The sequence below is a fragment of the Sprattus sprattus genome (genome assembly GCF_963457725.1).
Source record: "Sprattus sprattus genome assembly, chromosome: 6".
In the NCBI taxonomy this organism is placed as follows: domain Eukaryota; kingdom Metazoa; phylum Chordata; class Actinopteri; order Clupeiformes; family Clupeidae; genus Sprattus; species Sprattus sprattus.
Window position 1 is genome coordinate 27723636 of NC_137925.1, and position 137500 is coordinate 27861135.

Below are 137500 nucleotides of genomic sequence, written 5' to 3' on the forward strand. Positions count from 1 at the left end.
ACACACACACACATACACACACACAGAGACGCACGCACGTGTAACTCAGTGTCCAGAAATTGGTGACGCTGAAGAGGCTACCACGCGTCCTCAACAAAGGCGGCTTTATGCCTGTGTTAGTCTACGTGTGTGTGCCAGTGTGTGAGTCAGTGAGTGAGTGTGTGTGTGGGCTTGTGTGTGTGTTTGGCATGTGTGTGTGTGTGTTCTTGTAAAGTGGTCATCTACACAGTTTGTCTGTCTGTCTCCCCCTCTCTGAATGTCTTTTCCATATGGCTGGGTTAAGTGTGTGTGTGTGTGTGTGGCTGGGCAGAGGTTCTCTCTCTGTTGTCCATCACTAATTTGTCCATCATTTCACATCATCTCCTATGGGCATTTACCCTTCTTTTTCTCTTTCTGTCTCACTCTCTCTTTCTCTCTTACCCACTCTTTCTACATCATTCTGTTCCTCACTCTCTGTCCTCTTGAATGTTTTATTCCAGTTGCTCATTTTAATTTCACTTTCTCACTCTTTCTTAACCTTTCTCTCTCTCTCTCCCCCTCACTTACCTTAAGTCTCTCTCTCTCTCCCCCTCACTTACCTTAAGTCTCTCTCTCTCTCCCCCTCACTTACTTTCAGTCTCTCTCTCTCTACCGCTCTCTCTCTCCCCTCTCACTTACTTTCAGTCTCTCTCTCTGTCTCTCTCCCCTCTCACTTACATTCAGTCTCTCTCCCTCTTTCTCTCTCCCCTCTCACTTACTTTCGGTCTGTCTCTCTTCCACTCTCTCCCCCTCTCTCTCTCACTTACTCTCTCTCTCACTTACTCTCTCTCTCCCTCTCTCTCTATGTGTGTGCGTGTCTCTCTCTCTCTCTATGTGTGTGTGTGTGTGTCTCCCTCTCTCTCTCTCTCTCTCTCAGTTTGGCTCACCTGCAGCACATAAAAATTCCTCTTTTCTTTCTCCAGGGGATTGCAGCATTGCCTTGGGATTTACTGCATTCCTTCTCTCCTCTTTTCTTCCTCCCCCCTTCACAGTCAGATTGCATTAATGTGGTCCACTTTCTCTCTCTTTCTTTCTTTCTCTTCTCATTTGCCATCCCTCCATCCTGATATGCGTGTGCTCATGTTTGGCTGAATATCTCCCCCCCTCACGCTGTTGCCATGGTATTTGGCTGTCTGTCATACCTGACCCCGCCCTTCCTGCAATCGCACTACACATACCTGCTGCACCCACCGCCCACCGCAGCCACCCCCGCTCTTACGCATCAGATGGAATATTCCGTCTACATGGTGCCTGCAGGGCAGGGCGGACACTCCCAACCACTTAAAAGGGGGTGACCTACAGATGTACTCAGCAGACTGATTTACGAGCCAATCAATAACTCTGGCCTCGCAGGTAATCCTTAGATGTGAGCATGCGTGTGTGTGTGTTGATTTAGAGCCATAAGAAAACATGTACGTGTCATGTGGTGTGTTACATGCTGTTGAAAGCAATTCAATTAGGTTGTTTTGGATTCAGTTCAGGCGTGTGTGTGTGCGTGTGTGTGTGTATGTGTGTGAATCTAAGAAAGAATTTTGTGTTCATTTGGGGTTATAAATTGTCTGGTGCAAGTACTTCCACTTGCTAATGCATACTGAACCTTGTTATGTGTGTGTGTGTGTGTGTGTGTGTGTGTGTGTGTGTGTGTGTGTGTGTGTGTGTGTGTGTGTGTGTGTGTGTGTGTGTGTGTGTGTGTGTGTGTGTGTGTGTGTGTGTGTGTGTGTATGCTAACGCATACTGAACCTGGTTATGGACCAAGTATTGGACGACTTCAAAGGCAAAGTCTGTCAACCAATTCTAGTTTCTGTAACATAGTTTGTGATTACAGTGGTCCAACTGGTGAGCCATAGATGGACACACACACACTCACACAAGCTCAGACAAAAGAGAAGAGGGAAATGTGTGTGTGTGAAACATAAATAAAAAGCTTTTAAGCTCTCTGACAGAAAGACAGGGATCATGGTCACAAAACCTCCCACTCAGTCCACTTTTCTTTGCCTCACTTTCCCTGTCCTTCTATACACACACACACACACACACACACACACACACACACTTTTACATACTCACACATACACACACTCTTCCACGCTCTAACGTTATCAGCACTCATCTCCCCCCTCTCAAACACACTCACTCTTAGACACATACACATGCACACGTGTTCACACAAACACACAGCCCGGCGAATTTTAAGAGCCTTTAAAAAGGTCCCAGGAATTCCGAACATAAACTAGCGAACGGGCAGATCCCCTTTTCCCTTCAAATGTGTGATGTTTCCCCTTCATTCCGTTCCGCTTCCTGTCTCTCTCTCTTTCATTTCGGGCCTTTGTCTCTCGGCGACCCAAACACAAGCTGACAGATATGAAGAATCACCTTCTGTCTGAACGCACAGGCACAGGTGACTGCCTCTCCTGCCCTTGGGACAAAGAGAGAGAGGGGGGGGGGACAAAGAGAGAGAGGGGGGGGGGGGGACAAAGAGAGAGAGGGGGGGGGGGGGGCAAAGAGAGAGAGAATGAACAGAGGCAAAGATTATGTCTGAGGGATTCTGTTTTGAGGAGTCTGACACCTGTTTTCTGTGTCGCAGACACACACACACACACACACACATACACTCACACACACACACACACACACACACAGACACACACACACACACACACACACACACACACACACACACAGACACACACACACACACAACCACACACACACTGCTATGATTGAGGGAATTACTCACATGTGTTGACTCATGTTGGCTGGGGGTCAGTGATGCCAGTGAAGTCAGCCGTTCCCCCCGTGCAGGGACCTCTGTCAGGGGTGCACGACCTTTGACCTCCCTGGGTGGCTCAGCAGAGGTCAGAACGTCCTCACATGCTTCACCGTTTCAGCGTTTCCATTCGTGAGGTTTGCAGGAAATACGACAAATCAGAGTGGAATGGCACGCTGTGGCACTGCTGCCTGAGTAAGAGGAGAGACCCCCCCCCTCCCCCGGAGGTCAAAACAACGTAGATGGTTGGAGGTCCTTCTGCACCACATGACTGACTGTGAGGGGCTCGGTCGGTTGTGACAGTTGAAGAAGGCGAATAAAGAGAGATAGATAGAGAGATAGATAGTGAAGGAGAGAAGGTGAATAAAGAGAGATGGATAGTGAAGGAGAGAAGGTGAATAAAGAGAGATAGATAGAGAGACGATGAAGGAGAGAAGGTTAATAAAGAGAGATGAATAGTGAAGGAGAGAAGGTGAATAAGGAGAGATGAATAAAACACTTAAGAGAGGGGACACCTCAGTCTCAGCTGTCTTTTGTTCAGCCCTTCTCTCCCTCCTTCTGTTTCTCACCCACTTCAACCGTTTCATTCTCCTCTCTTCTCAATTTTTCCCCCTCGCTCATCCATCATTCCTGTCGCTAGCGGCCACAGATCATTTGATATCCTGTCTTACAGTCAGCCAAAAGCTCCTGTAAAATAGTAATCTCATAGAAACATTTCACTTTTCCCTCAAAACAAACAAACAAACAAAGGGTAGTATGCCAACTCCAAGATTGTACCATTTTGAGAGTGGCAGCATTTGACACGCATGGCTATGGCGCCCCCCTGTGGTCACTGGTGAAACATGAAACAACAGAAAGATCGTTTCCGACAGAAGAACGTCAGGCAACATTTTGTATCCTGTGTTTGAATGCGCCTTGCTGTTCTCCCTGATTAGAGACAGAAGAAGGCCTTTTGTCTGTTGTTGTCCAGCACAACCTGCTAATTAAGAACAAATGAGAAACATATTTAGAGTGATGTTTTGCGTGTATGCTTAGTGCTGTCTGGACCTTATTACAGTCAGTCGACTAGAGCCAGATTGAGGAATGATAATTGGCTGTAATGGGACCCATGAAGTATATTCCCTCTGTAGTTTCTGCTTCAGTATATATTTTGTGTCAATCAAATAAACCTTTTGATCTAACAACCTTGCATAAAACTCTGTTTTGCCTAAAGTATAATTTCACTCCAGTTAGTAAATAACGAATGTTACTCCTATAGCTCAACTGGTAGTGGAAAGACATGGGTTTGATTCGTAGGAATGTATGTCTTTCCTATCCTACAAATACAGTAAATCTTCTCAATACAAATAAGGCTCCTCTCACTGTGAATGACACATGATCTCAAAAGGATAGAGAAACATGGATGTGAATCAAGTTGACATCATGTTTAAAAAGGAATAAGCCTTCAAAAGAAATTAATTATAATCTCAGTTATGTTATTTTACAAGGTACAAAGTTTAAAAGGAGTACAATTAATAATCACTTACACACTTGGCATACATATTACCACTTCTGTAGAATGAGGGACCATCCCTCTCTACTGGTAATTACTGTTTACTGTGTACAGGGACAACACCAACAGGGTTGAAAACATACAGTGTCAGGGTGTGTGTGTGTGTGTGTGCGTGTGTGTGTGTGTGTGTGTGTGTGCGTGTGTGTGTGTGTGTAATACATGTTGTTTTTTTATTCGTTTTTGCTGACACTGCGAAGTTTCCAACAGTTCATTGTATAACAGTCAGTCCATGGGATTGAGTAAAGTATAGAGAGACATAAAATGATCACACTTCACCTCACATCTTCTCAGCTTCTGATTGGACACATCTCCTCAGCTTCTGATTGGACACATCTCCTCAGCTTCTGATTGGACACCTCTCCTCAGCTTCTGATTGGACACATCTCCTCGGAGTGAAAGATCTCCTCTGGTATGTTCAATCTTGGTCAGATGACCCAGAGCAGCACACACCTTAAAGAAACCTCACACAACACTGTACAGAGTATCAGAGAACAACAACACAATATACTGTACAGAATATCAGAGTACAACAACACCTCAAAGAAACCTTACACAATACTGGACAGAATATCAGAGTACAACAACACACATATGATATCTTCATTTTTTTCTTTTCTTTGGAGAACACTAGCAGAATAGGGCCTGAGGTAAAGGTGTAATCCTAATGTGAAACCTGTGCCACCATGCCCGTGCCACTGTGGGTTCAAATGTTAATCTACAGGTACATTTCCTCTCTCTGAAATAGAAACTCACACAATAGTTTAAGCAACTTTTAGTGGCATAAAATGCAATCAATTGGCTTGATGGTGATTATAAACTCACCTCCCCTAAATTTAAGCTGTTCTGAGTTTGAGTCTCTTTTTACACTGAGTGCAGTGGTGAATATTAAAGTGAAGCCATTCATTCATTCACCCTTCCATGCATCCATGTATGCATCCACTACTGATTCATTCATTCATTTACAGTAAAATAAAACCATGATAATAGAGGAGATCAGTTGTATTGAGGAGACCAGAATTGTCGAGGTTGCAGCAGAACAAACCACCTGTTACACTGTTACCCCATTAGATATATCGTGTGTGCGTGTGTGTGTGTATCGTGTGTCTGTGTGTGTGTGTGTGTAACCCCATTAGATATCTCAACTTAGGCATGTGGAGGTCTGGGTCTCCGCAGTCCATGAGCAGAACATAGAGGATGTGTTTAGCTCCTCTTGGGATCATCTGCGCCATATGGCTAAGGAAGCTCAGCCGGCACATACACACACACACACACACACACACACACACACACACACACACACACAAACACACACACACACACACACACACACACACACACACACACACACACACACACACACAGACACACAGACACACACACAGACACACGCACACACACACACACGCTGCTGCAGAGGGGCTTCATTTGGTCGCTAACAGACAACAGATGTCACATTCTTGACGCTTCTAGACTTCTTTCAGCCTATATTTTACACTACAACATGTGTCACCCTAAAACCCCCTACCCAAACCAGTAAAAGTGAACGGGGTGAAGGCCTACAGTTGAGCGGTATCTGACATGCAGCTAATAGACAGTGTTTTCAAACTGTGCTTCTTCCAATCTTGTGCAAAACTTACATCCTTGCCTCGGAAGTCAGAAATCCACCACGTGGTTATCTCTGCTGAACGTTTAACTTATTTCTATTAAACCTTGTGCAATGTGTTTATCTTTGCCTTCACTTTCAGCCTTGTCCTGGGAGGGAGCCAGATTGCAATTGTTGTTGTTTTTTGTCTAATAAATATATGCAGCTCCGGAGTCCTGAGGTAACTTTAGGGTGAATTTTCACCTATCAGTTTCCGTCAGCCAGAGGTGAGTCTTAGGTGAAAATTCACCCTAGTTACCTCAGGACTCCAGAGCTGCCCATAAGTATATTTATTAGACAAACAATAATTGAAATCGGGCTCACTCCCAGCACAAGGCTGAAAGTGAAGCCCTTTCACTCGCAAATTACAAGGTTTATATACTTAGATTTATCTAATGCTGACGTCGTAAGTGTTTTTAACATCATAGTCAAAACAAGGTTCTCGACCGAACTTATTTTCTAAGGGTCGAGAAAACAATAGATAGATAGATGGATACTTTATTAATCCTGAGGGAAATGAAGGTCATGCAGTAGCTTATACACTTGACTCACAAACATACATACATAAATCACAGTAAAACAATAAACATAGGGAGAACATTGGGAGTGGGGTGTTTACAGATACAGGATAGATCTGGCCCTATATTACAGTGTGCATTGATTGTGACAGTGTTGATGTCCACAAGGAAAGTAGTGCAAATAGTGCAGAGAGATAGTGTTAATATGCTTGTGTGGATAGTGCAAAGATAGAGTACTTGTGCTTGTGTATGTGAGGATAGTGCAAAGGGATATAAATAGTAAAGTCTTTGCAAGGAGATAGTCAGTAAAAGATGGACAGTGGGATGGAATATAATGAGATGAGAAGAGGATGGCAGACTCGTGGCGCCAGTAAATCAAAGTTACACATATACACAGGAACACAGAAAAGCCATGTTCCTGCTTACACAAGTACATGGTTCATATGAGGTAATCAAAAATACTAGGCACTTGGCTATTATATTCTTAATTCATGATCAGTGTTTGGAAATTATCTCCATCAGTGAGGTATCCACACACATGTCATGTGTCTATCTCAGTGTCTGAGTGCCATCATCTCAGAAACTACCAAAAATAAACGGGCACTTGCCGTGTCTTATGCTCGGCTGTTTTTTTTGTTTACTTTACAAATGATCCGTAGTAAAATGGTGTCAATTGACACACTTTTATCAGTTCCTTCAGCTCGGGCCTTTTCCGTCCAGTGAAAGGAAGCTGTGATTAACCTGTTAAACTGGGAACAGCTTCACTAGACCAGTGCATGATGACGACTCTCGTTGTGTCTTGTGTCTTGTGTCTTCAAGGATGGACTAGATGTGAAGCACACAATAGAAAATGGTTGTCCTGAAGGTGCCGTAGGCTCCATATGTTAATGACCTGGTGATACTCTCTTCTCTAAACTGCCATTTCTGAGTCTATGAGCAAAGGTGCTAAATGCAGTAGTCAGTTACACATTATGACTCTGCAAGTGTGATGGCCCATTTGATGGTTCCACTTGATTGCCATGGAAACCTGTATGTTTTCAGTCCCCTGGTCTGGGCTGAAGCCACCACAGAGTCCGACTACCCTGGATGGGCCTCATCAGAATCAGAATCAGATTTTATTGGCCAAGTAAGTTTGCATAAACAAGGAATTTTGATAAACTGGCTCTCAATGTGCTTACACAAAATAAACATTACAACACAATACAAGATGCAGACGCACATTTACATTAAATAATTTAACAAGCGCTTCCATCCAAAGCGACGTACAAAAGGAGAGCACAATCAAGCTACGAGGTGTAGAGACCTATACCGTGCTTAGACAATGGCCACATAGTCTGGACAGCTCACATGCTTCCCTTACTTTTCCACGCAGAGGACGCTAGAGACACTATTTGTTCCAAGAGGGTACTATCTGTCAGATAATGGCCATTACGTACCTAGGGTATCCTGTTATCTGATATTATCTAATATTATATTTTTTTATATTATCCTGTTATCTGTTCGATTTCAGTGATTCAGTGTACACTGAGTGTAACAGAGGCAGTCTACTGTTTTACACTGAAGGATAGTGTAAGGCCAGGCAAGCCTAGTTTATTTACAACACATTTGATTCACAGAGGCCAAAGCCAATCAAAGATTCAAAAAATATAATTCAAAGAAAGTGCAAAGTATATAAAATTAGAATGTAAAAATGTGATTTAAAAAAAGGAATTGAATTAAAATGAATCATAGGCACATGAAAAATTAAATGTTTTAAACCTGGGCTTAAAAATGGCTACTTTTTGGGAACATCTAAGATGGCAGTTTGTTTCGGTTACATTCAGCCTAACAGCTACATGTTGCTTCACCATGTTAAGTTTGGACTCTGGGTTCTTCTATTTCTATCCATGACCTAAGTGCATGGATTAAAGAGCCCTTCTCGTTTATATTCTTTAAACATATCAGAGATGTATTCGGGACCAAAACCATTCAGTGATTAATAGACTAATAGCAGGACTTTAAAATATTTTCTGTTACTAGCTGGAAGCCATGTAAAAAGTAAATAATTGGAGTAAAGTGCTTTGTTCACATGGGCCTCGTTTCCCGATAACGACGTCTTAACGGCCTACGTGGATTTTGGCGACATAGTAGACTAATAATTAGGAGATGATAATTAGGAGGTCGCCTGTTCATCGATGTCAGACGAGTCGATTTTCTCATGAATGAAGTTCCAATATAACAAGTGTCGACATAAGAACAATAGGCCTACCTCAATAAATATATATAGGCTAGCGGGTGCCATCCTCTTGATTGATTTCCAGCCCGGCTCAATGACATGTCAATTTCCTAATATTGCAGCCTAACTACACAGTCAGAAAAGCCATCTCCTTAGTTCAATAACATATTATTTTGTATAATCTTTATTTTCATACACTCAATATTCTTTATTTCTATTTTGATGGGAATAGGCAGGTGAAACAATGACATTGTCATGATGTGCTATACACAGAAACATCCTTTGGATTTCTTCTATAATAGGCCGAACGACGCCCCTGGTGGATTGCATCGCAAGTGTGAAGTTACTACTGGATTGCATCGCTAAGTGTGAAGTTACTACTGGTCCTGACCACACTTAAGGCCGAATTATGCTCTGTTTTAGACGTAACGCGTAAGCACGTAAGATACATAACCCCCCCTTGCGGGGTAAAATATCCCCCCTTACGTGCTTAAGTGCGTCGCCCAAAATTCCTGACTATGCGACTAAAACACTACGGCCCTACACAGCTCGCAAAGGCTGTGATTGGCCGGCTACCACAACCTTTCACAGAGTCTCACGTTTCCGGGTTAATAGCATACTACAGCCTTTTTTAGACCCAGACATTTTTTAAAATCATGAATACCCTGCAGACCGTCTCACAAGCCTTTTCTTATGGATTAGGAACAAACATAACAGAAGAGGTCCAAAGACATGAACTCCTTTACAAATCCTCTTTAAACACTTATAGAATGCTTAAATTACCGCGAATTTATGGAGAGAATATCCCATTCTCACCCGCGATTGTTTGGAGAGAATGTGGTCATTCACGAACAAATAGGTACTTTCATATTCATTTTCCGCCACTGTGAGTCATGGTGATATCTTTCATTGAGTTCATATTGACGTGAATAATGAATTGCACCAGCGAGATTGATAGAATGAGCCCGGTCTGCTCATATACAAAAGTTAACAGTAACCTGCCGTTACCTTAGAGAATATCCCATTCTCACCCGCGATTGTTAGGAGAAAATGTGCTAATTCACGAACAAATACTTTCATATTCATTTTCCACCACTTGTGAGTCATGGTATCATTCATTGAGTTCCTATTGACGTGAATCAATCAATTGCACCCGCGATTTTGATAGAATGAGCCCGGTCTGCTCATATACAAAAGTTAACATTAACGTGGGCTTAACTGATGGCCAGCACCATTGTAGTTACAAGCATTGACAACATGATGAGATTCTCTCACCGTTTACCACCTCATCTTAAATAATGTAACTCATAAACACATCGTTTTAAAGCCTGTCGCAGTCATTAAAAGATGTCAATAAACGAACTTTTGCGTCATGTCTTTTTCGCCACTGGTAGCCTACTGAATTGCCAACATTTGTATTTTGTGTAACACATGTATTCATAACATCAAGCCTTTCGCCCACTACACTTTCATGCTCCGGTAAGTTTTTTTCCTTTGTCCTGCTGCAATAAATAGGCTTACTTAACTCAAAATAAATCTACAGTTCTGGCGTCAATTTGCTTTGCAACACGCAACACAAGCCTTGCAACACGCTCTGCGTCTAAAACGAACCTTAAATCAAAACTTGTCTAAAACAAGTTCCTTGTGTAAATTACGTGCTTAGGCGTTACGTCTAAAACAGAGCATAATTCGGCCTTTAGAATTCTTCTCAACGAAAGATAAACTTGAGCTAAGTGCCGCGTCTGGAAACCGCTCTGCAACGTAGGATCCCTCTTATGACCGATTTCAAGTCCTTTTTAGGCTAAGTGCGCGTTCGGGAAACGAGGCCATGGTCCTGGATACAACTATAGCAGCAGCATTGTGAATAAGCTGCTGTTTTAAAGTCTTTTGGGGAAGTAGCTTAACTATTAGGCCCTACATTTGCATGGGGCAATGGGAACCCAATCATAGTTGTGACCAAAAATAGTGAATACATTCTGGAAGAAGTTTAGGGCAAAATGTCACCAGTTACACCCCCACCCCAATGGAGGTAGCCTAAAGATGGTGTCGGTTTAATGGACATTTTAACTCTACTAGTTAATCCTGTATACAAAACTGTACACACAATTATTTAGGCAAAAAAAGTCATGAGCCACCTAATCTGGTTTGTAGTTTAGCCGGTTTAAGGATGGATTAACTTTCCTTGCTGATCTTTGGATTCCTTAAAGAAAGGGAAAAAACAGCAACTCCACAACAACCACTTTGTGTCATATCTAGCTGCCGTTAAGACAATGTGTGTGTGTGTGTGTGTGTGTGTGTGTGTGTGTGTGTGTGTGTGTGTACTGTGTGTGAAAGAGAGAGAGAGGGAAACAGAGAGAGAGACGGGAGTCGTTAAGTGATAAGCCTATTGGGGAGGGCCATAGACCAGAGTTGTAACTGAACTACAAAAAGTCAACACAAGCTCACTACCCGTGCCTATTCACGTCAAAGCCCGATCGAAAGCAGTGACGTGCTCTTCTCACCTACCGTGAAAGGAGTATTTCTTTCGTTAAATAATTTAAAGCAGAGAAAATGAATAATGAATAGTTGAATTTAAGTGGTCAAGAAGCGTACTCACTTGTGAGATTCATCAGAAATTTTAGCGCATTTTAGGGTGGATCTCAGGAAGTAATCGGAACACGTGGGGATACCGTCTAACAAAAAGTCACAAATGAAGTAAGTATTAATATGATCTCCAAATATTAACTTTAGTGCTGAGTCTGATTTTGTACATTGTCTTGGTGAAAATGTACACAATGATTTGCTCGTAACAGTAGCACGAAACGTGGCACGAGATTTCGTCATTAAAGTTAACGTTCATTCATTTCATATCTGAAAGATCATGTCGGCGTGTGTGCTTGTCAAAATACCTTATTGCGCGATGCAAATTTTTCGGCTCCAAACTGAATTATGGTATGGTTTGCCCTAATACATTGTTGGTAACATGATTATAATTGTGTTAACAAATGGTTCCAAATTTCTGCGATGGTTTTGCTAGCGTACTTTGTTAGGGTGGGGGTTGGATGAGTAGCCTATGCTACTGAAACCCTAAACCATTAGAAATGACGTGGGGATGCTACTTGAGCTCCCCGTGCCATGTAGGAAATCCGTACGTGTGAAACAAAATACACATGCGCCTTTCCACTAGGTTGGTAAATAAAGTAAAATGAAAACCTTTGGTTAGCACACGAGTTTGCCACTCGAGGAGTCCCATGTAGGTGGTTGCCTATTTAAGGTCACTTGAGTTTCGAAAAGCCTGCGGACAGCCGATTGAAAGCCATCAAGGGATTTTTAAATACACTTGTTTTGTGCAGGTAACAACTTCACTAGGTCGACACTAGAATATGCAGGGGGTAGTATGTATGGTTAGTATTTGGGTTTAATAAAATAGTTAATGTGTCAACCTAACTAAGTAGGTGATAAATGATTGGAATACTGCCATGACTTGCCGTAGCGTGATTTAGACCGGTAAAACTTACCTGTAACATAATAGATAACCGAACGTTACCATGTTACCTTGGTAACCATGCCACAGTCACCCTCTCCACAACCCTGGAATTTAAACTTCTCAGCACTAGGTGCTAAGAGTGTCAGTTACTTAAAAATCCCCTTGTAATCTGCCCTATTGAACATGAAGGGAGCCCCTGACCCATGTCTAAGCACATTACACACACACACACACATACACACAGATATTCTGGCATGCACATACAAAGTCTGTCAGAGAAGATAAAGAAAATCTCAGGATAAGCATATTCACAAGAATCTGAACACAACCTCCAAAGAAGAAAGGCTATTTTGTGGACTTCCTTTATGTGCGACCTCCCCCCACAAACACAAACACAGACACACACACAAACACAGACACACACACACACAGCCACTGTCCCTACTAACAGCAGTCAAGTGACCACAGGAGCACGTCCTCTCTCTTCAATGTCCCCTGTTAGCTAATTGAGTCTTCCTGTTTCTGGGTGTTTTGCTTGTAACTCAATGTTCCTAGTGAATTACAAGTGCCTGGGCCGCCATTATGCTACGTGTGTCTATATTTGTTTGCATGAGGGTGTGTGTTCACGTGTTTCGCCCGACCCTGATCACTACGTCAACAGCGGGTCACCTCAGTCTTTGAAGACTATAGTGACCTACCATCTGTCTTTCCCGGGCACGCAATCACATGCAAACATGCCCACACACACAACACAGACACAACACACACACACACACACAACCAAACACAGACACAGACACAACACACACACACACTAACACACACTCACACACACAACACACACACTCACACACAACACACACACACACACACACACACACACACACACAACCAAACATGCCTACACACACACACACACACACACACACACAACCAAACATACCCACACACACACACACACACATACCCACACACACACACACACACTCACACAAACACACACACGCACACGCACACACACTCACATAAACACAGACACACAAACACACACACACACAGACACACACACACAAACACAGACCCACACAATGTTCCCCTGACACTTGGCTGGCCACAGCAGCAGACACAGCTGCCATTGAGCCCCAGAAGCTTGTGTGATATTCGTTAGTCAGCAGCAGCTCACAGGACACACACACACACACACACACACACACACACACACACACACACACACACACACAGTTGTGTAGCTCACAGGGCTCGATTGTAGTTTGGCCAGTGAAGCATGTCATTCCTTTTATGGGTCATTTGGAATCAACAAAGATGTGCTTTTCTCCTTGGTATTGTATTCACATAGTGCATCTGTGTTTCGTGTGATTATGCTGATATTCTTTGCTCTAATTTTCACTGCTCTAGAAGAAGTCAATACTCCAAACCTGTGCAGATGTTTGACCACTGTAGCCTACCTCATAAAAATAGAACAAAGTCACACAGCCAGGGAAGTGATCCCTAGACGTCCTGTCGCTTGGTGGCCTAGCACTCACTATGGACTTTTAAGGGAATAAAAATATTGAGGTCCCCTCTCTCTCTTTCTCTCTCTCCCTCTGCCCTCTCAATTCAATTCAAATGGCTTTATTGGCATGAATGTACGATACACTGTTGCCAAAGCACTAATAATAATAACAATGTAATAATAACAATAGTAAAAATAAGAATCTCTCTCTCTTCTCTCTCTTCCTCTCCCTCTCCCTCTCCTCTCCTCTCTCTCTCCCTCTCTCTCTCTCTCTCTCTCTCTCTCTCTCTCCCCAGGGCGATGGCTCCGTCTCTGGCGCAGGCGTATGGGCGGCGCTGGTGGATGGCGGTCACGGCAGTCCTGGAGAACCTGCTGTGTTCCGCCCCGTGCTGCTGGGCTGGGGCTCGCTGCTCATCATGCTCAAGCACGAGGGCTTCTACTCACACCTCTGCACAGGTAGGTCACCTGTGACATCACATCAGACCGCCCGGCCCTTGCCCTCAGTGCCCCCTCCCTCACCCTCAACGCCCGTCCCTTGCCCTCAACGCCCGTGTCTTGCCCTCAGCATGTTGTCCAGGCCACTTTCTGACATGGTCAGATGCACTCAAATGGCCAAATCATACACAGGAAAGATGAATAATTCTGGTTTGGCATGGAAACCACCCACCTTCTCTCCTGCCTAAACTCCCCCCCCCCCCCCCCCCCCACCCCTCTCAAGGTAATAAATCAGTAGTGATGCTAAGTAGCACCTCTCCTCTCTCTCCTCACCTCTCTCTCCTCTCTCTCTCTCTCCCCTCTCTCTCTCCTCACCTCTCTCTCTCCCCTCTCTCTCTCCTCACCTCTCTCTCCTTTCTCTCTCCTCACCTCTCTCTCCTCTCTCTCTCCTCTCCTCTCTCTCCCCTCTCTCTCTCCTCTCCTCTCTCTCCTTTTCTCTCTCCTCACCTCTCTCTCCTCTCTCTCTCCTCTCCTCTCTCTCCCCTCTCTCTCTCCTCACCTCTCTCTCCTCTCTCTCTCCTCACCTCTCTCTCCTCTCTCTCTCTCCCCTCTCTCTCCTCACCTCTCTCTCCTCTCTCTCTACTCTCTCTCTCCTCTCTCCTTCCTCTCTCTCCCCTCTCTCTCTCCTCACCTCTCTCTCTTCCCTCTCTCCTCTCTCTCTCTCTCCTCTCCCTCCTCCCCTCTCTCCTCTCCTCTCTCTCCTCTCTCCCCTCTCTCTCCTCTTATCTCTCTCCTTTCCTCTCTCTCCCCTCTCCTCTCTCTTATCTCTCTCCTCACCTCTCTCTCTCCTCTCTCTCTCCTCTCTCTCTCTCTCTCTCTCTCTCTCTCTCTCTCTCTCTCTCTCTCTCTCTCTCTCTCTCCAGGTAATGAATCAGTAGTGATGCTCAGCAGCACCTCTGGGAACTGGTCGAGTTGCGTGTCCCAGGAGGAGATGCTGAACCTGGGCTTCACCATCGGCTCCTTCCTCCTCAGCGCGACCACCCTGCCTCTCGGCATCCTCATGGACAGATTCGGCCCTCGACCTCTACGACTCATGGGCAGGTGAGAGCAACACCTGGAGCTGTGTCACTTGGACACGCCTCTTTCACTAGGACACGCCCTTTTCACTAGGACACGCCCTTTAGAGTTCTTCTATGAACTTTCAAGGCAGCAGGTCGAGTTTCATTCCAGGATTATGAGGTTGAATGGGCGGGGGTATTAGTTCAGAGCTTTCTTGTTTGGTGAGAAATATGATGAATCAGCAAGTGAGACCTTTAGATTTGTTGTCAATCCAACTCATCCTTCTCTTCTTCTCTTTCAGTGCTTGCTTCGCTCTTTCCTGCGCAATGATGTCTTTGTCTTCAACGGACCCCCGCAGGTAGAAAGCAAAATGTGTTCAGATACACATATCATTACATATGTACATATTTCTCAAAAACATGTCTTACCATATGAACTATATATTGTATCGTGATAACATTATACATATATATGTCATCAAATCCTTACACACTGTTCTACACGAGCCTGAGTCCAAAACGTGTTTGAGTTGCTCACGCTGTGTAAATTATGTAACAGTACAAGAGCCCGTGATTTGCATACAAGTCTTCTTGGCTCTCAGGTGTAGCATTCATGACTTGTCTAATAGCTTTGTAAGTTTCGCATGAAAGTGTCAGTGTGATCTAGGGCATTATAAACCATTTTAAACCCTTTTAAACCATTTTAAACTATTTTAAACCCTATACACTTCTGTCCACCATTCTTACTTTTCCTTTTTCCCCGTTCCCCCCCTTGTTTTGTAAGCCCGAGATAGCGTGCTTTTTGGGCCAGTAAGGTCCACACAATTAGCCTGCTTCCCGCTGTTAGCTGGCTAGCTGCTTCCTGCTGTTAGCTGGCTAGCTGCTTCCCCCTGTTAGCTGGCTAATGGCCTTCATTGCTGTTAGCTGGCTAGCTGCTTCCTGCTGTTAGCTGGCTAATGGCCTTCATTGCACTCATTCCTTAAGTCACAAAACATCACAGAGCATCTCGTCAGTTACATAACTCCACTTCAGGTGCCTTTCCAACAAAAAATACATCAATCCAAAGCTACAGTGTGTAAAGAGTTGCAATGAAAAGGCAGAACTGCCTTGCCCTGAAGTAACCCCATGCCCCCCCCCTCTCTCCTCTCTTCTTCCAGTCCTCTCTGCCCTCATCTTCCTGGCTCTGTCCCTCAATGGCTTTGGAGGAATATGCCTGACATTCACCTCACTGACGGTAAGCATGTGTGTGTGTGTGTGTGTGCCTGACATTCACCTCACTGACGGGAAGCATGTGTGTGTGTGTGTGTGTGTGTGTGTGTGTGTGTGCCTGACATTCACCTCACTGACGGTAAGCAGCAGAAAGGCCAGGAGTGTGACACTAGGTCTGAGGGGGGGGGTTGTCCGTGCCGGGCCGCCATTCTATTTTTCCTTAACAGGTGTGTGGGGGGTTGCACGCACCCAGAGAGAGAGAGAGTGTGTGTGTGTGTGTGTGTGTGTGTGTGTGTTTTTTGTGCGTGAGAACAGATCTCCACATGACTTCTGTTGGGAATTCGGCCCCCTTCTGTGACAGCCAATCAGAAACACAGGATGCCCACACGCCTTCCCTAATCCACACCCACCCTCCTTGATGCCAGGAGGGGATGACTTCAACACACACATATACACACAAACACAAACACACACACACACACACATAAACACACACACCCACACACACACATATACACACAAACACACACACACACCATATTCCAATCTCCTGGTCTCACTGTGAGGGGAAAACATTGATAAGCAAGCAGAGATCGGGTGAGCATGTACAGTACATGTGTGACACAAGTGTTTATGTGCGCACGTTTGTGAGGGTGTGCGCAGGAAAGATCCGGAAAGACCCAGGTGAGGCAGATCAGTCTGTACTGCTCTTTCTCTCCGAGTCTTTAGAAGAGAATACCAGGCTATATTTACCAACCCAATCACACACACACATTGCATTATCAGAATCACATGCTCGCACCCTGTCACACACTGTTACTCCCTCGTCACATTGCCCACTGAGACACACACGCACATAAACACAAGCCTCACACACACACATACTTGTCTCTGGCTCGGTCCATTTCTCTCCCACTCTCTGAGCCTCTGCCAAAATGGCCCCCCATCCTTGACACTTCCCTGTGTGTGTGTGTGTGTGTGTGTGTGTGTGTGTGTGTGTGTGTGTGTGTGTGTGTGTGTGTGTGTGTGTATATGTGTGTGTTGAAGTCATCGCCTCCTGACATCAAGGAGGGTGGGTGTGGATTAGGGAAGGCGTGTGGGTGTCCTGTGTTTCTGATTGGTGTGTGACAACTGGTATGTGATCAGTGAGAGCAGCAGTTCACAATGTTGTTGTTGTGAGCTTTGAGGTCATCATGTATTACCAAAGCAGAGACATGCATTCACCCACACAGACAGATACACTCTCCCTTAAACACACACTCACCGTCATATGTGTTGTATATAACAACACAAAAGCGCACCCTCCCCCCATAACACTGCTAGATACACACATCTGTGTACGACCATTACACACACACACACACACATATAGACGGGCCTAAAATGAAAGACTCACTTGGGCTACCGGCCCCAAATGAGTCCAGTCTAAGATTTAGAGTTCAGGGAACCAGGCAACAGAACCTGCTGGGCACATGGAATATGTGTGGTACCGACGCTCAGAAGAACCCGCTGGACTTGAATATGTGTGGTACCTGCTCTCAGAAGAACCTGCTGGACACATGGAATATGTGTGGTACTGACTCTCAGAAGAACCTGCTAGACACATGGAATATGTGTGGTACTGACTCTCAGAAGAACCTGCTGGACACATGGAATATGTGTGGTACTGACTCTCAGAAGAACCTGCTAGACACATGGAATATGTGTGGTACTGACTCTCAGAGCCATCTTCTCACACAAACCTACTACAGTGGCGCCTCATTTCAAATATTTCAGTTCTGAAACTTCTTTAACAAGAGTGGACCACTATTGACATGCTGAGGCCCAGAGGGAGCTGAGAGGCAGACGGTGTGTGTGTTATATGCAGTGCCTGTGTGTTTGCAGACGGTGTGTGTTATATGCAGTGCCTGTGTGTTTGCAGACGGTGTGTGTGTTGTATGCAGTGCCTGTGTGTTTGCAGACGGTGTGTGTTATATGCAGTGCCTGTGTGTTTGCAGACGGTGTGTGTGTTGTATGCAGTGCCTGTGTGTTTGCAGACGGTGTGTGTTATATGCAGTGCCTGTGTGTTTGCAGACGGTGTGTGTGTTATATGCAGTGCCTGTGTGTTTGCACACGGTGTGTGTTATAGGCAGTGCCTGTGTGTTTGCAGACGGTGTGTGTGTTGTATGCAGTGCCTGTGTGTTTGCAGACGGTGTGTGTTGTGTGCAGTGCCTGTGTGTTTGCAGACGGTTTGAGTTATATTCAGTGCCTGTGTGTTTGCTTGAGCGTTTGGCCCTGGGGATTCTCCTTGAGGGGCGTTGAGTTGAGAACCTCTTGCCCCTTTTGGGTCTCTTTGAGCCATATTTCCCTCTCGTACTGTAAACGTGCGGAAGGTCCATATCTGTGTGCACATGGGCATTCTTGGACTTGCCTGGAGCCAGTGCTGCGATTCACTGTGTGTGTGTGTGTGTGTGTGTGTGTGTGTGTGTGTGTGTGTGTGTGTGTGTGTGTGTGTGTGTGTGTGTGTGTGTGTGTGTGTGTGTGTGTGTGTGTGTGTGTGTGTGTGTGTGTGTGTTTGTCCAGAGAGAGAGAAACAGGAAGATGTGAAAAGCTTCCTGTTCTCAGAAACACTGAATGTGTCTCCTTTGTTTTTGTAACCCTGCTGTCAAAGCAGGAGATCTCTCCCCCTCACACACACACACACTCACACACACACACACACACACACACACACACACACACACACACACACACACACACAGACACACACACTGGAAGGGGGAAAGTCTTTAGCGTTCACGTGCGCACATCGGGGAATCGGTTCCAAGAAGGATCCCGCACGGAGATGCTAGTTTGACCCGACATGTTCCTGTCTTGTTGTTGTGGCTGTGAGTGCTAGGACACGACCCTGTGTGACCTTAGCAAGCTGTCGCTACTTCTGAGGAAAAGATCAATCTCTCCCCACACAGAACAGACTTGATCAAACCCCCCCCACAGTACAGACTGGTGTGGCGGTGCAGAGCTTTGCACTCCGACTGATTCCCATCAAGATCAGAGTCAGTTGAATCAGAGTCAGTTGAATCAGAGTCAGTTGAATCCTGTCCGTGTCCTCTCCGTGTCTTACACCTGCAGAGGCAGCAGTAGCCTGGGGCATGATGTGTTAATCCAGATCAATGTAATTACATTTGAAGGCACGTCATCATTACTCAATGCCAGCTTTTGTGTTGTTGTTGTTGTTGTTTTCTCCTCCTAGTTGCCCAACATGTTTGGCAGTCTGAGCTCCACCATCATGTCCCTGATGATCGGCTCGTACGCCTCCTCCGCCGTCACCTTCCCAGGAGTTATGGTACGTGGACACACGCACGCATACACACACACACACACACTGAAATATGCCCAGAGACACACACACACACACATTTATATATATATATACGTATACACACACACACACACAGCGACACACACACACACACACACACACACTGAAATATGCCCAGAAACACACACACACACACACAAACACATATATATACACTTAAACACACACACACACACAAACACACATTCAGCCATCAAGTCCAAGAGGAAGTTCAGTGGTGAAAAGGATGACTGGAGTATTTCTCTCTCTCTCTCTCTATTTCCCCCTCTCCCCCCCCCCCCCCCCCCTCCCTCTTACAGCTGATTTATAAGGCAGGTGTATCGTTCCGTGTGATCATGTGGGTCTGGTCCGGCATCGCTGGCTTGGCCTTCCTGAACTGTGTGCTGAACTGGCCCACAGAGGGTTTCCCCACGCCAGAGGAGATTGAGTACAAGTGAGTAGCCCCTCCCTGCCCTCCGTACCCTCCGTACCCTCCGTACCCTCCGTACCCTCCGTACCCTCCGTACCCTCCGTACCCTTCACCCTAACCCTAACCCGACGACAGAGGAGATTGAGTACAAGTTAGTAGTCCCTAGATGCCCTAGAGCAAGGATGGGCAACTGGCGGCCCGGGTGCCGCATGCGGCACGCCTCTTCATTTATTGCGGCCCGCCGATACATTTAAAAAAAAAAAAAAAAAAAAAAAATGCTTCCTTCTGTTGACGGACTTTTACTTTGACATCATTCAAAATGCACGTCTTAGTAATCTAGCAATATGCTAACATAGCTCCTAAATTTCCTAAAGGCACAGAGCTATGCAAGCACAACATAAATACTTTGAATCGTCAGTCAGAGAAACAGACTCAGCTTTTTCTGAAATTACTCTGAAAGTACTCTGAAACGGTAACGTTGGCATCGTATCAGTTGGCAGGGAACATAGTCATATAGTGAGTGATATTAAAGTCATATAGTGAGGGAGAGTTTGTGAAGTCTTGTGTACGTGATGTCGTTGCTATCCTCAACCCTGAAAATGACGGATCATAGCGGTCTGTGTCAGACCTGCAGCTGTCAGGCACGGAAATTGAACAGAGCATATCTTTAACAACTTAATCGAGACACAGTTATGTACAGATCTTGAGAAGTGCCCTCTCAAAAGTTTCCTTGGCCCCACCAATAAAACAATTAAAAAACGTTTTATTTTGAGATCGTCAAATTCACACTTAACTGCAAATCGAGTAGCACAGGAATCCAGCCTGTTTGAGACTGCAATGGGAAGCACACGCCTCTGTTTGGTCGTGATTGAGTGAGTGAACAGACGGTGATATCGTTTAGTAAACAGACTTGGACCAACAGTCCGACCCAAGCTGGTGTAAGCTGCCATAATCAGCTGCTGGATATAAAGGTGATGAACATGAAGTTTAAAATAGTAAAAGAAACTAAATGATTAAATCATCTCGAGTTAATTCTAGATGTCATGGCTCTCTTGTATCATGCCGTTCATTGATCCTGTGGTTATGCTACCTTTCTCAGTTGAACTCTAGCCTACAACGTTAACCTACTCACTTGAGCTGCAAATCCCTACCATACTACAGTATAATTATCACCCATCTCAGCAGATGTCTTCAATATGTTTATTGTTGTGTCATATTTTAAATCTACATTTGTTAATTTCTCTTCCTAAAACTCACTAGAAGACACTATTTAAAAGGTTATTTTCAAACAAAAATCTTACGGGGGAGCATGCCCCCAGACCCCCCTAGATTTGCTTGGTCACAGGAAAAATAATAGGTGTTTTCTAGGGGAAAGCCTGCCCTAAAGTGGGAATTGGCCCTCTGGTAGCGATAAAGAAAAGTTGTGGCCCTCTCCAGCATTAAAGTTGCCCATCCCTGCCCTAGAGGCTCTGACACGAGGACACACTCCTTTGGACTGAATGTGTGTGAGAAGTTCCTCCCTGCCTTCGAGGCTCTCACACACGGACACACTCCCTTGGGCTGAATGGGGAGAAGGCAGTTGGTGACGGTTGAAGGCAGTTGGTGACGGTTGATCTTGTGTGTCCCAGGAAAGCGCTGAAGCAGGATGAGCTCTCACTGGACCAGAAGGCGAGCGGAGACCAGAAGTCAGGAGATCCCACCCACGCCACAGAGAAACCCTCCACCATCACCTTACCAAGTGAGTGTTGGAACCAGATCCAGAGAGAAAAGAAAAGTCACACAAAAACATGAGTGCAGCATCTTAGCACCTGGTCACTAAGGCACGATGCACACTGCCTGCGTTTCGTTTGCAATACTGCCGCGACTTGCTGCCAGCATGTCTGTAGTTGTCTATTCTACACTCTGTCTCTGCTAAGAACTGCTTACCTCACGCGTGAGAAATAGTCATACATGCTCTTACCTGTTAACATGGACGCTGAAATGAAAATCAACAGGATACACAGCTGCTATACACACACATCACAGAGAGTGTGCAAGAGGCGTGAGGAGAATAGTACTTATGTTCTGAGTTATGTTTTGAAAACCAAAAGAATGCTATGAGTCAAGCGTAAGAGACCTGGGGTTGAATCAGATGTGTGTGTGTTATATTAGACACCTGGTGTTGAATCAGATGTGTGTGTGTGTGTGTGTGTGTGTGTGTGTTATATACGCCCCCTGCTCCCCCAGTAAAGCTTCTGTTTCCTTCAGACTCCGTGCCATTCCGTCGCTCCGTCATGACCCCCATCTTCGCCTGGAGTCTGATCACCATGGCAATGTCTCAGCTGCGCATCATCTTCTTCATGGGCGCCATGAACAAGATGCTGGAGTGGCTGGTAGCCCACGGAGAACCCAACCGTGAGACACACACACACTCATACATACACACACACACACTCACACACACACACACACTCATACACACACACTCATACACTCATACACACACACACACACACACACACACACACACACACACTGGATGGTGGCCCACGGAGAACCCAACCGTGAGAACACACCCTCAACACAATCACCACGGCAACCCTCTCACCTGTTAAGTCTGTTTAACATCGTCTATCTTTTTCTTTCCTCTAGCTTCTCACGAATTGCTGGAAAACATTGATAACAACGGTAAGAGATTGTGTGTGTACTAGTGTGTATTGCCTGTGTATTAACCTTACCCCTCACCCTATGTATTTCCAGTGTACAGTGAGCTTTTAGTGTGTTGTGTGTACTAGTGTGTATTTACTGAATATTTAATGTAGTGTGTTGTGTGTACTAGTGTGTATTTGCTGTATATTTAATGCATGTTCTCTCCACAGTGAGCTTATAGTGTGTGTTTCCTGTTTAATAACCCTACCCCTAACCCTGTGTATTTAATCCACAGTGAGCTTAACGTGTGTTGTGTGTAGTAGTGTGTATAAAATGTATATTTCATTCATGTTCCATCCACAGTGAGCTTATAGTGTGTATTTACTGTATATTAACACAACATAGTGTATATGTAATGCCCTACCCCTAACCCTGTATATGTAATCCACAGTGAGCTACTACGCCTCCATCTTTGGCACTCTTCAGCTGCTGTGTCTGCTCACCTGCCCTCTGATTGGATACATCATGGACTGGAAAATGAAGGAGTGTGAGGATGAGAAGAGCAGCGGTGGCAGCGGAGATCAATGGTGAGAGGGACAACACACACACACAAACACACACACACACACACACACACACACACACAGGGCTGAGAAGAGCAGTGGAGTTGACTGGTGAGAGGGAAAGGGCTGAGATGGCAGTGGAGTCGTCTGGTGAGAGGGACAACACACACACACACACACACACACACACACACAAACACAGGGCTGAGAAGAGCAGTGAAGTTGGCTGGTGAGAGGGACAACACACACACACACACACACACACACACAGGGCTGAGAGGGCAGTGGAGTTGACTGGTAGGTGTGAAGAAGAAGACACAGAGTGGGTGACAAGCGAGTAACTTGCTCTGTGTCGTTTTTTCTTGACTGCTAACAGCGTGCCGTCGGGCTCCAGGCGAGACAGAAAGATCCAGAAAGTGACCAACGCCATGAGAGCTTTCACCCTCACCAACCTCCTGCTGGTGCTGTTCGGAATTCTGTCCCTCATCGACAACCTTCCTCTTCAGGTGAAATATGTGTTTGTGTGTGTGTATGTGTGTGTGTGTGTGTGTGTGTGTGTGTGTGTGTGTGTGTGTGTGTGTGTTCCTCTTCAGGTGATATGTGTGTGTGTGTGGGTTGGTTTGTGTGTGTGTGTGTGTGTGTGTGTTTGTTCCTCTTCAGGTCATATATGTGTGTGTGTGTGTGTGTGTGTGTGTGTGTGTTTGTGTGTTCCCCTCCAGATGATATATGTGTTTGTGTGTGTGTCTGAGATTCCAGTGCAGACGGACATGTCTGTATTTGCCCTCTGACCCCGTCTCTCCTGCTCCGTGTAGATCTTGACATTCATTCTTCACACGATGGTGAGGGGATTCATCCACTCCTGCTGTGGGGGCCTGTATGCGGCCGTGTAAGTGCACCACAATAACACACACTCATGACCTTCAGGATAACACAGTCATGATCTTCACTATAACACAGCCATGACCTTCAGAATAACACACAGTCATGATGTTAGAGGGAAATTCACCCTAGTAACCTCAGGACTCCGGAGCTGCATAAAAGTTTACTTATTAGACAAACACCAACAACAGTTGCAATCGGGCTCACTCCCAGCACAAGGCTGAAAGTGAAGCAATATTAAACACATCGCACAAGGTTTCTACAGACAGAAGTTTAGCGTTCAGCAGGGGAAACCACGTGGTGGATTTCTGACATCGGAGACAAGGAAAGAAGTTTTGCACAAGGTCAGAAGAAGCACAGTTGGACCCTTCTTATCACCTCTGGTCTAAACATGCTCTTGTACATATGCAGACTAAGTGGCACCTAATATTCTAAGTTAAACACACAAAGAAACACAGAAAAGCCATGTTCCTGCTAACATAAGTACATGATTCATAAAAGGTACTGTAATTCATAATACAAGGCACTCGATTCATATATTCTTAAGTCATTAACAGTGCTTGGAAATTATCTCCATCACATGACCTTCACAACAACACACTCATGACCTCTCCCCTGAGCCTAGGACAATGCCACTCAAGGTCGAGGAGCATTCAGGAAGTGGCCTTTTAGTCTTCCGTGAGTGTTTGTTTACGTGTGATGGGAAACAGTCCAAACACATGTGTCAAAAAGATATACCTACATTCTACAGTGCGTCTCAAGTTAATACACACCATGCAGACACATGTACACACACTCTAGCTCTGCGTTTCTGAAAGAGTTATCTCATCCAATCACTGTGCTCTTCTGCAGATATCCATCCAATCACTGTGCTCTTCTGCAGATATCCATCCAATCACTGTGCTCTTCTGCAGATATCCATCCAATCACTGTGCTCTTCTGCAGATATCCATCCAATCACTGTGCTCTTCTGCAGATATCCATCCAATCACTTTGGCACTCTGACGGGCTTCCAGTCCATGATCAGCGCGCTGTTCGCCCTCCTGCAGCAGCCCCTGTTCATCGCTATGGTGGGACCCCTGGGGGGAGACGCCTACTGGGTAAGCACCTACACACACACGCACACCCACGCACGCATGCATGTCTATTACCTCTGGGGGGAGACGCCTATTGGGTAAACACACACACACACACGCATGCACGCACGCACGCACGCACGCACGCATGTCTATTACCCCTGGGGGGGAGATGCCTACTGGGTTAGCACGCACGCACGCACGCACGCACGCACGCACGCATGTCTATTACCCCTGGGGGGAGACGCCTACTGGGTTAGCGCACGCACGCACGCTTGCCTATTACCTCTGGGGGGGGGGGATGCCTATTGGGTAAGCACACACACGTCTGTTACCATCTCCAGCTCAACACAACACACAGGACTCCGCCAAGCTTGACACTTGGCACTTGACATGAGGCAGGGGCATATAATCCAAAGCAGTCCCATCTCTATTTATGGGATTGACACTGTGACTGCAGAGATAGTGTTTGCTGTGAGCAGTTCTGATAGGTGAGAATTCACCCTAGTTACCTCAGGACTCCGGAGATGCATAAGTATATTTATTAGACAAACAACAATTGCAATCGGGCTCACTCCCAGCACGAGGCTGAAAGAGAAGCAACCACGTGGTGGATTTCTGACGTCCAAGACAAGGATGAAAGTTTTGCACATGGTCGGAAGAAGCACAGTTCGACCCTTTTCATCACCTCTGGTCTAAACATGATCTTGTATATATGCAGACTAAGTGGCACCTAATATTCAAAGTTACACACACACACAGAAAAGCCACGTTCCTGCTAACATAAGTACACGATTCATATAAGGTAATTAATAATACAAGGCACTTGATTATTACATTCTTAAGTCATGAAGAGTGTTTGGAAATGATCTCCATCAAGTTATTTTTTGTCAGATTTAATCAGAACCAGAATCCATCCATCCATCCATTTTCTTGCACAGGAAGAGTAATTAGCATGTGAATCTCTTTAGCATGCTAATCTCTTTAGACATTTCCTTGTTCGTTGACACATTGATACTAAAATGAACTTCTTAACTGCTTATTACAAATCACAGAAGATTCTAGATGTCTTAAGATTTGTCTGTTAGAACATACAGTACATAAGTGATTCTATAGATTGTAAAGACAGCAGTTAAAGTGTCACTTGAAGTGAAACTCAGAAGAATCTACATGTCTTAAGATTTGTTTGTTAGAACATAAAGTATATAAGTGATTCAATAAAATGTAAAGACAGCGGTTAAAGTGTCTCTTGAAGTGTTACTCAGAAGAATCTAGATGTCTTAAGATTTGTCTGTTAGAACATAAAGTACATAAGTGATCCAATATCATGTAAAGTCAGCAGTTAAAGTAACACTATGCAACAATTTGAGATATGGATTTATAGGCAACTAGTTTTGGTACCATCCTCAAATTAATGTTGATAGCATATGGTCATGTGAAGGACAGATAAAGACATGTGTCTTCCCCACTAGCCATCCAGGATATGCCCTATGTAGTTCTGTGTACCGGCTGGAATACCCTGCAAACATGGAAGAAAAGCTTTCTCACACATGACACTGCCAGCTAAACTGGCAAAAGACACCAGTTAGTATATTGGCCAGCTTCTATCAGTGTCAGCTGGGCTGTTGGTGTTGTTTGCAGGTTTTTTGCATGCCTTTTAGGTAGTTAGCTTACTAGTTTTGGATCAGAACTCTGTAGTAATGCTTTAAAGTGTCCTTTGAAGTGTAACTTGAGCAGCTCTCACCACAGGAGTTGAAGGAACACAGTGGTTAACCTCACGCTTGTCTTCACTAATCAGATCAATGTGGCAATGCTGATCTTCTCATTGGTTAACCTCACGCTTGTCTTCACCAATCAGATCAATGTGGCAATGCTGATCTTCTCATTGGCTGGATTCCTGCTGCCCGCCTACCTGTTCCACCACCGCAGACACCTCATCCAGGAGAAGGAGGAGAGAGACAGGCTATCTGCTGGCGAGCAGCAGCCCCTCACCCACGCAGAGACGAACGGCCACAAACCCCACACCAACGGACACCCGCTGGAGGCTTAGCTTTCTACACGCAACGAACGACTGGACGAAGAAACTGTTTTAACTACGCACACGTACATATACACTCAAACCCACAAACACGTAGACTATGCATACAAATGTAAAAGTTCTCCTTCGCAGTAGTTTTGGTTCTTCTGATCAGGTCCAGGTGTCGGGAGGTTAATTGTTCAGACTGGGGAGGGGTGTAATAGTAAGGCAGGGGTCATGTTTTAGAGTTACTCACATGCTAAGACAAATCAGCCGTCCAGCACAGCTTGAAGAAGACTGTAGGGAATAGGACCACGGCCACGCTACACGCACACCCACCCTGTCACTGAAACACAGTATCTACCTCTTTCTTTCCCGCTGGCCAGCTCACTCAGAGATCTGCATGAGGATCCTTTAAATGTGTTTTAATGTATATGCCTGAGTGTGTGTTCATGTCTGTTCGTCCGTCTCAGACGATGAGAGTGGATCTAAGTGTAAGTGTCCAGTTGATTTCAGAGTGCCATATTATAAAAGGTAAACTGGTCAGCCATTAATTTGATCTATATCAGCTTTAACCAAAGTTTTGTTTTGTATTATGAATGTAATTTTTTTTTAAATAACCAAAAGTCCAGAAAAAGTCCATCTGTGAAGCATCTGCTCAAACAGGTCTCCAAGACTTCAAAGCCTTGCAATGCATTAATGTTACATACATGGAACACTATTTTATATATTCTGCTGCATTTTTGTGTAAGGGAATTAACTTGTTTATATTTTAATTGTTAGTGTATACATAAATATTAAGGTACTAAGTTTGCTGAGGTTTTGAAGTGTGTATTTTTTTGAACTTGTCTGGAATTGTAGGAGAAAAAAAAATACTGAAAATGGAGTGGGCAGTCCGAAGAGCTTTGATTGTCATGGAAACAAAAGGATGGTTTTTGATTGCCATGGAAACAAATGGATGGTTTTCTAGCACTTTGCTTGTAAGAATTATTCCTGCCCTGTGTGAAACGAATGCCTTATATAATAGTATGCAATTCTATAAGGGCGAGATTTACTTAAGGCTAAAGTATGTTGTAAATGTTTATGCTCGCTTTCTCATTGGTGACAGTAGCTCACCATGTGACATTAGGTCGTTATTTTACTCAAGTGCCACAACATGTTTGCCTTTTGTAAATTGAGCCATGAATGTAATGAAGTACAGCTCCCTGTTCTAACCAGGAGAAACCAAAGTCCACTGAGCAGCTCTGTTCAGGCATCCTTCTCAGGGCTGAGTACTATGCAATGCAGTCATGTGTCCATGCAAGGTCTCATGTCTATCAATAAAAAAGCAGGAAATCAATCGAACTTGAGTGTCCCTGTGTCTGAACTGCCTGTTCAAAGTATTTACAGTAAATGTTCAAAGTAAAACATTTGAATAGATATCAATTAATTATGCTAAACATAAAAGAAAAAATCTCAATTAGATGATCCACACAACAAAGTTTTATCAAAAGTTTATTAAATTGAGTTGACTGTAAATACAGTGATCTGTACAATGATCTATACGGATTCTCTTCATCCGTGTCCCAAAGCAGTCTCATACAACACACACACACATCCTCACAAACACATACACACTGGTCTCCGTCTGGCTGGCTCCGCCTATCTCAGACTGTTGCTGCCAGGCTGGGAGTTAGTCAGGCCTGGGTGATCAGGACTGTGGCGATTCTGAGATGGATTAAGAGCGAGAGATTAATCTTGACGCCAATCAACCAGGATGTAAGGAAGAATATTTAAGATCGGGGATTATCTCACCTTCTTCTTCTTCTTGTCCTTCTTTTTCTTCTTGCGGTCAGGATCATCATCCCTCTTCTTCTTCTTCTTCTTGGGATCAGAATCTGACGGTGTCTCTGTGAACGAGACCATACAGAATGTTTAGGCTTCTCCTAATTCAATTCACATACATTTGAAGCTACTGATCTCTAGTGGTTGCCTTGCAGAACTGCAACTGGTGACACAAAACATCCACAATACAATAGCTCTATTGAAAATGAAAGCACAACAATTAGGCAAAACCCATCTAATTTGTTACCTTGAATTAAAAAAATATCTAGGGCATGAAAATGTTGACAACCCCTTTGAAGACCATATAACTTCTTATCTTCAGTTAATTAATTAACTTAAAAGGACCAATCACAAGTTGAGAGAAGAATGTCTCACGGTGGTGTCAATACGTTTTCTGCTTTTGTTTAGACTTTGTCTTAAACAATTAAATAAAATTATACATTTCAGCTTAATGGCCTCAAGGAATGACCACCTCCAAACCTACACTGTCAGCTTAATATGAAACATCAGTCATCAGTCCCTACTGCAGAATGCCAATCCAATTTCCAATTTGTTTATTTGATCAAGAGGGACAGTGTACATTCAGATTCAAATGTAAATGCACCCACTTATAGCCAAAACGCCAGTTTCCATTGGCAGTCCTCCTGCCAGGGTGGCTAAGAATGATCTCTGTGGTAAATGTGAAAGAAGAACAATCACCTGGTGGAATAGGGTCCTGTGGTCGATGGTGTCTGTGTTTGTGCTTGCTCTTCTTCTTTGGCGGTTGAATATGCATCAGCCTGTACTGCTCAGGAAGCTAGACAGGTACACACACGCACAAACAGAACATGAAAGAGTGACAGGTGGAATATAAACAGCAAACGGAAAAAAAGGGTTGTGTCATGAAGTAACATCTTCCAACTGTGTTAGGGTATACACATGTGAAAGAATGTGGTCAGCATGTGTGTGTAGTCCATGTTCTTTACCGGTCCAGTGTGAAGTCTGAAGCCAGTTAGAAGGTTTCCAGTCAGCGGGCTAAAGGAGTTGCCACACACTGGTGGCTTCTCTATGAGGGACCTGAGGGAGCTTCCATCCTGCACACCGGGGACATCAATCATACCTGAAAAACATCACATTACCTTACGACCTGACATGCGTGAACTGTGTTCTGCACTCTTTGACAGACGTGTTTTTTAACACAAAACACATAGAAAAAAGGAAAGAAAAACCCGTCCATTATGTACGTGACACAGACATTTCCGAAAACACTTCCAAGTAATTTGCCACACACGCTATAGACCCAGACAGTTGAGGTTAAATACATTTCACACGGTTGTTATTCTTTCAAGGATGACACGTACCTGGAAGCTCCGGCAGAAAGTTGCTGAGTTTCTCTTTGACTTTCTTTCCGCAGAATTTGTTGTATGCATGTTCCAGGTTATAATGTGTGATAAGATTTGTGTTTCCGGTTAGATCGTTGCCAACTGAGGATAAAAAGAAAGCCGATGGCAGGAATGGTATGTTTTGATTACAAGGTAACCGTCTGAGCTGGATGACTCCCACTGTTAGCATTTCGCATAATATTAGCTGCTAATAGCATCAGTATATTCCCACAATAGCTCACAATCTCTACTGACTTCTCGATCATGTTCAAGTTTACTGACGGCTACATACTATTATTTGTAAAAAATACTGACGGATTAAGAAATATGATTATTTCTGATTGAAGACAAAATACCTGGCAGTTCCCGAAGCAAATAAAAGGGTTCATTCATGACACCAGGTTTCCGCAGAGCAGGCCCTTCATCCCCGTGCTGTGGTGGTATCTGAGCCGGCATTGACACTTGGTTTTGCTGAAGGGGTGGCGGTGGTTTCCCTGGACCAAAACCTATTGCCGATGAGCCCGGAGGTGCTTGAGTTTCACTTTGGCCAAACAATGTCGAAAATATTTCGGTCATAGCTGAAATAGCAATATCATTTAAAGTAACATAACGTGCAATTATATCCAAGACTTCCAGACGATTTCCCAAACACTGTGTTCTCGTATGCTAACTTAGCGATCTAACACAGAAGCCTAGCGAGAAAGCTCCTGGACGAGTCCTACTTTACCGTAATACAACGAATATAAACCATAATAGCGTTATGCTTTGGTGGTCAAATGTTTTGTTTTGCCCCCTCAGGCGTTTTATTTTAACTATCTTCTTATATTATGTCTCGCACCCAGACAAATGTTTTGTCGAGTAGAATACAAGAGTGCAATTAAAAGTTAAAAGCAAAAAAATACCAGTTATAATCTTACTGCATGACCAAAACATAACCAAATCATAGGTGTATCAAAGAGACTGCAACATTTCTGTGTATTCTATGACTTTTAGACATTTTTATTGCATATTTCTGGCCTGACAAAGCAACCACATTTCTTAAAGCCTGAAGAAAAGACAACACATTCAGGTGTCAGGTATGTTCAATGTCCAATACAATACAAGGACACAGTCTTGATCAGTTCAAAACATTGTGTTATTATGATCAATGAATTTAAAATATGTGTGCTGTAGAATAGATAACATAGAGATATGAAAAAAATTGTGACACAAACAAGCAAAACAAACCTTTAACATCTGATTTTAATAGTACATTTAGTAAACATAAATACAAAGAACACACAACAAACAAAAGAGTTCCCGTTCTTCTAAGACATTAGAGTTCTTCAAAGCTCTCATCTGGGCAGAGTGAGGAGATGCAGGCTCCCAGATCTTCCACAGACGCCTGCAAAGAGATGTGAACGAGAAGTGAAATCAGAGAGGGAAAAAAATCAGTGGGAATCAACTGAACTGAAAAGTGACAGACTAAACTGAACTGTACTCATGGCACTAACCGTGGTGACCCGGCCAGAAGTGCCAATCAACTACGTCTTCAAACTCAAAATTCAACTCTAGTCCAAACCCAAGGATCAAAGTAAATCCACTTCAGATGTGATTACATGTATTGCTCTGACACTAACCCGGCACAATGTCAAGCTTGTTGGTGTTAAACCCCACCATGTTTGGGATATTTACAGAGAATTTTATTTGACCTTTCATGTTTCATGGTAGTGGTGTGATCCAATTATTAATTTGCTGTTATGTCACAAACAAGACTGTACCACTTCCATTGGAGTACCTATCCAAGACATGTTATCTTTGGCATCGTTTAGTAATCTCAACAGACAAAATCACCATTTCAAATTTCTGCAGAATAACCTCACTTTACTATTCACATTATTTACAGTTTTCCAGAAAACATTATTACCCATTGAAATAAACCAATGTATCACTGAAATTAAATACTGAGGGTATTCAAAAACTTTGTCAAAAGTACATCCAGTGTCAGTTTGGCAATAATGTCAATACTGTCGTCCCTCTGGTATGAATCAATCCAGGGAGAGTGAGATGTTGTGCTCCTATACTTTATAAACTCCCCATTATGCTTATTTGGACAATAAACAATCATACATATCAAAAAATTCAGTTCAATTCATTGCTATTCCATATTTTTACACACTATGAAGAAAGATCTCCTCTCTATTGCTGAATGTCTACATCACTCTAGCCATCATTACAACAAAATGTAATAAAATGGTATGTGATAATAATATATGTATTGTGGTTATAATAAAATGTAATATAATGCAACGTGATGATAATATAATGTAATGTGATAATAATATAATGTAATGTGATAATAATAAAATGTTATATAAATGTTATGCGATAATAATATAATGTGATATAATGCAATGTGATAGTAATATACTGTAGTTATTTTTGCCACTCAGTTTGAGGTTGCCAGTGTTGTCTCCGGCCCTCACCTTCCACCCGTCCACAGCAGCTGTGATGCGCTGCTCAGTGTTAGCGATGGCACTCCGTCCTTCCCGCACCTTCTCAGCCAGTGCTGCGTTCTCTCTTCGCATTTTCTCCAGTTCCCTCCTCATGTAGAGGTCCTGTTTCTTATAATAAGGAGTCAGGAAACTACCCACGTCCTGTTCTGGGTGACCACTTGGACGCCTGAAACACAGAAACAAGTACGCCAGATAGAGTCAGACAAATTGAGTCTGCCAAATGGAGTCAGACAACTGGGAACAACAATAATGACTCAAACAGATACTCAGAAAAAATAGATAAAAAACAGCTCATATGGCGATTACTGCACATACAATAATGTGAATGTGATTGTAAACACAAAATTAACAGCATAATAAACATGGCTAAAATAAAATATAAACCAATCAATCTTAAACCCTCAGTTACTCCATTTAGGAGTCCTAGACCAAATAGCGCCGAAGAGAGAGACACAAAACGGCAGTAATAGCCTCTCACTTGTCAGCCATATTTTTTGTGACAATTCTGCCCCCCTTCATTTTCATCATCTAAATGTTCACATTTTAAGGTGTCTTGTAATAACCCTTGTAATTGTGTTCATAGTCTTATTACATAACACAAACATTACTGAATGACCGCTTTATTATGTTATGAACACTCAATGCATGCATTGTTTTTATGAGTTGAGCTCTTAATAGCAGCAAGGCTCACCAGGCAGCTTGAGTCTTATCTTTTGCCAGGACACACAGTCTGTCCAATTCATCCAATTTACACTGCAGCTCGCCTTCCTCCACCACCCTGTTGATGTCATCCTAGACACACACACACACACACACACACACACACACACACACACACACACACACACACACACACACACACACACACACACACACACACACACACACACACACACACACACACACACACACACACACACATACACTACTAAACCTCACACACTGGACCAGGACACTGGCTAAGTGTATTGGAAATATGTAACCTTGGCATAAAGGTTGGGCAGGGGGATCACTGAAAAGGCAAGGCCTCTTTCCTAGCATTGTTGTGTACACTGGCGTGTTAGTATGAGGTCAGTTGTGTTTATCTGAGGCTAAGTAATAATAATAATAATAATAATAATAAAGCTTCATTTTTATATAGCACCTTTCATGCAAAATAATGAATGAAGGGAATTATTAACCTAAAGTTGCACTTAACCGTTGCTGTTGCACACAATGAACAGATTTATTAACAGCTGTGAGTAACATGGCAGAGTAACAGTCAGTGGCAGTCACACGAACACAAACCTGAATATTCTTCTGGAGACTAGCGACAAACTCTTGATGAATGGCTTTAGTCATATGTGGGTTCTGCTTGTAGAAGGGGTGGAATGAGTGCGCAAACCTGTGGAAACTTCAAGGCACAAAACAAATCAAAGATGCCCAGCCAGAATAAAAAAAATCGTTTCGTTAGAAGGGGTACATAAATTCGCATTTGTTACAATTTTATCAGGCGCTTCCGTTAAATTGAACAACCTTACAGTGTGACCCAACAGCCCCTCCCCTTGATTAGGAAAGAGTGCATGTATCACAACAACACAACTGGTTTGCTAGTTAGATGGAAACTTTAGCCAGCCTAACATAGCTATGTTCAATGTGTATCTGGCCACAATAATGCATACGCTCCTATTTACAGGCTATCAATATGTAACATTGATTAAATACTAAAACAAAACGTACCTGGCGTCCGCTACAAGTCGTTGCAAGCTTTTTTCCATGACTTTGTTGAAAAGCTTCAGTCTCTTCGCCTGCGGGGCCGAACTGGTGCATTTATCTGTGGTGTTCGCCGAAACATCGTCGTTGACACTGCCCTGATTCACAGAGTTATCTGTGGATTGTCTGTGTTCTACTACATCCTCATCCATATTTACACTGTTGTCCCCGATCTTGCTGGAAATATTTTCCGAAGACGAGCTTGAGCTCCGTAATTCCGCGCCAAAACAAAAACAACACCCACCTACGGAACGTCTCGAGGTTCAGCCCGCTCAGGAAAACAGTCGAACAGGAGTTTGACAGATGGACAGCAACAGCTCTAAGGAGTTGCCCAACCTGCTGTGGCCCAACCTCGGCCCCAAATAACCACTCCACATTTGTGACACTCATTCAAACTGGGCCACGCAACAGCTGTGTCATGGTACTATATGAGCCATTGAGTCGAGTTTATTTCAGCTACCTCTCCTCGTTCCCTTTCCTGCTCCACATTTCTCGATGGGTTTATTAACTGGAGCATTTGCTTTCTTTGTTGAATTACCGCGGATTTACAAATGGCTTCTAAAGCCATATTATATAACCTCATTTTTAATATCAGTTGCTTTTCTTGTGACTCGCAAATGTCCGGGCCTTTGCGAAAACCTGCCGTCACAACGAGAAGATGGCAACGCATGCGATTTTGACTGGGTCAGTAGCAGACTACTTAATTTCACCGAGCCTTTAAGCGTTTTCCCAAATAAAAGTTGTGTGTCAGGCCTGCACTAACTAACTGTATTCTGTCAGAGAGAGGTGGAGATTTTGATGTTTCTCAGTGCTATCGTCATGATGAAGAATCGCAGAGCATGTGAGTGCCAACCAAATGCATAATTACTCGACCTGCGGGCTCTAGGCAGCACGGACACATTAAAAGACCTGTTATTTTGTTGTAAGTGTTTGAAGTTACAGCCAGTTACAGTAACTGTGGAGCCTCATAAGTATTTTTTTTGTTGCAGTTACCGTGGAACATCATATTGGTAATGTCCTACTCTTCAGTAAAGTGGCCAACGTCATCCTATTCTTCAGGGTGGACCTGCGATTGGGCCTGCTCTATCTCGCTATCTGTGCTGGTAAAAGACCCCTTGATTCATTAAATGATATCTTCTAACATTTGCACCATGTTTGTTTCTCAAATTATATTTATGTGTGTATCATTCTTCATTTATTTGAACGGTGAGACACATAAACGTCTTTCCTGATATACATTTCTTTACCATGAACTAACTACACGCATTTCATGGTGAGATAGCATGCAACTGAGATCATATTTAAATATTTTCTTAATACCTTTAGATAATCTTCTGTTTGAAATAGTGATATGCCCACTCAAAGCACAATTTCCTCCCTATTCATCTTGCTTGACATTACAGATGGCCTGATAATCTTTTCAAAAAGTCACAGTTGCAAATATGGAATTGCATTTTAATACTTGAATATTTTAACATTTAACATTCAAGTCATTGTCAGTCATTAAGTACTTTGAGCTGCATTGTTTTGCATGAAAGGTGCTATATACAGTAAATGAAGTTGTATTATTATTTATTCAGGATGAGCTCCATCAAAGCATTAATAATGGCCCCTCTCTCCCAACAGTTTTTGTGATGACCTGCACCCCTCCAGTGTACATGGGGCCAGAGTATATCACATACTTCAATGACAAGACCCTTGATGTAAGTGCATCACAAAATGTTCTTGCTATCTGTGCTGGTAAAAGACCCTTTTATTCATTAAATTATATCTTCAAATATGGAATTGCATTTAAATATTTAGTGCATCACAACATGTCCTGCTTGGTGTATTCAAATGATTCACCGTCGGGTGTAATGTAATCTCAAAAATCTATCACTCTTTAGGATGAGCTACAGCAAGACGGTCGCATTACTTGGATTGTTGAGTTCTACGCCAACTGGTCCCCGGAGTGTCAGGCTTTTGCCCCTGTTTTTGCAGAGCTGTCACTCAAGTAAGACACACACACACACACAACAAAGAGCATTATGACTAGATAAGACTTTTAGATTTTGAGAAGAAGTTAAGAAACTTCCAGAGAATTCTGACTCAGCCTATTTCACAACATAAAGGCATAAATACAAGTTCTTTCATCTTATTTCACAGATATCACGCTACATTTCTGCGATTCGGAAAGGTAGACATTGGTCGTTTTGGAGAAGTGGCTGAGAAGTAAGTTTCAGCTCTGTGACTTCTCTCACTTGAGACATGATGTGCTAGTTTGCTGACACTGGCCTTTTGTCTTTCCTCATGTTCACAGATATCATGTGCAGCCCAGCCCACTTACCAAAAAGCTGCCCTCCCTGATCGCCTTCCAAGGTGGCAGTGAGCTCATGCGGCGCCCCCATGTGGACAGGAAAGGAAGAGCCGTGTCCTGGACTTTCACTGAGGTACTGTTTCCATGAGCCACGAGTTAGTACGATGCAGTTTTTAACATAACAATGAGCACATATTTGTAATGAAGATAAAGTTTCAGTTACAACTGTTACACAAATTAAGTTAAATATCTTATGTACCTTGTATGTTTCAATATATTTTTTTAACACTGAAATGAGCATATGAGCCTATTCAATTAGTTTGTTCTTCATTATTATAAATATATTAACTGGGTCACCTTTAACCACTAACGAGTAGACTGTTAACATTCCGATTTATGTCCATCAGGAGTAGGATGAGAGCAGGGGCTAAGTGATCTTGAAATATATTCTTGAAAAGCATGGCCTAGACTTGCGAGCGTGTCAGTTATAATCCTCTAAATGTGTTTTAATGTCACAGCCTGTTAGACATGTTCTGTTCTGTTGTTCACATGTGATGTGCAGGAGAACATCATCCAGGAGTTCAATCTGAATGAACTTTACCAGAAATCAAAGAAGCTCGACAAGGGGCGAGGTGAGAGCGATCAAGAGCCGGAGCAACCCTCGAAGGCAGGAGAGGACCCTGTCGAGCCAGAGCCAATCAGCGAACAGTTAGAGAACTCAGAATCTAAGAAGGACCAGTAGGGGAACGAACACAACAAAGATCTCAAGAAATTCAAGCTCTGCTGAATGATACTTAACGAAGACTAGTAAAGCCACTGTAAATGCATTATTGTCATGTAATAGATGGACCCTGGATGATGAAACTGCTATCTGCCTTTTATATCTCATCAGTATCAGTCAATGAATGTCGACACTCGTAAGGACCATGTTCTTGTCTCCCTCTTGGGTATTATTCCACAGGTCTGGTTCGCTTGCATTCAATAGTTGGGTCCAGATGGCTTGTGATGTGACGATTGCAGCGCTAGAGGGCTTATAATAATTCATACTTCAAAGACAATGTATATGGTTTTACCATATACACCGCGTTCCACATTATTATGCAAATTGGATTTAAGGGTCATAAACATTTCTTTTTTTGTTTTTCAATTAAAGTCATGGGTGGTATTGTGTCTCAGGGCTTATTGAATGATTGAAATCAATCTCAGACACCTGAGATAATTAGTTTGCCAGGTGAGCCCAATCAAAGGAAAACTACTTAAGAAGGATGTTCCACATTAGTACGCAAGCTACATGTTTCAGGCAAAATGGGGAAGAAAAGGGATCTCTCTGCTGCTGAAAAGCGGCAAATAGTGCAATACCTTGGTCAAGGTATCACAACATTTGATATTTCGAAAAGAATTGCGCATGATCATCGGACGGGGAAGAAATTTGTCACTGATTCACAGCACAAGTGGGTTCGTTAAGACAAAGGCAAGATAAGGAAGATTTCTGCCAAACAAATGCGTAGGGTTAAGAGAGCAGCCACTAAATTGCTATTGAAGAGCAGCAAACAGGTGTTTAAAGCCGCTGGTGCCTCTGGAGTTTCGCGAACTTCAGGATGTAGGATGCTCAAGAGGTTTGCAAGTGTCCTTAAACCTTATTCGGCCACCGCTAAACCCAGCTCACAAGCAAAAATGGTTGCAGTGGGCTCAGGACTACATAAAGACTAACTTTCAAACTGTTTTGTTTACGGATGAGTGCCGTGCAACCCTTGATGGTCCTGATGGATGGAGTAGTGGATGGTTGGTGAATGGCCACCATGTCCCAACAAGGCTAAGATGTCAACAAGGAGGTGGTGGAGTCATGTTTTGGGCGGGAATCATGGGGAGAGAGCTGGTAGGCCCCTTTAGGGTCCCCGACGGTGTGAAAATGACCTCGGCAAAGTATGTAGAGTTTCTGACTGACCACTTTCTTCCGTGGTACAAAAAGAAGAGCCGCACCTTCCATAGCAAAGTCATATTTATGCATGACAATGCACCATATCATACTGCAAAGAATACCTCTGGGGCATTGGCTATAGCAGCCAATGCCCCAGAGGTATTCTTTGCATAAAAGAAGAGAAACTCATGGTGTGGCCCCCATCTTACCCTGACCTTAACCCCATTGAGAACCTTTGGAGCATCATCAAGCAAAAGATCTATGTGGGTGGAAGGCAGTACACATCCAATCAGGTGCTCTGGGAGTCTATTATTGCATCCTGATAAGACATTAAAGCAGAAACAATCAAAGAACTCATGAGTTCAATGGATGCCAGAATTGTGAAGTTGATCAAAGAAGGGGTCCTATGTTAACATGTAACTTCACCTGTTAAGATGTTTTTGATTAAAACTTTTTTTGATTTCAGTAAATATGGCCTCCTAATGCTGCAAATTCAACAAATGACAATTTTTAGTTCTTTACAACCTATAAAATATCTTGAAACTCTGAGACTTCGAAACTCTGCATAATAATTTGGAACACTGCATTTTGAGTTTTTTAATTTAGGAAAAAATACTGTTATCATTGGGAGGTTTGTTCAATAAAATTTGAATTATACTCTTACAGTTGATGACTTGAAAATTATACTGACTGAATGTGCATTACTATTTAGGAAAATCTGAGCAAAGTGTAATTTGCATAATAATGTGGAACGCGGTGTAGTTACGATAAATATTTGACATATCTATTTTTGTCTCAAAAAAAGTCTAGACACATTTTAATATTATCTGATGACTTAAGCTCTTTTACATTTTAAAACCCAAACTGCTCACTGGTACACATATCATGTCTGAGGAGAGTGTGACCCTTGAGTCACCCCTGATGTTCTGATTCGTCTCTGAGCTCTCATGTTCAAATCTGCTGCTTGTAAAAACAGCTTAAGTCTTAATACAGCAACCAAAAACATCTTCTATTTACATGTTCTACAACTACAAAGCCAGAGACAGTTTATCCCGAAGATGTTCAATAAATAAATTAAAAAAGGGTTCCAATAAAGAGACAATATTTCATTTATTTTGTTGTCTTTATTTCTCTGTTGTCTCATGAAAAAAAAACCTTCAGCTTCAGTAAAGGGATGAAAAAGGGTGAAACACAACCTCTTTCCTTTCGAAATGCCTTCAGCCCACACTGTCTCCCCCCCCATACGCGTTGAGTCTCAACCAGGCCAGTAATCACTAATGCATACAAAGCTTCACGTTTGCCAACCTCAAGAAGTGTGCATCTAACATAAAAACATTTTAAACACAAAACATTTCAGTGGTCACAGCGGTCTTGATCATTAAATGGAATGCTTTTTTCATTCCTTTGTTCTCAACTTTAAAAAGGAATTGCATCGTGTCCGTATCCACCGTTTGCCAATTAAAATGCAACCTTTAATCTTAGTTCATAGCCCTAAGAACACTTATAAGGCGTTATAAGGCCAGGGTGGAGAGGTTATTAAGCTAGCGTGGTAAAAACAGTGGTACTATGTCTAAACAACAATCGTATGCTTGGCTAGGACTTCTTTGAGGACCTGAACCACATCATTCTTCTATCTGCCCGAGACCAAGTGCACTGATTTAACTCTCTTAGAAACACCAATTACTCCGAATAACACTTCAAAAGCTGAGAGTTAAGGGTGAGGTGTCTTAAAAGCTAATGTTTAGTCAGGGGGTTCCATTCGTGATTGCTGCAGAATATGTCTTCTTAGAAATGACAGTCTGTCAACATTCACCACCCACCCACACAGCGTTGAACATTCCACAGGCAGGTATCCACCCAGACACAGCGAACAGTCTGATGGCATCGACACAAAGCCACAAAAACACACACACACACACACACACACACACTGCAACAACACACACCTTTTACGCCAGTGGTTCCACACAAGGTGAGCATTACTCCCACAATGTGTACTATGTGTGGACATCATCCACTGTAACAGGGCACCTCAGGGAAAGCAAACCCAGATGTACACTCATGCGTCTCTCCACCCTGTCTTTCCTTTGCTCAAACACACAGACATGCACAGTCTCAGATCATCAGATCCTCTACAGTAAAAGATGACATCTTATGTCAGCCCACAACATTTCAACACCAACCCAAGCACTAGCCCTGCAATGATACAGCAATAAAAAAAATACATCTAAAAAGTGCACAGAAACGTTTGACTCTACCGCCACCTTCAAGTCACTACTTATTTGATTCACTCACCATTCGGCAAAGTTCACGCGCCTTATTCTGACTGGGTTTTCGTTTAAAGCAAGAGGGAACGATGGACACCAAAATGACAACGAGTTGATAAGAAAGAACGTTTTGGAGGCTGGCAGAGTCGAAGAGGGTAAATGTCTGTTAAAAGTCATTGGATATCTTTAAGTTCCGAAACCTTAAATCAGACTAAATTCATGATGAACTGTACCAGAAGCTCCAGAAACTCTGATGGGAGTAGTGTGGCATTGAAGTGCTAACGGCCCATTCACACGGTTCATTCTTTGTACTGCCCTGATAACATTACTATTCTAACGGTGTTAACATGCTTGTACTGTTGTGTATCCGACGATTCATAAATCTTTCCAGGAATCACTGGCTGGCTCATTCTCATTCATTTCATAGAATCCCAGAAATGATTGGACCTTAATAAGAGCGTGCTAGCCATGTGTTGTAGTGTTACAACACCTGAGTGGCGTCACGGCCCATTCACACGGTTCCGTCAGAATGCGTAGATCCGTTAGGGGCGACGGATCCCCATTCACTTTGAAAGGGGTGACGTCATCCTTTTCCGAACTGAATTGTGGCTCCGTTCAGTTCGGCAAAGGATGACGTCACCCTATTCAAAGTGAAAAGGGATTCGTCGCCCTGAACGGATCAACGCATTCCGATGGAACTGTGTGAATGGGCCGTGACGCCACTCAGGTGTTGAACACTCCAACACATGGCTAGCACGCTCTAATTAAGGTCCATTCATTTCTGGGATTCCCTGAAATGCATGAGAATGAGCCAGTGATTCCCTGGAAAGATTTATGAATCGTCGGATACACAACAGTAGGTACCAGCATGTTTACACCGTTAGAATAGTAATGTTAGCAGGACAGTACTAAGAGTGTTCACCTCTACGCGTGTCACTGGGGATAATACACAGGCTCAAACTGGGACATGGTGAACATGCACCTTACACTGCACTTTCTCTTCTTTAAAAATACTAAATAGTTATTACTAAATAGTTTCAGACTTCAAATGGATTCCCTTTTCCATTCTGACATCAATTAGACCAAAGGAGATAGGCTCCATGTTGGTTCTGATCCGTTAGAAGACACACAGGGGGTAAAATAGACACCAGCCATGCACATATAAATCCTGGAGTTTTGAATAATTCTGATGCTGTTTAGATTGAAATAATTTGCCAATATACAAAACAAAAGCCCTCCCCAAAAGTCTAGTGTTATTTACAAGCGTTATGAATATGGATAAGACATGTTAAAACGTTAGCTTCAGGGCCAACTTAACTGAACAGTGTACGGATTTCCCTCACCCATACTTCTTTGAGAACAACACAATTATTTTCTTAATCTTGAAATAAGACAAAGGCGCAAATGTTTTTTCCACATTTTTCCGGACAGACATTTTGCATAAAATCTCCATGTCAAACATTCAGTTACATTCCATTAAATCCTTTTTTTGTGCTGTTGAGCCATGGATAGTATCAGCCCTATTGGCTGCATGTGCTGTCCGTCAAAATAAAGATCCCTGATCAAACCTATCTCTTTGGCTGAGATCTCAAACAGGGTATATGATTGGCTGATACAGCCATCAATCAAAATATGAAAAGAGGATTTACCCCACAACAATTGCACTCTTTAAACCGTTTCCCATCTTTGCTGATTCAATTGCCACACACAGTAACTCTTTAGATAGATATCTGTATAAAATAACATTTGAATACAGAACACATAAACAAAACGTAATAAAAATCTAAGAAAAGAAAAGAAAAAAATTATTGAAATGAGTCCCGAGACCAGACGAGCATCTATAGTCATTCAGTGCTCAGTACCTGTGAAACTGATTGGTCAAGGTTTATGGGAAAAGTGAACCTCCACCAATCACAGATACTATGAGCCTGGTCTTCAGCCAATGACTGGCCATAAGTCCAAATGTCCATCCTCCCAGCGTTCAGCTCCACATTATCCCTCTCATCCCATAAATGGACCCAAAGATCTTAACACAGATATAGATTTCACCTCATATATACTTATATGCCCCACTCAAATGAGTCATTCACTGGCTGTTTGACAGTCCTTTTTCTTTTCGGATGACTGTGACAAGAGTTCACCTCCAACAGCAGTAGGACAGGAGTCTTTGATCAACCACGCCAATGCGAGTTCACCAGCCTTCGTCTCTGATAGTCTTCCTCAGCAGAAGGACTTCAGAAGCAGGATCGGAGGTCAGTGGGGTGGGGGATGGCATGGCGGTTGGCACTACACTGGTATCTCATGGGTTGTGCCCCCAATGCCAGTCACTCTCTCCACTTCCTCCCCTGTTTGAGGGGAGGGGTTAAACGATGAGAGAATGATGTGATTGGCCAGGCTGGTTGGAGTCGTGGAGCTGGTTTGGTGGGTGAGAGAGGGTGAGGGTTACCACAAACATAACACTGCACCTCCTGTCGTCATAGCGACACACTGCACCTCCTGTCGTCATAGCCACACACTGCACCTCCTGCCGTCATAGCGACGGAGATGCCCCTATTTCTACACACCTCTATGCACATTAATTTCCGCCCTGAGGGGGACAGTCATTCAAACGACGACAAACATACAGTCACAGACATACAAGAACACACACACACACACACAGCCAATGCATGCTGTGGAAACAGAGTAAAAATAGAGGCGAAAGGACGATAACAATAGCCCTTCAAAAGTGTGGATTACAAAACTGAAAAGCGCTAGTGGCTGTTTTGCCGACCACTGGTGAACCTGACCTGACTGGAGATGAAGGAAGGATGGTCTGGCTCAAACTGCCAGTCACAGCCAGATGAAGAAATACAAAATAAAATAAAAACATGGCTGCATATCTGTGTTTTATGGTCATGTTCCAAATGAATTTATGATTATTATGCTAGTGATGCAGTTATTAAAAAAGAGTTATAGAAGAAGGCAGAAACCATGAATGAAAGAGTCAGAAGGAAGGAAGGAAGGAAGGAGAGAGAGCAAAGTTCACAGGTCAGAGTTCAGAGTGGAAAGAAAGGCTCAGCTGATTGGCCGTTACTCACTTGGCCACCTGGGTCCCTCCCCCTGCCGTGGGGCGGTGGTGCTTGGACGCGGCTCCGCCCGAGTAGGACACTGATTGGCCTAGCACAGACTGGAGGGCGGAGCCTGGCGGAGGAGAGCCCAGGGAGCGAGCACGAGGAGAGGGAGGCGGGGCTTGGGCCGGGGGCGGGCTGGTGGCACTGTACAACACACGCTGGGAGGAGGAGCTTAGGCGGGCGGGGCGGGCCTGAAGAGAGCCTTCCCGCTGCTGAGCGGACAGGAAGGGGGAGGAGTATCCCAATATGGGTGGGGGCTCCTTGCTAAGAGGGGCGGGGCTGAGCGGGCCAGGCGGGGGGTGTGGCCTGGGAGGGGAGAGCTCGGGCGCGGCCGACTCGAACTCAGGGCTCTCGGACGGCGTGAGCAGGCTGTCGTATGACAGGCTGCCGTTGCGCGTCTGATTGGCCAGGCTCTTGTAGCTGGTGGAGGTGGTGGTGCCCTCCGACAGCAGCGGCCCCAGGGGGTTGTGGGTAGTGTAGGCGGAGCGCAGGCTCGAGGAGCGGGAGGCGCCCGCCGAGTGGAGCAGGGTGTCGGTGAACGAGGGATAGGAGCGCCCACCCAGAGTAGAAGCCCCCCCCAACCCCCCCGGGCCCGCCACGCCCCCCTCGACCCCCCCCAACCCTGCCCCCGCCCGGCCAGAGAGACTGGGGTCAGAGACACAGCTGTCTCCACGGGTCATCTATGAGAGACAGATATAGAGAGACAGAGATACAGAGGCAGGCTGAGTAGACAGACTAGGCAGGCAGGTGGAGCCCCCTAGTGGAAGGGGGTGAAAACAGAGGAAGATCAAGGGGACACATCATCCAGGAGCAAACCACAGTTAAGGACAGAACAGCAAGGGGAAACTAGATCAGAGTGCCCAAAACACTCACACAGATACACACCGACTGACTCACTGGAGACATCCACGCACACAGATACACACTGACTAGCTCACTGGAGACATCCGCGCACACAGATACACACTGACTCTCATACAGATACTCACTGACTCTCCCACAGATACTCACTGACTCTCCCACAGATACTCACTGACTCTCACACAGATACACACTGACTGACTCACGACTTGAGACATCCACGCACAAACACACGGGAACAAACACCGATCACAATTACACGGGACACCAGACACAGACATTACTCAAGTCTAGAACTTACTGATTGATAGACTGGCAGTAAATAAACAAGAAACAAGAAGAAAATGAAAGAATTAAATGATGGGTCTACTGAACAACGCAGAAGTGTGTATAAGTGGGCCTGCCATACAAATAAAAAGGACCTCTGCATATCAACACGTCTGTGTGTGTGTGTGTGTGTGTGTGTGTGTTCGTCTGTTTACCTTGTACGAGTGCGCGATGGCAGTGTGGTTCCTTGCTGGGCTGCTCCTAGCTAGCCGGTACTTGTTCAAAGAGGGGGTGGGTGGAGCTTCATGAAGCAAGCTGCTCTCTGATAGGATGAGGGGGACAGGTTTCAGCAGTGACAGCGTAGCATAGAACCAGTGTGTGTGACTGTGCATGTGAATATGCTTGACCTACCCTCTGTGTGTGTGTGTGTGTGTGTGTGAGTGTGCATGTGAGTAAGCTTGACCTACCCTCTGTCAGTGTGTGTGTGTGTGTGTGAGAGAGTGTGCATGCGATGCTTGACTTACCCTCTGTGAGTGTGTGGGACAGCCCAGAGTAGTATCAGTGTGTGTGAGTGTGCATGTGAGTAAGCTTGACCTACCCTCTGTGAGTGTGTGTGAGTGTGTGTGTGTGTGTGTGTGTGTGAGAGAGTGTGCATGAGAGTAAGCTTGACCTACCCTCTGTGAGTGTGTGTGAGTGTGAGTGTGAGTGTGTGTGTGTGAGTGTGTGTGTGTGTGAGAGTGTGAGTGTGCATGTGAATATGCGTGACCTACCCTGTGTGTGTGTGTAGGAGTGTGTGTGTGTGTGCGATGCTTGACCTACCCTCTGTGAGTGTGTGTGACAGCCCAGGGTAGCGCAGGTCAGGGGGTGGGGGGGGTGGAGGCTCTGCATCAGTAGACTGACTCTCCATCAGTTCCAGACTGCTTTTAGACTGAGCAGCGGACACACACACACACACACACACACACACACACACAGATCATACACACACACACACACACACAGACACACAGACACAGATCAAAGAGGGCGCGCAACAACCACAGAAACACATTACATGGAATTGCAGTACTTCGACACAAGGCATGTTCACTACTTAGACACAAGGCATGTTCAGTACTTAGACACAAGGCATGTTCAGTATTTAGACACAAGGCATGTTCAGTACTTAGACACAAGGCATGCTCCTGTGCTCGTCCAAGGCACAGGGCAATCACATACAGTACCTGCTCAATGCCATTGTCATGCCCTTTATCCGTCTCATCTTGAGGTGTTGGCCGCAAAAATGGTGGTTGGATTTGGATAGAAAGAGACTTCTGTAAGCGACCCAGATACCTAAACACACACACACACACACACACACACACACACACACACAAACGCGCACACGCACAAACACAGATAGACATGATACAGTACCTTGCATAAGTGAAGCGGCCGTGTTTCAGGTCCGTTAGTGGTTATTGACGTTTTGCACTAAAAGCTTTTATTCTGACACTCGTGGGACTGTGGGCATGTCACGTGAGAAATGTATGAATGGATATAGGCACCTGAGCACCGGGGAGGTAGTATGGAGTATGTAGAGAGGGTGAGAGAAGGAGATCACATTTTTAATCTAGGAACGAGAATTCAAACCTAAAAGCAGCGGACCCTGGATTTGTTTATTGCGCGTCACTGAAATTCAAACTCCTCTGCTTAGCCTCTCTGGTGGTAGAGTTGCCTAGTTTACCCCCTTGGATGTTTTACCCTTTTATTGCTTTTATAAATCAGTCATGGTCAATATAAGTTGGCTTTTTGGACAAAACAAATCACAAAATAGTTCTCTTTAATGTCAAATTCTACACAGTTATGTAAATTAAATAAAAATATGTAATGAAAATAAGTGAAGCATAAGTGTTCACCCCCTTTATATAGACTGACCTAATTCAACAGAGGTCCAGCCAATTGGTGCTAAAAGTCTCACAATTAGTGAAATGGGGATCAGTGTGCAGTGAATGTGTCTCAAGTGATTGTAGTATAACGACACCTGTGTCTGGAAGGTCCATTCACTGGTCAGTATTCAGTAATCAGTATTCCTGGCTATTGTTAAACCATTAAGACCCAAGATCACCCTAAGAAACTCAGAGAAAAGGTTATTGTAAAGTATAGGTCAGGGGAAGGATACAAAAATATGTCCAAGGCACTTAACATCCCCTGAAATTCTGTTCAATCCATCATCAAGAAATGGAAGGAATATGGCACATGTGTAAATCTGCCTAGATCAGGCCGTCCTTACAAACTGAGTGACCATGCAAGAAGGAGACTACTAAGAGAGGTCACCAAGACACCTATGACTACTCTGAAGAAGTTTCAAGCTTCAGTAGCTGGTATGGGAGAGACTCTGCATACCACCACTGTTGCCTTGGTTCTTCACCAATCAAAGCTTCATGGAAGAGAGCCACTGTTGAAAAAATGCTCCACTTTGGTCTCATCAAACCACAGAACCTTCTTCCACTTGACCATGGAGACTCCCACATGCCTTTTAGCGAACTGTAGTCGATCCTTTTTTTCAACAGTGGGTCTCTTCCTTAAAGCTTTGATTGGTGAAGAACCCAGGCAACAGATGTTGTATGCAGAGTTTCTTCAATCTCAACTGCTGAAGCTTGAAACTCCTTCAGAGTAGTCATAGGTCTATTGGTGGCCTCTCTTACTAGTCTCCTTCTTGCACGGTCACTCAGTTTGTGAGGACGGCCTGATCTAGGCAGATTTACACATGTGCCACAATCAATAGCCTTTTCTCTGAGTTGCTTAGAGTGATCTTGGGTCTTAATGGTTTAACAATAGCCAGGAATACTGATTACTGAATACTGACCAGTGAATGGACCTTCCAGACACAGGTGTCGTTATACATACTGTTGAATTAGGTCAGTCTATATAAAGGGGGTGATAAAGGGGGTGAATACTTATGCAATCTCTTATTTTCATTATATATTTTCATTTAATTTACATTACTGTGTAGAAATCTGTTTTCACTTTGACATTAAATAGGGCTTTTTTTGTGATTTTTTTTGTCCAAAAAGCCAACTTATATTGACCATGACTGATTTATAAAAGCAATAAGAGGGTAAAACATCCAAGGGGGTGAATACTTATGCAAGGCACTGTACATTAGAAAGTTGCCTTAATAATTAAATGATAAACTCAAAGGACAAAAATAAAAAAAATACCAAATATATTACATAGTGTGACTTCTGACAAACAAGGACAACCAATATGTGAACATACCTTCAACGTATGTATAAATAAATGGAGCAACTGTCTTAAGAAAGTCTAACAAGACAGATACAATCAGGCAAGTAAAGAATTTAACAAGACTGATGCAATCAGGCAAGTAAAGTATCTAACAAGAATGGTGACACTTTGTATTAGCCGTGTTCCAGAATGTGTATCAGCAGTGTTCCAGAATGTGCGTGTAAAGTTGGTCAGTGGAGCGGCAGGAAGTGTGAAGCGCTAATGAACCTGGGAGTTTGGGAGCTGCACAGCACGTGGGACACATTCCTGGAACAGCCTCTGGTGAAGGGGTTCACGCCGCCCTTAAACTTCCCCGTCACCTGCAGAGATGCACAGAGAGAACTTACATTGACAAGAGTTTAGAATTTACATTATGCAGTGTCACTGGTACGACAAGCTGTAATTTTTCCTGTCGATTTCACCCCCACTTGGTCCTGCAGAGCTATAGACATGATGATCATCTGATGTGCTTAAGTGCTACCTCCTCATCTCTCTCATCTGATGTTTATAAATGCTACCTCCTCATCTCTCTCTCTCTCTCACCTGATCATCTGATGTTTATAAGTGCTACCTCCTCATCTCTCTCTCTCTCTCTCTCTCACCTGATCATCTGATGTTTATAAGTGCTACCTCCTCATCTCTCTCTCTCTCTCACCTGATCATCTGATGTTTATAAGTGCTACCTCCTCATCTCTCTCTCTCTCTCACCTGATCATCTGATGTTTATAAGTGCTACCTCCTCATCTCTCTCTCACCTGATCATCTGATGTTTATAAATGCTACCTCCTCATCTCTCTCTCACCTGATCATCTGATGTTTATAAGTGCTACCTCCTCATCTCTCTCTCTCTCTCACCTGATCACCTGATGCTTTTAAGTGCTACCACCTCATCTCCCTCTTCTGATCATCTGATGTTTATAAGTGCTACCACCCCCCCCCCGCTCTCTCTCACCTGCTCATTGGTGGTTCGCCCCCGCACCACCAGCACCATGTGGAATCCAGTCAGCCCAGCCACTGGCACCAGGAAGAGGCCAGCCACACACATGACCGCTATACTGGGACGAACCGTTAGGGAACCATACACACATGACCGCTATACTGGGCCCAACCGTTAGGGAACCGTTTGAAATACACACACAACCAATATACAAACATGACACACCCCTTTGGTAAACTCTAGAAACCCAAGGGGGGTAGGGTTTGGTTTTAGAAGGAAAGGAAGCTAACACACAAACTAAACATTCTGTACACACACACGAGTTCAGAGGCATGACCTGACTGTTGCAGGGTTCTAACAGACGACACGCTGCCCGTCCAATGGGAGAAGGATACGTGACGACGGACTGGGGCGTGTACAGCTGGTGTTTGTGGTGCAGGATGAACAACAGGCCGAAGCCAAACACGCCCATGATGTGGACCGTGAGTGACAGCAGGAACAGGAAGAAGTGGCGATAGTTCCGCCTCCCGATGCAGTTGTTCACCCAGGGGCAGTGATGGTCAAAATCCTACACACACACACACACACACACTGTTAATGTGTTACGACTGCTTTGTGTGTGTGTGTGTGTGTGTGTGTGTGTGTGAGAGAGAGTGTGAGCATGTGTGTGAGTGTGAGTGTGTGAGAGTGTGTGTGTGTGTGTGTGAGAGAGAGAGTGTGAGCATGTGTGTGTGTGTGTGTGTGTGAGAGAGAGTGTGAGCATGTGTGTGAGTGTGTGTGTGTGTGTGTGTTCAAACCTCGACGCAGTTGTCGCAGACGGAGCAGTGTGAGCAGCGGGGGGGGCGGTAGAACCGGCAGGTGGAGCACCACTTCATGCGCACCTGGATGCCGCGCACGTCCACCGTCTTGTACAGCGGCGCCCGGAAGTCATCCTCTTTGTCCTCATCCTCCTCCGCTACGCACACACACACACACACACACAGGGAGACACACACACAGGGAGACACACACACAAGCACACACACACACACACACACAAACACACACAGGGAGACATTACATTCCAGCAGGACTAACCAGCTCAGCCTGCAGGAAGAAATACAAACGATCTTCTTTTTTCCCATCACGACAAGCACACACATGCCAAACAAAAACAAGCACACAGTCACACACTCATATGAAACATACAATGATGCTTGCTGTACCTCTGGGGAAGATGCCGGGGTCCATGAATGTGGCCATGCAGAAGTTGGACAAGGTGAAGAGGAAGACTAGTGCGTTGTAGAGCGGGACAATGGAGGAGTACACCCCAGACAACCAGGGACACCTTGAGAGAAAGACAACAGGAGAGAGAGAGTGAAAGTGTGTGTGTGTGTTTGTGTGTGTGTGTGTGTGTGTATGTGTGAGAGAGTGATCAACAACAGGAGAGAGAGAGTGAAGGTGTGTGTGTGAGAGAGAGAGTGATCAACAACAGGAGAGAGAGAGAGTGACTATGAGTGGGATTGCGCCAGAGTTTAATTCTGGGGATGTGATGGTGTGTGTTTATTGTGTCCTGTGGCTGATAAACTCACGTGAAACACAGGAAGAGGGTTGTTGAGCCCACTAAGAATGCCGTCGCCGCGGTTACGGGGACGTAGCGACTCGGGCGGAATGGGCTGGACGGGGAGGAGGGGGCCCCTAAAGCCCCGCCCATGCTCAGACCAGCGGGCATGGAGAGAGAAGAAGAGGTAGAGCCAGAGAGGGACAGAAAGAAAAGAGAGAGAAAGGGGTAGGATATGGATGTGTGACTGAGAAGATCAAAAAGACAAGGAACTATGCCCTTGTGGTTTGAGGGTGGAGAGTGTTGCCATAGTGAAGATCAAGAGGACAGAGGACAGAGGAAGGGTGAAGGAGACACAAGAAGAAGGACAACAAAGACAGGAGGATTAAGTGTTTAGGGGAAAACAAGGGGGAAGTCTTCTGTGTTGTGTATGCCCAGGAGAGGAAGATCTGTGTTGTGTATGCCCAGAAGAGGAAGATCTGTGTTGTGTATGCCCAGAAGAGGAAGATCTGTGTTGTGTATGCCCAGAAGAGGAAGGTTGTGGCACTATCAGAGCAGCTCAGGATGTGTGCGTCTCCAACTTAGCAGGATAGAAACTATGTGAGAATACTATTAGATATACAAAACTATGCTCTAATGATGTGGCAATAAAAAAATAGCTGCCACTTGCATTCAAATAGATTCAGCATGGCTTCATTGATACTTAGTTTGGTGTAAGCACAAAAAATAAACATTCGTCTCTCAACTAATATTGACCAAAGAGCAAAAAGTGAGTGTTGCTGTTAGTCAATGCTTGAATAGATGTGGTGTGTACATGTATATATGTCTTTGTATAAATCAACAAAACATTGGTCAGGCAAAACGACCAAAAAATATATCTTAAAAAAAGAAAATGTACTATAAAAACAATAAAATGAAAACAAAAATTTAAAAGACAGGAACAGTTATTCAGCGTCCTTGCTCCAATGCAGCGGCAGCATCATTAAGGAGACTGTAGTGCGATGCTCGTCATGCCAGCCTTGAACAGCCTCTTCCTCTTCAGAGCTCCGTGCCGTGTGTGTGCCCTCGTCTGTGTGGGTCTTCCTCGCCCCCCCTGCCAGTCTCCACACGCATCGCCAACCCAAGGGCTCGCTCCCGGGGCAAGAACCATTTTAAATCTGCATTGTGTCCCATTGGGGCCTTTCTTCTCCAGCTGGTCCACTAACAGGTCAACGGCCGCTGGGAAACATTGAGGTGATCGGAGGAGGTGTTTGCACCTCTTTGCATTGGTCCTGTAACACAGAGCACATGAGAGGACATCAATGCCAACCTGTGTACGAGGGAAAGTGCATCCACATGGTGATCCTTCAGATATCTCTTGTCTTGTGGTTGTATGCAAGACAGCATCCAGTGCCATGTGGGTTAGAGCAAGGTATGTAGGTGAGAGCAAGGTATGTAGCTCCTAAAAATGTACACACAGGTTTTCCTGGTCTCAATGACATTTTGTAGTATAATGGGCATATTTTACATTACGTTATCAAATAACATACAACTTGTGAAGTTGTTCAATTGCTGATTAAATGTAGTCAAGCGCTCTCTCCTAGTGCTGACAGGACGTAACATTTAAACGGTGACTCTTGCCACAGCATACACAAAAAACAGTCAGGCATGCAAATCTGGGTTTAGTGCGTGTTACGAGTCTGTGTTGTAACCTGTCCACACGCTGATGTGCGTCCCTCTACGACTGTGACTCACAGGAAAAGGGTGTGACTGTGCTTCTGAACATCAACCACTTACTCACACAAGCCATGCTATCACTATCAGTCTCTCGATCACATTAATTCTTCAGGCAACCTCGGGCAGGGGCAGCACTGCACTCGCTGAGAGTAACTCTTGTGGTTGTATATTCAATACATCAACATCACACATAACCTACATTCACTTGTTCTCTCCTGTGATCCGTGGATTCGAACACCTAGTTTGTGTAACGAAAACGGAACTACTCCTAGTGCAAACATGTCGCCACTGGAGATTAACCCAGTACCCAGTGGTGGGAGTCGGTCATTGCCAACACTAATCATTCAGATGAACCAAATCCTGTTCTCAATGGACGCTAATCCTGACGTGCCTCTTGCAGGTGCTCATCTGAATGACACGGGGGCCAAGGGCAAACCCACCTTTTACATTCCTTTTCTATTCTCATTAAATCATACTATGAAACATGACAATTCTTCGTATTGCATAGACAGTACTCAGTGTATTATATCTTTATAAAGAGGAAGCGGATCGGCGGGTATAAGGTTAAGATGTGCGGTAGAGGGAGCACATCTATCTATCCTAGCTCGTTTGCTAACGTCAAATTCAGCAGTAACTTCGCTAACATTAGCAAGCATTACCACATCGCTAGCAGCCAGATAAACTTCACCGGATCTTCTCTCAAAACGCCCAACAGCCCATGTCGTCGTGTAGTTCCAAAACCATTGCGTAATGTCTTCAACTAATTTTGTTAAATAGTTTACCAGTATGACATGAAGTATCATTAACAGCAACGCTAGTGCTAAAACAACCCTGCTAATCAACCTTACATTAGCTTCCATTACTGGGGTTTGGATGTTACCCATCCTTGCTTGGTGCCTTGTGTCTACATTATCCTAGCCAACAGAGACGTTAGTGGTTTAACACTGACCACAATAAAGTAATAACGTTAACTCAACAAAAAACAATATGTTATAAGGGCAACATGTCAGCGGGTTAAGTACGTTATATATTCCAAAACACGGGGCAATGAAACAACAGTAACATTAATAAGAAACATTACCTGACACGCAACGCAGGTGTATGCGAAACAGCCCGTGTTGTGCTGCTTGTCTTCTGCAGTTCCGCTAAAGTTAGCTTGCTAACAGCTAGGTATGCTACCTAACTAGTTGCCCCCAAGACGACAATCCCGAGTGTAGCTTTCCTGTTTATAGTTTGCCAAGAGCTCCCGATGACAACAATTCAAGTCCAATGCAGCATTTGATGAATGGAGCGTAGTGGGTTACATCCTGAATGAAACCGGTTTAGCAGAGAAACAACTGAAACTAGAATACGTATTCTGTTTACGAGTGAGTGTCCCCACAAACTCATCAACTGACGAAAGCAGGACAGCACACCACAGTTCTCAAGTTCAGCGTTACTTCACTGATTAGCATCACGGGCGACACGGGGAGTCACTTCTTCAGATGAGGAAATTAATCTCACTCTGTCTTCTAACGAAGTGCCCCTAACTGGACTTTCCCGGACAATGCGGGGCACTTTCAATCGCAAAATAATCACCATACAACAGGATAATCTACCCCTTCCGGTAGTAATTTAGGAAATTGTTCCTAAATTTTGAAGTTGCGTTGCGTAGACCCAGCTCTGTGTATGGGAGCTATGCCCTCATGCGGTAGTGAAAGGGAATGTATCCATCAGATATTATATTCCAACTTCTAAACGAACATCATTCATATCTGGATACATACACACTTGATTTCTTTTGAAAAGAAATACACAGACAAAGAATTAAAATATTTTAATAAAACCAAATATTTGTAAAGAATGGTGAATGCTGTAGTAGCACGACAACCTGCAATATTTGCAACATGGAATATCAAACAAAAGTTAAGGATTGCTTGACTTGAGATATGAACATAAAGTGGTTAAGTCCCAATGTGGGTGTAAATCTTTTCCACCTGGTGCCCAGTGGGTACCCCCTTATTCTGCTTAGTTTCTACTTAAGGTCAATGAAGCGAATGTCCATGATCAGCAGCGTGTGCCTCGGCAGGGGTCTGGGTGCGGGTGAAAGGACCGTCATCACTTGAGCCTGTGTGTCTACTGCAGTCACCACAATAAAGCCACAAACGGGGTTCTCCAGCACCCCTCGGCCCCTCGCTGAGCTCCCATCGCCCGTGTCGTCCTCCGCACAGCTCACACTCAGCACATGGTGCGTCAGGTCTCGGCCTGGACTCACGGGGACCAGCTTGAGCTGTGTGTCGTCCTGTGACATCCCCAACGGCAGGCATGAGTCCGGGATGGAGGGCGCGCCGATCTTGTAGATGCGCACGTCTGCGAAGCGCACGTCGAACGCGTGCGGGTAGAACGACGTGCCACGGAAGCCGTAGAAATACTCGCGGATCTTCTCGTCGCGCGACTCCCGCCGGCAGTCCTTGGAGCGCTCCACGACGCCCCCCGACTTGGGTAACAGCACCACGCGCACAAAGTGGGGCAAGTCACGCTTCAGTTCGTTGTACAGCCGCTCCTGGTCCAGAACCAGGACCACATCGACCTGGAAGGCCGAGGCACAATGCACCAGTGCCTGGTAGCCAGAGCCCTTGACCCAGCCACAGGTGTTGATGATGCAGCCACCCACACTAGCCTTCCGGTTGACCTCACAGCGCTGGGAGAACACCTCAGCCAGGGTGGACGTCAGCTGCCGGGAAACCAGGGGATTTATTATTATTATTAATAATAATAATAATAATAATAATAACAACATTTTATTTTTAACGCACTCTTTATTCAGAAGAATGTCAGAGTGCCAATATTAGAAATCATAACAACCATCATTCAACATGACTGAGAAAGCAGGATAATTCTGTTTCGAAAAACCATACCATAATGCATTTATTTTTTCGAGAAGTGAAAATCTCATCACAAAACTGTACCCAACAGATGGCCAGCGAAAGACACAAAATAATAAACTATTGTTACTACCACTTCTACATTCTATATTTGACCCAGCATCACTATCAAACTCGAGTACCACCCATTTCAATCACCCTAGTAGAAAAACAACCGGGATGTGACTAAGACACTTGCCTTCAGAATATTAAGGACGGTATTAAATGGTTAAATGACAGTTCAAGGCACTCAAATTCCTCTGCAACAAAGCATATGCAAAATGTCTCACATTTAGGTTTTTTGTTCAATTGAATATGGCCCCCACCTTATTATAGAGTTTGATGTTGGTTCCCGGGGTGGTGGACCCAAAGTGGTAGACCAGCGGAGCCTGGACGGAGAAGCCTTCCTCCACATCAGCTGGACGCTCAATGCACAGAGCTGACATCGTGCCTGGCACTGACACCTTTCAACAACACAAGGAATTTATTTAATTCATTACATTTTATTAATTACTCTTGTGTTGAATTCATTGTCTGTTAGACAGCCTTGTATACTTTGCCCACCGGTAAGAATACGTTTACTGTAGATATTTTTGTGAAGGGTTGACTAGGGTTTTGTCATCCTGTAATCCCTCTCCAATTAGGAATATGTCAAAGCGCTCCTGTGAAATCTTAAAGTTCTAAAGACTTTACATAGTAACACAGAAACAATAGTACTATCCATAGTAACACAGTAACAATAGTACTCTCCATAGTAACACAGTAACAATAGTACTCTCCATAGTAACACAGTAACAATAGTACTCTCCCTAGTAACACAGTAACAATAGTACTCTCCATAATAACAATAGTACAGTCGTGGCCAAAAGTTGAGAATGACACAAATATGCCTTTTCACAAAGTTTGCTGCTTCAGTGTCTTAAGATATTTTTGTCAGCTGTAACTATGGACGACTGAAGTATAATTACAAACATTTAATAAGTGTCACTGGCTTTTATAAGGAATTACATGAAGTTAATGCAAAAAGTTTGCTGAAGCAGCAAACTTTGAGAAAATGTAAATTTGTGTCATTCTCAAAACTTTTGGACACGACTGTACTCTCCAAAGTAACGATGTGGTACAGTAACAATAGTGCTCTCCATAGTAACACAGTAACAATAGTACTCTCCATAGTAACAATAGTACTCTCCAAAGTAACACATTAACAATAGTACTCTCCATAGTAACACAGTCACAATAGTTCTCTCCATATAAACACAGTAACAATAGAACTCTCCATAGTAACACAGTAACAATAGTACTCTCTATAGTACCACAGTAACAATAATACTCACACCACTCTGGCCAACATCCAGTTCTACTAAGGTTGGTCGTCTGCCAAGCCTCACAGCATAGTTCAGAAGCAGACGACACACTGTTGATTTCCCCACGTCTGTAGGACCGACCACCATAACCTAGAAGATTACATGAACAAAAGTGAGAGAAATGTACATTTGACCAATGTGTTTGGTAATGGTGAGAGGAACTGGGATTGCGTTCATATTATTGGTCAATTTCCCCCCCCCCCCATCTTTTTTAAAGAGCTATGTAGTAATGCAGTTATGAAGCATATAACAGAATAGACATAACAGACTTTTAGACATCGAATTTCATCAAACAGTACAAACAAACGTGATAGAACAGACATCACTCTGAGCTGAGTGTCATTGACTGGTGTGTGACTAGAAAAATCTAGTATAGCGTAAAGTAGACGTACGCAGCTTTACAAAGACATTTCATTGCCAGCGCAAAAGAACTATGACCAATGGAAATCTGATGTATTTATAACCAGACACCATTGCAAAAGGATGAAGGACTGGATGTAAAATGAAATGGGTGGTGGTAATACAATCAGCTTACATATGGTGCCTAACAATAAAGAAAAGGAAAATGTCAGTTCAGGTAATCAACTTGTGTCAATGCATGTTTCGGCAGGACTCGGGGCTCACCCGTGGGCCTCTCTCGTTATCCCGCTCCGCCTGCTGCCTCATCTGTTCCAGTGCAGCATGGGTGTTCAGATACAGGAGCATCGGGGTGTCTCTGGAAATATAAGCAACCTGGAGGCAACAGGAAGCAATAATGAAAGAGAGGCACTTCTCAGGGACAAACAAACAACTTACTCATCTAAGTCATTCATATCTGGATACATACACATTTCATTTATTTTGAAAATAAATACCCACACACAAAGATCTAAAAGATTTTAATAAAACCAAATATTTGTAAAGAATGGTGAATGCTGAACATTATGGAATGGAGTAGCACGACAACCTGCAATATTTGCAACATGGAATATTTAACACAAGTTAAGGATTGCTTGACTTAAGATATGAACATAAAGTGGTAAAGTCACAATGTGGGTGTAAATCTCTCCCACCTGGTGCACAGTGGGTACCGCTCTTCTGTTTTGTTTCTACTTAAGTAACTTGGTCACAGTACATTCACATCATACCTCTGTCTTCCCAGAGAGGGATACGCTGCAGCCTTGCCAGGTGAAGACAGCGATTTTCGAACCTGGACCAAACGAGTATTTCTTGTTCCTGTTGAGTTCAGAGCCAAATATTTCGGCTAACCCAGAGAGGAGTTCTAGCTGTACTCGTTCCCCCGCCTCCACCTCGAACCGAAGTTCCGTCTCTTTCTCGAGGTCAAAGCGGGTTCCCGTGGTCGCGGCTCCGGCACTAGCGGCTCCTGCAGCCTCCTCTGCCGATTTCTCAGGACCTTCGGTGGTCATGGCTGTAGATGGAGAGCAGTGGAGCTGGTTACGGCTGTTTCAATTCAATTAAGGGTAAAACTTCATTCTCAATTCAATTAACGGTAAAACTTCATTATCAATACAATAAAGAAAAAAAAACATCATATAAACGCAATGCCGGTTCATTTATCTATAACCAAACAATACTTTAATCTCACATAAAGAGTTCCATGCTGCCATCGAAACGGTATTGTTCTAGCTGTAGTGACTAGCTAATATTAGCTTCATTAACACAAACGACTAAGGCTTAATTATTTCGAATCAATCTCTTGACTTAAATTAAAGGTACTTTAACAACGGATGTAACAGTTTAGAGCATATATGTATGGTACAAATTCATTTTTGGTGGACACTTACTTGAATTATTTCACAGCTAACAAACGGAAAACCCATCTGCCACCAACACAGAAAGTTTTTCCGTCCATTCTTGATGACGTCACTCTGATGCAGGAAACCACACATCTCTCTACAAACCCCTTTTGAACAAAATAATGCTTTGATGAACTGGGAAAGATCAAAACAAAACCTACCTTATACTTCTTTCTCAGAAGACTGGAATCTTAATAATATTCTTTATTGAATACATCAAAACTGTTATATAAGTGAAAGTAAAAAAACAAAAGGCACTTAAGCTTATAGTATACAGAATATCTTCACGCATAATCATCCTATCCCTTTTATTGTTTCTCATATGAATTCTCACTCTCAATACGATACAAATATCTTCATCTTATAGTTATTTTGTACTATCTATTTGCAAAGTCAAAAACAAAAATTGGTTTGAATAGTTTTTTTTAATGGAAATTCAACCGATTTTGAAAATATCTTTGCATTAGTGCTCAGGCAAGGTAATAATAATAATAATGCATTTTATTTGTATAGCACACTTTCACATACAAAGATGTCTCAAGGTGCTTAAAGGTCCATGGGCGGACGGATATGCAAAAGTTCAGTTTTGGACAGATATTGTTGAATTATAACCATCCTCTGCTGTGAGTCTGTGCACTAGTTAAACAGTATAAAGAAAAGTAATGTACAAGGTTACATCTAGAAAGAAATTCTATCTAGATCCTATCTATACATAATTTTGGTTAATCACCTTTACAAATAATAACAGACGCACTTACGTATCATACATCCTGGCAATTTATTTGGTTGAAAGTATGTTCTATCTGTACATATGTGAAGACCACAGTGAGATCATGTCATTTTATAGGCTTTGGTCAGAGCTTACGAGACACCTATTTTCTCCAATAGATCAAGATTTCCAGATAACTCTGAAAAAGGTGAAGGTGATATTTTAGATTCATGAGCAGTTGTTTGAGCCATCCCCAATGTGCATGTTTTGTGAAGAATTAGATTTAACATTTATACAGCACAAAAAACATCCCCAACTCATTTCAGCAGGCAAACATCTGAATGAGGCAACACTGTGCCGACATATTTTCACCAAGGTCCTCACACCAGTGTTTTTGACTTTGCACATGTAGCTTGAAAGAACACTGGGAATACAACTCCTTTAGAGCAGATGAGATGTTTTATTTAATATTTTGAGATAGGTATATGCAAATGTTGTACAAATGCTCATTTTGAGGCCACACAGAGTGAACAAGCAATAGTCCAGCGGCCAAGTTCACTTTCTGTCCACCTTGGCATACATTACACAGAACAGCTTAAAGATGAAAGGGCCTCAACATAAAAAAAAATCAGATAAAGTGAACCATTTTTGACATTCAAACATTCAGTGACATAATGAAAAAATCAGATAAAGTGAACCATTTTTGACATTCAAACATTCAGTGGTATAATGAGAATTACAAACCTGCTACTAAAGCTTAAGAACTCAATGAGGAGTGTTCAGTGATAACTAACCCACCCATTATCGAGTAGAACAGTCCACTTTCATCTCTTTCAGAACCAACCCACTCATTATCGAGGAGAACAGTCCACTTTCATCTCTTTCAGAACAACATTAGGCTGAGATCAGCAGCACAGGAGCTGATCAGATTGACAACCCAATGTTAATACTCATAGGTTCCACACACTGCAGCAGGATCATCAGGGGAGAGACTGGAGAGTTCAAAGGTCATCCTTTTGGTCAGTCCCCATCATTATGCATGCAGACGCCCAGAATCCACGACTACTGGCTGCAGAGGAAAGAAGTGATGAGACATGTTGACCCGTTTATAGAAACACTGAATGGACACATGGACACATGGACACATGGACACATGGACACATACACTGACACACACACACACGGGTTCCCACTCGAAGTCAAATATAAAATTCCATGATTTTCCATGACTTTCCAGACCCAAAAAACAGAATTTCCATGACCACTTCCGTAAAAAGAAATGTTAAAAAGTGTAAAAACTGAAGATTATATTCACCCCTAGAGCTGTTCTTTGTCTATACGAAGCTTTACACAACCAGATATGTAAAACTTAACTTTAAATGTCATAAACAACCACCCTTCTTGGCTGAAATTTGAGATTTGCCAAACAAAACCAATGCCAATATTTGTGACTGACACCACCAACGTCACCACTGAAGCACTGTCGAAGCGTTCATGAACACACCAGACCGTATAGCTGGCTAAACACCAGACCGTATAGCTGGCTAAAAAAGACAACAGTCCATGATTGGTGGTTTGCTAACATCAACTTTTAAATTGATGTTCATCAGACCACTAACATTACTGTGCATATTCCGTCAGATTTGCAAAGTGTATGAAACAAAGTTGTACACAAAACTAAAAAGTAAAGCACCAAAATGCACACGAGTTTTGCTTCTACACAACTGTTAAGAAAATTCCATGATATTCCAGGACTGTGCATGCAAAATGGTAAAATTCCATGACTTTCCAGGTCTGGAAAAACTTTTATGAAATTCCATGATATTCCAGAAATTCCATGACCCGCGGGAACCCTGACACACACACACACACACACACACACACACGTTGACCTGTTTATAGAAACACTGAATGGACAGTCAAACAGGCCAAAGCCGTAGACAGACTTTCTTTAAAAATAAGCTTTCCTTTCCCCAAGCTCCCCTTTAAAAGCTTAACAGATCAGTAAGACAAGCCCAGACAAACCTCATTGGTGTCTATTCACTGTCCAGTGCCTTGTTCAAGGCGGACAGAACTACAGCAGGGTCAGGGAACTTCCGTTTACGAGGAGGACCCAACTTAATGCCAGTCCAAAGACAGGTTTCTGAGAAGAAAGAGTGTGTTTGCAAACTTCAGAGATACACAGTGATGTATTTGTGTACAGCACTTTAATGAAACATTAAAATACTGAATCACTGATGAGCTGCACATTTATTTACATTGGACTCATTTTCAGTCTTCCAAATAACCCTTACCCTTGCCAGCGTCCATCAGGGTGACCTCAAAACTTTTGCCACGAGGTTTCTGGGGGTTCAATTCCACGCACAGATCTGGGTGCGCGGCCTGGATTGCAGACTTGACCGCGTCAGCATTCCGGCCATACACTCGTCAGCTTTTACTAGAAGAGAACAGACTCCATCTCACCCAATATTCTGTCATACACTCGTCAGACTTTACTAAAAGAGAACAGTCTCCATCTCACCCCATATTCTGTGCAACACACGTCATTAAAAACTAAAACTATACTGTTCCATGGACATTATAGGTGGAACAGATGTATGAGCCACGTACAGAATCCAGGCTGGGAAAAAGCAATTAAGCAAATGCTGACAATACTTAAACAGACTTGGTGGTCTTCTGGATGTCAAGCTTACCAGTGTTCAATGACAACTTTCTGGCCCTCGTCTTTCAGCTCCACTGCAGGTTTTTCTTTTTTGTTGTCCAAAGGGGCGGAGTCTTCGTTTAAATCACTAGCTGCCTTACGCTTGGAACCTCGACCTGAACATCAACATAAACCGATTTAACCACATACCCTGTGTGAATGAACACTCCCTGATAACAAAAACCCAGTAGACCACTGTTGGTCCACTGGCTTTCAAAAACAAAACAAAAATAGTAATTTATACTTCACTATACTAATTTCCACCAACCATTAACATTGTATAGATGTAACCAGTTCTTTAACTGACCGAGTCATTTTTCATCTCGAGGGCATTCTAGTACCTAGCAGGATGGGGTTTGACCTCGTGTCTCCTAATTTTATCGGGGCGATTTTCAGGGAAACCATATAGTTTAGATTTAAACCAAATTCGTTTATGAAGACATTCACTGTCATGCTTCCACCAGCAAGGTGGTAGGTAGGAAACATTACGTAGCAAACTTATAACGGTGTCTTAGGGTGCAGAAAATACAATTCAGAATTCAAATGTGCAAGGAACTGAAGGGAAGTTACCTGATTTAGTTCGAGTCGCCATTGGGGTTCTTTTCCTAAGCTCAAGATGGTGTAACGCGCAGTCGACAAAAAAAGCGCTTCGCTAGATACTACTGCAGATACCGACAACTTGTTGATGTTGCCAAGGTGGGATGCTGTTAATGGGGGTTTTCGCGCTTACCATACCGGTATATTTAACACAGGGATGTCTATGGCTTCCTTTGATAACTTGCATAATTCTACATCGAAGACAAACGCCCTCTATCAACCCGGAGTGTAATTGTTTTCCAGCAAACCACCTCGGTCTGACTTATAAAATCAAGGTTTCCACATTAATTTGAAAGATCCAAGATAATTGTGTTGTTTTTAGTTCACCTCTAGTCTTTTTAAGAAGGTGCGATTTTAGATTCGTCAACAGCTGTTTGAGCGCAAAACCATGTCTAATTGATGTCTCATGAATCAGTTAAGCTGTTGCTTGCAAGCAGCATAAAAGCCAACCTAATTCAAGTATTGTTGGACTGATGAAAATGTAGCCTGAAAAAAACACTGGGAATAAAACTCCTTTTAGAGCAGATAAGATGTTTAATTCAGTATTCTGACACAGGTTTATGCAACTTTTGTACATCCTCATTTTAAGGGTCAGAGTGTGAACAGGCAATAGACCAGTGGTCAAGTTCACTTCCTGTCCACCTTTGGTATATATATTACACAGAACAGCCTTAAGATGACAGGGCCTGAACATTGAAAAAATGAAGATGAATTGAAGATTTTATTTATCAAAGATAAAACACTTTCAGTGACGTGTTTGATAGGAAGAAATCAGCAGTATGAGAATTATGAAGTTCACTTTTTGTCCACCTTTGGTTTATGCTACACAGAACAGCATACAGATGAAAGGGCCTCTACATCAAAAAATGTCAGATCAAGTGAACATTTTAGACATTCAAACATTGAGTGACACGTTAGATAGAAGGACATCTGTATAATGAGAATTACAAACCTGCTGCTAAGGCTTAAGAAGAGTCCACTTTCATCTCTTTCAGAACCGACATTAGTTTGAGATCAGCAGCACAGGAGCGGATCAGATTGACAACCCAATATTAATACTCATAGGTTCCACACACTGCAGCAGGATCATCAGGGGAGAGACTGGAGAGTTCAAAGGTCATCCTTTTGGTCAGTCCCCATCATTACGCATGCAGGCGCCCAGAATCCATGACTACTGGCTGCAGAGGAAAGAAATGATTTGACAAGTTGACCTGTTTATAGGAACACTGAATAGACAGTCTCACACACACACACACACACACACACACACACACACACACACACACACACACACACACACACTTATAGAAACACTGAATGGACAGTCAAACAGGCCAAAGCAGTAGTCAGACTTTCTATTTCAAACTGGTTCTTGTTGTTGTTTATTATGCACATGGTACAAGGCAAACTGCACACCAGTTTCTATTTTTGAGACTACATCATCTAAAAATGCTCTTCAGGCCTTAACCAAGAGTTCCCAATACCATCTTCATATCATCAAATGTGTCATCAGACACTTCAGCAAAGCAGTTACGTTTACCCAAACTGGATAACGTTCCTATAACCGGAAAGACTTAAGTCTTGCTACAGACCACAGAAAAAAATTACGTGCTGTTGAAAATGAGCTCCCTTTTAAAAGCTTAACAGATAAGTAAGACAAGCCCAGACAAACCTCATTGGTGTCTATTCACTGTCCAGTGCCTTGTTCAGGGCGGACACAACTACAGCAGGGTCAGGGAACTTGAGTCTAGCAGGAGGGCCCAACTTAATGCCGGTCCAAAGACAGGATTCTGAGAAGAAAGAAGTTTACAAACACACTATGAGGTCCAAACACACTCCGTGACATATGGACAGCCTTCATTTTGAGTCTTCCAAAGAACACTTACCCTTGCCAGCTTCCATCAGGGTGACCTCAAAGGTTTTACGACGAGGTTTGGTGGGGTTCATTTCCACACACAGATCTGGGTGTGCGGCCTGGATTGCCGACTTCACCGTCTCAGCGTGACGGCGATACACGTATCAGCTTTTACTAGAAGAGAACAGTCTCCATCTCACCCACTATTCTTTCATACACTCGTCAGCTTTTACTACAAGAGAACAGTCTCAATCTCACTCACTATTCTGAGCAGCACACGTCATTTAAAACTAAAACTAAATGGTTCCATGGACATAGGTGAAACAGATGTATGATCAGAATCAGAATTGGTTTTATCGCCAAGTAGGTTTACACCTACCTGGAATTTGTTCTGGTGAGTAGGTGCATACAGTAAACATAAGAATATACAGACACACTTAGTACTTCACATAACATAGAATATACAAACACAAGAAGTACTACACATAACATAGAATATACAAACACAATAAGTACTACACATAACATAGAATATACAAACACAATAAGTACTACACATAACATAGAATATACAAACACAATAAGTACTACACATAACATAAAATATACACACACAATGATCCACGTAAAGTATCCAGGCTGGGAAAATGCAATAAGCAAACGCTGACAATATGTGAAGATACTTCTGAACGTCCAGCTTACCAGTGTTCAATGACAACTTTCTGGCCCTCGTCTTTAAGCTCCACTGCAGTTTTTTCTTTTTTGATGTCCAAAGGGGCGGAGTCTTCGTTTAAATCACCAGCTGCCTTACGCTTGGAACCTCGACCTGAACATCAACATAAACACATAAAACCACATACCACGTCTGGACAGTCAGTTTTCTCAGTTAGGTCAGCCCGGGAATGGAACCATCTCCCACTGAACATTAAAGAATCAAGCTCATTCAACTGCATAAAAGAAATCTCATCTTATTTTATTTTAATTTTGATTTATTGTTTGATTTATTTACTCTGGTAGGGCAATTGAAACTAGCCTTTTGGCTCTAATTGGGTGCATTTACATTTTAATGTACATGAATGTTCACTGTCCCTCTTGATCAAATAAACAAATTGTATTGTATTGTATAATGACCACTCCCTAATAGCAGAAGGCCAGTGGACCACTGGGGCCAGTACTGGGGGTCCACTGGTGAGTTACAGACAAAAGACCTAACGTTAAGCCACTCGCTTTCAGAATATTTTTCTCTTTAGTCATTTATTATTCAGTTATCATCACCAAGCCTTGTCATTTGTTTTAGATGTTACCAGCACGTAACATAAGTCTTTATTTGACCAAGTAATTTGTATTGTTTTGGCGCTATATAAATAAAATTGAAATTTAATTTCTCACCTTGAGGGCCTTCTATTACCATGAACTTCTACTGTTTATAAGCTGATATTTTAAATAAACTATGGCAAGGCCAAATTTAGAAATCCTAAGAGTTACTAAGAATTTATTATGTTTAACATACACACATAGCTACACAACAGATGACGGTGGACTGAGAGCGGGCCAATGCTTGCTATCTGGGCATACTAGCACGTATCAGAATTTCTTACAGTCTTTTAATTATATAATTACAGTGCATGAAATGCCCTGTATTGTTATTCCTAGGCATTTTCTTCTTCTTCTTCTTCTTCTTACCTTTTTCTGCGATTAATTCAGCTCGAACCGCTTAACGTAGAAACTTCATTCAAACTTTGTCGCGTAGGTCTTGTAAAGGACACTTATGCTATGTATTTTTCACTTTTCTAAACTTTATACTTTTTAAGTTATTAAAGAAAAACGAATCTAAATTTTCCCATTGACTTACATTGGGCCATTATAACATCATAATAGGGTAATTAAACTGGCTTGCACCTGTGCTTCACTGACACCTGCGGCAAGCCTCCAAGGGTCCTCTTCTCTCTGTACCTCTCCATTCAACTGTATAACTAGGAATATTAATAGACACCTTCCATACTGTACTTTTTTTCTCTCTCTCCTTCTTTCTCTCTATCACACTCACTCTACTTTCTCTCACACTCCATCTCTCTGCTTCACGCTTTTTTTTCTCCTTCTTTCAACATTTTCACTCTCTCTTTACTGTCTTTATCCAGAGCCACTCTTGTTCACTCTTCTTTCCTTACTTTGTTTCTTCCTCTCTTCTTTCCTTCTTTCTACTCTTCTTTCCTTCTTCCACTCTTCTTTCCTTTCTTCTTCCCTTCTTCCACTCTTCTTACCTTTTTCCTTTCTTCTTTCCTTCTTTCACTCTTCTTCCCTTCTTCCACTCTTCTTCTCTTTCTTCATTCTTCTTTCCTTCTTCCACTTTTATTTCCTTCTTCCACTCTTCTTTCCTTCTTCCACTCTAATTTCCTTTCTTCACTCTTCTTTCCTTTCTTCTTCCCTTCTTCCACTCTTCTTTCTTTCTTCCACTCTTCTTTCCTTTCTTCTTTCCTTCTTCCACTCTTCTTTCCTTCTTTTACTGTTCTTTCCTTTTCTTTTCTTTTATTCGTTCTTTCTTAACTTTTGCATTTCATGCACTGGTATTTCCTTCAGGAAATGCATTTTCTAGTTTTGTATTATTATTTCTTTCTTTTATTTCCATATCTCTCTGTCATGTCCTGCACAGGGACAACGGATGAAAACTACCTAACCAAGCTAATTCCGGTGCATTTACATTTTCTGGGAAATGTTTATCAATGTACACTGTCCCTTTTCAAATAAACGCATAAATAAATAAAGTGGAATGAAGTAGCACGACCTTGTTTTCTAGCCGGTTGTCATGGTGACTCGTTGTATCGGAGCTCCACTGATGCTGACATTTTAAAAGTCATCGGGCACGCGCAATCAAAGTTGATTGAACTAAGATCAGCTGTTCTGAAAGCGAAAACTCAAAAATGTAACATCTGAGGATTCATCAACTCAGAGTTCAGGGTAAGGCTCAGAGTTGTTCAAACCTGCATTCTGGAATAACTTCCCCCCCTAGTTGCATTTGACCACCGAGATTTTTTACTAAGAAATTCTCCAACCCTCTGCTTGACATGCCTCCACATGCAAGCTGTTGGGTAACATTAAGAATGTAACTTATAATGGTGTTTCTGCTTAGGGTGCAGAAAAAATAAACTATTCAGAATTCAAATGTGGAAAGAACTGAAGGGAAGTTACCTGATTTAGGTCGAGTCGCCATTGGGTTTCTTTTCCCAAGCTCAAGATTGCTCAGGCAACGCACAGTCGACAGAAACAGCGCTTCGCTAGGATGCAACTGCGGATACCGACAAACTTGATGATGATGTTGACGCTGCCCATAGACATGTATACGTGTCTATACATGTCTATGGATGCTGCCAAGGTGGGATCACGCGACAAGGTTTTTTTTTTCGCGCGCTTACCTTGATAACTTGCATAATACGTATCTACATTAAAGACAAACGCCACCTACCAACCCGGAGTGTAATTGTTTTCCAGCAAATCACGTCGGTCTGACAAAACATCAGCGTGTGGAAGTTGCTATACAATCAAAATGTCACTCTCCTCTGTTCTCCAAAATGGAACGGATATATAAGATCGAGATGATAAATCGTGTGTATGGGGAAAAAATAATATATGGCCCTTTATACTTTATATGGATAGGGATGGAAGCATTCCATCCTACAATGATTGCTGTGCTAGGTATGGGTTTACACCATCCAAGGTAGTTTTATAACATCATTAGAGCCAGTTCTAAATGTCTGGTTAATTTACTCCAAAATCAATTGAGATATGTGGACCTAAATTCAACCTCACTCCCTTTGTCAGTTAAAGGCATAGCCTACACTTGCTTGATGATAAAAAAAATACTAACAAGTTCTTAAGAGAATGCTTGCAGGAGGATGTCTACTCAATATGACCAAAAAGAACATAACCCTTAATATCTGAAATTTCCAATCCTGCCCAAAGAAAGGGAGGTTTACAATTCTAAACAATGTCTACACATCTAATGATTTTTTAAATTACTGTTTCAACATGGAGCAAAATGTAAGATGCATTTTGTAAGAAGGAACTTGGGACTACAACCCATCTATAAGCACTTGTTTGGTAACGCAAAGCTTTTGTTTTTTTGCAGTCAAAAACTGGTTAACTGGTTAACAATATCTGTTTACAACTGTTAAATCGTTCACTGCTCCGGGGTTAGTGTCCATAACTTCACTGTGTGTGTTCACTGGGTGCTTTGTGTGTCTCTACCCTGGATGGGTCAAATGCAGAGGTGGAATCCAGAGTGTGTGTGTATCTACACCACCTCTGCCATAAAGTCAGTTTAACCCTTTTTTTAAAACGACTTAAACAAGATGTTTTTGGTATTATTTTTGGTACCTTTAGGAAAAACCCACAGGACACAATTCATATTTATTTATTCATAAAACATAATGTAATGTGAATAAAGGAAACTTATTTATGTTCAGAAATATGTACACGTGTTTCCACAACGTCAAACTGCAAAATATTCCAAACCCCTTGATTCCAAAAACGATCATTGGCAGCGGCTAGCTCTGTACTGCAACTTTAATACTCTCCCCTCTATCGTTATAGCAATGACAAAACTACAAAATACATTAGCATGAGTTTCTTAACAACGTCCTTGAATGTATAAAAACTTCTAACATAATTACTATCTGAAAGTTAGCCTTGCAAGTCTGTCATATTGTCTAGCCACACATCATACGGAGACCAACACAGTGGTAGTGGGCTGCACCTTTAAAGATACGGCATGTAAGATTTAGGGGGTTCCTTATAACAGAAATTACATAGAGGACTTTTTTTGGCAGGTACTGCAGGTTATCATACACACACTTGGAAAAGGAGGGGTATTCAGATGGCTGCAATCTCACCACTAGATGTCACTAAACCCTAGACAGTGCACCTTTAAAAACACTGCTTATTTTACCTTAAATCAGCGCTTCTCAAAGTGTGAGGCGTGCCCCACTGTTGTGGCCGCGAATGGACACGATGAACGGATTTGGCAGATCAGATTTTCCCATTGCAATGTCTTCCTTTATAGACAATCATACAACCCCATCGCACTAAACAAACTGGATACATTTGTGAAACGAAATACAAAAGTTGCCGATTCAGTACCAGTGGCTAAAAAAGACAGCTGATCAACCTAAAAGAAAATGAAAAATTTCAATAAATGTGACAATTTTACATTACATTTAGTCATTTTGCAGACACATTTATCCAAAGCGACGTACAAGGGAGATTTTAAGCTTGGCCTACCATTAATAACACAATTGCATAGTAGGCCCTTTTTCTTTATTTTTGAAACTCCACCCATTTGAGGCAATTCACACCATTGCACTTTTATTTTCTCTATTTCTGAACTGATTATTTGTTTACTGATTTTCTCTAGTTTCGAACTGATGTTATTTGCTATTGATTAGGATTTAGAACTTATTGCTATTTCCAATACATTTGACAATTCTAAGCTTGGCCTACGGTTTTATTGGAACTATGAGCGTCAGGTGGGGCTTGAAAAGGCCCTCTTGGTCAATGTTGGGACCACGGCCTTAAATCAACCATTTGTTTTCTTCTTTAGATGAATCCCTGCATGCCTCTTCAACCCTCCCTTTGTGGTAAACTTCTTCCCACAGTCCCCGCAGCTGTACGGTCTGATCCCAGAGTGTATGGTGACGTGGTTGATCAGATGGCCGTGATGACTGAAGGCCATTCCACACTGCAGGCACACATGGGGCTTCTCTCCAGTGTGGTAGACCATGTGAGACTTCAGATTGGAGCGGTATATGAAGCTTTTCCCACACTGTTTGCACTGATATGGCCTCTCTTTTGTATGCGACTGCATATGGATTTTCAGATGACATTTATACACATAGCCCTTCCCACAATGAGAGCAGATGTGCGTTTTGTTTGGAGAGTGATATTTCCAATGCTTTTGCATGCTTTGTACAGTGGGAAAAGTCTTGGAACAGTGCTTACATTCAAAGACCGTTTTCTTGCCTTGATGTTCCTCTTTTACTTTGAAACCTTGTTCACTAGTATCAGACACTTCCACTCTCGCTGTGTAAATCTGTCCACTGCTTGTCTTGGCGACCTCTTTCTTCCTATTGGTCAAACTGACCTCTTTCTTCCTATTGTTCAAACTGCCCTGGCTGATTATGAAGTGTCCTGCTCTGTATACCTTAGCCTCATTGAAGGGACCCGGACTCTGATCTTTTTCAATGGCTCTGAAGTTGGCTTGATCAGTTTCAACATGACTGTTTCTGCTCGTGCTGGCTTCACTGGTCGGGGCACTGATGGTATGGTCCTTTTTGGCGTTTGCATGTTGGACTATACCGCTAATATCCTGACATGCTTCTTTGGACAGTCTGTCATGACCTTTCCCACTGTCAGTATGAAGCACTCTTATTGGTGCTGGTCTGTCATGACCTCTTCCACTGTCAGTATTCACCTCTCTTATTGGTGCTGGTGGACCACTAGGACAACTCACTCTATTGGTACTCCTTTCAACACATTCATCAATTCTAGGTGCTACTCTAATTCCATTGCTTCTAGTAGTGCATCCTCTCTGGCTGTGAACTTCATTCGTTTCATTGGCCTTTGTGCCGTTGCCGTTGGCTCTGGTAGCTCTGCTGCTTCTCGTGAGAACTCTGTTTGGCTCCTCCCCCTCAGGAGACGTGGAGTTCACATCAGCCTCATCATCGCTCATAGTGACCGTTATTTGAGCATCCGTTTGTGTGTTGCTATTTGTGGTCATTTGGACACGTCTCCCCGCAGATTGTGTGCAGTTCACGCTTGGGTAAGCACTGGGTCCATCAGGAGAACCAAAATCTCGTCCCAATACATCAGTCACAGAGTCCAGGTCAGCTTTGACACAAAAATGACCAGTCACTGGATCCAGAAGGACCCATCCACTGTCTGGTAAACCTTCCATCTTAGTCAAGGCTACTTTAGCCTCAGCTAGGGCTTCTCGACTGATCTTAGTCTGGGGGTAAAAGGCCGCCAGAGAGGAGCGACTTCTGTTACTTTTCACTCCGTCACTTAGCTGACTGTTGGCACCCACAGCAGTAGATTGAGCACTAGACCCATTAGGTGATGTAGGAATTTCCATCTTCAGTACATCCTTGACACTTGTGGCATCACAGGAGCAAGTCCCTGCAGACAACCAACGAAAGTACATCTCAAACGTATTCATGTCTATTAGCTGCATGTTAATTATCAACTAATGAAAGTACATCTCAAACGTGTTCATGTCTTTTAGCTGCATGTTAATTATCAACCAATGAAAGTATATCTCAAACGTATTAATAACCCTCTCACTCACTCACCCTAAGCCTAACCCTCTCACTCACCTTTACATAAGTCGTTATGATCCTCAAGTAGAAACACCTGGAGCTCAGCTCCCCCTGGTGTCTGTGGAGGAAAAAATTAATGAAGTGTGCATATGATATTACATGTCATTTAATTTTTGTATTATTATAAGCATGGTGGAGATGTATTAGTAGAGGATAAAATGAGTCAAGTGTGCAAATGATATTACATGTAAGCATGGTGAAGATGTATTACGTATTGGAGTGATATTAACCCACCTCCGAACTGGCGGGAGACTCGGTTCCTTCCCCTTGAAGAGGATCCTCCACTTTGAGAACAACAAACTCTTCATGGCGGCTCATCTTCTCGTTTGCGTCACCGCCGTCCTCCATTTCACTCTTCACTCTCAACCTTTTTTGTTTTCCTCTTCTCTTTTGTCCTTCTTTCTCTCTTTGGATTTCTTTTCCTCCATTCGCACCACTGTCTGTGACTTCTACCTCTCCTCCGGCCCTTATGTCACTTCCTGTTCCTCGAACTGCTCCCACTCCTCCATTCTCTACATTCCGTCCAGCATTTTCCATCTTGTTTTTTTGGATGCTTACTCCATCTTCTGCGTTTCCCTTATCCCCAGCCAACTCTCCTATGACCTCCAGCTCATTTGAGCTTAATTCTGTTCTTGTTTCTGAACTGCGTTGTTTATCCTCTACTCTCATTTCTGGCTGAAATGTCTTTTCCTTGCCTTTCTCTGTCTCGTCATCTGCTCTTTCTTTCTGTAAACTTTCAACCATTTTAAGTCTGTCCTGGAAGACCTGTATTTCCTGCTCATTGTGTTCTAATTTATCCAGAAAGTCCTTTTGAACTAGCTTTAAAATCTGCATGACAGCGGCATCTAGGAGTGTTGCCATGACATCTTTCAGTTCACAGTGGAAAGTCATCATGACATCTGGTGGTGTTCCGGTTGTCATCACACAATCAGTCAAATTGCCAGGTTCCTGCCCAGTGAACATATTAAACAAGTTAGTAAAGGTCAACACACCTCAAGTACTATGTCATGAAATGTATCTGTGTATTTACATCTCAGGACAAGTAGTCAACAGCATCTATCGACATAAGGGCATAAAGGGTAAAAAGTTTGATATCCTATGGATGCTCTTAGCCCATGATCCAATGTTTGTCGCAATGTGTTTTCGAATAAATGATTATTATTCACACAATCTTTTACATTTCTATAACCTCACAAATGCAATCAAATATGTAGTCTGAACAAAGCTGACAAAGAAATCCATCTTTACTCTATTATGGTAGGTCCTCTTGTTTAGGCTGCTATAACATACTGTCGATTAAATGGAGAAGAACCTATGGTAATTCTTGGCAGTGTAATCTGAGGTTGTGATCAGTAAAGGCTCTTTCCTATTCTTACAATACCAACAGCATTCGCTAAAAAGCAGTGACCAATTGGTTACTTGCAGTGTATGCATAACTAGAATATCTCGGTAAGTAATCCTGTACACTTTGTACACTTCACCAAGGATCGTCTCAAAACGCTTTGGCGACAATACGTTTTAGGGGTGGTTCCAGACTGTGGTGACTACACAAACAAATGCGGCACATACCCAAAATGTTAGTTTGTTTGCTCGCTCGTGTAAATTAACATGGTATTAGGGCCAAAGTAGGCCATCCTCACTCTAACACTAAGGAATAAGGAAGTTCGTGGTTTCAATTCGGGCAGCAATCACAAACTAGGAAATACTCGTGCTGCTACACAGATAACTTCGTTTTACTTTGACCTCTGTTTAGGGTTCATTGATATCCATTAAGAATAAATAACATGATTTATTGAGGAACAAAAACCAAAGTACTCTAAAGCACGTGGCTCTACGTTAAACACATTAAGTTAGTTTACAGTTATATAAACAACATAGCATAGACCTTACCGTGTGGCTAGCTGACCGTTGTAATAATTCTGCCATAGCGCTTTTGATGCCAATGTCGACGTTGTAACGACAGCAATGAGTATATTTAATGTAATTTAAAAAAAAAAGGTTCGTGTGATTTTCTACGTGCTCCGACCAAGCACTGACCTAATCACAACAAAGCATCATGATCGATGGAGGTCATGTTAAAACCGCCAATCTTTTTACTCTTTACCGCCGCAAAGTGGACAGGAGTACGGAGCTCATTTACGCCACTGCAAAGACCGGCCAGCCCTCTTATGGTTAGGTCTGTTCATTTTAAAAGATACATCTGTAGGCCTACTGTTCCCGTTACGTGTTTTTCACGACCAGTATGGTTACGCAGTTTAACAGTCAGCCAAATTCGGTTATCACCAGCCAGGGAGCAAGGGCCTTGCTCCTTTATTGATATACCGGTGAAAACTTACGAGTGAAACTCAGGGCCGGTGTTGTACCCGATTCAGCACCCTCCGCGTCAGATGCACCCCCTCGCAGGAGCGCGCACCACTCGCTTGATCGAAAAGGAAAGCAGTTCGCCTAAACTAACGCAGGGAAAAATACTATACTACGATTTAATTATTTGTGTAAGAGATGGAAGAGAAGAACACAAGTGATTACAGTCTTCAAAACTGTTCTAAAGAGTACAAACAACCAATGTTTTTCTTCCAAAAAACTCGGATAATAGCGAACGCAAAAGAACACCTTTTTGTTCTGTGGAAATATATAGCCTACCCCAGCCATGAATACAAAATTAATTAACTTAATTTTGCTTTGAGCAAGTTGAATGTATTTGACACGGCGTTTCACAAGACTAAATATGATTCTAGCATTTCTTGCAATTCATAGGTTCAAAAGTAAGTGCTTTTAATTGGGTTCACCTGTATAGAGGTCGAAATAAAGTAGTTACACTACATGAAGGGGCAAATGCTATTCATTTCTAAGCTACTTATGTTTTAGATTAGATTAGATTCAACTTTATTGTCATTGCACAGAGTAAAGGTACTGAGACAACGAAATGCAGTTTAGTATCTAGCCATTAGTGCAAATAAGCAGAAAGTGCAGAATATGTGCATATGAATGGCAGTGGTATATAAATAATAAGATACAGTATGTGTAATGTGAGCAGTAAGGTTGTAAACTATGAAAAGACTATAAATAAGATATATACAGTATGGATAGATATGTACAGTAACACGGAGTGGTAAAATACAGTGCCACTTTAAAGTATGTGAACCCCTTGACCACTTAGGAGTTTTCTGTTGTTTTACCATGATTTTTCATTTTTTTCATCACCAATTTTCCATAGAAGGAATGTCAGGTTTATGTTTATCATTTGCATGTACTTTTTTTAGAGGGAATTGTTTGAGTAGCCAAAAGACTACATGAAACATGGAATTAGTCCATTTCAAAAGTAAGTGAACCCCCAGCTAAGTTGGTAAAGTCAAGCAGGTAACAGATTCAGTGAAACTTATTTGGGTGCTTAATTAGTCAATTAAGCAAACCGATCATCTGAGACATCCTTAGGGAAAGGTTTGGGCAACACAGATTAAAAGAGAGAGGAAACCAACCAAACTACTGTAATGCCAAGGTGTACCCACACAGATCAACAATGCCGAAAGGAAACGAGATATCCGAGAACATCAGGAAGAAGGTTCTGACAGCCCATCAGTCTTGGGAAAGCTATAAGACCATCTCTAAAAGATTCCAGCTCCATCCATCCATCCAAGACAAATAATTTAGAAATGGAGGGCATTCAACATGACCGCATCTCTGCCTAGAAGTGGACGCCCATCAAGACTATCACCAAGAAGCACCAGAAGAAGAATAAATCAGGTAAAAGTCAACCCACACATCACCTCTAAAGAGTTTCAGACCTCTCTGGCAGCATCTGGGGTAAATGTACATGGGTCTACAATCAGACGAAAATTGAATAGACATGACATTCATGATCGGTTGCTAGAAGGAAGCCTCTGCTCTCAAGAAAGAACATAACTGCCCGTTTCAACTTTGCCCAAGCGCACGTGGATAAACTAAAGGCCTTCTGGAAGTCCCTTTTAAACAGATGAGTCCGAGATAGAATTATTTTGTCACGATCAAAACCAACTATTTTCGTCTGATTGTATAGGGGGGGGGGGGGGGTGCATATCACGACAAGCCAATTTCACACCAGGCAGAATAAGCACCCCCTGTTAACTTTTACTAGGAAGGTGGCACATGCATGAAACTCACTCTGCTTACTCATACTTGTCCCATGACTGTACTCTGAAAGCATTTGATGACTGCATGTAATACATGAAGCCAGAAACCTCCCAACACCAGCAGCAGTTTTATCAGTCGATGCTGAAAAGGCGTTTGATCGCCTGGAGTGGAACTACCTGTGGCAAGTAATGGAGACACTTGGTCTTGGGCGCAAATTCATTGAGATGGTGCAGGTTTTATATGCCAATCACACAGCCATAGTCTCAACCAATGGATTGCATTCACAGCCATTTCCTGTGGAGCGTGGCTCCCGACAAGGATGTCCACTTTCACCCATGCTGTTTGCTATATCTTTGGAACCACTAGCTCAAGCCATAAGGCAAAATAAAATCTGTAATGTCCAATTCAAAGCTAGTAACAGCTCAATATCTTTATTCGCAGATGACATTTTGTTGTATATATCTGACCTTGAGGACTCTATTCCAAAGATTCTCAAGCTCTTTAGTGAATTTGGCTCAATCTCGGGTTATAAAATTAACTGGAACAAGTCTAATATGTTGCTATTAAACAACAGGCCAGTGTCTTTACCCATGACTAGTATGATACCAATCCAAAGCAAAATTACATATCTGGGTATCATCATACACACATCATTACAGCGAGTTGTCCAAGACAACTATGAAACTATTTTAAGCAATGTCCGAAGTGATCTAGCTAGATGGACAGCTCTCCCAGGGTCACTACGGTCCAGGATTGCCGTTGTTAAAATGAACATTTTGCCCCGTGTGAACTTTTTAAGTGCAATGATCCCCCTACCTCCACCAGCAAATTTCTGGAAGAATCTTGATTCCCTAATTAGGCAGTATATTTGGAACAGCAAACAACCTAGACTCAAATTCACTGCACTACAACGCACCACAGGCAATGGAGGCCTTGCTCTCCCCAACTTTAAAGTGTATCACATGGCCTTTCAGTTACGTGCCCTCAGAGTGTGGATGGACCCCTTATGCACAGTCCAATGGAGAGAAATAGAGCAACAACTTATTGGAATTCCAAGATTACAAGACTTTGCTTTTGCAGGTATTGGTCTAAAAAAGTGTATGCTGACCTATGGCCCTATTATTACAAATACAATAGCCAACTTTAGGCGGGCGGAGGGGCACCTGTGCTATACCAATAAGTGGCACAGGTATACCCCTCTATGGCACAATATGCACTTAATGTCCGGTAATAAGCCCTTTGTTTTCAAGGAGTGGAGTGAGAGAGGTATTTATACGCTGGACCTGTTGTTTAATGAAAAAGGTTTGCTGAGCTTTGAAGAACTCCAAACCAGTTTTGATGTCCCTAAAACATCTTTTTACTTTTATCTTTGCTTAAGATCAGCACTGAAAGGCTGTGGAGCGCCATGGGGGAAAGATCTTGAGGCACATCCAGTCATTAAGTGGGTTTCTGATAACCCCATGAGAGGTCTAGTTTCCGTGATCTACACAGAGCTAATGCAAGCATCCACAGGTGAACTCCCATTAGTAAAGAAATGGGAAAGAGATCTAAACATTCAGGGAGACGCTATCAATTGGGACGTAGTTTGGGATAATATTTTCCACTGCTCCAAAAACCCAAACCATCAGTCCATCCACTTTAATATATGCCACAGGACATATTGGACCATATTGGAAAAAAGAAAAGCATTTGATGATCGGGTCAACAGAATTATTTTAAAGGGGGGGGGGGGGTGCATATCACGACAGGCCTATTTTCACAACAGGCAGGATAAGCACCCCCTCTTCACTTTTACTAGGAAGGTGGCACATGCATGAAACTTACTCTGCTTACTCATACTAGTCCCATGACTGTACTCTGAAAAGCATTTGATGCTCGGATCAACAGAATTATTTTAAAGGGGGGGGTGCATATCACGACAGGCCTATTTTCACAACAGGCAGGATAAGCACCCCCTCTTCACTTTTACTAGGAAGGTGGCACATGCATGAAACTCACTCTGCTTACTCATACTAGTCCCATGTCTGTACTTTGAAAAGCATTTGATGCTCGGATCAACCGAATTCTTTTAAAGGGGGGGTGCATATCACGACAGGCCTATTTTTACAACAGGCAGAATAAGCACCCCCTCTTCACTTTTACTAAGAAGGTGGCACATGCATGAAACTCACTCTGCTGACTTATACTAGTCCCATGGCTGTACTCTGAAAAGCATTTGATGCTCGGATCAACAGAATTATTTTAAAGGGGGGGGGGGGTGCATATCACGACAGGGCTATTTTCACAACAGGCAGGATAAGCACCCCCTCTTCACTTTTACTAGGAAGGTGGCACATGCATGAAACTTACTCTGCTTACTCATACTAGTCCCATGTCTGTACTCTGAAAGGCATTTGATGCTCGGATCAATAGAATTCTTTTAAAGGGGGGGTGCATATCACGACAGGCCTATTTTCACAACAGGCAGAACAAGCACCCCCTTTTCACTTTTACTAGGAAGGTGGCACATGCATGAAACTTACTCTGCTTACTCATACTAGTCCCATGTCTGTACTCTGAAAAGCATTTGATGCTCAGATCAACAGAATTCTTTTAAAGGGGGGGTGCATATCAAGACAAGGCCTATTTTCACAACAGGCAGAATAAGCACCCCCTCTTCACTTTTACTAGGAAGGTGGCACATGCATGAAACTCACTCTGCTTACTCATACTAGTCCCATGTCTGTACTCGGAAAAGTGAAATTGGCCTGTCGTGATATGCCCCCCCTTAAAATAATTCTGTTGATCCGAGCATTAGATGCTTTTCAGAGTACAGACATGGGACTAGTATGAGTAAGCAGAGTGAGTTTCATTTATGTGCCACTTTCCTAGTAAAAGTGAACAGGGGGTGCTTATTCTTCATTAATTTCTCCTGTCTATAGGCTTTGTCATATTTTACTACTCCGTGTTACTGTACATATCTATCCATACTGTGTATGGGCCATTCTACCGAATTCGTGTAATATGCAGTCCCTCAACAATAAAAACTATTTACAAAACAATTAGGTATTTAGGCATAGATATTTAATTAGAAAATGTTATGGTCTATACAAACCCAATGCATTACATGAGATAGTGATAAGCTAAATATATACAAAATCATCATTTATAGGGTACTTTCTATTGGGAAGTAGCTGTCCCCAACCCTGACATCTAAATTTCAATGCCTTTAAATAACACTTTTCAATTTTTTTCAATGATTTAATTTCAAAGATCTTTATGATTGGGTTGAAACAGAACTTGGAATATTTAGATTTATTGTGGGTTTAATTTTTAAATCAATTTACTATACTCAAAAAATCATGTCCCTAGTTTTCATGTCACTACCGAAACACAAGAGTTTTAGTCCATTGGTTGAGCCTGTGCTTTAGCCACGACTCTGCATTTTTGACCATGCAGTGAAACTGCATCTCTGTCCCTCATGGTTGAATGGTAAGTAGCTAAATCCCATAGTTTTTATATAAATGTGTTCCAAAGTCTGAAAATCAACGTGTAACCTTAAGAATTGTCACTACCGAAACGCATGTTTTCTTCAATTAAGTAAACCTTTTGGGGTTTCATGGAAAATCTTATGTTTGTATGTGTGTTCACCTCTTCAAAGATGTGTTTGCAAGCCGTGTGCTTGCTAGAATTATTTTATTTATGCTTAAAGTTAGCTAGAATTGTCACTACCGAAACAGTCACTACCGAAACATATGGTAGTGACCAGATGATTTCGGTAGTGACAAAATGAAATGGTAAGTAGTTCAATCCCATCATTTTTAAATAAATGTGTTGTGTGGACTAAAGGGCGGCCCAGAGCGGCCCAGAGCGCCTTTTGGAAGATTTTGGGAGAGAAATGAACATCCATCAGTCACTACCGAAACAGTGCAGCACTACCGAAACACTGGATGTTTTGTAAAAAATTAAGTATATTGAGTAATCAACTTAAGTGTTATGATACTGATTGGATTAATGTATGTTAAATTTCATCAATCAACAACTCTGGAATCAATATGATCAGTATTTTGCATTTTACAAAGAAATATTGCACTTAGATTTTGATGAATTATATAAATTGAACTTCAAAATTTGGGGGAAATTTCATTTTTATGGATTTCATTGTGAAAACCCTCAAGAAATATTTGTAAAAATACTCTCCAGAGAAGGGAAGGAAACACAATCTGAACAGGTTAATAATAATACTTTTTTACTATAGTAAATGTGCTGTTTCGGTAGTGACAATTTTTGGAAGAGGAAAAACATTCCAACACATTCTGAAAATATATTATAAAAATTGACTGTTCTTTTACTAGATATATGTACTTTAGATATGGTACAATATACATACGGACAAAGTTTTGGGAATTAAATATAAAAAAATTCAAAATATTTCCGACCTGACTTTGCACCAATTCGGTAGAATGGCCCATATATCTTATTTACAACCTTACTGCTCACATTGCACATACTGTATCTTATTATATACTATCTCAATATACCACTGCCATTCATATATGCACATATTCTGCACTTTCTGCTTATTTGCACGTATGGTTAGATACTAAACCGCATTTCGTTGTCTCAGTACCTTTACTCTGTGCAATGACAATAAAGTTGAATCTAATCTAATCTAAAACACAAGTAGCTTAGAAATGAATTGCATTTGCCCCTTCATGTAGTGTAACTACTTTATTTCGACCTATATACAGGTGAACCCAATTAAAAGCACTTACTTTTGAACCTATGAATTGCAAGAAATGCTAGAATCATATTTAGTCTTGTGAAACGCCGTGTCAAATATATTCAACTTGCTCAAAGCAAAATTAAGTTAATTCATTTTGTAGTCATAGCTGGGGTAGGCTTTATATTTCCACAGAACAAAAAGGTGTTCTTTTGCGTTCGCTATTATCCGAGTTTTTTGGAAGAAAAACATCGGTTGTTTGTACTCTTTAGAACAGTTTTAAAGACTGTATTCACTTGTGTTATTCTCTTTCATCTCTTTCACAAATAATTAAATCGTAGTATAGTATTTTTCTCTGCGTTTGTTTAGGCGACTGCTTTCCTTTCCGATCAAGCGAGTGGTGCGCGCTCCTGCAAGGGGGTGCATCTGACGCGGAGGGTGCTGAATCGGGTACAACACCTGTTTAAGACATTTTGAGGCCTGGTGCTAATTACCAGGATGAGGCCCCTATATCGCCCCCAACGCACATCATGACACGCACACAAACCCACGCCAGGTGCACTGACACATCAGTGCTTTAAAGTCCACAGAACCAGTCTATAAATATGATCAGTTTAAAGCCAAGGATAAAATGTATGTGTGTAGTAGACTACATTGTAGACAATAATAAACCAATAATGTAAATGTATACATATTTCCATTCGTTCAAAAGCAAAAACAAGGCTAAATAGCCAGGGAATGACCATTATAGGTTACTTCAAAATACGAATTGATTAAGCATACACTGTAAAAAATATCCGTAGTTTATACGGTCGACAACTGTCAAACCGCTGCGGTAAAATGCCGTAAAGTCAGAAAAGGTTAAAAACATTATTCTAGACAAGGAAACACCGTAGATAAATATACTGGTCAGAACCATAATTTTTACATTTTTTTTCTGTAAAAAAGAAATCTACTGTCCGTCAAAAGCACAGACACACGCCGTAATGTTTAAAATTGTCACCATGTTCATTTTCACGGTTATTTTCTTTAACAAACACATTTTGTTACCATTAAAAGGCAGCTTTTGTAGGGCTGGAATACTCTTCACAGAGAAATACCGTAAATATACCAGAACAATATTTTTCACAATTTTATTCTTTAAAAACTACATTTTCTAGCTTAAAAAAAATACATTTACTGGCCGTCAAAACACATGCACACGCCATAGACTACCGTAATATAAATTCAGAAGACTGAAATGGCGGCCTATCGTCAAGCCAGTCTGCAACCGCCTACGGATTCTGACCTCAGCAGCAGTTGCAGCAGCATGCTATCTGAACGCACAGAAATAGAGGTTTACAAGTGCAAGGTAAGCTGTTGATTTTTCATTTTAGGTAGTTGGGGTATTTTTTTGCATGGCAAACAAATTAATAAATTGAATTCTATGGATTATAGGATAAGTTTAAAGGCTATTGTGTTCCGTGGGTTGCATAACTTACTAGCAAGCTAGTTAAAACTGAACGTACCAGTTGAGTTATTTATTGCTGACCTTAGCGATTGATAGGTGCATTAATAATATGGCTAACATTGTGAAATTAATGTCACAGAAAATTATTAAAGTAAGATTATAGGATCATTAAGTTTTAGGCTATTGTGTTCGGTGGGTTGCATAATTTACTAGCAAGCTAGTTAAAACTATGTATGTTGAAGGTACCAGTTGAGTTATTTATTGCTAACATTAGCGATTGATAGGTGCATGACTAACATCGTGAAATTAATGTCACTGCTGTGTTTGGCTGTCACATTCAAACTTGTCAAAGTTAGTTATACTCAGATTTGTAATGTTATTCGCTATTCCAGTTTATAGACAATATGCGCACAGCTTAAATTACTTAAAGAACAAACCTTAAGGTGCTTTGTGCAACTGGCATTTTACAAACGTTGCTGCATTTTACGTTGCTGCAGCCCCCGCAAACTCCGCCTTCGGATTCTGACCTCGGCAGCAGTTGCAGCAGCGTGCTAGCTAGCTGAACGCACAGAAATAGAGGTTTACAAGTGCAAGGTAAGCTGTTGATTTTTTCATTTTAGGTAGTTGGGGTATTTTGTAGAAATTGCATGGAAGGGATGGGTATCTAACCGTCTTAAGAGAGATATACATCCTCGGTTGGGAGATGGGATGGAAATGTAATATTTCCCCTTCGGATGATTGGGAGGGAAAATCTTTGGTTCAGTTGACCATGCCGTGCTCCTACCGTTTGCATTCATACACGTGCATCTGTGGAGTTAAGTAGGTCACTGCAGGTGCTTGCTGACCGTTATTCATATAGTCGTTACCGTGATAGACACGCTAACTGTTTTAGCATGAAGCTTTTTATCTTAAATCTGACGTTAGCACTACTGTGAGTTGGCAGATTTGAATACTACTATGTGGATGTTCGCTGTGCCTTATGGCTGAGCTGCTAAGTTTGTGCAGATTTAGGCTAGTTGGCTAGTTAGCTAGCTTTGCTGATAGCTTGGCTATGTATTCCTGTTGCATTTGTGGTGCATCATTTCCATCTGTAAAGGCACATGTTGTCCATTTCAAGCTCCATCGCAATGAACCTCGCGCGGTTTTCAAGTGTGTTAACATTAGCAGCAAGCGGGTGTTTTCCAAATATCCTGCTTTTAAAGCTCATTACTATCGCCATCATGCTGGTAAATCATTGATTTCTCCGGATTTGGCTACAGCGTTTTTGAAATGCACAGTTCCCCTTTGTGAGCGCCACTGTGGTGACGTGAAAGAGTTGGTTGCTCATCTAAAGATGCACATTGTTGGGGGGTGTCCTGTAAATTGCCCAGTGGAAGGATGCATTACTCTGTTCTCTCTAAAATCTACCTTCTCGGCCCATATGTCCAGAAAGCACAGAAACTGTCCTATCAATGCCATTAGTGGCTCACTTGATCGGCTTAGATCTTCTGAATGTCCTTCCACAAGTGCTAGTGTTAGCCTAACTGTAATAGAGGAACCTGCCTGTCATCCAGATGATGAAGACTGTCATTGGAGACAGTAACTTTGATGAATTGTATCTCAGAAATGTCTGTTTGTTTCTAGGTCTTGTCAGCCCTGTGCCTGATGTTCAGCAGTTTGTACTGCTTCAATGTGCATTACCCCATCGAGCTTCGTTCTACGCTCGAGTTTCTCCAAAGGTACAATTGTTGTTGTTATTGTTGTGACTATTTAAGTCATTAATTTCATCTTTCAAAAGGTAATAGAAAATGCTTATTTGTTTTGATGAAGGTGCTTTTTCTCCATCAACCCGGAAAGAGGCACGAAAGTAGAGTGGAGGAAGAACAAAAAGGTGCTCTCAGTGAACCCGAGAGTCCTAACATTAGTTGCAGACTTGGCTGATCACGAGTGGATTTAGTCGATTTCTGCAAGCTGTGGTAAGTATCCCTTACTTTGTTGCACAACTTCATCAAACTTTATCCTCTCTAGCTCCTTTTTTAAAGACATCTCTGCCAAACTACTTTTATTATATTAATCTGCCACTGCTGTCTTACTCCTCCCATCCTCGTTTGTCCAGGGAAGTAATTATATGAATTATAAACTCTAAATCTCATTACTTGACACCTGTGTTCTCTGTGTTCTCTCCTTATAATGATCAGACTGCCTCCTTTTGTTGGATTCGTGATGTTCACCACGCTGCACGGCCCACTTTTTTGCTTCGCAAGCTAAGGAAAGCAACTCTGTGTTGGGACCTCATTTTTTTTTTTTATGCAAACAGACAGTATCCTGGTAATTTTATTTTGCAGTTCCGATGCTCGTCATAGATACCTAGCATGCTACCCAGTGAGTACATTATACGATTTTGATTTCCAGTATCTGATGAATGTTTTGACTCCTATGTTGAAATTAAATTATTTTATCATATTTTCTAATTACAACCTATAATTTGGAAATAGGCCCAAAAAAGGGAGAAATCTGAACTGGCAAAGCTGCTCTACTGTATGTATATCACAGTTCAATATTGTTGACCTTAAACTGACTGATTGAAGTGATTTGTTATCTGTTGTACATTTGGATAATTTCAAACAGCGATCAATTTTATTCTCAAACATGCTGCCGTTCTTTTTACTTGGAGCTTTTTATGGCAAAATTGTTGAGAGAGAGTTGTATGCACGACTTAGGCTAAATGTAGAATAGGCCGTCTTCGTTTTTTGTATTTGAAGGTCATTAACAAGGAATAAAATGGTTGTTTTCATATTAAACACTTTTGTTATCACAGTGCCCAGTGTTTGCATGGAATAATTTAATAATATTTCTTTATAGTAAAACAGTCTGACACAAATGTTTAGCCAACTTGAATGTATGGTTATTATGGCAATGGTATGCTTGGTGAATTGTGTTTTTTGCAGTGAAAATTTGAAATGCTATGTAAGCCAGCTGCTGGTAATTCACCTAAAAAAAAAACTGATTGTATTTATTGCGGTGAGGTTCTGGAGCCAGCTGCCGGTATTTCACAGTTAAAAAAGGATGACATTTTTCCGTATTTATTACGGTGAGGTTCTGGCAACCAAGCTGCCAGTTAATTACCGTAAAATAAACAGATGGTATTTTTCCGTATTTATTACGGTGAGGTTCTGGCAACCGAGCTGCCAGTTAATTACTGTAAAATAAACAGATGGTATTTTTCTGTATTTATTACGGTGAGGTTCTGGCAACCGAGCTGCCGGTTAATTACTGTAAAATAAACGGATGGTATATTTCTGTATCTATTACGGTGAGGTTCTGTCAACTGAGCTGCTGGTTATTTACCGTAAAATAAACGGATGGTATTTTCCTGTAGTTATTACGGTGAGGTTCTGGCAACTGAGCTGCCAGCAATTTACCGTAAAATCAACAGATTTTTTTTTACAGTGTATGCCTATTCAGTGAAGCAACAGCTTTGCTCCGCGCCCATGTTTCTATGCGAGAGCACGGACGTGCGGTCATCATTAAAGTAAAAAAACAAATAACGATCAAAGGAAATAAATATTTTCTACTGGTCTGTGATATAAATGTATTTTCTGCATGATTCAAATCATTTTGAGCAGTTTTATAATCAAAATCGCTGAATTTGCGCATGTCCTGTTCAAACAGACAAAAGACAGCACGACGGTGAGGCAACGACAAGCTGTGTCTCATCTCAGATTACGCAATACCTCACAAACTGGATTGATCGTAGAACCTATTCAGTCCTAACCTGGGTGCCATCCGTTTGTACGCGTTCCACTGATTGCTGCCTTCTCGCTGAACAAACGTTTGTTCAGCTTGATCAGTGGAACGCGTACAAACGGATGGCACCCAGGCTAATTCAGTCCTGCTGATCTGACAAAAAACCTCAGTGAAAACCTCTTCACTTGAAGTGTGTTCCGAACCTACACTTTGCACAGGACCCTGCAATACAGGGACCTGTAATACAGGGCCCTGACATCTACAGTGCACTCCCCATCGCTCAGGGGGTGCTTTATCAAATAGAACACCTGGTGGAAGTGACGGACGCAAATCTGCTCGCGATTCCCGGGGAAACTAAATAGCCAGCTATCTAGCATAACTGCCATGCAATTCTAATGGTAATGCTACCTAGCTTGGTATGCTAACTGTCGGTAGCCTATACATCGTGAAATCAACCAAAACACTGATGTCACTGGCTTTAATGTTAGTAGTACATTTAATATCAGTACAGTTGTTAAACACTGTCCAATGACTGACATAGCCATCTGTCGTTTACTTAGATGCACCTTTTTCGGATTAGCCACAGGCACTGGGTGGGGGAATAGCCCGATAGCTTAGCATATCTGCCATGCAATTCTAATGGTAATGCTACCTAGCTTGGTATGCTAACTGTCGGTAGCCTATACATCGTGAAATCAACCAAAATACTGATGTAACTGGCTTTAATTTGATAATGGCATGTTAGTAGTACATTTAATATCAGTACAGTTGTTTAATTACTGCTGACATTTACATGTACGGTCTGTAGCCTGGTGATCTACAGCCTCTGCTACCTTAGCCACCGTTAACCATCATGTCCGCCATTGTTTTCGTTATAAAATTAAAAGCTAGCTTTGGCTCCTCCTCTTCCATACGTAGCCAAGATGATGGCCGTTGAGGAGAGTACTGACCATCAAATCACACTACATAATTCGACCGTTTTCAGGGTATGATACGGGCATTTTCAGTGCCCTGCATTCTGCTGATTTTGTCAGTGTGGCTCCCTAAGCCCTGAAAGTCGGGGCTCGAAGGGCTCAAGGGGTCGATACGGAACACACTCCATGACTGCGAAAATGGAAGATTCTATAGCTAAGCTAAAACATTTCACTTAGCTATGTCTAACTGGCTTGCAAATAATTTGTCTACAATTTTCAATGAATTAGCCTAATCTGCAGCGATATGCGTGAGGATAAGAATTTATCCAATTTTCAATTTGTCTAAAATTTTCAATGAACTAGCCTAATCTGCAGCGATATGCGTGAGGATAAGAACTTATCCAATCTTCAATTGCTGAAAGAATGTACGTTTTATTAGGCCTATTTAGATGGAACTGGGAAGCCTGGCTTGTTACCTGCATCATCGTATTTGAAAGCACGTTATTAAAAGCGTTTATCCCTGTCTTAATGCGATCTGGAGCGAACCAAAGCAAAGTTAAGAAATGTGAATTTATCTTCTTCAGTCTTACTTTGCACTTGAGGCCTTTTGCAATTAGAGGGTCACGGTCCACGGACCATTTCTTTGGCCCCACTCTCGTGCTTTCTTTGACCGGACATTTTTGCGCGTTATTAATTTTTTCACTCTGAATGTTGCTTATGTTATGCGGTGTGCCGTTGACTCACTTGACATCGGGCAACCTGAGGCCCCCTGGTGGCGAGGCCCAGGGCTGCAGCCCCTAAAGCCTATTGTCTTAATCCGGCCCTGGTGAAACTTAATAAACAAGAAACAGAAAATACTTATGTAACCTAGTGGTATTTAGGTCTTGGCTCTGGTTTGCGACTACGCCACCTGGTGACTTTCACAGCAAGATATAGGTTAGGTGTAATTGACCTATCGCTAAGCCCCGCCTTTCGAACGCAGACGGGCCAATGGCAGTTTAGTAACAGATGCACTCGGACATAGTGAGTTTACAGCTCCATAGGATAGCATTACAGACTGTGATTTTTCGGTTGTTTTATGAGGTTTGTGGTAATGTAAGTTCAACAAAAATGGCCAAACGATGTGCATGGGGTAGATACAACACTGATACGAGGTATCATGAGAGGATAGGCAATGGGGTATATTGTATCTCATTTCCTGAACGAAAACAAGACAGGGCCAATTATCTCCGGTGGATTAAGCTGTGTGGCAGACCACACAGTGAACTCTAAGTTCATTAGCATTCTGCCATACTCTTGTTAGGTTGGAATTTTCCTTTGCTAAAGCAATCAACTAAGCCTACATGATAAAAGGCATAATCATGATTCACATTATTGTCATTGACAGTACCTGCTTACTTTCACCACTGATGTTATGCTAGGCTTAGGCTCGTTATCTCTGGTTCAAACTAGCTAACGTTAACGTTTCACTAGCTGCGCTAGCGTAGCTTTGTCATTTATAGGACAGTTTGTTAAAAATCGGCCATTCTATTAAATAAACTATATGCACAAGTATCAGTTCAGTGCCCTTTATGCCTCCCGGCATGTAGGGCAGCAACAAAAACTCTCCAGTTCCTTCTGTTCTGGGCTACTCTCTGGATGCTGTCCCATGTGTGGTTGAAACTCTCCAGCTCTTTTGCCACTGTTTTCCGCCAGGTGTTCTTAGGTCGCCCTTGCTTTCTCTTCCCTTCCGGTGTCCAAAACAGTGATGTTCTTGTTATGTCATTTGTGTCTTTCCTTAACACGTGCCCTATCCATTTCCATCTCCTTCTGAGGATGATGGTTTCCATACTCTCTTGTTTACATTTGTTGTATAGTTCCTCATTTGACAGAGTGTTTGGCCAAAAGATGCAGAGAATTCTTCTTAAACTTTTGGTATGAAATGTTGACAGTTTGTGAAGATCTTTGCTCGTCATCCTCCAACATTCTGAGCCATATAGAAGGGTTGACACGACACAACTTTGGTAAAGTTTGAGTTTTGTTTTTGTAGAATACTGTTGTGACCTCCATATGTTATTCAGTATGTAAAAGACGGTTATTGATGTCTTTATCTGCACCTCCATCATAACTGACAGTGCTCCCCAGGTATGTAAAGGTTTGAGTGCAGGGCAGATTTTCACCATTAGCCTGAATTTGTGAAGGATTTGGGATGTTCAAGGTCATCACCTCGGTTTTCTTTTGGCTTATCTTCAATCCAATTGCTTGGCCGAAGTCACCAAGACGGGTTGTTTTTAGGGATGCACCGATCCGATATTTGTATCGGTACCGATATTGAAGACATTTCTAGATCGGGTATCAGTGACAATTAAAAAAAAAAAAAGATTTTTTTTTTATGTTTATGTATATAGGTAGTGTATTATGAGTGCACGTTGCTATTAGTAGCGATTAGCATGCTAAGCGGAGATTTAGTTATGTCCTGATGTTGATTCGCTCTAATAAAGATGGGTTCATCCTGTTAAGATTTCGACTGGATGAGCTATGAATGAGATTCATGTTGCCTTGTGTAATGTCCACAATTATATGTATCGAGTAATATTAGTTGTGTAATTGTTATCGTGTAGCAATTACTCATGTAAAAGTAATTCAGTGCAGTGCTAATTAGTCCCCATTCTCATTGCAGACACTCGCATATGTAGGATCACATGCATCGTCATGTAATGGAAATTGATGAATGCACATTAAAGGGAGATAAAGAATACTGCTTTGGTAATCGTGGGTCTTTTAACAGACTAGAACCAGCAAATACATTAACAGGTCACCATGCTGAGCCTCTAAAAAGTAACGTAAAAGTTGGCGCTAGCGGATATATGATTGCTAAATAATATGAACACTAGCGCTAGTTAGAACGTACATTATTTGTGATTATTTTTAGCCTATGTTATGAATTGATAGTGATGACTAGACATGATGTCAAGTAGCAAATGAGCAAAAAATGCAACAAGATCTCATGTCATGCACTCCTCATTTCTCCCTCTCGCACGTGTGGTCACACACATACACACAGTTACCAGTTTTGCGCTGTTTTTTTATATCGGTATCGGATCGGTATCGGCCGATACTAAACCTCAGATATCGGTATCGGAGTGAAAAAAGTGGATCGGTGCATCCCTAGTTGTTTTCTCCTGCATGTGGCGATGGGTGTGTGACAGACTACGCAGATGATCTTGCTCTGCTAAGTCTTCGTGGACTGAAAAGAGTGTCCATCTGATGCCTCTGTTCTTATCTTTAGTTGTTTGTTTCAGGACCCAGTCAATCGCAATGTTGAAAAGCAGTGCTGACATCACACAACCTTGTTTTACACCTGATTTTACATGAAATGTTTGTAAGCTATTTCCAACTCTGCACCTGAAGTTACTGTAAAAACTTTTAATTATGAGCACTATTTCTTCTGGTATTCCACACTGGTACAGTATATTCCATAGGCTTGCACGGTGGATAGAATCAAACGCTTTTTCAAAGTCGACAAAGTTTACGTACAGTTCTCTTTGCCACTCTGTGCACTGCTCAATTATGTTGCGTAAAGTGAAAATCTGGTTGATGCAACTTTTACCCCTTCTGAAACCAGCCTGTTCTTTCCTGAGGCGCTTGTCAACAGCCTCTGTTATACGGTTAACAATTATCTTTGCTAGGATCTTGCTTGGTATTGACAAGAGTGTAATTCCTCTCCAGTTATTACAGTTTCGTAGCGAGCCTCGCTTTGGGAGTTTGATGATAATTCCTTCAGACCAGTCATCAGGTATTTTCTTATTTTCCCATACCAAAGTGAAGAGTGGCTGAAGAATTGAAGCTGCTAGGCTTGGATCTGCCTTGAAAAGTTCGGCATTAAGGTTATCTGATCCAGGAGCTTTCTTGTTTTTTAGTGATTTTATAATTTCACTCTTAGTTGGTGGTTCAGTGTTTATATTCAAGGAGGGGTTTACTTCTACATCTTGGAAGTTTGCTGGTGGTGGTCTATTGTAGCCTGACGATGTCATACTCATAATTCTAGTCAGAATATGAGTCTGAGACCGGACTATTGGGCTGTGATTATGGGGCGTGTTTCAACGAACCAGGAAAGAAAATTCCTCTTCGCTGAATTGGATACCTAGAACCAATCAGAGCAACGTAGTATTTCCATCTGATAGATTAAACTTTTACCTGATCCCGTAGGAAGGACGGCAAAAACATCTTTTCAATCGACAAATGCCTTGATCGCGTTTCTCTGTTCCTCTTTCAAAATGAATGCGCTGTCATATCTGTTGATGTTACTTAATTAGCACTCAAGGCTAGAAGCTACCATTCGTTTGAATGATTTTTTTTTCTACGCGTTAGCATAACCTATCAATAATGCTCTAGAGTGCTTCAGTTAAGACCCATAATCCTGGGCAACACTCGTTTTGCGTATACACAACTAACCGAGTCAATGTAGACATATAAAAGTCGTGTAGATAGCTTAAATCATATAAAATATGTCCCACTAAGCTTCCGAGACGGCGCCATCTTTGTTCGATGTATACCGGTATTCTATCAATATCTGTCCATCAACGTATAAAGCCCGCCCTTACCATTTGAATGGTCAGATCACTTTTCGGGGCCGTTTAAACCCTCCCAACTAACTCGACTCCAGACTGAATCTCCAGACCAAAAATTTTGTGGGCGGAGTTCAGGCTGGTATCCAGGCTAGGTCTATTGAGGACCTCACTAAAATGTTCAGCCCATCTGGTTTCTTGGTCTGTTTCTGTTGTGAGAAGCTTTCCTTGTTTGTCTTCCACTGGCACATCGGATGCTCCTTTGTATTTGCCACTAATGATCCTGGTTAGTTTATACACTTTACCTTGCTCCCCTTTTTGGGCTGCATCTTCTGCCTGTTTTGCGAGGTTGTCTATATATGCCCTTTTGTCAGCTTGTGTCTTCATCCTTACATCTTTGTTCGCTTTTTGATATTCAGCTTTGTATTTCTCTTTCAATCTACCTGATTTTGCTTCCATTAGTTTCTTTTTAACTCTTCTGCGTGTTTCAATGACTTGCCATGTTTCATTCGTTATCCATTCCTTCCTATTGGTGCCCAAGCACTTTCTACTGGTTTCCAGATATGCCGTTTTTGCTTGTTCCCATTTGTTGTTAATGTCCTTTGCATTTATGTTTGTATCCTGCTGTGTTTCACCTAGGGTGGATAGTACCTGGAATCTATTCTTTAATTGCAGTGTAAAGGAGCTCCTCACTTTAGGATCTTGTAGCTTTTCAACGTCAAATTGTTCTTTCCTCGCCTTCTTACTTCCAGCTTTCCTTAATTTCACTTTCAGTGTTGCCATCACAAGATGATGATCACTGGAAACATCTGCACCCCGTTTAACCTTGACATCGAACAGTGAACGTCTCCAGGTCCCATTAATCATCAGGTGATCTATCTGGTTCCTATCTCTGCCATTCGGTGAATACCAGGTCAATTTGTGTATATCCTTGTGTGGAAATAGGGTACCTCCAATTGCAAGGTCATGGCTGGCACATAGATCCGTCAGCCTTTCTCCATTTTCATTCATGACTCCACAACCTTGTTTTCCCATGGCCCTATCATGTCCAGAGTTGTCATTTCCAACTTTTGCGTTCATATCCCCCATCACTATTTTCATGTCATGACCTGGGGCCGTATTCAAAAAGAATCTTAGGGCTAAAAGTAGCTCATAAGTGGCGAATTTAGGAGAAACTACTAAAAATAATGGGCGTGTCAGTCTTAAATTTAGGACTCCTATTTTTTTTTACTAAGAGCAATTCACAAAGTATTTTATCCCTAAAAGTAGCACCTAAGTCTAAGACAGCTTAAAACTCCTCATGAGGACTCCTCACTAAGACTTATTCACAAAAAATCGTAAGATGGCTGTAGCCGACTTGGAATTGATAAAAGACATTGCTTAAACCGTGAAGGTATTAAAATTGTCGTAGAATTAGCACGGGATGCAATGACGCCTGTTGATCTGTTTCCCTTTCAGCCTTATCCTAATGAGCCTGCTATTGACCGGTTTCCACTCTATCAGACTTTTCTCTACTCCTTTCTGTAGAATGATGGCTACTCCTTCGTAGTGGCGGCCATCATCTCTGCCTGAGTGCAGAACTGTTTCACCTGTGCTGGTTCTGAGTCTTTCTGATCCCGTCCATCTACTTCCACTGACTCCTAATATATGCAAATTGTATCTTTTCATTTCTGCTGTTACTTGAGCAAGCTTTCCCGCTTCATACATGGAGCGCACATTCCAAAAACCTATGTTGGTTTTTTGTTTGGCGTTAAGAACTTCCACTTTTCTGTCGGTGGCTTCCCTAGGGCTTTCACCACTGGCATTCATCCTGGTATCTGTTGATACTCCTGGAAACCCATCACATCCGGTTGCTTTTGAGTCTTTTGTTGCCGTTTCTGTTTTTTTTTTTTGTGACAGCATTTTTTTACGGGACTGGGTTGACAGAGCATTTTTTTACGGGACTGGGTTGTCAACCCTGAGCTCAACCCCCAACCTGGAGGGCCAGGTACTGCCTTTTGTCTGACCCCTCACCTGTAACCTGTCTGGCATGGTTGGACCTGCCAGGGGCTTAAAAACCCCAGCCAGTATATCTCACAGGCTCCTTGAGGCACTCAAGCCTCCCCACCACAACAAGGTAGCAGCACGGAGGAGAGGATGCACAAGTATACATAGGTCATATGCACAAGTATACATAGGTTTAATAATGGATTAACATGACAACGTGAACGAAACACACGCATGCCGGTAATTAACAAGGTTACTTACAATAACAAGCTAGACAGTTAGGACCATATGGTTAGGATACTGTCCTGTCAGGGGCAGGTTAATGCTAATCAATAAACGTAGCTCTACATCTCAGTGCCTTCCAGATTAGTTAAATTAACTGAAGGTGAATTCATTGTATCTTTCCCATGCGGTGCATGAACAATGCTGATATTGGATGTATTTATCTGCAATCGCGATGACCGTGAGTTGAGGCTTCTCCCTCTTGCATTGAGCTCTGTAAATTCTCGCCTCAAATTTAAGCTTGTTATCCACCATATCGAGTTTTAAATTGTATACATATCCCCCCATTGCATAATTAAGTCCCTTTTGAAGGCTTCTAGACGGAATCAGGTCCTTTTGTCTCCAAAAGTTGTCTAGAGCCTCTTGGGATATAGTTTTGACACTGATAGCTGCCATTGTAAAGTCTACTCAGCTCTGATAACGTGTCCGAGTTAGCAACCGTAACAATGGGGGGCGGGGCTTAGCGATAGGTCAATTGTAACAGACCCAACCTCTGCGAAGATTCTACAGTGATTGTTGTGTTTGTTCCTATTGTTATTAATTGATATGCCGTATTGTACTGTTATTATTTAAATGAGTTCCTTGCTCGCGCAAGATCAATGACATATATATGGGCCATTCTACCGAATTGGTGCAAAGTCACGTCTGAAATATTTTTAATTTTTTTATGTTTTATTCCCAAAACTTTGTCCGTATGTATATTGTACCATATCTAAAGTAAACATATCTAGTAAAAGAACAGTACATTTTTATATTGCATTTTCAGAATGTGTTGGAATGTTTTTCCTCTTTTGTTTTGTTACTACCGAATTGTTACTACCGAAACATAACATTTACTATAGTAAAAAAGTATTATTATTGACCTGTTCAGATTGTGTTTCCTTCCCTTCTCTGAAGAGTATTTTTACAAATATTTCTTGAAGGTTTTCACAATGAAATCCATAAAAATGACATTTTTACCAAATTTTCAAGTTCTATTTATCTGTTTCGGTAGTGACTGCACTGTTTCGGTAGTGACTGCACTGTTGGATGGATGTTAATTTCTCTCCCAAAATCTTCCAAAGGTGCTCTGGCCCGCCCTTTAGTCCACACAACACATTTATTTAAAATGTATGGGATAGAACTACTTACCATTTCATTTTGTCACTACCGAAATCATCTGGGGCCGTATTCACAAAGCTTTTTATCTTACCACTAAGAGTGCTCGTAACTCGCGCTAAAACATTTTACGTAGGAGTAATTTCTTAAAAGTGATTCACAACGCCTCTGAGACCTACTCATACTAAGGATAATACAAACTCCTAAGCTTAAGATAAAAGCACCGTTGCTATGGATGACGTCGATTCTCATGCACGAGTTTAGAAGGGGTGAGGACGGTGATTGGTTGTTGACAGGCTCTCTCATTAAAAACTCATTCGTGACGTCCCTCTAACAATCCCACTATATCAACTGAAAATAAGAGAATAAGCGAGGCTTCAAATTAAGTCATATTAAATAGTTATGGACAGTGCAGTTAGCAGAATGCACACGCATGATGACAAGTTTGTGCATCCAACGGGAATGACACTTTGCACGTTAAGAGAAAAAGAAAGCGATCAATATAAAATATGGCAATTGCATGTAATCAAGGCAGTAATAATTAAAGCACCCAGCAAACTGTTAGGCTATTATATTCCCAGCCCTTGACCACTTCAAATATCAGCACATACGGCCCTTCAATCAAAACGAACGTGAAACGTAGCCTAAGCGAAAGCCTACTGGTCCCAGGACCAATAGCCACTGTCACCCCAGCGGCATCCAGCTGGTAAGTTCTCAAAAACCTGCTGCAGACCGCTCTACGTTGAAATGCACGAGTCATGGGTAGGCTACATCCAGGCCACGGTGGACGAAAACGTCCTCATCTTTTGATGGGGCAATTATTGTAATGTCCCGTCACTGGACATTTCTGTGATCGCCATGGAATTTACTTTGATCTTGTGTAATTGGCGATTGTCCAAAGGCAACTGGATAAACTGTTGGATGATGTGGGGTCTACAGTGCGTTGATAGTTTGATGAATTAAACGGCTGACTGATGATTCCCAGTGTCGTCATTTGCGTTTTCCGCGAAGCTAAATAGGCTATCTTTATGTTTCCAAACATTTCACTTCGGGACACATCGTTGTTTAAAGGCGTCATTGCATCCCGCGCTAATTCTACGACAATTTTAATACCTTCACGGTTTAAGCAATGTCTTTTATCAATTCCAAGTCGGCTGCAGCCATCTTACGATTTTTTGTGAATAAGTCTTAGTGACTTAGGAGTCCTCATGAGGAGTTTTAAGCTGTCTTAGACTTAGGTGCTTGTTATGTCTTGTATATGGTCAATTTTATTATAAGCGTTGTCTCCCCCTAGTGGTGTGGATGTTAGCTAGAACTTGAAAATATTCCCACGCAAGTTGAGAAGTTATCTCCGGTTTATATCTTTGCTCTGGTGTGTCAGCATCCTCGGTATGTTTTACAGTAATTCAACGTCTGATGTATGAATGATTAGCCTAATGATTGAATGACACATTTATATAATTTTAAGCCGTTTATTGGGATGTATGCCGTTTATCTGTTTGTCAGTTTACAGTACAGCTATGGTTAGCTTGTGCATTTCGTTAGCTTTGTTAAGCTCCGTTAGCTATTCATATGAGATGTATCACATGCAATTGTGTGGAGAGTAATAGAATACTGTATCTTCTATTTTCAGTTTTACCCTTTCTATCAATAAAGCAACAGTCTTGCAACTTCGTTTGGTTGATTGGGAAGGCGTTTAGCTGCCTGTCAAATCATACTACAGTGTGTGAAGAGGACAGAACAGTAAAACGAGGGCTATCAGCACTGCACGAGCGAAGTCAACGACCAACGTATTGACTACTGCCACGTCACTGCGTTCTACGCTCACAGCCACCAGCAGTAGCCTACAAGCAGGTGAGATCGCTCCATGCACCATGTCAGACAAACAGTCCGATGCATCATACAAATCCAGATCTTATGCATCAGGATCAGCAAAGCTCTCAGCAGCGTTGTCTATCAGGTCGGCGGCAGCCATAGCCCGCGCTCGAGCCGAAGCAGCCAAAGTCCAAGTAAAATATGCTGAAAAAGAAATACAGATGAAGTTTGAAAAGGCACGCATTGAAGCATCGCTAGACATATTGACCGTACAGAAGCAAGCTGCTGTTGCTGAGGTTGAAGCTAACATATTGGAGGCGGCTGCTGAAAAAATTGAGGAACATGATCGCAAAGATCCCCCTATTCCAGTTATCACTCAAGACCCTCAGCAACGTACAAAGGAATATGTGCATAACCTACCTGAATGTAGCCTTGACTTAATGCCAGCATTAGAGACAGTTTCCAATTACGACACACATAGAATGCATGCTAAGGCACAAAACAGTGACCATGCACAATATCAAACACCTGCCAACGGCATTGAGAACATCCTCTTACCTGACAATGCAAACCCTCAATATAGACTGCCCCCTCACCATGGCAACACGGCCTCACCTGGGCCCAACCAGTATGGTGGCTGGGCCATGCCCAGGCTAGATGAGCATGGCCGCCCTCCAGATAATTTTCCCACGACGCTGTGTTCACCAGTACACTCAAGCAACGATGGCTCAGGAGACTTTGTTAGATACTTTGCCAGGAGGGAACTAGTCTCCACAGGTCTGGTCGTGTTCAATGACAGGCCAGAAGATTTCAGAGCATGGCGCTCGTCATTCAAGAATGCAGTGAGGGGTCTTGACATGTCCGCTGCCAAGGAAGTTGACCTCCTAGTAAAGTGGCTCGGGCCCAACTCTTCAGATCATGCAAAACGCATCAGAGCAGTCAACATAGAACAACCTGTTAAAGGATTAGGGCTCATCTGGGAGAGGCTAGAGCAGTGCTATGGCTCTGCCGAGGTCATTGAAGAGGCTTTATTCAAAAGACTAGACGCCTTCCCCAGAGTTTCCAGCAAAGAGTATAGCAAACTCAGAGAGTTGGGCGACCTACTCACAGAGCTCTTATCTGCAAAGTCTGGCGGACACCTGCCCGGCCTAATGTTTTTAGACACAGCCCGAGGAGTGAACCCCATTGTTCACAAGCTCCCACATAATTTATAGGAAAGATGGATAAGTCTCGGCTCACAATACAAACATCAGAAAAACATCACATTCCCGACATTTTCCTTTTTTGTGGACTTTGTGTGTCGTGAAGCCAGGACCAGAAATGACCCAAGTTTCGACCTCACCATGTCCGCAACAATGGTCACGAAATCCGAAAGAGGCACGTTTAAACAGAATTATCAAAGACCCGCCATCTCTGTTCACAAAACGGACATCGTCAGAACCGATTCTGCCCAGGAAAGGCCAGATACAGAGAACTGGTGTCCCTTACACAAAAGGCCACACCCCCTGACGAAATGCAGTGTGTTCCGAGCGAAGCCACTAGAGGAACGCAAGGCCTTTTTAAAAGAAAACGGCATCTGCTTTAGGTGCTGCTCTTCGTCAGCACACCTAGCAAGACAGTGTGAAATAAGCGTGAAATGTTTAGAGTGCAGCAGTGACAATCATGACGCAGCCTTGCATCCAGGCCCAGCCCCATGGGCACCCCAACAGGCCGTCACAGAGGACGGCGGGGAGGAAGAGCACGACCAGTCTGCATCCATCTCATCCAACTGCACACGAGTCTGCGGTGAGGGCCAAAAAGGGAAGTCATGCTCAAAAATCTGCTTAGTGAAGGTTTTTCCTACTGGTCAGAGAGAGAGAGCAACCAAGGCCTACGCTATCCTTGACGACCAAAGCAATAGGTCCCTTGCCCGCTCAGATTTCTTCAGCCTCTTCAACATAACGGGCCAGAGCTCACCCTACTCTTTGACCACATGTTCAGGGGTGGTCAATACAGCTGGGAGAAGAGCCAATGGATACCAGGTCGAATCCATAGATGGCAAGATATGCCTGGACTTACCCACATTGATAGAATGCAACGAAATCCCCAACAATCGCTCAGAAATACCCACCCCAGAGGCTGTCGCTCACCATGCGCACCTTTGTTCCATGAGTCACCGCATTCCCAAACTGGACCCTCAGGCCCCCATAATGCTCCTCCTTGGCCGAGACATAATAAGAGTCCACAAAGTAAGAGAGCAGATAAATGGCCCCCACGACTCTCCATACGCCCAGCGTCTGGACCTGGGATGGGTCATCATAGGAACAGTCTGCTTGGGAGGCCTGCACACCTCCACTACTGTGAATACCTTCTACACAAGCACTCTAGAAAATGGACGTCCTAGTCTCTTTCATCCCTGCCCTAATCGCTTCACGGTCAAAGAGAGGTACAGTAACGTTCAATCTTCTAAGACGCTTGAGCAGCTCATCTCTGATGGAGACAGCCTGGGATGTTCCGTCTTCCAAAGAACACACAAGGACGAGTCACTTGCACTTTCCATTGAAGACGAGGCTTTCCTGGGTGTCATGGATCAGGAATTCTGCCAAGACGAGTCCAACAGCTGGGTGGCACCTCTCCCATTCAAAGCTCAGAGGCAACGCCTACCTAACAACAGGACCCAAGCATTACGCCGCCTCTTGTCACTCAAAAGCAGCTTAGAGCGGAAACCAGAGACAAGAGATCATTTCCTCTCATTCATGGCCAGGATCTTTGAGAATGGACATGCAGAGCTCGCCCCAGCTCTTTCAAAGGAAGAGGAACGTTGGTATCTTCCCATCTTCGGGGTGTACCACCCAAAAAAGCCGGACCAAATACGAGTCGTCTTTGACTCGAGTGCACAGCACGAGGGCATATCTTTAAACAATGTTCTCATGACAGGGCCTGACCTCAATAACCGCCTTCTCGGTGTCCTCATCCGGTTTAGGAAAGAGCCAGTTGCTGTCACAGCAGACATTCAACAAATGTTCCACTGCTTTCTTGTGAAGACAGAGCACAGAAATTTCCTACGATTTTTGTGGTTCAAGGACAACGAGCTTCACAAAGAAGTAACAGAGTACAGAATGAGGGTGCACGTCTTCGGGAACAGTCCTTCACCAGCCGTCGCCATTTACGGCCTGAGGCGGGCCGCTCAAGAGAGTGAATCTGAATTTGGATCAGATGTTCGTCAGTTCGTCCACAGAGACTTTTACGTGGACGATGGCCTTAAGTCTTTACCCACCGTAGATGCTGCGGTCAGTCTACTTAAAGCAACACAAACGTGATTTCACACTCAAACCTCAGACTACACAAAATTGCTTCCAACAGTGCAGAAGTCATGAGTGCCTTTCCCCGTGAAGATCACGCCGCCAGTCTGAAGGACCTAGACCTAGGCACTGACAACCTGCCGATACAACGCAGTCTGGGCATACAATAGGACCTGAAAACGGACACCTTTACCTTCCAGGTACCAGATGAAAACAAACCCTTCACACGCAGGGGCCTTTTATCTACTGTAAACAGTCTATACGACCCTTTAGGCTTTGCTGCGCCGGTAACAATACAAGGCAAGGGGTTGTTACGCGAACTCACATCAGACACCACAGACTGGGATGCACCCCTGCCAGAAGAGAAAGAGAAAACATGGACTAGATGGAGAGACTCTCTTAAAGATCTTAACAGCATCCAGATTCCCAGAATGTACACCCTCATCTCCTCGTCCGATGGCGTACGGAGAACCCTCCACATTTTCTCGGATGCTTCAACAACGGCCATAGCAGCAGTGGCATACCTACAAGTCACAGACAGTGATGGCATCAACCATGCTGGGTTCGTCATGGGTAAAGCAAAGCTGGCGCCACGACCAGAACATACAGTCCCTAGACTAGAACTGTGTGCAGCGGTACTTGCAGTCGAGTTCGCCGAACTCATTCACTCAGAAATCGATCTCAAGCTCGACAGCACACTGTTTTACACCGACAGTAAAGTCGTGCTTGGCTACATCCATAATGAAACGAGAAGGTTCTACGTCTATGTCAACAACAGAGTTCAGCGGATTCGCAGATTTACACTGCCCAAACAGTGGCACTATGTCCGCACTGACATCAATCCTGCAGACCAAGCTACGAGAGCTATTCCCGCATCTCAACTTAATGGCAGCGCATGGCTTACCGGGCACAAGATCCTATTCAGTCCAGAAGCCGAACCAGAGTCAGCACAAAGCCACTGTTACGAGCTGATTGAACCCGCTCACGATACAGAGCTACGCCCTCAGGTGTCATCACTGAAGACCAACGTCTCTGAGGAACGCCTCAGCACCCAGAGGTTTGAGCGATTCTCGTCCTGGAGAGTTTTAACACGCACCGTGGCCCGTCTAATCCATATGGTGAAACTTTTCAAGAATCCAAAGCCTACAGACGCAGGAAACTGTAAGGGCTGGCATATTTGCAGCAAAGCTCTTACGGTCGAAGGACTGCTACAAGCCAAACAGTTCATCATACGTGCCGTACAACGAGAAGCCTATGGCCGAGAGATTGAAACCATAGGTAAAGGAATTGGAGTTCAGAAGGACAGCTGTCTCAGGAAACTCGACCCCTTCGTTGATGACGACGGCCTGCTGAGGGTGGGTGGCCGAATCTCTGAAGCGGACCTACCAGTAGATGAAAAGAACCCTCTCATCATCCCGGGTCACATTCATGTCACAACCCTGCTAATAAGACATCATCATGAGCAAATACGTCACCAAGGCCGCCTGTTCACAGAAGGTGCAATACGGACAGCAGGCCTATGGATAATCGGAGCGAAAAGGAAAATAAGCAGCAGCATCTACAAGTGTGTCATCTGCGGGGTGAATTCCAAACGCAAAAAATGGCCAACTTACCTGTAGACCGCCTGACGGTACAACCACCTTTCTCCGAAGTAGGCCTCGATGTGTTTGGGCCTTGGTCCATCCTAACACGCCGCACACGAGGTGGGAGCTCTGACAGCAAACGATGGGCAGTCATGTTCACCTGCATGAGTACGAGAGCCGTACACATAGAAACAATCGAAGCACTCGATATTTCAAGTTTCATAAACGCTTTCCGAAGATTCACATCCATCAGAGGCCCCGTGAAACAGATCAGATCCGACAGGGGCACTAATTTCGTTGGTGCCTGCAGAGAACTGCAGATCCCATCCAATATCAGTGACCAGTTCAACAGTTACCTTGCAGAAAAGGGATGCAAGTGGACATTCAACCCACCACATTCTTCCCCTATGGGTGGATGCTGGGAAAGAATGATAGGCTTGGCGCGAAGAATACTGGACTCAATGCTGACGCACGAAACACTCACCACTCTTATGGCTGAAATTGCAGCCATCATCAATGGACGACCTCTGACCTCTGTGTCAACCGACCCTGCAGACCCAATCATACTTACCCCTTCAACTCTTCTCACTCAAAAAGTCGGAACGCTGTCAGCACCAGCAGGCACTTTTGACGTGAAGGACTTGTGCAAACGGCAGTGGAGGCAAGTACAGAGTCTCGCCAATTCGTTCTGGGACAAGTGGAGGAAGCAGTACTTGTCTACTCTACAGACACGCACCAAGTGGCAAAGCAGTAAGCCAAACCTGAAGCCCGGCAGTGTCGTCCTCCTTAAAGACTCTCAAACTAAAAGAAACTACTGGCCAATAGGGCTGGTAACCAAGGTCTGCCCCAGCAAGGACGGGAAGGTGCGGAGTGTGGAGGTCAAGGTGATGCGTGAAGATGGACCGAAGCTGTTCCTTAGGCCTATTTCAGACTTAGTCCTTCTCGTTCCGCCAGAGGACTCTTTGAATAACTAGAGACTTCCTAACTGACCAGTTCATATTTGAATAATCTAATTGAAGTGGTATTTGGGAATACCAGACGGGGAGGGTTATGTTTTGTATATGGTCAATTTTATTCTAAGCGTTGTCTCCCCCTAGTGGTGTGGATGTTAGCTAGAACTTGAAAATATTCCCACGCAAGTTGAGAAGTTATCTCCGGTTTATATCTTTGCTCTGGTGTGTCAGCATCCTCGGTATGTTTTACAGTAATTCAACGTCTGATGTATGAATGATTAGCCTAATGATTGAATGACACATTTATATAATTTTAAGCCGTTTATTGGGATGTATGCCGTTTATCTGTTTGTCAGTTTACAGTACAGCTCGTGCATTTCGTTAGCTTTGTTAAGCTCCGTTAGCTATTCATATGAGATGTATCACATGCAATTGTGTGGAGAGTAATAGAATACTGTATCTTCTATTTTCAGTTTTACCCTTTCTATCAATAAAGCAACAGTCTTGCAACTTCGTTTGGTTGATTGGGAAGGCGTTTAGCTGCCTGTCAAATCATACTACAGTGTGTGAAGAGGACAGAACAACTTTTAGCGATAAAATACTTTGTGAATTGCTCTTAGTAAAAAAAAATAGGAGTCCTAAATTTAAGACTGACACGCCCATTATTTTTAGGAGTTTCTCCTAAATTCGCCACTTATGAGCTACTTTTAGCCCTAAGATTCTTTGTGAATACGGCCCCTGGTCACTACCTTATGTTTCGGGAGTGACTGTTTCGGTAGTGACAATTCTAGCTAACTTTAAGCATAAATAAATAATTCTTGCAAGCACACGGCTTGCAAACAAATCTTTGAAGAGGTGTACACACATACAAACATAAGATTTTGCATGAAACCCCAAAAGGTTAACTTAATTGAAGAAAACATGGGTTTCGGTAGTGACAATTCTTAAGGTTACACGTCGATATTCAGACTTTGGAACACATTTATATAAAAACTATAGGATTTAGCTACTTACCATTCAACCATGAGGGACAGGGATGCAGTGTCACTGCATGGTCAAAAATGCAGGGTCGTGGCTAAAACACAGGCTCAGCCAATGGACTAAAACTCTTGTGTTTCGGTAGTGACATGAAAACTAGGGACATGATTTTTTGAGTATAGTTAATTGATTAAAAAATTAAACCCACAATAAATCTAAATATTCCAAGTTCTGTTTCAACCCAATCATATAGATCTTTGAAATTAAATCATTGAAAAAAATCTAAAAAAATTGAAAAGTGTTATTTAAAGCAACCTTTTTTGCACCACGGACCGGTTTAATGTAGGAAATTTTTTCACGGACCGGCTTCAAGGTGTAATTTTCCACCACTTGTTAGTCATGTCATCCATTCATATATTCATACCCGTGAGGCAAGCGCGAGTTTGATAGAATGGAGTCTACTCATATACAAAAGCTAACAGTAACGTGAAGTGGCGTTAACTTGCGACCAACACCATTGTATTACGAATGTTAATGCATGACAAATACGACTCACCATAACGCTGAATCAGTGTTTGGTCTCCATGTGCTGAAGCAGTTTTGAAGGCTTCATTAGCTTATTTGCTATCTAGTCGCCACAAATTATACAGAGCGGACTTGGTGCGTGAGAATCAACTGTTGCGATAAACCCGTAATTTAAGTATGACTCCTGGTATTGTCTGTTAAAATAAGCTTTCTTTTTTGGAGGTCGTAGGCTCCTCTTCTGGCTCCTTAGTGGGCCTTTTCACCTTTGCAAAGAAGCTCTCCAAAGATTTTAGTTTTGTAGGCCTACTCATTTTCGCTAGTTTCGCTATTTTTTGAGTTACATATCACGTGAACGAGACAAGCGTCTTGACTTGACAAGAGGCACAGGCGAATATTACATCCTAGAAAATCCAGTCGTTTTTCAAAATAAAACACCTTTCAGACGCTAATAATGAATACAGCGGACATTATATAAATGATTTATTCTTTCTGCGCGGCCCGGTAACAGATGCCTCACGGACCGGTACTGGGCCGCGGCCCGGTGGTTGGGGACCACTGATTTAAAGGCATTGAAATTTAGATGCCAGGGTTGGGGACCGCTACTTCCCAATAGAAAGTACCCTATAAATGATGATTTTGTAAATATTTAGCTTATCACTATCTCATTTAATGCATTGGGTTTATATAGACCATAAGATTTTCTTAGTAAATATCTATGCCTAAATACCTAATTGTTTTGTAAATATTTTTTATTTTTGAGGGACTGCATATTACACGAATTCGGTAGAATGGCCCATATACATAGAATGTATCTATTAACGGTAGAAGGTAACGGAAAATGATACATTGTTTAGCACCTCCGATAAAGGGACAAGTTTTTATGTTGTTTTATGGCTGTTTATGTACCAAGAAAATGGATTATCGATGTCTGAAGGAGAATGATATGCAGTTCTCCCTGCGTTTTCCTGCCCAACCTCGTATCGACCATGGCAATGAAAAACTTCACTTCAATTCCTCCAGGGATGCACAGAGCTGGTTTGACAGTCATTTTCCTTAAGGGGTGTAATAGGGTCTGGGCTTTCTATAAGTATTTTGTATCATGTTTAGTTCCATATGGCAGCTAGCACACTGACTCCGTGGGACCGGCTGCAGCATGGTCTGCTGTACTTGACGGGGTACCCGTCGGTGGTCATGCCGCTCTGGGGGTTCTGGAGGTGCAGCAGGGAGGTCTGGCCAGTGACTCCGTAGGACCGACTTCAGCATGGTCCGCTGTACTTGACTGTATACCCTCTGGTCATGCCGCTCGTTCCTCCGTGGCGCCGCAGTCTGCTGCACAGGAACCGCTCGATCACCATCACACTCTCTGGCATAATGCCCAGGCCTCTGGCATTGCCTGCAAACAACAGAGGGGGAACATCCAGGCCTAGCCTGGCATACTGGTAACTGCAAAATAGCCAAACTGCTGATGAGCTGGTGAATCTGTTCTTGCTGTGCCAGCAACATTGTTCTTAATTCAGTCATCTCGGACTGAACTGGGTTTTCCTGGGGTTGGTGGCTGTTCTGCTGGGCGCTAGAGGACTGCATTTCACAGAGGGATGGGACGGAACAACTTCTTCCTCTAGCGAAGTCACAGGGCCTTCCTTCACGCTCCCACTGGCCGGCTTCGGCTCGTACCTCCAACATGGAAAGCCCTGGGGTCTGGCGGACCAACCGCTTCAGCTCCCTGCGGAGACAAATTTATCACGCAATAGGACATCAGGGTTAGGCACTGCATCAGGGGAACTCTGGGTCACCTTATTCATGAGAGATAAAAGGGCATGAGAAAATGTGTGTAAGGACTCTCCTTCTATCTGTTTCCCAGAGAAAAAGTTCTCTTGTAAGGAAACATATGATGTTGAGCAACCATAGAGCTCTTTGAGGATAGCTAATACCTTTGTTGGATCCTCCCTTTCAACCCTGGTCCTATACCTGATCTCATCCTTAGCCTCGCCATCCAGGTGGTCAAAAGTAAAATAGGCTTGATCAAGTGTCCCCAAGTGCCTTGCCCTCATGCTAGCAGTCATCTCTTCCACCCATTCCTCAATACCCATACCCGCTCTGCCCCTGAACATCGGACAGTTTCTTTCCCTAGGGAGGTACAACAGCCGTCCCTGCTGTAACCGTTCTTTATCTGCCTGAAGTTGCCGTACCTGCTCCCTCAGTTCCTGTAGCTCCTCCATGACTACAACAGAAGAACAGTGCAGTTAACCAGGCAAACAAACAAACAAAACAGGGTCTCTCCGCCGTCAGCCGGTAGGAGGGCGCTGCTGTTGTCCTGTGTAGTCCTCGAGTCCCACGACGTGCCAACTGCTGCTTTGCCTAAAATGTCTATAACACAGCTTTTTAACAAAAACAAAAAACTAAACAAAACCAGAAATACTCGTCTCTGTGTACCAGATACACCAACCTAGTGGTATTTAGGTCTTGGCTCTGGTTTGCGACTACGCCACCTGGTGACTTTCACAGCAAGATATAGGTTAGGTGTAATTGTACCTTCTTACAGAGACAAGCGGGTTCTCACCCAGGTACATTCCAGTGACGACAGAGACAAGGTATTTCCATATAAAATAAAAGTGTTTATTAATACAAGGCTGAAATACAGCGGGAGAGGGAATGGCTGCCACCAGAATGGTAAGGGACACTGAAGGGGTCTATGGAGAGCAGCTGTTGCAGGGGGTTACCCGTCCTGAAAAAGAGAGTGAGACCCAGGGGCGGACCGGACGAACGGGCAAACAGGGCAGTTGCCCAGGGCCTCGGCCACCAGGGGGGCCTCGTCGTATTTCTGATTTAAATTTTTTTTTGCTAATTAAAATAAATCACTTGTCATTGCAAAATAATGACAATTCATAATAAGCATGAAAAACGATTGTTTTCTTTTCAGTATCATCTTAAAATGTATCTTAATTCCGTCATGGAACAAATTATTCCAGGTCACGTGACTTTTCTGTCACTGACAATTTTTCGTGTGGTGACGTGTGTAGTTGCATGAAACGCTTTTTAAGTGGCAGCGAGAAAAGAAAGAGGAAAGGGCAGGATGAGAAGTTCAGGGAGAAATGACCTAAGGTAACACACAATTCCCAATCAAGGAATTAGTCCGTTGAAGTGGAAGAAATATCTGATAATGTGTCGAGTTCATCTGATAAGTGCGGCTAAGCCAAGTTTAGCGATTGCTAGCAGCAGCAGCAGACAAACAGCTTGTAGTGACACCAACTAGCTCTGCTTGCTTTGCTTCTACAAACGGTGAGCCATCATGTACCACAGCTGCCCATATCCGAGACACTGTCACACCCCCACTGACGACACGCATGATACTGCCATGGTCATGAACACAGCTTAAGCACAGCTGGCTGATAACGACAGCAGTGATGTCAACAATGTGAAAAACATCAATGGTGGTGATACAGTGATTAGTGAAGACCCCTATGGCGTGACAAATAAACAGATAGAGAGAGAATTGAAATGGTTAAAGCAGGACCTGTAGGCCTACACATTTGGAAGTTTCGGTTGAAACATTCAGAAACAGAACTATAAAGCATTAATCAAATGTAACAAGTAACATTGTTTTGATTAAGTAATACAAAAGTTACACGTCTAAAACACTGCACTCAAAACCTCATAATTCAAATAATTTACAACTGTTTAATTGTTTAAGTCATATACTCACAATAAATGTCAGTTCCACATAACATTAAAACGATTTTTTTTTTTGGGTGGGGGGGCCCTCAACATTGTTCTTTGCCCAGGGCCTCCAATTTGCTAGAACCACCCCTGGTGAGACCGCCACACCACCTCGTTGTGTTCACACCAAGACCTTCACCGCGAACCATCATGCTACCCGGAAGTATCTGGTGAACTACAAACACCTGTTGCCAAACAGTACATTAAGGATCATAATAATGCTAAAAACGCTGTATGCTAAGTGAAATTAAAACAGGAGCACATATCTTAGGCAGCAATAAGACACAGAGCAAGAATGCGAGAACCAAGACACCTCTAGTATTCCACGGAGTGTTACTCGAGGGCGTGGCAGAGCAGGACCCAAGAGTTACGTGGCTGCTGGAAAGACAGCACTGTAATTCTGCCGGTTACACTAAAGGCAGATATATGCTCAGTTTCAGACGCAACGCATAAGCACGTAAGCGCAAGCAATTCACCGCCAGAACAATAGGCTTGCATAAAATGGTGCAAGTCTAGAAAAAGGGGCCGACGCACGCAAGACGTGAAAAGATGCGCAAGGGCCTCTTGCGCTTGCACCTCTGACCATAAATCGGCCTTTAGAAGGTCTCTTAACCAACACAGCAAGTGACTATATTATTACAGCACAGCTGGCTAATAAGTGCTAACGTTAGGCATTAACGGAATGATAAATATATGAACAGTCTTATTAGCACGTAACATAAATTACTTTCATTCACTTTTTATATTTCATTTCACATATCAACGAACATATCAATGAACTATCAGTTCATAGAAACTAAATGTAGGTCACTTTTACGTATTAACCACAGTGTGAGACAACTAAAAAGTTTACAGCTATTGCTTTCGAGGGTGAGGGAAAGCACAATAGAGGCTTTCACTATGTTTCACCATATCCCACGATACAAACACTTAAAATGGTATCAGAGAAAAAGTGCGTTAACATAAACTATTACAGTACTGTATGCTTGTATAACAATAATATATTTAAAGATGAAACGTCAAATTACTCTTAGCAATATCTATCAACCTTTGCTGAACCAAAAAAAAATCAGAGGGCAGAACAAAACCCCTTTTGATCCAAAACCCAATGCAGGAGGTACAAAATAAGGCTGAAGCAATGACAAAAGCATGATTTATGAAAACAAAATCATTGCTTCAGCCTTATTTTGTACCTCCTGCATACTTGGTTGATGTCCAAAACATATAGCCTTTGGCATTATGAAAGAAACCTTGTCTGTACAAAGCGACATTCCTCATTCTTATGTCCGTACAACCATCTCTTTACAGGGATGACTGAATCTCATCCCAGCTTGAGCTGTCCACATGTGAAAGTGACTATGTTCTGGCAGAGGTAGTGACACACACACACTCTGAATTTGATCTTTGCATTTTACCCATCCAGGGTAGTGATACACACAGCACACAGTGATCGGGGTTAGGTGCCTTGCTTAATATTAGGTAATATTACGTCTGCACGTCATAGCCAATGAGCATTTCTTGTCTCCAGCACATTTAGGAGAAACAGTGACCCCAATGGACAGCTCTGTCCCACAACAGAGGGAGTTATTTATCTTGCTGCGTCATGATGAGCATACAAGGTCAAGAGTTCCCATCACAACCATGTTAAACATTCAAAACAGTTAATATTGGGGTGAAGTCTTATTCATGTTCCAAGCCAGTGCCAACACCTACAGTGATAATCTACACATCGCAAACAAATCACGTTACTTTATTGTCATCAATACTTTATTGTCATCAATTAGAAACAAATCTACAGTAAGTGCTGTGTTGATTGTGTTTGATCACTATGATCCTATAGACTTTAGTCAAGTGCAGAACATGATTGCTATTGATCTTCTTAAGGTGCAGCTTTTCTCTCAGCCGAAGGTGGAGTTGTTCCAAGCCACATTCGCTGCATCCATGTCAGTGAAGTTAATGTAGATCCTGAAATAGAAATATGGTAATAAAGTACACCAAACATTTCACAGGTGCCTTTGCAATATCTTTGTGTGCTGAAGCTGTGTCTAACGTTTCCCGTAGAGCGTCTAACGTTTCCCTGTGTCGTGTGCTCATGGTCAACTACAGAATTAAACCATTATCACTAGCTTCTGAAAACTAAACACAATAATACACAAATGGTGATGTTGGGACCTCCTTAAGCTCCATAAGCTGAATTGGCAAAGGTAGTAGAGGTCCTCAGCACTCGATTACTGACTAAATGACGCAATATCAACTCAGATTGGAGAAATATATTTAGCCTTAAAGGGTTTATGACCTTGACTTCTCCCACGAAATCAGAGACATTACACTAGACATTATAGGAACAAATCTAAGCGACTTATTGTACAGTTTACAGTTTAACTGATCTGTGCAATGGACCCGGAAAATATGTTGCTAGTTTATACTTTGACTGTCCTCTTGTGTACATTTACATGTGTGTGTAGATCACTTGTAAGGAAATATTTCTACATAGGATTATGTAAAACACATGCTCTAAAGGTATTGCCATTAGAACCATCTAGTTTCAAACACAGAAGTTTGACCTCGTCAGGAAAGAGGGGTTTCTTGCTCTTTCTATCTGTTTGTACCTGTCGGGCGAGATTCCCAGGTGTTTATTGAGCAGGCCGCACAATAATTTGGAATACTGTTTGTTTTGCGCGCCTCCGATTTTCCCAATGCTGATCAAGGAGCAGAGAGCACACGGATCTGACTTCCCGCCGAACATCATCATCTGATCCCCGTTAATGTGTACAGCGATATACTGTGGATGAACACACAAAAAACCACACCCATACGTTCACATTTACTTTACGTTATCAAGACCGTGCATGGATGTTATGGCGTAAACTCATCATCATGAACCGATCAATCTCCGTCACCGTCCCAGTTTCTAGAGGGTCAACTTGACAGGATAGACTGGGTTTATGGAGTCACAGGGCTTATCTCGACATACTCCTGTTCGTTAAACACGTCCTCTCATATTGAAATTCAGCACCACAGTCTCACCTGTGCAGGTTTGCCCATTGCTTTGGCCAGTTCGTCTGTAGCCTCAGACAGGAGAGCTTCGGGAACGGCACTTTTAGCCACATTGGTGTTCACAACAAACATCGGCATGATTGCACTACTCAAGACGACTTCTGCTGCAGGCTGCAGTCATGTACCAAGGCACGGATGCAGAGTTTGAGTGACGATGGGTGGTCACGCGGACTATCTGACAAACCGAAAGCCTCCTGTCTAGTTCGCCCATCCCATAATTCGTCCTTATGCGTTTGTTATGGTAGGTTCAACTACTGTAAAAGTACTGACGGCGCCACCTTTCGCCTTGGCTGTCCCACTGTACCATTTATAGCTGATGAGGAGCGCCTAACAATCACATAATAGCTGATGTGTGTTACTTTATTAAAGGTATTTCAAAATGCAAACATTTAATAATGTTAGAAAAACATTTAGTTAACCTTTAAGCCTATGTACATGTCACATGACTTTCTACATTTTACCTGCAACATTTCACTTATCAACATTAACCTAACAATTCATTCTAGAGAGGATAATACAAAATATGTACTACTTGTTAAGAACATACCCCAGAGCATATCGTTTCTAAACCTGCCCGAATATTCTATCGGCATTTTTTATACGCTTGCGCAATTTCTCCTACAATTACGGTAGCACTTACGCATGCCCACTAGTCAACATCCGGAAGCGAGATCGTTGCGGAGAACGATAAGTGCCTAGAAGGAGAAAGCCTGAAAAAAGCAAATATATATCGTAGGTCGTGAAGTATTCTCAATTTCTTGCAACATTACTGCATTTGGCTTGTAACTGTGCACTCGGAGATTTCGACCAAGCCTTTTAGACATCCCACGATATACACAACGGATAACCACTTGAGCTTCAAGGGTCTCGAAATCTTGAGTATCCAACCAACGTCCGCCTGAACAGCTGTTGTCTAAGCTGTCCTCTTTATCCAGCGTTTATCAGAGTATTTGTATTCAGGATTTATGAAACACTTTGAAACATAGAATATGATCTGTATACTTACTGAGCGTAGCGAGCTATAAAGCATGGTATATGGGTGTGTGTTTAACTTCGACTACATTTGTTTATCAAACTAGCGATAATGTTCTGGTTAGCTGCTGAGTAAGGTTACATTTTAAAACGTCGTTAATGTTAAATTGTGATGCCGTTATTGTGATGCATTAGCTAGGCACTACGCAGAGGCTCGTACTCGGCGATAGTTTCGACCGATAAGGTGTATTTATGACAGGCGGAGGAATCGAGGATCAAAATTCGCTCTACAATAGTTAGCACAACTACCAACGTTGGAGGCTATTGTATTCATAAATCGCACCGTTTGATAACGAGTGTCTGTAGACGTTTTGAAGAAGAGCACTTCTGTTAAAAATCCCAAAATATCACAACAGGAGAATGGCAGACTCTCTAAAGACCTTCCAGGTGCATCTCACAGCCGTCATGGACAGTTTAGTCCGTGCGTCGGTGTGTGAGATCTCTAAACTGTTCCAGGACACTGTCAACGACTATTTAGTGGAAATATCTTTGAATAGAAAAGAGAATGAAGCCTTGAAGCTGCGACTGAGACTGACCGAGAACAAGCTAAGGAACGAGCGCAAGTACGGCCTCAGTTGGGCGAGCCGTCGGGCTGGCCTGGCATCAGATGACGGCGGCCGAAAGAAGCGCAAAGTGGACACGGCCAGTAAGCGAAAGTTTATTTAGCATATTTACGTTTATTTATTGTTAAAACTATTTAATTCACCAACTCCTCAAGCCTATATTCTAACGATTTGTTCAGAAATTATAGCCTGACTGATTGCACAGGAAATTGTAAGACTCTTGAAATTGTAGAGGGAGCTTATTCAGTCTTTTTTTTTTTCTTCTCTCTCTCTCGCTCGTTCTCCTGATCTCCTCACCGCTCCTGCATTTTCTCCCCTCCCCCCAGGAGGAAAGGCAGGGAAGGAGTGGAGTGGTAGAGCGTGGGAGGAGGGGGTTGGAGAAGCGAGGGAGGAGGGTAGGGACGTGTACCTCGTTCATCTGCCTGAAGGAGAAGAGGAGGAGAGGGAGGAGAGAAGACGAGCCTCAGGGGAGGGGAAGGAGCCAGCCAACATCAAAGAGGAGGTGAGGAGCCAATCAGGAGCCTGGAAACTGGAGTGCGAGGGAGGGAGGGAGAGGAGAAGGAGGAGGAGGAGGAGGAGAACCCGGAGAGAGGGGGAGATAGAACGGCTTAGATGCATCACTCCAAGCCCACATAAATCACATTTATATCATCTGAAGAATTTTGATGGCAGTTATCAGTGAAATTTCACTCTGTGCCTCCTTGTTTGTTTGAGTTAGTCTTCTGAGCAGGAGGCTGCCTACAGACAGGACTCTCTCAGGCTGATCCAGGAGGCTCTTCAGATGGAGCCAAATGTGCCAACATCTAGTGGTCCACACAGTCAAACAAATGGTGAGATATACTGACAGGAGGGAGGAATGCTGGAAAATGAGATGGCGAATAACACGTCCAGAAGCAAGGCACAACTTCTCAAACACAAACACACATGTGTGCACATACACTCAGTCATTCTCGTTTTGCCAACATCAGCTTAATGTATTTAATGATGTTCTACTAATTAAATGTTACTTTTAGTTGTTTTGAGCCGAAAAGGATGGATTGTTTTTAATGGAGCTAATGAGTCACATTGAGAGACAGATTTGTCATAGCCATTTTAGCCTTTTTTTGACATCTGTTCTTTCTTTAAGTAGCACATGACCTCTAAGCATGCCTTTCAACGTTACATCCATTTGAACTCTAGTCTCGTGTGAAACAGTCTTTCAAACTTTGCCTGTGTTTTAAATCTCTGGCGCTTCTCTCCATAGTAGATCTGGACCCGGCCACCGGCTCTGTTGGGTTGGCGTCAGATAACCGCAGCCCGTCGGGCCTCTCCGGCGCCCAGGAGGGTTGGAAGGGGGAGCCCGCGTGTGCCGACGGGGCAGGAGAGGGTGGGGCGAGCGTGGACGAGCTGAGTGGCCTCGAGACGGCTTTGAAGGCGGAGCGGGAGAGGGAGAAGGCTAGATCAGGGCTTAGTATCCCAGCCCCGATAGCCATGACGAGCACCAGGGGGGACCTGGAGTATGTGATGAGCCCCAAGTACATAGGCCTGGACGGCCTGTGCAGCTCCCAGCAGCAGCAGCCCTCCTCCCCGCACACCGCAGCAGGTCCCGCCACCACCGGCTGGACGAAGAGAGCCCCCCGAGAAGAGGTCAACAGCTCGCCCCCTCTCCTGGAGGAGGGTGTGGAACTACAACTCCCATCAGCCACCAGTAGCCTGGAGGAGGAGTCTGGAGGCGAGGGCGGGGACTTCCTGCATTTCTGCCCGCAGTGTGGCGGTGGGTTCAACAACACTCAGGACCTGGAGGACCACGAGTGCCCCGTGGGCGCCGACGAAGAGACGCCGTTCCAGTGTGCCACCTGTGCCCGCGCCTTCAGCCAGGCCTGGGCGCTGAAGAACCACGAGTGCGTGCCCAACGGCGAGCGCCCCCACCGCTGCGAGCTGTGTGGCAAGCGCTTCATGCACTCGCGCTCTCTGGAGCGACACCAGCTGGTGCACACGGGTGAGAGGCCGCACCGATGCCCGCAGTGCGGGCGCAGCTTCAGTCGCCTGGGCAACCTGGAGCGGCACCAGCGCATCCACACAGGCGAGCGGCCGTACGAGTGCGGCGCCTGCGGGAAGCGCTTCAGCCGCGTGGAGTACCTCAAGAGGCACCAGCACATCCACAGCAGCGACCGCGGTGACCACGGCAACCGCCCCGGCGAGGACCACGGCCAGGGCCTGCCGTGCCCACACTGTGGCAAAGCCTTCAGCGACCCGGAAGAACTCAAACAGCACCAGTGCTTCTACAGCATGTAACACACAGCATGTTCACAGGCAGAAACAAAAACAGAAAGACTGCTTAATAATAAAATGACATGCACAGCCGTATGACCTCAGACATTTTCAAAGACCATCTGCACTCTGAAATGGTTATCATACACAGAAATCACATACTCGTACTCATACACCAAACAATTTAAAGACAACCAGTTCAATAACCAGTAATAGCTTAGACCCTGCATCACCTGAAGACCATAGCATACGGAAGTCAAGGGGTTACATGACTGTTGTTTCTTGTATGTAACATCCTACTTCCTTTAAATCTGTACACACTCCACTCCATGCCATGGCGGCTTCAACTTCTGTCAAGTGAGGCGAAAGACTGAAACTCAGAAGACGTTCCCCTTTTGAAATGATGAATTCATTGGTCTTGTACAAACCATTAGAATGTGTTGGACTTTAACTTGTGTTTTCTCTTTTCTGCCCAAAAAGACCCTGTATGAAAATAAGTTTTTGAAAATAATTTTTCTTCTGTGAGGCTCTGCAATTTAAGCATACTTTCACAAGAAGTTACTGATCATGTTAATTTGTTTTCCTGGATGAAGGCCTTTTCTTGGTATAAATGGATGCTTTATTCAGACCCTGTCAACGTCATCGCTCTCATCTCGTTTCTACTGGGCGGCAGAGCCTTCTGGAAGGACAACTTTCTCTTTTTGTACAAGTTTACAGGATGTACTTTGTGTGAATAATAAATTAACACACATTAAAGGATGCAACTGTTTCAATTTCAATTACACCTTTGATGACAGACTCAGTAAATGGCCCCAAATCTTTGAGAAATATGTTGTCTTTTATTTTCATAATCTATGACTTGAGGCACACTAGGTCATACAAGTGAACGAATGGTAACACTTTAGGGCACTGATGATAATAGCACATGAAACTTGCATAAGTATTTTACTAACACTGACATAAGGAAACATACAAAACAAAGAGAAATTCTAACTTGACTTATGAATTGTTATAAACTTGGGAGTTAACTCCTATATCAAATAGCTCACATTGCCATACTGTAATGTAGTTACAATAAAGAAAACTGCAATACAGATTCCCAGTAATTACCGTTCTTAATTATAGTGTGTAACATACATTTACACATAACGTTTTAATACCATGTCACTCCAGTAAAGATATTAAGTCCACATTGGTGTTTTTGTTCATATCTATGCATTCTTAAGGCATGTAGCTGTGGGGATATCTACTCTAACCCAAAATAATATTAGTTTATTCCTGTATTTTTATCTTACTATCTGTGTCATTATTTACTGTCTTGTCTTATTATCAATTTTTCTTCTATTTTTAACATTCTGCAGTCTAAAAAAAAAAGTCGACCTCAGCGTCGACGCAATCAAAACCGGAAGTCATGGTGTGTCAACAACAACGTTGAACAATCTGTCGATCTCAGTGTAGTTATTCTGTGGGCGCTCAAATACTCACGCAGAGACAGAGTACGCCTATCCATCCTCAGAGACGCATCTGGCACAAACATGAACGAGAACGTTCGTGTTTTCCAGACGCAGTTTGCATCGATAATGGAGATTCTTCTGAGTGCAGCAATGGCTGAAACAGCTAAACTCTACGAGTCTTGTGTCCTGGAGCTCCGTGCCGAGATCAGCCGGGTCCAGGCAGAGAACAACACACTGAAATGTCACATCATTCAAACAGCGGAGACTGCCGGATGCTACACGGAGCAAAGCGAAGAATGGATCCCAGAAAATAGGCATTGTAAGATTGTATACGTTTATTAGAATGCATGCAGTCTTTTGACTTGAATCGTGGTCCATAGTGTTGTAGCCCAAGCTGACTGTTAAATAAAATAAATAGCAGCGGCGTTATAGCATCTGGCACATTGTCGGCGATCTAGTATGAGATGACCGATCACTAAAAACAGCATATTTTAATTACTATGACGTTTCATTAGAAACCTATTGGGATCGGATCTATCCTTAAATGGTAGACTATTTTGGTTATGTTTGAATGTTGTAAGTGTAGCATATAACTGGTCCTATTACTTATAACTGGGTCGATGTAAGATTATTTGGTTGTACATATGTCAATCCTCGTTTGGCTACCTGTCAGCTTACCTACTCTCATTTAGTTGTTGGAAGGCCAGCGGTGACCAGCGGAACAACAGAGTCTTGCTCCAGTCCTGCTGAAGTCATCACAGAGGAACAGCTGGGGAGCCTGGAGGAAGCCCCTTTCATTAAAGAGGAGGTGAGAAAGAATATACTGTTTATATTATAGCAAACGATTCCTTCTCTGAACAGGTTTGATGAACCTTTATATGTTCCAAGTTGCAAGTTATTGTATTGTCAGATGCACAAAAATTACACAGGATCAGACTGAGCACTGAAATTCTTAGGACAAGGCACCGCACAACAACCTACCATAAAATAACATAACATACGTAGTATAACATAACATACACTCTGTACAAGTACTCTGAACATAATTTAAACGTAATAAACATATAATAATATCCTTACTAAATAAACAAGATAAATATACAATACCGTATGCTAAACATATAACAACCTATACATACAACATATAATACACTTATAATAAACTATGCTAACCTATTAAACCTTTACTAACCTACAGACAATCCAGTGAGGGAGTTACAGGTAGTTCCTCTGTGCATGTTTCTGTAGCTCACCAAGAACTCCAAAGGCAGTCAATCGTCAGGGAGCACACTCACTGAAGATGTGTGTACATTTCTTCTATTGTAGTTCACTAGATAAAGACATCCTCTGAATGTGTAGTTGAAAAAAGCATTTTGTATTTCCTAATGAGAAACATTGCGTAATATGACGTCAGTTATTTGGCTGGAACTGAGAGATGCTCTGGTATTGTGTCTCTCTGTTTTAGGCTTCTGACTCGGAGGAACTCAAACCAATGTGCCAAATTTTACCTACGGTACACACACCAGGTGAGTGTGTACATGCACACTCATACATACATGCAACCCTCGTAGATACACACACACACACACACACACATACACTCACAGGTAAGATGAGCAGAGTATACACACACTCGAAAGACACAGCCACAGGATTCTGTTATTTGCTGCAAGTAATTCTGTGTCTCTCTACAGCTCAAATGAAGATGGCAGCTGACCAGAGCAGGGAGTGGACACTTCTACCCAACGAGATCAAACTGGAATCATCGCCCCATCCCGTCACCATGGAGATGAGGATTGCGTCGCTGGATCAGAGCGGTCTTCAAGTCTTCCATCATGGAGCACACGCTTCAGCAGGCCCATCCGATCGTGCTCACTCCTCTGGCCAGCATCACACGAGTAGTCATGGCAACCCTCAGGACTCATGCATGGCCCCTCCTCCTCCTCCCGCGGAAAACACACTCACAGTGGATACTTCACCACGCCACTTTCACCATCACAGTGAGGAGGACAGTAGTTACAGTACAACCTTGCCTTTATCCAACAGACCAGCACACACACCTTCTACCTTCAACGGAAACGCTACAAAAACATCTCAGAAGACGGCGCCTGTGCGGCACCTCCCCATGAGCCCGCTGCCTGGCAGCAGCCTGCACCGCTGCAAGGTCTGTGGCAAGACGTTTCACAGCCGCCGCGGGCTCTGCGGGCATCAGCAGGTGCACCAGGGCGAGAGGACCCACCAGTGCTCCCAGTGTGGCAAGAGCTTCCTGTACCAGTCCAGCCTGATGCACCACCTGAGGAGCCACGCTGGCAAGGCACGCTCTGCACTCCTTGCACTACTCTCCACTACTTTCAACACTGTCACAATTAATGCACACTGTTATATAGGTCCAGATGTATCCTGTACCTGTAAACACCCCACTCCCTGTGTACATGTTCTCCCTTTGTGTATTGTTTTTATTGTGACTCATGTATGTATGTTTGTGGGTTAAGTGTATAAGCTACTGGATGACCTTAATTTCCCTCATGATTAATAAAGTATCCATTTATCTATCTATCTATCTATCTATCTATCTATCTATCTATCTATCTAGGACGGGTACAGCTGCACCTTCTGCCAACGCAAGTTTGTCTCCAAGGCCAACCTGAGTATCCACATGGCCTCACACACTAAAGAGCACCCGTTCCAGTGCAGTGTGTGTGGTCTTACCTTCGGGATCCGGGCAGTGTTACACGCACACCTGAAGAGCCATTCTGGGGAGCCACGCTACACGTGCACCCACTGTGGGAAGAAGTTCTTGGACCTTGGCAATTTTTCTCGGCACAAGCGCATCCACACGGGAGAGAGGCCGTACAGCTGCGAGGTGTGCGGGAAGGCCTTCATCCAGTCGGCGCATCTGAAGAAGCACATCCTCACACACAAATAAGGTTAAAAGAACACATAGCTCACACTGACAATCTGAAGTCCACACTTCTATGACTTAAGGTATTTTTGTAGTCCTTACGACAAAATACACTGACTTCAAAGATGGTTACGGTTTTCTAAGGTGACTTAATAAGTAATTTTGATTATGAAACACACAATTTTCTCTGAACTGTGAAGAGAGTTCTATTTTGCATAACTGTGGACTGTGATGAGTTTTTCTATATTGCTATCTGGAACTAGGCCATTTGTTTGCCAGTGTAATAAACCGAAGAAAAACTGTACTTTTGTGGAACGCATTTATAGTGGTGTGTTGCCATTTGGCACAGCCATGTTTGTTTCTGACATTTTGCATTATGTCATGAAAATAGTCACTTAAAACTGCAATCTTAACTTTGGGCATGGTCCCAAAAACGCACTTACCAAAGGACAAACACAAGTGAACAGGTGGTTGACCTCTCATAAGGGTCTTAAGTGTTAATGACTGAGTTTAATGTGTCTGGCTCTGCAGCTGGCACTAGGTGAGCATACACCTTACTGTTAAAGGATTACATTACATCATGACCACTTTCAAAACAGGAACATTTACATTCCATCTCCTGACTTTTAGTCACAAACGTCACTGCCATTCCAAAAACTCCTGAGAAAGCATCTTTACAGATCTTTTACGGAGCTCTAAACCTTTGCATGGAGGTGTGACCTTAAAAACAAACTCGAGGGAGAGTGCTGAAGTTCTGAGATGTGAGCAGGTCTATTTGACTTGAGCCTGTCTATGTGTACTGACAGGGGTATGACCCTTAGAAGGTGTAAGGCACACTTTCATGTAAAGAATCTCTCTTTTCCCACATAACTAACTTAATATGAATAAGGCAGAAGATTACTTGAGCTAGATAGTATGATTTTCATGCACCAGTGCTATATGAAACATTTTGCTTGAGTTTCTTTGATAGTTACTTTTTGCCTCACAATAAACCGTATCCTACATCTTAAGTAAACTCAACATATACAGGCCAGGGTATTGAGACGTTTTATTAATACAAGCTGTGCATGTGCGCATTTGATGTAGACCAGCACAAATGCAGATTCGTTATTTTCTATAAATATCCCTAAAAAACGACGTAGCCGCTGGGCTTTACTGTTCTTCCTAGACATAACTAGCATAGCGATGTTGGTTAACTCCTGTCTCAATGATCATGTTGACACACGCTCTCTGTCTGCTTCAGCAGTATACCGTATTGGCTCGAACTCCGCCCTAGAGGCGGACTGAAAGGCTCGCTAGCCTGAAATAGCGTTGTTCCCTGCGCGGGCACATGCCACTTTTCAGAGGAACATGGAAACGGAGGATGGTGCGCTGGAGGAGCTTCATAAAGAGCTCACCTGTCCCGTCTGCCTCGACTTGTTCCGCGAACCGGTTATCCTAGACTGTGGGCATCACTTCTGTCGTGCCTGTATCGGCAGGTGCTGGGAGGCCAAGTCCGTTGACGAGTCGACCTGCCCTCAGTGCCGTAAGACCTGTTCTAAAACACCGAGACCGAACTCGCTACTCTGTAACGTCGTGGACAGTGTGCGTCGTGCGAGAGCAATGGACGCGCGACCGAAGGACCCTCAGCAGGCACCCGGGAGTCCATCACCGGAGGAGCCGAATACCTCCGGTTCTAGTTGCGACGACCCCGAAACCAGAAGTGAACCGGGTATGTGTCCTGAGCACGAGGAGAGACTGAAGCTCTTCTGTGAGGATGACCAGGTGGCAATATGTCTTGTTTGCGGGATGTCCCGCGACCACAAGACTCACAACGTCATTCCCATAAACGAAGCTTTTGAAAATTACAAGGTAAGAGGTAGATACAAGTACTCATCCACAATCACTCCTGCATCTACATACAGGATGCATGTCAAACACTTTATGAAAACGGTACGGAAGCTAACTTTTAACCATTGGCCTGTCGTCGGTATATGGACACATCCAAGTTACTCAGGTGATTCTTTTTTTGGGCGTGGCATGAAATACCGGAGAGGTGATTACACACCGCAGATCCCAAACACTGGAGACTAGGCTACAACACTGATTTTCATCAGAGAACATTTCAAAGTGTTTTTGCGTGACATCTCACTTTCATGGAGGAATTTAGTGTGTGCGTGACATTGTCCAGTTTCAAACTATCGCAAGGCCAACGGAGATTGGTTGAGTATTTAAACCGTTGGTCGTAAACAAGAGACTATCACATTAACCAAAACACGAATTGGATCTGGACAGTCATCACGCAAATCTTGTTACGTATAATTGGATACATTCCTTCACTGTTCGTTGGAGAGCTGCCCTCTTTGTATGCTAACCCGACAGTCCAGGCCATTAGTTCTCTTTCTGAAACACTTTTGTGACCCATTAGAAGCATCTTAAGTACTCTTACTCTTTTAGGTTGTGCTTTTCTTGATTTTGTATGCACAATGTAATGTTAAAGGCACCCAGTGCAACTTTATATAAACATTCAATGAAAAATAAACATTCAATTTCTAGTCTTTTTTACACGTAGTAAGTTTCAATAACTCCATACCATTACATATCGACATTCAAGGAGCAAAGATGAGACGTCTTGTGTGGTGAGAACTGATAGAAAATCGTAAACAACAACAATCGCCGGTGGGGAGAGGCCATTTTTCCATTGACTGGAATCCTGCTTTATTTATTGTGGGCACCAATAAATAAAGAAAATGGCGGCGATTGTTGTTGTTATCGATTTTCTATCAGTTTTCACCACACAACGACGTCTCATCTTTGCTCCTTGAATGTCGATATGTAATGGTATGGAGTTATTGAAACTTACTACGTGTAAAAAAGACTAGAAATTGAATGTTTATTTTTAAGCCTCGAAAGTTGCACTGGGTGCCTTTAAGGCAGTATTTCCAGTTGAAAATAATGGAGGAGGATGGATTAACTATTTTGCTAATGCAGGCTCTGAGAAAACATGTTGGCCTGTGTGTCTTCCTGTGTGTGTTTGTGTGTGTGTGTCTTCATGTGTGTGTGTGTGTGTGTCTTCATGTGTGTGTGTGTGTCTTCATGTGTTAGGAGAAGCTGCGTTTTGCTCTTCAAAAAGTTGATGACCAGAGGAAGGATGCATCTGCGTATCAATGCCAGACAAATGACAACATCTTGCTCCTCAAGGTAGGACCTCACAATGTCTTCAGAGACTGAGTGTTTATGGGAACCAGAATGTCTGGTTGTTGGTGAAGTGTGACATTCTTTATGTGATGTGTGTGTGTGTGTGACCTTTTTTTGTCCTTAATGACATAGTCCCACACTGTCAATCATGTTTGAATAGCAAATGCCTGGTGTCCCTTAGTTTTACAACTGATGTCAGCAAACTCTATCTTATGTTTTCAAACATAGAAGATAGACCAAGTAGGCTAATTGTGCTGTATGTGACACTTTTGTCTTCATACACATTTCAAATGTTTAGGGTTTGACACACTAATAATTACTCTTCTTCTGCCCAGGATCGAGCAGGGGTACTGGATCAGCAGATCAGCGCTCAGTTCCAGGAACTTCATGACTTCCTGTCACTACAGGAAGAGGAAATGAAAGCGTGTCTGAAAGTAGCCAAAGAGCAGAAACTGGGTCAGCTGAACAACTCACTCACCCAGACCACCGAACAGATGAGTGAGCTGGACCTCACTGCCCACAGCATCCACACCAGACTCAACGAGGAGGAGGAGGACCCCGAACTGCTCAGAGTAAGGATCACACACACACACACACACACACACACACACACACACACACACACACACACACACACACACACACACACACACACACACACACACACACACACACTGCCCACAGCATCCACACCAGACTCAACGAGGAGGAGGAGGACCCTGAACTGCTCAGAGTAAGGATCACACACACACACACACACACACACACACACACACACACACACACACACACACACACACACTGCCCACAGCATCCACACCAAACTCCACGAGGAGGAGGAGGACCCCGAACTGCTTAGAGTAAGGATCAGTGAATAGAGAGAAACTCAGTGACAGAGCAGGGTTAGTTGCTTAGAGTAAGGATCAGTGAATAGAGAGAAACTCAGTGACAGAGCAGGGTTAGTTGCTTAGAGTAAGGATCAGTGAATAGAGAGAAACTCAGTGACAGAGCAGGGTTAGAGGGATAGTAAGAATTAATAATACGTTTAGGATAATACGTTTAGAGGAGAAAAGGTTGAAATTAGGAGGAACAGAAAGTGAAAACTTGATCTGAAGACAGGAAAGATTAAGCACCCTTTGACTATGTTTTGGTTTTCTTTTCAGGGAATCAAAGGTTTCATCGAGAGGTGAGTACAGACATGTTATAGTTTTATCTGATCTGATCTGATCTGATCTGATCTGATCTGGCCTGCCTAAACAGATGCATTGCTGCACAGTAATGAACTGACACTAACACGTGCCCTCATGCTCACACATATGGCAGCTAGTCATCACATGTTGCAGTGACACACACACACACACACACACACACACACACACACACACACACACACACACACACACACACACACACACACACACACACACGCACGCACACGCACACACACACACTCACATGTTGCAGTGACCATATGAAGTTGCTTATTCAGGGATTCTGTTGTTCCTTATGGTGAGTGCGGAGTGTGTGCTTGAGACACCCCAGCGTGTGTGTGTGGAATTGCAAGAGGGGGAATTCGTAGGTCCACTGCAGTACCGGGTCTGGAAAAAAATGAACTCAGTCTTGAAGCCAGGTAAATACACACACACACACACACACACAGACAGACACACACACAAACCCACACACAGAGACCGACAGACACACACAGAGATACAAAGGAGTCTTTCTGTGACACTCAGTGTTCCATTCTGCCTAACCAATCAGCTGGTAAAGAGTGGGTGGATCCAAAGTGTAGTTGGGTTCTGGTCCAGAATTTCCTTGTTACATTCTAAAATAATCCCTAACATTATCTATTTCTTTTCATATGATTTTAATGTAGCATATTACTTCAGATTATTAATAAATGCTTATAAAACCATCTATTATGCATGCTATACACAGAAACTTAGAATAAGGCTCTGTCACATGTTTTTATGGCAATCAAATCTAATCTCATTAATGTGTTCAGCCCTTCTTTTATATCATTTAATCTAATTTATTACATTTTTATATAATCCCCCCCCCCCTTCAGGGGTGGAGCCCGTAACCCTGGACCCCTCCACTGCCTACCCTCGTCTCCACGTGTCCGCTGACGGCCGCAGTGTGAGCGTGGGGGAGATCCAGTCTGGTCTGCCCAACAACCCCGAGCGCTTCACCCTCTACAACATCGTGCTGGGCACCGCGCCCTTCACCCAGGGGCGACATTATTGGGAGGTGGGCGTGGCAGGCAAGACCGCCTGGGGCCTCGGGGTCGCCGCCGCGTCCGTCAACCGCAAGGAGGAGATCAGCCTGTGCCCGGAGGACGGCTTCTGGACGCTGGTGCTGCGCAACGGCAGCGAGTACGAGGCGTGCACCAGCGCTGAGGAGTGCCCTCTGACCCCCGGGCACAGGCCCGACTGCGTGGGTGTCTACCTGGACTACGACCACGGCCTGGTGGCATTCTATGACGCTGGAGACATGAGTCACCTGTTCACCTTCAGTGAGGCTCACTTCACCGAGCCGGTGTTCCCCTACTTCAACCCCTGGCCCATCATCGGGGGACGCAACAGGGAGCCGCTCACTGTACACATGCCACTGGTCTAGGGTCGTTGCTAAGGCAACAGGGAGCCTCTCACTATACACATGCCCCTGGTCTAGGGTCGTTGCTAAGGCAACTGAGTAGTTACACCATGGCAACTTGAAGTAGCCATCATTGTATGTCATTACATACAGTATATCCAGCATACATAACTGAATCTAACTGGCTTAACTGAAAATAATCCTCCTTGTTAACTGCAGAGAGCTTCCACCAGGATGGTGTGGCAGTTACCGACTCACACACACAAACACACACACACACACACACTGCAGAGAGCTTCCACCAGGATGGTGTGGCAGTGACCAACCCATCACAGCCCAGACACATCTGCTACAGACTGGCCACAACTTTCATTAACACTGAAACAGATGTATGAAGGTAGAACAATGCACATTACCAATACATTTGACTCTTTTTTATGATCTTTGTCATTGAATGAGACATAATCATACAAGCTGTTGAGTTTGAGATCCATTACTAGTATATCAACAGCAGGATCCAGATTACCTCTCAGTATAGGGCCCTGGGGACCTGCCTTTTGAGTTCATGTCATCAGAGACAGATTAAGGCCTAAGATCAATTACTGTATATCACGCTAATCTCTTCCTTCCTCCTCTAAGGTTTTCTGTAATTTAGTGTTGAAACCAAGAAAATGTGCACATCCAGAATTAAATGTGCATTTCTGTTTGTCCTCCCCTCAGAGGTTATTGCAGGGCGATGACCCTGGCTGGGAGACACGGTTTGCAGGCAGATCATTTTACTGATTATTTAAGTGCCTGCCTGTCCCCACCAGATTCATAGTCTGTGCAGAATTTTGTGAAATGAGGTCAATTCTGTGAAACGTTTAAAGAAATGTTCTGAATCGTCATCTCTGACAACCTTTTGGGTAAAATGAATTACCCTTAGAAATGATGTGGTGTTTGAGCCACTAGATGGCGCCAAAGATGTGTACTGGACTGCTGGGGATTTGACACTAGATGGCGCCAAAGATGTGGACTGGACTGCTGGGGATTTGACATCTTGAAATGTCGTTCAACCCCAGAGCTGCCAGAAATAAGTCAGAACAAACATGAGGAAAGATCATGGGCTGTAGCAATGTTTGCATGCATTTAATTGATAATTAATCATGATGATCGATCATCGTCTCTAAAATGGTTTTAGTAGCAGTAAAATACTCCACTAATCTGCCTTCCTATGACGCTTTATTTCCCTGTTTCACTTGTTCCATTAGTGAGGGTTCCTTCCTCTTCACCAAACTCTATTTCTGTTCCTTTGTATCACTCTTCACTCTTTATCTTTCTGTCTTTATCTTTCTTCCTTCATCTCTCTCTCCCTCCTCTCTGTCTCCCTGTAATCTGTGTGTTGTGTGGGATTAGGAAGTAAATTGTGTTTTGAATATTAACTTCTAATCCTTGAGAGACAGGCTGCTGTAGTGTCTAGCTAAACACTTCCACCTCACGCAGGGCAAGATGAGGATACACTCACTGTCTGTTACAGACGTGAGCACCATCTCACACACACACACACACACACACACACACACACACACACACAGATGCACATGCGTAGCCACACACACACATGCCCATACACACACAGATGCACATGCGTAGCCACACACACACACACACTCATACACACACACACACACACACACACACACATACACACACACACACATACACACACACACACACACACACACACACACACACACCCATACACACACATACACACACACACAAACACACACACCCATACACAGACACAGACACACACACGCACACACAGATGCACATGCACACACCCTGACACACACATATACTTCTTTATCTACAATTTAAATGGTTCTCCCAAGTAACGCATGATTGCTCACAGAGGTCAATCAATTATCAATGACCATGGTCTACTTTACACACTCCAATTTCTTCCTTATAGCGTCAAGGACTTCTCCAGCCTCCCCTGCCCTCTCTCTCTCTCTCTCTCTTTCTCTTTCTCTTCTCCCTCTCTCTTTCAGGAGGTAATAAGAGATCATCGTGAGCTGAACCACATGTAGTAACACAAGACCTAAGTCTTACATTACTGTTTTATCACCCGTCAACTCCAACGTCTTTGTAATTTAACTCTGTCATGCATTTTTTGGCATGTCTTAATTGGGGTGTTGGGTACCTGATCCTTAATCGGTTCTTTATACAACAAACACGCATCCATATGTTTCAATAAGGGTATGATGAGTGTGTGTGTGTGTTTGTGTTTGTGTGTGTGTGTGAGGTCCAGAAGAGCTCACTGATTGATGGTTAATACCAGGCCCCTCTTTGTGTCCCTCTGATTTTCTTACTCACTCTCTCTCTCTCTCTGTGTCCCTCTGTTTCTCTCTCTCTCTCTGTCCCTCTGTCTCTTTCTCTCTTTCTTTGTGTCCATCTGTTTCTCTCTCTCTCTCTCTCTTTGTGTCCCTATGATTCTCTATCTCTCCATCTCTCAGTCTGACTCTATTCCTCCTCTCCTGTCCTTTAACCTCCGGGTCAGTCTGCGTTCTTTAAATACCCTCCTGTGTGTCTTATCTCCTCCGGTCTTTTTCCAGAGACAGATCTCTTTCTTTGCCTTTGAACTACAGCCTCCCTCGTTTAATATTTAATGAGTAGGAAGACATTTTTGTCATTTGGCTGACATTCTTCCATTCTAATGAACCATTTACTGTAAGTACCTGTCATTGGCCATTCAAAGACTTACATCATCAGAGCGCAACACAAAAAGCAAGATCTGAACCATGAGATTTTACATTTATATTTTTGTCATTTAGCAGACACTTTTATCCAAAGCAACTTACAAGGATGTATACACATTTTACATTTACACTGATGGCACACTGCACATCAGGAGCAATCAGGTCACTTCGAGGACACTTCAAGGATACTTCGACGGGGAATCGAACTAGCAACCTTCTGATTTCTAGATGACTTCTCTACCTTCTGTACCACTATGACCACTATGAGGACACTTGAACTATGATGATACGAGGACAAATGTACAGTGCCCTCCACAAATATTGGCACCCCTAGTGAATGTGACCAAAACAGGCTATGAAAAAATATGTCTTTGCTGTTTAGCCTCTTGGTCTTTCACTCAAAATATTTACAAAATTCTTACCTTTTCATTTAAGTAAAATTATTGAAAGAAATCTTTTTTTTTTTTTTACATTAAATAAATATTATTCTCCACAACAGGTGTGCCACAATTATTGGCACCCCTTAATTTAAGGTTTTGAGCAGCCTCCCTTTGCCAAGATAACAGTGCCCTCTGAGTCTTCTCCTAAAATGCGTGATGAGGTTAGTGAACACATGGCACGGGATCTGAGACCATTTTTACATACAATATCTCTCCAGATCCTTCAGATTCTGAGGTCAACACTTGTAGATTTGGCTTCAGCTCTTCCCACAAATGGGGTTTGGGTCTGGGGACTGTGATGGCCATGGCAAAACCTTTATTCTGCTGTCGGTGAACCATTTTTGTGTTGATTTTGAGGTGTGCTTCGGATCATTGTCCTGCTGGAAAGTCCAACCACGGCCCATTTTAAGCTTCCTAGAGGGGGGCTGTCATTTAATATCTGCTGGTATTTGATGGAGTCCATGATACCAGGTATCCTTACAAGATGTTGAGGGCCTTTGGAATAAAAACAGCCCCACAACATCAAAAATCCGCCACCATACCTCACAATGGGTATGAGGTATGGCTATCTTTCTGTCAACACCAAACCCACCTTTGATGTTTGTTGCAAAAAAGCTTTATTTTGGTCTCATCTGAACATATAACTCTATAATAAAAGTCTGACTTACATTTGGCAAACTGAAGGCACTTTAGTTTGTTGTTGATTGACAGCAGAGGCTTTATTCTGGCAACCCTTTAAAACAACTAGTGGTGATGTAGGTTGCGTCTGATGGTAGTTTTGGAGACTTTCTGACCCCAGGACTCAATTTACATCTGCAATAAAGCTGTGATCCTTGGAGATTATTTTGCCAGTCAAACCATCCTCCACACGGTGCATGGGGTCAATTTACAGACAGGTCCTATTTCAGGCTGATTCCATACATCTCCTGACGCTTTAATCTTCTTAATTATTTCCCTGATTGTGGAAATGGGTATTTCCAACTGTTTAGATATTTTCTTATATCCCTATATCCGGGTTTCAGCAGCTTAACAACGTTTTGTCGCACTTCGACACTGTGTTCTTTTGTCTTTCCCATCTATCTTGATGAATGACCAAGGGTATTTGGCCTGTGTCACCTCATTTTTATACCCCTGTGAAGCAGGAAGTCATGGTTGACCACTTAAGAGTTCCTAATCAAACAGGTGAATTTAAAAATGTAAAACTTGACTGGTTATATACTTCAGTTAGATTTTTATTATAGGATTTTCTAGGGGTGCCAATAATTGTGGCACCCAGTTTTGGAGAAAAATATTTTATGTAATGTCAAAAAAACGAATTACTTCAATGAAAAGGTAAGATTTTTGTGAATAATTTGAGTGAAAGACCAAGAGGATAAACAGCAAAGATATATTTTTTCATAGCCTGTTTTGGTCACATTCACTAGGGGTGCCAATATTTGTGGAGGGCACTGTAGTCTTCTTCAAAACGTTCACCAACAAACAAAATCAGAGCAAAATGTAATGTCCTCGATTCTTTTTAAAGTGGCAAATGCCAGAGGAGAAACTTCATTATGTAAGCATTCTGTTTTACTATGTTAAACGTTTGTTAGTGACAAAAGAAACCTGGAAGTTCACCTCATGAGAACCCATGGCCTGATGTCCATGGATGACTTTCATTTCAATGTGTGTCCCCCGCCCCCTTGTGTAATACCACAGTGTTAAATGGTCCTGCTGTTTCCTGGCCCTCCGGAGTTGAAAACGGTCCTAATATTAATTTAAACCGCAGCCTGTCCATGTGGAGGTACCCTGTACAATTTGGCTCACATCACAACTCGCAGATTAGTGGAATTGGAAAAACCAAAACGTTTTTTTGGAGGTGATGCCAGGGCTGAGAGAGAGAGAGACACACACACACACACACATACATACACATACACACACACAAACACATACACACATACACACACACACACACACACACACACTGGGAGATTTGCTGTGGCAGAGTGCAAATTATGCAATAACATTTTGGGGTGGCGGGGAGGGGGGGGGTCAACTTATCCACCCATATGTTTACAGAACCGTTCAGAACGATGCAGTTCATAAAGTGTGTAAATGTGTAAATGTTCTGACCGCCACAGACAGCTACTTTTACCTTCTTTGGGAGGGTAGAAGTCTTAAATGGAGGGGTCAACCCCCCCCCCCCTGGCAGCCTGGCTTCGGTATGAGGATAATGAATTGAGCTTAGGAACGAATTTGTATGTGACACTCAGACTCACCCCATGGATAGCACTGTCAGTATTATTACAACAGTTTTTTACCACTGGATTGAGCCTACCCTGCCAAGGGACGATGTGATATTTTAATACCCACTGACGATTAAAATCTGAAGAGCAGATGTCTGGGTGGGTGTACATTTGTGTGTGTGTGTGTGTGTGTGTGTGTGTGTGTGTGTGTGTGTGTGTTTGTGTGTGTGTGTGTGTGTGTGTGTTTGTGTGTGTACCTTTGCTTAGGAGACAGTTGCACTCATACATGACCTCAAGCACATGTTTCAGTGTGTAGGTCTTGGCTGCGTTTATGTACACACCAAGCAAGACTTTTTGGTTCAGGCAAACATGTTTGGTAGCCTACCTGTTCTTTCCACAAAACAACATCCCTGGGTCCTGACCACAAGTCCAAAATAGAGGAGCGGAGAGCGATGAAGAGAGGACGTATAGAGTGTCACCTGCGGTACAGGGAGATAGGGAGATACCCTATACCTCAGGAGCTGATTCGTCCACTGGATAAAACACTCACGCATACATACACACACCTGGCTGCAGCAGCAGCAACAGAGAGGGAGTGACAGAGAGGGAGTTTACACACACAGAAACCAGAGAGTAAGATAACGTCAGGAGTCGACAGGTAGAGGGGAAACAAGCAAGGAAAGGGACCAGGGACAAATGGGCAGAGAGAGTAAGATGAGGGAAAGAAGATCCAAGAAATCACGAAGAAACGCTTTTTTTCTGAGATACCACGTCTGATTTGTGTCCTTTGGTGAACAACAGAATTAACCCAGGGCCAGAGTTAAACTTTCTCTAAAAGAGTTAAAAGCTAGAGAGTTTTAGAATCCTGAAAATAGGAGAGGAGGACAACAGATTTCAGAGGCCTTTAGCGGAGGGGAGAAGCGTTAGAGAGGCAGTGAAGGCGGGAGGAGGGGGGACGAGAGGGGTGAGTTTACAGCGCGAGAGAGAGAGAGCGAGAGCGCGCGTGCCAGAGAGCGTGGCAGGATGTTCATGCTCATTCGCGATGGAAACGGCGGCGCGGGAGGAGGCAGCGCGGCTGGGATGAGTGCACCGCAGGAGAAATCCGCTAAACAGGTGGAGTGTGATTGCGTGTCTGTGTGTGTGTGTGTGTGTTTTCGTGTCTACGCACATGTTTCTGTTTGTGTTTATCACGACTAAATGAGCTCAACTCAGAGTGTACGACCCTGCATGAATAGAAGCAGGTGGGTATTATTTCAATAATTGTGGAGGACTGTGTGTGTGTGTGTGTGTGTGTGTGTGTTTTTCCGGGCATTCTTTGAACATTTTTATGGGATTTTTGGATGAAGATAAAGGGTTTATGAGTGGAAATATGTAGTTATGAAGATGCACAGGTATTGGTGTGTGTCACATGTGTTTGTGTGTGTGAGAGGGGGGAGAGGGGCACAGATATATCAAACAGGTGTTTCGGACCAGGTATTCAAGGATGAAGTTCACTGTTCTGTAATGTATTCTTTTAGGCTGCAGAGGAAGTTTCTAGGAGATGTCTGTAAATGCTTACAAATGCTCAAATTATAGTTACCATGTGTGTCTGAATGTAGCACACCGCATTAGATTTACTTCACACATTTACAAAAAAAGTTTCCATGCAAATCAAAGTGCCATGGATATGACTAAATTAGTTGTACTGTGATATAAATAATAATTCTATTGTGAGAGTTGCAGTGCCAATCAATATCTGAATTCACAACAATGTCACAGTATAAAGTATTGGACCAGAAGGAAAATCTTTATATTTCAAATGCGTACTACACATAATAACAGTCTGAAAACTAACCTTGTCATCATTTGGTAACAACAGTGACCAGGAATGATCGATCTTGGCTACGCCATTCAATTGCACACCTCAAATTAGAATTGGGATTTATAAAAATAGACATTAACAAGAACCTCCTGCTCTCATTTTGACAAGATTAAGTGTCTGTCTCTCCTTGCATCTGAGAATATCCAATCATTTCTGTGAAAAAGTGTCTTAAGAGGACTCTATTGTGATCGCAGAGCAAGCATAACTAAAGGGTCTTGAGAGGTCTCTGTTGTGATCACAGAGCAAGCCTAAAGCCATTATTCTCAGCCGCAGTAAATGTGAAGCCACCTTGCAACATTCCAGTGATTTTCCACTCAGGTGTGAGAAGAATTTATCAAATAAACAAAACTTTCCCTGTAAGTTATGTTATGTTAACCTAATCAATTTCAACCCCATTTTAAACCACGATTAAGATACTCCTGTATGGAGTAGGCAGACACAGTTTTCTCGGAGAACTTTGACCAAGGTGCCATTTCTCTCTCTCTCCCCCGCTCTACCTCTCTCTTTCTCGCTCTCTCTCTCGCTTTCTGTCTCCCTCTCTCTGTCACTCTCTCTCGCTCTGTCTCATAGGTTCAAGCTGCCATCAAGAGAAAAGTTCTGAAGCAGAGGAGGCGGGCGAGTGAAGGCACAGTAGCCATTGACGCGTTCATAAATAGTGCAAGGACGCCGCGAGAGAGGAGACTGAACCAAGTGTTCCCCGTCCAGAGACTGATAGACGAAGACAGCGAGGAAGAAGAAGAAGCAGAAGAGCTAGAAGAAGAAGAGGAAGAGACGATGCAAGACGAGGGTGGACTACCCGAGGAGCAGGGGGAGGTGGATCGGTCAGACCTGGTGCCCATCGTGGACTCTGTGTTTGGCCAGGTGGGTGTTTGATTTCACATCGCCTACCTTATTCTGGTGAAGCACGTAGTATAATAGTAGACACTCTTGTTTAATATATCAGAGTAGGCAGTCAATGATCAGTCATTACAGTGGTCCAATGTCAATAATGTGTTCATTTTTATATTTAAACATTATTATAATTTTTATGTTAAAATGTGCCCAATGTGTTACACCTAGTGTTCAAACAAACTGAGCTATGGAATATGTAGGAAAAAAACCAGCAATTCTCCAAATAAATGTATGTCTTCCATTAAGACTTCCTGAATAATATCAACTAGGCGCTTATTTGAGTCCCTAGAGGCTTGACACGCCCAGGCCAAAGCTTTGAGGTGCGGATCTGTGATATGTCTGGTAAAGTTAAATTAATGTCTCGGAGTTCACCAGAACACCCCCCCCCCAAAAAAAACTATGCCAGAACATTCCACCCCCTGCCAGTGATAGCAGGAGCCTGTTACATCATTGGTGACTTGGCCAAAACTTCATTATGTGCCCCTGATCCGCCTTTAAGCACATAAATCCTCTAGGCATAATTTTCATTCCCTAAAGCCTTGATGAAATGTTGTGAGGCACTCATTATCTAACGCAGTTCCTGGAGGTGTTTAACTATTTACACTCCTAGCTGCACACACACAAGAGATCCCTTAAAAAAACTCAAACACATCAGAGCACAATACATCTGTCCCTTCCACGTGTGGACTCAGAAGAGATGCCACACAAATACAAGGGGAAATGGATTCATTGTTTTTTGCAATTTTCTTCCTTTTTGTTTTCTTAGACAACTCAATGAGTCAAATTGCTCAGTCTCTCTAAATAATGACAGAATGGAACTTTGTGCCTTCCTGGTGTGTGTGTGTGTGTGTGTGTGTGTGTGTGTGTGGAGTGTCATGGGAGCTTAACGTCTGTGATACCCTGCATTATTAACCTTTAATCTGTAACTGATATCACGGATAGACTTGCAAACTAGAGAGAAAGGAACGTTGGAAAGACTTTTTTGACAAAAAATAAACAAATATCTATAGATTTCTATACCAAATTTATAGAAAAAAGTTTTACAGTCTCAACAAACTGAAACACACACAGTCACTCACATTCATATACTACACTTTTAGATGCAAACCAATACACACACACACACACACACACACACACACACACACACACGTGCACTTTCAAAGAGAGGTCACTGATAGCCCCTAAGGCTGAACAGGGGAGGCATCAAAGATCAGTGTGTGTGTTGAAGTTCAAGACCTTGTGTGACTCCCTGCGCTAGATAGACTCACACACACACACACACACATACACACACACACAGCCCCAGATCCGATGTCACTAGGTGTAGCATTGCTGCGTGAGGGCAGGCTAATCTTACATGAAGCCTGAATCATCACAGATTAGAATACTGATAACCAAACCCAACAGGGTTCCCAGCAGAACAGTTAGTATGTGTGTGTGTGTGTGTGTGTGTGTGTGTGTTCCCAGCAGAACCCCATCGAGACCACTGATCAGGCCTCCTTTCCATCACTAATGCAGCAGTTGCAACGGGCACACTAAAGCAAGCGGCTAAATTGAACCCGTGTTAGAATTAAATGTCAGGTAAACAAATTCTGCAGCCCAGGAAAACATTTAAAAACTTGATCTCCTGAGAAGGCCATTACTGCTTAATTTATGTGATATAATCATTTACTCAATCAATGCTATGTCAATATCAGTGGCGGTCCGTGCATTTCACGACTAGGCCTTCAGCGATGTCCTACACGATGTTAAACTGAGTGAATCCACCTCCTAATACCATCATTACGACGCCATGGCTCTCGAACCATTATATTTATACAGAAAGGCAGTATAAGTGAGCATTGCATCACCTTAACATAGTCGAGTACAACAGACTTTATTAATATTTCCAGAGCATTTAAAAGCAATACACCCGTATTAACAATACATTAAGAGTAGTAAACTATCAGTTATAAGATCGCTTGGATATTACGGTCACAACTTAAAAATAAAAGGCGATTTTCAGGGATTAGTCTACAAAGTTGTATTAAGTCCACCGAAAGTAGCCTATGTGAGCTTTAACAAGTTTGTCCACTAAACATCGCATTGTCCCACCTGCAAAGCAGTTTCATTAAACTTCCCATCCTCACGATATCCAGTTTTTCTTGAAAGTTCCGTCTTGAAAATGGCGTTGTAATTGTATCAAAAACTGGAATTATCAAGTTGGTGTAAACTAGTTTATTTGAGTTGGTTAATGTAATTATATTTAGTCTTACCAATTGAAACAACTAGCATAATAAGCATTGAAACCGATGTACGTTGTTTTCGCATTAGCCAGCTAAACTGAGCACTGAAGCACTGCACCGGTCTGCCTCAGTATCCAATCAAAGGACGTTTACGTGTCACGTTCAACGCGAGGAAAGAAATCTTCCGGGCCTTCTAGAAGGCCCAATGTCGCCAACTAGAAATCTGATTGGTTGTCACAACTGTCTGTTTCAGTTCATTCAACTTAAATTAACTGAAACAGTCAGTTGTGATAACCAATCAGATGTACACGGGCCTTCAATGTGAATTCTGAAGGCCTCAGGGAAGATTTCTGTTCTCGGGGAAGATTTCTTGGAGCATGGCAACACATGATAGCTGAAATATGATTGGATGAAAGCTCTAACATAAATTAACAACGCTGGAAGCTATGAAATGAAGATAATGGACTATGGGGAATAATTGAATACATATTTATGAAAAGAAAATATTAAAATTAAATTTATTTTATTACATACATATTTTCTAATGATGTTTAGGCCAGCAGAGAAGGCCTTGAAGGCCCTGACGGACCACCACTGGTCAATATCATTAATCATTTACTCAATCAATACCATGTCAATATCACTTATCATTTACTCAATCAATGTCATGTCAATATCACTTATCATTTACTCAATCAATACCATGTCAATATCAATAATAATTGATGGAGGGAAGAGAGGAATCGTACATCAGCAAGCAAATCTTTTCGTAAAATGACCAGATGCCATCACCCGGGGGGGCAGGTCCTCCCCAGACCTTCAGTGCTCAGGTGGGCTCTCTCCTGGGCCTGTGTGTGTGTGTGCTCAGGTGGGCTATCTCCTGGGCCTGTGTGTGTGTGTGCTCAGGTGGGCTATCTCCTGGGCCTGTGTGTGTGTGTGCTCAGGTGGGCTATCTCCTGGGCCTGTGTGTGTGTGTGCTCAGGTGGGCTCTCTCCTGGGCCTGTGTGTGTGTGTGCTCAGGTGGGCTCTCTCCTGGGCCTGTGTGTGTGTGTGCTCAGGTGGGCTCTCTCCTGGGCCTGTGTGTGTGTGTGCTCAGGTGGGCTCTCTCCTGGGCCTGTGTGTGTGTGTGCTCAGGTGGGCTCTCTCCTGGGCCTGTGTGTGTGTGTGCTCAGGTGGGCTATCTCCTGGGCCTGTGTTTGTGTGTGCTCAGGTGGGCTCTCTCCTGGGCCTGTGTGTGTGTGTGCTCAGGTGGGCTCTCTCCTGGGCCTGTGTGTGTGTGTGCTCAGGTGGGCTCTCTCCCGGGCCTGTGTGTGTGTGTGTGTGTGTGTGCTCAGGTGGGCTCTCTCCTGGGCCTGTGTGTGTGTGTGCTCAGGTGGGCTCTCTCCTGGGCCTGTGTGTGTGTGTGCTCAGGTGGGCTATCTCCTGGGCCTGTGTTTGTGTGTGCTCAGGTGGGCTCTCTCCTGGGCCTGTGTGTGTGTGTGCTCAGGTGGGCTCTCTCCTGGGCCTGTGTGTGTGTGTGCTCAGGTGGGCTCTCTCCCGGGCCTGTGTGTGTGTGTGTGTGTGTGTGCCCAGGTGGGCTAGCTCCCGGGCCTTTCTGTGTAGAGTTTGCATGTTCTCCCTGTGTTCACAAGGAGTTTTCTCCACTAAGAACCTCAACAGAAAAAACATGCAAAATAACAGAACACATGTCCATCCCTGACCAAAGATGGACAGTTCACTTCACCTGGTCCCCGGGCGCTACAAGCTGCCCACTGCTCCTGGGGGGTCCTTGAGGCAGGACGGTCCAGGATTGGAAAAAGCAGAAAATAAATTCACCGAGACCTCAGGCCTGCCTGTGTCTGTGTGTGTGTGTGTGTGTCCTGTGTGGCCTCCATATATGCACCTGTGTCTTCAAGGGTATCGTGCGTGCCATTAAAAACCTGACAAAGGTCTAAGTTAATTAATAAAATAAATGTCAGATATTTTTAGATTTATACTCTGTTCGTGTTAGAATGGGCTTTTTTTTACTGAATCTCTTGACCTAATTCAAATTTAGCTTGTGATTCTAAACATGAGGCTCCATTTCATCTGTGTGTGTGTGTGTGTGTGTGTGTGTATGTGTGTGGGTGTGTGTGTGTGTGTGTGTGTGTGTGTGTGTGTGTGTGTGTGTGTGTGTGTGTGTGTGTGTGCTCCATTACATAAC

At 43.1% G+C, this 137500-nt stretch overlaps 12 protein-coding genes across 13 annotated transcripts in view; 5 read left to right on the forward strand and 7 right to left on the reverse strand.

Moving 5' to 3' along the window:
* Nucleotides 1-13991: 13991 nt before the first annotated feature.
* Nucleotides 13992-28648, forward strand: slc43a1a (solute carrier family 43 member 1a; the record flags this gene model as incomplete). Its single annotated transcript, XM_080840312.1, is given in 16 exon segments — nucleotides 13992-14075; nucleotides 14078-14147; nucleotides 15050-15227; nucleotides 15487-15535; nucleotides 15537-15543; nucleotides 16342-16418; nucleotides 19626-19718; nucleotides 20054-20187; nucleotides 21792-21901; nucleotides 22411-22557; nucleotides 22795-22830; nucleotides 23243-23378; nucleotides 23731-23860; nucleotides 24167-24240; nucleotides 25210-25333; nucleotides 27168-28648. Coding segments are annotated over 16 exon segments (1641 nt in total). The 3' UTR covers nucleotides 27360-28648.
* Nucleotides 28649-28822: 174 nt separating this feature from the next.
* Nucleotides 28823-31212, reverse strand: med19a (mediator complex subunit 19a). Its single transcript, XM_080840416.1, has 6 exons — nucleotides 30868-31212; nucleotides 30491-30613; nucleotides 30116-30249; nucleotides 29850-29946; nucleotides 29121-29215; nucleotides 28823-29033 (listed from the first exon to the last, which is right to left on the reverse strand). Exons 1-6 carry the CDS (start codon nucleotides 31085-31087, stop codon nucleotides 28968-28970), a joined length of 735 nt encoding a protein of 244 aa, XP_080696542.1. The 5' UTR covers nucleotides 31088-31212; the 3' UTR covers nucleotides 28823-28967.
* A 523-nt stretch (nucleotides 31213-31735) lies between these two features.
* On the reverse strand, nucleotides 31736-35247 carry pmf1 (polyamine modulated factor 1; the record flags this gene model as incomplete). The annotated part of the gene is made up of 6 exons (XM_080840922.1): nucleotides 31736-31895; nucleotides 32977-33172; nucleotides 33698-33798; nucleotides 34294-34399; nucleotides 34726-34959; nucleotides 35219-35247. 6 exons carry the CDS (start codon nucleotides 35245-35247, stop codon nucleotides 31827-31829), a joined length of 735 nt encoding a protein of 244 aa, XP_080697048.1. The 3' UTR covers nucleotides 31736-31826.
* tmx2a (thioredoxin-related transmembrane protein 2a) lies at nucleotides 35168-38219 on the forward strand. The gene is made up of 8 exons (XM_080840369.1): nucleotides 35168-35442; nucleotides 35539-35599; nucleotides 35748-35861; nucleotides 36385-36461; nucleotides 36645-36751; nucleotides 36904-36969; nucleotides 37058-37187; nucleotides 37617-38219. The coding sequence occupies exons 1-8, from the start codon at nucleotides 35254-35256 to the stop codon at nucleotides 37794-37796; spliced, it is 924 nt and encodes a 307-aa protein (XP_080696495.1). The 5' UTR covers nucleotides 35168-35253; the 3' UTR covers nucleotides 37797-38219.
* A 3874-nt stretch (nucleotides 38220-42093) lies between these two features.
* zdhhc5b (zDHHC palmitoyltransferase 5b) lies at nucleotides 42094-51835 on the reverse strand. Its single transcript, XM_080841032.1, has 10 exons — nucleotides 51256-51835; nucleotides 50890-51011; nucleotides 50482-50639; nucleotides 50080-50252; nucleotides 49700-49802; nucleotides 48976-49067; nucleotides 46704-46812; nucleotides 46300-46408; nucleotides 45696-45802; nucleotides 42094-45032 (listed from the first exon to the last, which is right to left on the reverse strand). Exons 1-10 carry the CDS (start codon nucleotides 51393-51395, stop codon nucleotides 44316-44318), a joined length of 1830 nt encoding a protein of 609 aa, XP_080697158.1. The 5' UTR covers nucleotides 51396-51835; the 3' UTR covers nucleotides 42094-44315.
* A 3032-nt stretch (nucleotides 51836-54867) lies between these two features.
* Nucleotides 54868-59038, reverse strand: clp1 (cleavage factor polyribonucleotide kinase subunit 1). The gene is made up of 6 exons (XM_080841451.1): nucleotides 58992-59038; nucleotides 58335-58615; nucleotides 57832-57939; nucleotides 57178-57297; nucleotides 56170-56307; nucleotides 54868-55653 (listed from the first exon to the last, which is right to left on the reverse strand). Exons 2-6 carry the CDS (start codon nucleotides 58611-58613, stop codon nucleotides 54955-54957), a joined length of 1344 nt encoding a protein of 447 aa, XP_080697577.1. The 5' UTR covers nucleotides 58614-58615; nucleotides 58992-59038; the 3' UTR covers nucleotides 54868-54954.
* A 1393-nt stretch (nucleotides 59039-60431) lies between these two features.
* Nucleotides 60432-63132, reverse strand: LOC308366751 (selenoprotein H-like). The gene is made up of 5 exons (XM_080840494.1): nucleotides 62984-63132; nucleotides 62406-62529; nucleotides 62007-62149; nucleotides 61738-61855; nucleotides 60432-60781 (listed from the first exon to the last, which is right to left on the reverse strand). The coding sequence occupies exons 1-4, from the start codon at nucleotides 63003-63005 to the stop codon at nucleotides 61749-61751; spliced, it is 396 nt and encodes a 131-aa protein (XP_080696620.1). The 5' UTR covers nucleotides 63006-63132; the 3' UTR covers nucleotides 60432-60781; nucleotides 61738-61748.
* Nucleotides 63133-69406: 6274 nt separating this feature from the next.
* Nucleotides 69407-74148, reverse strand: LOC308367377 (uncharacterized protein). Its single transcript, XM_080841278.1, has 4 exons — nucleotides 74123-74148; nucleotides 72467-73180; nucleotides 72230-72290; nucleotides 69407-72032 (listed from the first exon to the last, which is right to left on the reverse strand). The coding sequence occupies exons 2-4, from the start codon at nucleotides 73151-73153 to the stop codon at nucleotides 70435-70437; spliced, it is 2346 nt and encodes a 781-aa protein (XP_080697404.1). The 5' UTR covers nucleotides 73154-73180; nucleotides 74123-74148; the 3' UTR covers nucleotides 69407-70434.
* A 35482-nt stretch (nucleotides 74149-109630) lies between these two features.
* mif (macrophage migration inhibitory factor) lies at nucleotides 109631-111078 on the reverse strand. Its single transcript, XM_080840716.1, has 3 exons — nucleotides 110924-111078; nucleotides 110506-110678; nucleotides 109631-109861 (listed from the first exon to the last, which is right to left on the reverse strand). The coding sequence occupies exons 1-3, from the start codon at nucleotides 111029-111031 to the stop codon at nucleotides 109795-109797; spliced, it is 348 nt and encodes a 115-aa protein (XP_080696842.1). The 5' UTR covers nucleotides 111032-111078; the 3' UTR covers nucleotides 109631-109794.
* Nucleotides 111079-111995: 917 nt separating this feature from the next.
* LOC308367278 (uncharacterized protein) lies at nucleotides 111996-115481 on the forward strand. Of its 2 annotated transcripts, none has more exons than XM_080841149.1 (4): nucleotides 111996-112631; nucleotides 112875-113050; nucleotides 113267-113378; nucleotides 113792-115481. In XM_080841149.1, exons 1-4 carry the CDS (start codon nucleotides 112346-112348, stop codon nucleotides 114820-114822), a joined length of 1605 nt encoding a protein of 534 aa, XP_080697275.1. In that variant the 5' UTR covers nucleotides 111996-112345; the 3' UTR covers nucleotides 114823-115481. The 2 variants fall into 2 exon arrangements, with proteins under 2 accessions (XP_080697275.1, XP_080697276.1); XM_080841150.1 differs by having other exon boundaries at nucleotides 113795-115481.
* A 5023-nt stretch (nucleotides 115482-120504) lies between these two features.
* On the forward strand, nucleotides 120505-124953 carry LOC308367421 (zinc-binding protein A33-like; the record flags this gene model as incomplete). Its single annotated transcript, XM_080841327.1, has 6 exons — nucleotides 120505-121005; nucleotides 122239-122334; nucleotides 122667-122903; nucleotides 123495-123517; nucleotides 123846-123961; nucleotides 124403-124953. 6 exons carry the CDS (start codon nucleotides 120505-120507, stop codon nucleotides 124951-124953), a joined length of 1524 nt encoding a protein of 507 aa, XP_080697453.1.
* Nucleotides 124954-131361: 6408 nt separating this feature from the next.
* The window catches only part of LOC308366383 (calcium-binding protein 2-like), a gene marked incomplete at its 5' end in the record, with an annotated part of 17062 nt that continues 10923 nt past the window's right edge, over nucleotides 131362-137500 (forward strand). The window contains 2 exons of the mRNA XM_080840067.1: nucleotides 131362-131451; nucleotides 132770-133060. Of these exons, the coding sequence (XP_080696193.1) occupies nucleotides 131362-131451; nucleotides 132770-133060 (381 nt within the window). The remainder of the gene's footprint in view (nucleotides 131452-132769; nucleotides 133061-137500) is intronic.

Excerpts from the sequence above, each read along its gene's own strand:
- LOC308367377 (XM_080841278.1), bottom strand. The coding sequence starts at position 73,153 with ATGACAACCGGAACACCACCAGATGTCATGATGACTTTCCACTGTGAA. Across the intron at positions 72,291-72,466 it reads AGTCTCCCGCCAGTTCGGAG|ACACCAGGGGGAGCTGAGCT; the intron begins GTGGGTTAATAT and ends TTTCCTCCACAG. Across the intron at positions 72,033-72,229 it reads TCATAACGACTTATGTAAAG|GGACTTGCTCCTGTGATGCC; the intron begins GTGAGTGAGAGG and ends GGTTGTCTGCAG.
- LOC308367278 (XM_080841149.1), top strand. The coding sequence starts at position 112,346 with ATGGCAGACTCTCTAAAGACCTTCCAGGTGCATCTCACAGCCGTCATG. Across the intron at positions 112,632-112,874 it reads GCGCAAAGTGGACACGGCCA|GAGGAAAGGCAGGGAAGGAG; the intron begins GTAAGCGAAAGT and ends CCCTCCCCCCAG. Across the intron at positions 113,379-113,791 it reads TCCACACAGTCAAACAAATG|TAGATCTGGACCCGGCCACC; the intron begins GTGAGATATACT and ends TTCTCTCCATAG.
- med19a (XM_080840416.1), bottom strand. The coding sequence starts at position 31,087 with ATGACCGAAATATTTTCGACATTGTTTGGCCAAAGTGAAACTCAAGCA. Across the intron at positions 30,250-30,490 it reads CTTTCTGCCGGAGCTTCCAG|GTATGATTGATGTCCCCGGT; the intron begins GTACGTGTCATC and ends GATGTTTTTCAG. Across the intron at positions 29,216-29,849 it reads ACAGGACCCTATTCCACCAG|AGACACCGTCAGATTCTGAT; the intron begins GTGATTGTTCTT and ends TCTCGTTCACAG.
- zdhhc5b (XM_080841032.1), bottom strand. The coding sequence starts at position 51,395 with ATGCCCGCTGGTCTGAGCATGGGCGGGGCTTTAGGGGCCCCCTCCTCC. Across the intron at positions 49,803-50,079 it reads ACGCCCCAGTCCGTCGTCAC|TATAGCGGTCATGTGTGTGG; the intron begins GTATCCTTCTCC and ends GGTTCGTCCCAG. Across the intron at positions 45,033-45,695 it reads CCATCGCGCACTCGTACAAG|ATGACCCGTGGAGACAGCTG; the intron begins GTAAACAGACGA and ends TGTCTCTCATAG.
- tmx2a (XM_080840369.1), top strand. The coding sequence starts at position 35,254 with ATGGGTTTATTAACTGGAGCATTTGCTTTCTTTGTTGAATTACCGCGG. Across the intron at positions 35,600-35,747 it reads GATGAAGAATCGCAGAGCAT|TTACCGTGGAACATCATATT; the intron begins GTGAGTGCCAAC and ends TTTTTGTTGCAG. Across the intron at positions 36,752-36,903 it reads TTTGCAGAGCTGTCACTCAA|ATATCACGCTACATTTCTGC; the intron begins GTAAGACACACA and ends CTTATTTCACAG.
- mif (XM_080840716.1), bottom strand. The coding sequence starts at position 111,031 with ATGCCGATGTTTGTTGTGAACACCAATGTGGCTAAAAGTGCCGTTCCC. Across the intron at positions 110,679-110,923 it reads CAATGGGCAAACCTGCACAG|TATATCGCTGTACACATTAA; the intron begins GTGAGACTGTGG and ends GTTCATCCACAG. Across the intron at positions 109,862-110,505 it reads CTGGGAATCTCGCCCGACAG|GATCTACATTAACTTCACTG; the intron begins GTACAAACAGAT and ends TTTCTATTTCAG.
- clp1 (XM_080841451.1), bottom strand. The coding sequence starts at position 58,613 with ATGACCACCGAAGGTCCTGAGAAATCGGCAGAGGAGGCTGCAGGAGCC. Across the intron at positions 57,298-57,831 it reads ATAACGAGAGAGGCCCACGG|GTTATGGTGGTCGGTCCTAC; the intron begins GTGAGCCCCGAG and ends GTAATCTTCTAG. Across the intron at positions 55,654-56,169 it reads ACATCAAACTCTATAATAAG|CTGACGTCCACCCTGGCTGA; the intron begins GTGGGGGCCATA and ends GTTTCCCGGCAG.